The following is a 115,818-nucleotide window of genomic DNA, read 5'->3' as shown; positions in this document are numbered from 1 at the left end:
TAGAGTTGATAGGTTGAGAGTGGACGTGGGATCAGGCATCTGCAGACATCAGGAACAAATCCTTCATTAGGATGCAACAGACACAGCTGTTGTCTCTTCTAGTGGATATTTACAGCTCTGCAACCTAATTAATTTGAATTCTAAGCTCTCTTATCAGTCCAGCAGTAAGCTTTAAAGCTTGCTTACTGGAAGTCATTCTACCATAGACTAATTCAACTTCTAGTCCCACCAGTGACAGTAAGATTTGGTCAATAGGTAAGCAGTGCACAGCTGCCATCAGACCTAAAGCAAACAAGGTTTTGTTTAAACTAAACAAGCACTCCCACCTTAACATGTAAGAAACCATCAATAACCCCACCCAGGACTGGTATTGACATAAGCCACATCACCATAAAAGAAAATAGCAGAGAACTAATGCAATGGTGCAACTGAGTTGTACATTCATCATACCATACATTTATCACACATTGCATTGTGATTCTGTTTTGGGTTTTTTGCCTTTTTTTAAACTTCAGATACATGTGAAATATGCTCATAAGCTGTACTAACCTAAAACTACCCAAAGCAGCGTCAAATTTGGGGTTTACACAACTTACTAGCATGTTTTTAAGTGATTCATCCAAAGCATGGACGAAGCAACTCAAAACCAACCTCCCCTGCTCCAGAAAAAAGGCAATTATTATTGCATACATTTACTTGGCATAGAAAAGCATCCTTGGGATTTGCTGCTACTAACAAAATGCTATTAACTGAGCCTATGTGAGCGTCTGGGAAAGTAAGCAGAGCGCCAACCCAGTGGGAAGGTCTGCAGCAAGGAAGGTTACCCCTCAGTGGAGAAGGATCCGTTAGGAAACATTCGAACAAACTGGACCTTTGAGCAAACAAGTTCATGAGACCTGATGGGATGTACCCAGGAGCGCTGAGGGAGCTGGCCAATGTTACTGTGAAGCAGATGTCAATTATCTTTGAAAGGTCACGGCAATCAGGAGAGGTTCCTGATGACAGGAAGTGTGTAGAAACCACTTCTCCCTTCGAGGAGGAAGATCAGGGTAACTACAAGGCTGGTCAGTCTCATTTGAGCTTTTTCTCCCTCCTTCCTGTCACCCTGCTATTCCTAAACAGAAAACACAGACTTGCACAGTCATACCTCATTTTTTTTTTATAATTGCAATAGCGGTACAAGAAAATGTTAAAGCTGTGGCTCCTGCAGAACCTTTCTCCAGACCAGCTCCCTCAGACTACCACCGCTAACAGGCCAGCAGCCTGTCTCCTTGGGGCAGCATCCCCAGGACCACGAGCACTAAAAATTCAGGAATTTTTATCTGCAGTTTCTAACCAGTCACAAAGGCAGCTGTCTGGCATCTCCTAATGAATTTCCAATACAATCCACAATGGCACAAGAAGTCTCCGGAAAGAAACTTTCCTGAAGAACCTTGCTAGAAGGAGAACTTCAGACAGCCTAACCCCTCACCCCCAAAAGAGCAGACACACAATTTATTTGCACAAGGATGCTTCATAACACAGAAGGAGTAATAACGAGACTACCAGCTCTTTAAGTAGTTTTATAAAAGTATTTGACTTACTGAGATACTGTTACAGTTACCTGAGTATTTGAAATTACAATGCAAGGAAATTTCAACAATGAATTTCAGTACAGTATTTTACAATCCAGTGCTGCTGATCCCAGTTTATATACGAGTTCACTAGAACACATGTACAGAAACAGTGACTCTTGAAGAAAATTAAAAGACACCAGAAAAAGGGGGCTGGAGATACCAATATAACAGAAGGTGTTGAGATTACAAATCCAGTGCAGCATCTAATAAAAATGCAAGCAAAAAAATTAAACAGGCTTTTTTTGTTTTACTTTTCTCAGAATAATAAAAAAAAGCTTTTTTTAAAACACAAGCAACTGGATTAAAAAAAAACCCCACTTCCATACTAGATCAGATGAAGACATGACGCATTTACTGTGCATTTCATTAGTATATTAACATTTCCTGAGCTACCCAGAACAATAAGGCTTTGTTAATTCTTAGCTCAGCAGCTCAGCATTTAATTTTCTCATGTCATTCTCATAAGGCAAAATTCTAAATAAAAAGTTATTTTAATACTTGAAAATTAGGATCAACTGACAGTTGCATATGAATATACATTTGTGACATGCTATGAATTTATGCAGCTCAGGTTGCTAAATCAGTTGAAGTAGTGGGAGACAAACTCATTAATCTCTGCTAAAAATCTTACTTGTAAGTCCAATTGGTATGAACCTATTATCTGGGATACCAGATGCTGTGGGCTCATCCACATGTTGTTTTCACCAGATCCCCACAAAAAACAGAAAAGTGCACCAGTGGCTTATATTAATTCCTTTTTATTTCTACACAACATGCTGTAAAAAAATTAACAGATTTGTTAGCATTCACAATGCTGACAAAGTAAAATGCCTAAGTAATCTTAACCTTTGACTTCAGAAATACTGCCAATTTAACACAGTAAAAATTTTTTATATTTTGGCCAAATCTATTTCATAGATTATTTTTTTCCCCCCAATTAATTCTTTATTTGTAATATTTTAAAATCGTATCTGGTGCTTGGGATATCCAGCCCCCTTTCCCCCATCCTGATACAGCAGAAAAGACATAAAAACATGCCATTTAAATTAAAGAACAAAAAATTGAATAAGTGGAATCCCGGACTGCAAAAATATATACAAGCATTTACCTTTTTCCTGAACTAAACATTTCAACCATAAAAATATTAAACAGCCATACCCTATAGAACTAGGGCTAAGGCTATTTCAATTATAACTATTCTTTATTTTAAAAATATAGGGCTGAAAGCCTTTTGGGTGGTATTTATACATTAACAATATTTCTAGGTTCCCTACATGAATCATAAAGCATTACGCAGAACACAGACTATTTTTCATAGCTTAATCTTGCATTATCTTGCTTAATTTAATCTCTCTTGTAAATATGTTAGATAACTACATTTCATCGTAAGAATATAAACAGAAAATATTTATAAGGCTTTTTTTCTCCTCATGAGTTGTATACTATAATATATCCATAAAATGTGTTGAAGTTGGCAGATTTTCCTCCTAGTAAACCCATGAAGTCAGGTTAGTTCTCGCCATCAATGAAACTGTAGAAGAGGGTAATTTCTGTATCATCAGAAACTCTTTTCCATGCCCTTCTTAGAATATGCATCACAAAACAAGCTATTCACTCTACAGTCTAAATATTCTGCCTTCCAATAAGCATGTATCACTTCATATGACCCGAAAAACTGTTGAACTCAGTTAAAAACTGTACTCTTTTGGTTGTTCTTAGGCCTGAATCGGTTTTCCCCTCTTATAGTTTAGACAGAAGGGACAGCAGGAAAGAAATATTCTTTTAAGACTGGAAGTTCAGTTTTACAGTTTCCCACTGTCCTCTTTCAGCTCCGATACCTAGAAGCCTCTTAAGAACAGCTCCCGTCCCAACGCTCTGAGCTACAGTTACGCTTTGCTATGTGCTACATGCTACTTCAAGTGTCACCTCTCTTACTATGGCTAACAGCTCATCTCATGGAAGTTTGCTTTCCTCCCTTCAGGCAGGGAAAGAGCTGACCATACCCAAAAAGTGCATTCAGTCTAAAGGAGCAGTAAAATGCAAAATGTTATTGTAAACCAGAAGAGAATTGAATATTAACAGATTCTAAAAGGAAGTAAAAGGTGTTATTAATCCAGTAGGAACTCACTACAAAAGTTACTAGCTAGAAGCAGCTTAGGGTGAATTAGCTTAGAAACCTCCCCCAAAAAAACTTTCATTTCAAACTTTATAGAACTATTTACTGATGCTCCATCTCTTCAAAAACCTGTAATCCATATCTGAACTTTCTAATCCTCTTAGCCTTAGCCAGTATTGCCTATCAGTTCATCAGCAAAAATGATAAGTATTATCATTTTCTGAATCCAGTCGTTATGCACCTCTTCCTGAAAACCCAATAAAGTCTTCAGAGCAAACTGACTGCAACATGTAAGAATAACACTGAGAATAATGTCCATTAACACTTTTGACAAGAAACATCATTCTGCAAACAGGAATTTGAATGGAATCAGTGCAATTCCAGGTGGTCTTGTCTTTTGCAAAACAAGTGAAGTACCACAGTGTTAATATTGATTTAAAAGTTATATGTGTTACACAGAAAAAGATCAGAATTCTTCTGAGGGCACACAGAAATGTTCCAACAACTTTGGGCAGGTGTCTGTTTTGCTGAAATTGGCAGGATTGGGGAAAAAAACAAAGCAAAGCTATGCCCTGGATTTGTGCCACAGTTTGACATCCCCTTAACAGCAGCTTGAGTCCAGCTGGCATGTGAGCAGACTCCAGGCGGGGAAAAAACAGTCTGGCCACACTCGAGTTAGAAAAAAGAGCTTAAGCAATGAATTTGCTCATGGTACGCAGAGGATGGTTAGGAGCTGGCTCTAATAACACTGCTGTGAAGAGGCTTATGATGATGCTGCAGCACTGCAGCTACCAATGAACTTCCCAGTGCATCAGTAGCAAAAAATGCTACTAAAAAGGAAAGACAAAACTATTGTTAAAAATCTGTCAGTCATTAAGGACACATTCTAATTAATGAATGGTAAAACAAAGCAGAGCCCAAAGCTGTAGTAAACCTCTACTTAGGTCGCAATTCATTTGTAGCCATATCTGATCGCTCATTTGATTTCTGAAAGTGCTCAGTAGAAATCCAGAGTTAATGTGGATAACACCTCAGGATAACATCCATTTACTTACACATTAGTATTGTTAAATAAATCCAAGTCAAGTCTACTTTACAACGAAGTGTGCAACAAGCAGAAGAAGTGAAGAACATATATTGAGTTCACATTCTTCAAGGTGCAAATTTTAGCTATTCTTGTCCAAATCCTTCTGTTTCTTCAATTGCAAACAACAGCTTTTCCTTCAACTGCTCATAATTCTTATAGGGTGGAAGGTCTAAACGATTGAAACTGAAAATAAAGAAAAAACTTAAGTACTGAAAAATAATTAAACCATCACAAAAAAATCCATTCTGAATATGGGTAACTAAGCTTTTTACTGTGTAGATGGATACCTGGATTTATATCCTGTGACAAGCTGACTACCAACATAAATTTAAATATTTCTGAGAGCAAAATTTAGAGTTCAAGTGCCTGAACAGTCATAGTTTTCTAGAAATGTAGTGCACTTGGTAGGAAGCTTCGCTAACCTTTTGTAGTTGGTTAATGAGAGTCATCATTCACATTTGAAATTTTTAATTTTTGTGTTTTTACTGACCACTAATACACCTGAGGAACTGAGTAGAAAACACCTTTTCTCTAGGGAAGAGGGAGTGTGAATGTGGTTCCTTCACTATCAAAATGGAGTGTAGTGATAACAAAAGATCAGTCCCAACCTCTTCAGACAGTACTGTTTATTACTTTAAATTTTCAGTACTACACAAATCCATGGAATTTACAGTGGAATCTACTCCATACCACAAGAGTTTTTCAGAAATTCAGCTATTATTCAATAACGAAGTTTACTGCTATAACTTGGTGTTTGCTTTCACACAGTCTCAACCCTTTAAGCATATTACCCATTTACTAAAATCTCCAAGTAGATTGTTGTCAACCAAAACCAGAACAGTAGTAATACTCTGATTTGTTACATACTCACCAGGTATGACTTCTAGGCAACCAGTTTTCCTTTCCAACTTTTTCAATACAGAATTTTTGGGGTCCGTTGCTCCCTGTAACAAATGCAAATAAAGAAGGCATAGGTCTAGCTACCTTTATCTCAGTAGGTAATACATTACAATTGAAGTGTGAAAGGCCTAAACACAAGACAAGATTACCATTACTCGCACAGGAAAAAGACATCTGACCTTCACTATGTCTAGATCAAAGTATGCACGTGGTGAAACGCATAAATTTGATTTTGAAACTTAATACAACAGGTGTAAACATTCCCTCCATCTCTTTTTCCATCACAGCTCAAGTATATGCAGGACTTACAAAATAGCATTCAATATAAAACTAATTTAAAATGTCCATAAATATGTAACTTGGTTCTTTTAAAAAAATTATCTAATGCATTAGAGGGATTATTAATGCATACCCATGAGGTCAGCAAATCCTCCCACTGGTAATCTGCATGTTCCAGTAACAAACTGCAAGAGCCTCATTCTCTTCTCATTATCTATTTCTTTCACAAACTGAAAAATAGTAATTGAAATAAACATTTAGGTATAGATTTGATATTCAGATTTTCACATCCTCATCATCCATAGATTAACAAATTACATGACTGTTATGAATAGCTGGATTAGCAGTAACTGTTTGTATTTACACACTACAGATCTGTTCAATTATTCTGACTATTGTTTACTAAGTTGCAGCTGTGCTCTCTAATTTCTGTTGGTCTGAGAATAAAACAAAGGCTACAAACCTGCCAGAACCATACTATTTGCCTGCTGGTCCTGGTATAGTGCCGGTAGATGGTATGTCTCTGCCAGTCATTCAAATCAATTTCTTGCATTCCACATAGAAGCACCTTTAGGGAAGAAATAGGGCAACAAACATGTGAGCACAAGTTATGCCTTGCCTTCTATGACTTCCCACAGAGCAAAATAGAACATCAACTGAACCCATACTCAGAAGCATCTGCAATGGCAATATATTGTTTTTAATTTTAAACTTCATCCAAAACTTCTACAACAAAGAATGATGACTGCTCGTGAAGTTTATTTGGAGAGGCCACAAAATAGAAAGCACCTCTGTCATGAAAAATAGAGTAATTGCTTGCCTTTAGGCATTCAAGCCAGGAACAGTTTATCATTGCCCAGCCATACAATTTTTTGCTAGGAACAGGATGTTTTGTTTATATCTTTTTAAACTGAACACATGCTTCAGAAAGTGTAATTTTGAGAGATCAAAACCATCTAGAACCCGGTCCAGACTATATGCAATTATCCGTTGCATATCTGGTTTTACCTCCCCTTCTGTCAAGTTCCTCATTCTTTGAACTTAGGCAAATCAAATTGCTGAGGATTACAAAGGCAACGTGATAAGAAATTTCTACTGAGAGAATTATAGCCTTTAGAAACGGTGAAGTAGACTGCAAAGAGGCAGGGTGAAAGGAAACACACTAATCAAGTATTACTCCATCAAGTCTCCTTCATATGCCCTATAAAACAGAGTTGTCAGCCTTAGTGAATCACAGAATCATCTCAGTTGGAAAGGACCTTGAAGATCATCCAGTCCAACCGTTAACCCAGCACTGACAGATCCCAACTCCACCAGATCCCTCAGCGCTATGTCGACCCGACTCTTCAACCCCTCCAGGGATGGGGACTCCACCACCTCCCTGGGCAGCCCATTCCAACGCCTACCTACCCGTTCTGTAAAGAAATGCTTCCTAATATCCAGTCTAAACCCTCCCTGGTGCAACTTGAGGCCATTCCCTCTTGTCCTATTACTTCTTACTTGGTTGAAGAGACTCATCCCCCCTCTCTGCACCCTCCTTTCAGGTAGCTGTAGAGGGCCATGAGGTCTCCCCTCAGCCTCCTCTTCTCCAGACTAAACCCCCCCAGTTCCCTCAGCCGCTCCCCATCAGACCTGTGCTCCAGACCCTGCACCAGCTTTATTGCCCTTCTCTGGACACGCTCGAGTCATTCAATGGCCTTTTTGGAGTGAGGGGCCCAAAACTGAACATAGTAATCGAGGTGCGGCCTTACCAGTGCCGAGTACAGGGGCAGGATCACTTCCCTGTCCCTGCTGGCCACGCTATTGCTGATACAGGCCAGGATGCCATTGGCCTTCTTGGCCACCTGGGCACACTGCTGGCTCCTGTTCAGCCGGCTGTCAATCAACACCCCCAGGTCCCTCTCTGACTGGCAGCTCTCCAGCCACTCCTCCCCAAGCCTGTAGCACTGCTGAGGGTTGTTGTGGCCCAAGTGCAGCACCCGGCATTTGCCCTTAGTGAAGCTCATGCAGTTGGCCTCAGCCCATCGCTCCAGCCTGGCCAGGTCTCTCTGCAGAGCCTCCCTACCCTCGAGCAAATCAACACTCCCACCCAACTTGGTGTCATCTGCAAACTTACTGAGAGTTCTGCTCTTCAGACACACTGATTGGAGTTTAAGTATTTTATGTGTAACAACCTGGATCTAGTAATAGCCAAACAGTCCTTTACCTCCAGTTCCTTAGCATCAAAATACTGCAAATACTGCTGTGGCAGAATTTCATTGAAGCCTTCAAAGAAAGCCTGTGTCTGCTCCTCAACACCTCGGGAAAGTCTCCATTCTGCTACTAGCCTGTAAAAGAAGATACAGAGAGATAATTTAAACGGCCTGTGCTAACCCAAGTCCTCATCTTTGTTAGCCTATTTTGAGATGAACTGTAAGCTAAGTTAAAAAAAATTATGGAAAGTCTGGAAAGTTCTGGGGATAGAGCATTGTATAATTTTATTAGTAACCTTTACTCTGTGCAAACAATTTTGTTTTTTTAAGTTAAAACCCTACGTTTCCAACCAGTCTGCTACGGAAAGTATTTCAGACGCAAAGAGGAGGCAGCATCTATTCACTGATTATATTAATGAGAGCACAGCAGTCCCTAGGTATTTGAAGAAAGAAAAAAAAATGCAGAGCTATATTTGTCTAATTCTCCCCAGAAATCTCAGTCATTATCCATGAAAAGGTAAAAACTAGGTCAAGTTGTACTGGTGAAGATAAGTAGGACTGCTAGCTTACCAAGAAACGACTATGTCCATTTGGAAAGTTCCATATTTGTTTCTGTTAATCATGAAACTTTGCTCTGTGGCAGAAACTCCACTCTCCATTAATAAAAGGGTGAAAAGCAGGCAGGAGACCCGAAGAACCTGAACCCAGGGAGAAGCAGATATTATGCTGAATTCAAGCCTAACCTGTCAGGAGAACTGGAGTCTAAAGGAGAGATGGCTATTTTCTGATTTCAATCCTAGAAACTTTGGGGACTTAAAGCAGGACTCAGAGTAAGACAGAAGAGTACGTGTGAAACTGGAATCTGAGCTCTCCCTGGGTTCCTCGAAACTAGAAGAGAATGGTTTTCTGCAGATCCTCCCTATTTTCAACCCCAATATTAATACTTCACAAAACTGCAGAATGCAAGTACGTTTCTTCCGCAAATACTACTTTTTCTGTGAATCACTGAAATGTTTTCAGATATGTGATGAAAACAAAATCCACTCCCTTCTTCCTCACCCCTTCCCGTGAAAGAAGCCTTCACAGAACACATCGTAAGAGAGGAAAATTCTACTGTGATTCAGTTTATTTTGTGCCTGCAATGTGTGACTTTGTTTTTTTTTTTGCAAGCACATCCTCCAAGCTTATATGTTGAAGTTCACACCTTAAAGCAGAGCTTACATACCGCTGCACATTGAGAAAGAAAGGGATATTTCAAGCAAAGCAGGTGACTGTCACATTTTTATTCTTTAATCGCTCTTAGGCTCTTCCCTCTTAACCTACTGCTTTAAAACATTCTGGTACTGCAAATATAATCCTTCATTTATGACAGTACAACTTATGACATCATTCATAACCACTGTCCTGTTACAAATACCAAGACCTAATTATACTGTAAGACCAGTTCAGATAAAACTAGTAGCGATCCCGAGTATCTTTAAAAAGTAAGAATCATCACCAAAGTATCCAAAAATGTTCTTAAGTTTAAAAAAACCCCAAACATAAATGGCTGGGTAGAGCATCAGCAGGCTACGAAGCAATGTAATTCCAATAAACACATGCAATGATTTCACAAAATAGCTGACATGCACATTTGTTGTCATGATGTTCTGCTACACGTAAGTATCTCTAGGAAAAAAGTGTATCTTTTACTAACTGTAATCCTTGGGAAAAATGGATTTAAAAAACTTATTTCCATTAATATTCTTCTTTCAGATATGATATCCAAACAATTGCCACTTGTTGCCAACATCAGCAATTACTCAGAATTTCAGCAACGCTTCAGATTACACAGTTTGATAATCTTTTCTTGTTAGAATTCAAAAAAGAAAATGATGGAGATATTAGTATTTTAAAATCTTCGTTTATTCTCACCTAATATATTCTTCTTTGTTTTCTTCTGTGACCAGGATGTTGCTACCATTTGGTTTCAAATCATGGCTTTTGATTTCACCTAGAATTTCTTTATCAACTGAGAAAAACATTTCCAAGCCACATTCTTCAATATCATTCTCTCTGTAAGGAAAAAATACACTTTTAAATAACTCTGTCAAGACCTTGTACTCAGTAGAGGAGAACCTTAAGAAAAAAAGGTTCGGAGCTAAATAATCAAGATAAAGAAATAGTCCTTACACAATAATCAAAAATTTTGCAAGAAGTACTGACTCATTTTACCAATGTGCATACATGAATTGTACTCCTGATCAAAAGTTTTTGATCAGTAATACCTTTAAATTTACCAATCACAAGGCTGACAAACTACCTGCTGACTACAATTTATGGAATGTCTATGGAATACAGGAACTTTTCAAATAATGACATTTTTGCATATTTCATTGCATGATTGTTTCTTCTAACAGTTAATGTAACTGTCACTTTGTCAGAGAATCACAGATAACAAGCAACTAAGACTTTGCATGCTTAATGAATTATCTTCAACTCCAGTATATTTATGGGAATATCTTGTAAGCATATACTGAAATGTCCCAAGCTTCTAAGTTAACAAAGTACAAATACTCCTGCTGAAGAGCAATTATCTTAGAAATTTCAAAATAGGAAGAATCTGTAGCCAACAAACATTGTTCAAATAAACTCTGTTGTGTTTACAGGCATTAACAGACAGGAGAACAACAAGTACAACACTAATTTATATGTTGATATGTGCTTCTGGAAAGTGAAGAATCACCTGCATATGCATAAAGTTTTGGTGACCATTTTCCCCCAAAATAAAGTGCAAAATCAAGATATTTGTTCTGAACCATCACACAGTAATGTCACTCTTGAAAACATCACTGTGGTTTATCCAGCACGGTGATGCAACAGGGCTTCTGAACTTGATCTTTCCAAAATTATTACACACTATTACATGAAAACTCAGATGAGGAGGGAAGGCTTCAGATGGGTGGACAATGAAATAAAATCACCCCTTCCTTTTAAAATGAAAGATACCTGCTCTAGTTCAGTTTGAGCAGAGGTTTGACTAGATGACCTCCAGAGGTCCCCTTCCAAACTCAATGATTCTGTGAAATTTTCAGAATTGTGGGAATGAGAAAAATGGCCACCTGATGGGAGAAGTGCCAAGAAATTAAAAACTACTGAAAGCTTCCTGGAAAGTTATAAAATGTGCTTTTTTTCGTGAGGAACAAAATTACATCTGCCCTGACAGACATGAATTCTTCTCCCCCTACAAATTTGCAGTCATTTCCTTAAGAGTATAACTTCATCAGCTTCACAGATAAGCAGGCTCAACTATACTGAACTTGAAGTGTGTGGGTCTCGGTACTTAGAGGTCGATATGCATCCCTTCAGGTCTGAAGATTTTTCTCCAGAGTTTTCATATCCTTAAGTGTTTTTCAAAGGGGAAAAGCCTTTCATGGACTCCAACCTAGAAGATTTCTTTATCACTACAGAAATTGCTACTGATATTTGGGTTATATTTGCTCCAGAGACAGTCTTCAGAAAAGTTCTTGTTATAGCCTGAAGGTTCCCTATTGCTTTCTTCTGTGGTTAAAAAAAAAAGAAAAAAAGGAAAAACAAAAGGGAAAAAAAAAAGAAAAAACCCAAACACTGAGTGCAGATTAATAAAAGCATATGCAGCCAGCACATCTTAGTCATTTGAAACCCTCATATACAGAGTGAGATGTAGGAGTTGCTCTCGACAGTAAGTTCTGAGTTTTCTAGTTCCTTGCTACAGATGCAGGCTTCTCCTGTCTTTGACAACATCTTTCATTAGGGACTCCTGGTACCCAAGAATTCAGTCTTGGAAGTTTCACGCCAACAATCCACTGGGTGGTATCTGGCAACACTTTATATTTCTAATTAAAATGAGGGGAAAAAGTAGTCTGTGATGTCTGTGACAAGTTCCCATTTATTGCCATAGACAAGCAGCCTAATATGGACATCCAAAAGCCTCTGTACTCTCTTTTACACCATTATAAACTACACATGCACCAAAAGAACCATACGTAGAACAAATGTAACACCCTTGAGCAGCACTGAAAGACCTTGCAATTACTGGGTGTTATAAAGAACACCCATTGCTTTCAAAAGTGAAAAGTGGCCAGCTTATGTGCACTACACACACAAATGCAGGGATAGAGCTACATCTACAGATAATGTCTTAAAGTAACACCCTTTTACTCTAGACTTTCCACAAAATATTAACGGATTAATATTGTTCATAAGGTAAATGTTGTTATATGTGCAACTTGCTACAATTTAGTCAGAAGATCATCCACCAGTAATAGCTTTCCCCACAATTTAATGCAGATTTCTTCACTATAACTTGCATTTTTCAGTATCATATTTGCTTGGTCTCTAAAACTCAGTAAGTCGCAAGATGACAAAAAAGTGCCCTTTTAAAAAAATATACATACATTTTCTGTCTATAAAATAAATGACAGGATTCCTTAATTACAGAAATCAGGACTTACAGCCTTGAGACACTTTCTTCCTTTTCAGGTCTCAGTTTCATGGCATCTTTACTCAAATAACAACTATTCTAAGTTTTCCTAATGGAATTTTAACTCACCACACCTTTTAGCAGCACATATACTGAGTACAGAACATACTACTCTTTGAAAAACAAATCAGAATTCCTATCTGAATTTGTAATCATCTCATAAAGCTGCCTTGCCCCCACCTCATTATTCAGGGTAATGCTTCCAAGATTCACCACTATAGGAGATGACAATATTGTCTTTTACCTTTATTTCTGCATTTTAAAAACCATCTATTCCCACACCTTTTATGAATTTCTTAAAGCATTTTTAAAACTAATCTGGTTTTGTGTGATTCTCAAGTAAAATATTTTATCTCCCTAGTCATGTAAAAAAAGACTATTTTTTCTGCTAAATTGTTTTTACTACAGCAGAAGCAAAAAAATTTGCCTTTATCTTTCCCTTCTAATTTTTGTGTGGTCTTTTTAACTCGCCTGTGTTACTGAAACAAATGGTGCACATCAACCATGGACTACAGCATCCTGGAGTCCTGCTATTGTAAGTACAGAAAAATAAGTACAGAATTACAACGCTTTAGATCTAAGAGGTTTTTAAAATTATTTCTTAAAATATTTTTAACATATAATTCAAAAATAATTATGGTCTACAAACTCCAGATCCTTTTGATTTGCTCCTTTCTGGAAAGGAATCTGCAAAGGAGTGGAGAAGGAGGACTCAAAAAGAGTATGACTGTAGAACAGACAGATGACTGACAATGCATATATGGAAGGCTATATGTAAAAGTGGTCTTGAATCATTCAACTTGGAGCAAAAAACCAAGGACACTTAGAAAAAAGCATGAACATTAACTTCCTTAAAGCATTAAATCGTTGATATGAACCTTTAAGTCAAATTTCAGGTATGACCAATAGAAGAATTTTGCAGCAGTAAATAATAAACTACATTTGTTAACTCCACATTATTGTAGCACTAAACTTTTTATGTTTTCTAACTAAACCAGGTACTAGAGAGAGAAACATTAAGTGGATTTTTGCTGATGTCTTTTAATCAGTTATCTGAAAAGTTTCACTGGAATTTACTCAAGCCATTTGATATATAAGTGTTCAAGACTGCCACATCTGTGTAATTAATTATACAGATGTGGCTAGATTCATTAAAACCAGCAAAAATCAAATGCAAGATGCTGTGCAGAATACTCAACGAACTAGAAAGGCTTTTGCATTATCAAATTATTATTTGTGTGTCTAAAATTAAAGTAAGAATTCCAATACTCCTCTGCAATGGATGTATTATACTTTCCAGTGGGGTTTTTAGTAATACATTCACACCTACTTCCTAGCATAAGTGAAAATTAAAAACATTATATTGCTATTTCAAGAACAAAATCAAGTCAAACTCACTTTACCCAGATGAGAGAGTTGTAAAACTCTGGGTCAACAGATTCTAAATCCTTGAGTCCTACTGGCTTGTTTAGGATACGTTTATAAAACGGCAGAGAGAAACCAGTGTCAATGAACTTCCCATGGAACAAAGCCTGAAGAACACAAAAACAGACAAAATAATGCAAAGGACGATTGAATACTTAATATGACAACATTCTGTACTCTCTACCAATGAAATCTGACAGCCAAAGAATTAAAGCAACCGAGAATATCATGACTGCTAATAAACTGAATTAACTTACACCAACAGTAGTTATCTCCAAACATCTGATAACAGTTTCAGCTCAAAAATGAACTGTTTAATTATCCATCTGATGGTACAATATTTATTTATAGGAAAATTACATGAAAGAACCTCTGTCTACTTTTGAACTTACCATGGCAATGAATCTTCCAATAAATCTGAAGTATTTCAGATGGTCTGGATTAATATAAGAGGCTGGGTTTATCTGTAAGCAGTAGTTATCCTTCCCTGCATATTCAAACAGGCAATACATTGGGTTCAAAACTTCATGTGACAATAGAAAGAACCATTCCCTGAAATCACACAAACAATAAAAACACATTTCAAAATAAATTAAATTAGAAATTACTTCAGTTAACTCGCGTTGACTTAGGAACTTGTTGACACACAGGTAGTCAATCCGACTTCTTTACCAGAAAGTATGATAGACCAAACTGAAACCAAATTGAAACTAACATAAATTACAAATTAATATACAAAGTTACAAAGATATAAATCTGTCAGTGGTTTGGATAAAAAAACACCCTTAACTAAATGAGCAGGTTAAAAGTCTACCACTGATTTAAACTTCAGGGTTTTAGGGAATGCTAATATATGTAATTCTTGGTTACATTCCAGTAAAGACTTTTGACTTGAAATTAGATTTCTATTCATCTTTTTCAACAAAACTACTTTGATATTAACAGTTGTGCCAAAGTCTTACTTTAGTTCAGTAAAATGTGCATCTCCAATCACTGAGACAATTAAAGTAATTCCTAATACGAATTGAAAATCATTTTATACAGTTTTAAGACATACATCTATCTTCAGGAACTGTCTTCCTCATACTCCAGGGAAAGATAAGGAATAAACTTCACTAATATTTTGAAAGCACTGCAGTTTACGTATTTACTTTGGGGAAGTCTTCACACCAACAACTTGCAGAAAAAGATATTCGCCATTTCAGTTTAGTTTACCTTGCAACACCTCCATAATCTAAGCCTTCTTCACCAGGGAAAATAACCCATAAACGTCTCCGTAGATCCTGAGGGCTGAAGCTCATTATCTTAGTAAAAGAAAAACAATCAATTCTTTTTAAGAAAACAGCTATGAGCACTGGCTAGACTTATTACTATATGCTATCAAGCAATAAGGCATTTAATAATTCAGACCATAAAATGAACTATGAGTACGTGAAGTACCTGCTTATGGAATGTTCATGGAATCTGAAGCGTTAGTACAAACCTATTTCCATAGATTAAAAAGTAAAAGATGTAAAAGAAAAGAAAATAATAATTCTGAAATTAAAGACTCGGGATACTTAGGCCAGCAGCCTGTCTCTAAGTATAAAACAGAAATCCACCCAATAAATAACAGGCCCAAAGTGAGTAAATTTGGTATTTGTTAAATAGCATACTGAATATCTCAGTTACAAGTAATGAAGAGTCATGATCAAGGACTCAAAGAAATAAATTAGAAATGAAACAGTAACACACGTATGTATTTTTTCATTTTACAGCTTCATCTCCTAAAGAGGATAATCAAAATCTAGCTGGTTTGTTTGTTTTTTAAAAGTTAGGAAGAATCATAGATGCTAAGGAACTTTACTAATGCTGGTTTTAATACAATGACCAAATTTGTAATTATGCTGGTCAATTATCAGAGGTTTACATAAAGAAATTTCACATAACACTTGTGTGTGTCCAAGAACTTTGTTTGCAGGGAGAGGCACAGAATTTGGGTCAAGATTTGCATTTTAAAAATCTCTCCTAGATGTCTGTAGTAATCACCACAAAAAATTTTATAACCCCAGAGATATCTGCAAAAGATGAATGACTAACAAGTATAAAAAATTAACTTGGGTCTTTACAATTACGACACCTATACTATTGATAAGGCACCCTATTTTCCTAAGGAAACCTAGGTTTGCTGATGTTTACATAATTCCATAATCTCTCTCTTGATTCTTTCCAGTACAGTGCAATTTCATTACCTCTATGGTTACTGTAAAAGGACCAAGTACAATTTTAGAAACAATGTTGGAGCTAACTTTCAGTAACGAGATTTATTTTTGTCCCCTTCTAACCCCTTTTATTTCAAGACATCACTGTTCCAAAAGAAAAGACTAGCCAACTCCACTATTTGTTGCTTCTAAGCCAATTTACAGTAATTTGAACAAGAAAGCATTAATCCTGATTTAAGAATATATTTGACTCAAAACATACTATTCTATTTGTTCAAATTTCCTGGCATGACACATCTGTGATAATTCCGACAAGAAATGAAACCTGAAGACATATAGGAAGATTTAAAAAATTCAGCTAGGGACAGAGGAAGCTAGAACTTCCTATCTTCTTATTTAAGGTCTGCCTTTTCTTAAGCTACTTTTAAGTCAGAAAAATACAGAAGTGGCCAAGAGGAGTATTGGCCAAGACGGACCGTTCTGTGCACTTCCAAGCTTTTTTTCTACGTATCTTACTAGACTGACAAAGAGCTGCTTTTGGCTTCAATTTTAACAAGCAATGGGAGTGATTTACTGCCACAATGAACATTCAAAAAGTAAAATTCAAAATCACTTGGAAGTATTGTATAGGAACAAATTTTAACCAGGGTTTAAGTCTACAAACATTAACAAGAATTTTGATTTTCTTTTAACCATTTCATTACTCATTTAAAGATCCGTAACACCCTGACTAAGATCAACTTAATGATGTTAACCAAGATGAACTTAATATATTTTGGTACGTAACCCATGGTTATGTAACACTGTTCGGAAAAATGCGACAACAAACATAAGCACAACATGAAAACTTCCTGAGAATGGGGGGCTGCTCTGCCACAGCGCTCACCTCAAAATTAACTCAATTTAAAGAATTCTGAGGACAAATAAAAAAAATTTAAAACCACCTTTCTCTGTTAGATGAATCAGTCTTTAGAGCCAGAACTTCATATTTTAAGATGATCTTTTAATATATAAGCATGGATGGATCCTAACTATTAAACTAGTATTTTTGTTAGTCTCAATTAAAATGACAATAGCAAGATGTCAAAGGATCAGGAATGACATGTGGCAATAAATTTAAATCAACTCAACTTCTCATGCCCACTACTAACACATTTTAATACAATACCTGCTGAAATGAGTCCTCAAATAATGTTTTTCTGCTCACTGTAATCTTTATGTGTTGTGGCATTGCCAGTTGCTGAAATGAAATTTTTTAGAAGTGAAGTGTACAATCACTTAAAGATTCTAATACTGAGTTTGGACTGTTATTTGTTGTATACATTATTTTAAGAGGTACAGTTGAATTTCGCCAATCCATATAAAAACCCCAGTAATCAAGATAATTGCATTGTAATCACTCCATGAACAAATTGCTTCCAATACTGATATCTACAATGAGGTATACATGCCTCCAGATCCGGCTTAGAACAGGTTCAAATACTGTGCTCTTACAAGACATCAGAAAACATTAAGATCAATAACATATTCTGAGTCAGCAAGGCTTTCTACCCCAGGATTTAATAAAAAATTTGAAAATCTAGGTTATTTCTGCACAAAATTCAAAGTGAAAAATTAGGCTAGTTTCTCCGCTCTTTTTCAAAGGATAATTCATTTACTCTTGAAAACTTCTGAAACATTTAAACCTAAGACTTTTTTCTACACACCAAGGTACTTAATCTTTTGATATACACAGAGTTTAGAGGACCAAGACTGACACACTGGAATTTGATATTACGTTAGAGCATGGTAACATGCACCACAGTATATTCTTCAATGTTTAGACATGCATGTTCTGTGTCAAATGCCCTGCATTTTCTTCCAAAAGTAGGTATCTGTTCAGAAAGTAGATCTTGTATTAACTATAAAAACACTGTGCCTCCATATATTCCCTTATTAACAGCAGAAAGAAAACACTATTCTGAAACCTACCACTTTTAAAAAAAAAGGTAGCTAAATTAATGTTTTCCTTTATTCTAAAGTTTTAAAGCCATAGTTTACCTAGCTTTGAAGCTTACATTAGGTTATTCAAGTCCTGTATTTACTCCCTCCTAATTTAACTCATCTTTAACCTTAAAGTAGTTTGATTACCTGTACATGCAAAGCATTGAGAGTTCATTTAAAGCATGTAAGCAAAAACCAAAAATGCAAGCAAATATTCTCAAGAAATGAAATCATACCTGACACCAGAATCTGAAATAATGGACCTTTGCCTTGAAATCACGCACATAAGCTATCTGGGGTCCATTGTCTCTGGAACCAAAGGAGAAAAAAAGAAAATTAATTTCAAAAGTAGTTTTGTAATTTAAGTAAAAGCCTGGAAATGTATTAGTTACATAGCTGTATGGCTTAGTTGGAATCTAGTTGGAAGATTCTTATTCAGATTTTTTGATTCTGGGGTTTAATTTTCTTGTTTTTAAACTAAAAAAAAAAAAATCTTCCTTTGCAAATTGTGGAGGGCATACACAGTACTTTTTAAACAGTACCTGATTATTAACTGCCAAAAAGATTCTAACAGTAAGGATGGGATGACATTCCACTAATTTAAGTTGGGAGTTAATTCTGGTTTTAACTCCATTCTGGTTCCTAAAAATCAAAGAAAGTAAGGGTTGAGTGTACTTTTAAAAAGACTGACCAGTAACTGGAAGGAAGGGATCCGGTCACCAACAGTACTGATGAGACTCCTCCATTACCCTCAAATCTTATAAACTACTTGGCAAGAAGGATTCTAAAGTGTTCAAAACACTGCCTTCTTCAGGGACAGTTATCAGTGGATGAAAAAACCCCAGAAAATTAAGAAGCATTACTACATGTGAAACTTTCTGCATAAAACAGGTACAAAGAGGGAAAAATAACTTTCAAAAATGATGTGTGCTAAACTGTGCTTTTGAAAATTTAGTATCATGTTACAGAGCACTTACAGAGCAGACTTGCCGGTGCGAGGATCTATGTATGTAGTGGTTCTCCTATTGTGATCCACAAAATATGGAATACCATCCACAGTAAATCGCATTTCCCAGCCCTCTGGTAAAGGTTTCTCATTTAATTGACTACGGATACAAGGAAATACACGTAACTGATCAACTTAACACATTAAGTCAATGGAACAATACCTGAGACAGTGAAAATTTTGGCAGATCTAGAAAAACTATGGATTGAGAAACTTTCCATTCAGCATTTATTCTGCATTTTTTTCCTCATAAATTTTCATGTCAGCTCTCAATTAGACCAAAATGACTGTTTAAATAAACATCAGCTTATCTGGTTGCACTACCTGGAATAACGACAAATAAAAACTTAAGGGAAAAATGTATGTAAGGTCTATCAATACTTCCTCCACTTAACAGAATTTTATATTCTATTAGGTTTTTACTTGAAAACTGACATAGTTTTAATAAATAGCTTTTGGTACCTCATGTATAAATCACAGCAGACAAAAAAGTTTCAGAATGACAAAAATAAATGAAAATACTGATCTTGTATAATTTTTTGACAACTTCCAACTCAATTTGGGTATACACAAAAATCTCAAGATATTTGGAAGACCTGAGTAGTATCAGTGCTCTCATAGTGATTTCCCTCCACAGAACTACACTGTAGGACCATGTTCCTAACGGTTAAGCCAGCACGTTTGGTTGTTGGTTGTATTAAGAGTAATAGTGTTCTCCACAGTCAGCTGCTGCAGACATGACTGCAGTAGAAAAGTTGTCACCTCTGGCTAGAGCTATCACCCCTCCACATGTACTGGGCTATTGCCCTCCTCCTCCTTCTCTATGAAGGACAGATGGAAGTTGCTTCACCAAATGGAAATTTTCAGCTGAAACAGGAAGGCCTGGGATTGAACAGCCTTCACCCTCCATCTCCTGCCTACAGACCCTACCCTCAAAAAGTCAGAGTGACCAGACCCTAAAATTAACAATACTCCATTACTTCTAATAGTGCCTCAAGTTTTCTTTTTCTAAAAGGTGTGAGGAGGAGTGCTGCAGTTTTTCAAGTCTGTCTTCTTTCTGTCTCTTAGCTATTAACTGTCTAGGATCCTCTGCACTATCCCATCACCGTATGGAAGAAATCCCTCCCTCCCCCAATAATACAAATGTTTAGACATGTCTGTCTAATTAAAAAGAGAATAGGAGCTGTTCTAGGGAATGAACTTACTGTTGTTGACCAAGACTTTCCTGGTAATTGTATTTTTACTAAGTAATATTTTGAAAGTTTCCATTTTAGCTAGTACCTTTTAATATTTTAACAGGCTGTCTGAAGTTTTGTGTAGGACAGTCCATGTTTCAGCTGTGGGCAGCATTTCCTAGCTCACTACTTTGTTACCTTTTCATTCTAGACTTACATGAAGATGCAACTGATTTCTTACCCTTGACTCCTGGGATCTTCCCACTGAGTGATTCGTGTGTTGTGATTGACAAAATACACTCTGCCATTGCTGTCAGTTCTCTTTTCTGAAAAGATGCAAAAGGAAAAAAAACTCAGTACCTGCTTAATGTATTGCTGAGACTACATCAAATAAAATAAATAAAATCAGTCAACACCCTCTGCCGCAGCCTCTACTATCTTCAGGTTTCTCTGTATCAACTTTGACTCAACATCTTTCCACTGTCATTGACATTATTCCTTAATAGGCTGTTGACAAACAGGAACCTGTCTTAATACTACTGACTGCTAATAGTCAGATGAAACTGCACCATCACCTCCCTCAGGGAAAAACTGTACTTAATGCTGTTCATAGGCAAGTTCTTTGTATCTCAGTTCTTACCCTGAAATGTTCAGGTATCTCTCTACCTGTACTGCTTATACCAACAATCCTGATCACAAAAGAGATTCTGGGCATCATAACAACAATATAAACATTTGCGTGAAGGAAGTAGCTCACCACAGGAGATTGACCTTCACTAGATCTACTGGCCTACCGTTTACACTTCTTAAAAAGGTTTTTCAGTATTTTGCAAGTTAAAAATTTATATAGATTAAAATACTAATGAAGTTCAAATTTCCATATTACGATCTTTTACCATGCTATTTATTTTTCAATTGTAGGAAAAAATTAATTGGAAGAAAGAAAAAACGTAAGCTGTTTTCTCCACAGGAAATTCCAGTTGCTTTGATTATTATGACATACCTTACAAGCAATATAGACAGTAAACACAAAATAGGTAACAGATGCATACACAAGGATCAAGAAAGTACAGGGGCTTCATATTCAAGTTGTGAGCAGGGAACAAAAAATGATCAATGCAGTTTCCAAGAAAATACATTTACATTTTCTCTCAGATAGTTTAGTGTATAACCATGACTGAACAAAGCTTATGATAAATTCCCCAGCTTGGTCTTCTGTCCCATTCTGCAGCCTTTCATACAATTTTTATTTAGCTTTGCAAGAGAAATACAGAATATAGAATACAAATTATAAAAAACAGGCCAAAATCTCACTACCACAGGTAAAAAGCTTCAGTTTACAAGAGAAGTCTGGAAGTAGACACTTGTCTATTGATAGCAGAATTCAACATGAGGTGGAAACTCAGTTTTGTTGTTTCCTGGGCAATGCCAGCCTAAAGAACTTTCTTTGAATTTTTATATATGTAACGCAAGAAAGCACAAGTGTGAGGAATGATTTTATGGCATGAAATTGCATCAATACCAGAACTAAAAATGCAAATAGTTATGTTTGAAACAGACAAGCCAAAAACCCAGGTCTAACTTTGCCAAGTAATTACTTGCTTTAAAATTACACAATTCTGAGAACTTTGCCTATGTGTCATTAAACTTGATTTCTTATATCCACTTGATAGTCACACTAGAAATTAGTTTTACACTTACATTTTTGTACACACCCCTCCCAATTATATTAATTGTAAGTTGTTAACCCTGTAAAGTACAAAACCAAATTTATACCAGGGAGAGGGGCAAGTCAAGCAGTGGTTAGTTGTCATTATAAAAAATACTTTTCAGACCAACAAAACTCTCCAAGAATCAGCTTGGAGAGGGAATTTGGCAGTCTGATTTAGAGGGGATTTGGAGTCTGATTTGTCAGGAATGAGATGGTGGGTAGGGAATCCTGCCTAATGAAAGTAGTTAAAAAAGGATCACAGTGTGAAAGAAGCTATTATGATAGTTACAGGGAGTAAAACAGAATACTTTACAGTTTCTAATCTACTTTGAAACTGCACATCCTTGTTGGGACTCTGCTTTAACAGCACATTTGATTAGATTTAATTTTAAAAGATTTTTAATCCACATTTTCATTTTAAAAAGCTAGCCTAGAACAGCTGACAAAATTTGGCAGAAGTATAATTTAATGTTTAATTACATTGCACTAAAAACCACTTTCAAGTCAGTCTTACCCCATCCATGTGGCAGAGGCCCAAGAGGATCAAACTCTTTGTTCTGTGTGGATGAAAAGTCCTGGTTCTGCAAGTCACACAAACAAATGGTACATTAATGACTAGTCATTTGCTTTCCAGATGTTCTACCATAGCCATCATGAATTACTGAAGTAAATGCATTTTTGTTGATGTTACATATAAGCAAAGATGCCAACAATTTATTTTTCTCCACAGAGAATGCCTATTTTACAGACCTTGGCATACTTAATTAACTACAATGCCAAGAAAATAATTATTCTTTGTTTAGTCCCCCTGCCTACGCAGAAGGGAAATTAGTACAGCAGCACCCAAAACAATCAGAAAGCAAACCACTTAATTCCTGCATTCAGTTCAGTTCTCCCTACCACCATTTATGAGGTCCATTTTTATTCTCTACACATACAGCAAATTTAGAACCTACACTATTCCTGATAAAACTAGTAGCATGCATTGGAGTTATCTAAAGTCTACTATTCATCAAAGGTAAACAATGGATTTAAAACTCTGGAAGGATATTTTTAGTTTCCCTGCATTATTTCATTTTACCAAAATCAGACATATATGTACTGTGAGCTTGCTTGCCTTCCAGGTCTTTGGCCAAGTGACACAATACAAATAAACCAGTTATTTGTTTTGAACCAATGACTTTTATCAATATTGTCCATAAATTTTATGAAGGAACACCACCAGCTGACAACCATTACACTGCATGTGCTGCCTGCAGTCACTGCAAGGACATGAACACACACAAAGATAATAGATTATCATAAAATAAACCATAACAAAGTCTGGTATCTTATGGAGAAAAGTCACCCACAAACATGCCCAAAACCCAAATACATATATGCTTTCAATACGCAGAAAAGACTAATGGGTTGAAAATTTGAAAAATATACCTCTCTTACTTAACCTTCATAGTCATCATTGTATTACTTACCCCATATATAAATCTCTGATTAAACTGCTGCATAGCTCCTTGAAGCTGACTGCGCTGAAGCTGCCACTGCTCATAATTTCGGACAGACTCTAATGTTGGTCTTTGCCACGTTGTTGTTCTAGTGAAGTGGTCGACATAATAAATTCTCCCCATGTTGTCAACTCGTCGCTCCCAGCTTTTAAAAAAATTATAAGCAACCGTTCTCAATAGCAGACAATTTTAAGGGCTCAGAAGCACTTTTACGCAAACAGGCAGTAAGTTGGAAGTATGTACAAAGTATGGGCTCACAGCAGACTTTTTTTTCTCCTTTTACACTCCACTAAAACTACGCAAGAGCTAAAATTGTCTGAGGAGAAGCACTTTTACTTTGCTGTATACTACACCAAGTCAGACCCATTCCATTTACTGTACTTCCAGGATTTTTTGAAATAGTTTAAGAGATACACAAAGCACTGTCAATACTATACTGTCATTACCGCATTTATCCCACTGAATCCATAAATCTGCTGGTTTCTCTTAAAAATATAGCAAAAACCCTGACAGTGTGGGCTGCATAATGCAAGATTTCCTCACACTCTGATCTAGCAGAAAAGGAAGGTGTGAACATTGGGTTTTGGTTTAGTTTGGATTTGGATTTTTACTATTTTCAGTTAATACAAAATCAGTACTATTTACAAAACTTGAATGAAAACACTACCATTCTGAATAAGTTTAAGTAATACACTGCTCAATCCTCTCAGGGTTCAAAATAGATTATGACAGGTGGGTTCCCTTTACGAGACTCTCTGCCAGGTTTTGTTCTTTAATATCAATTTCTCTTTACTATCCCACATTTCTACTTTGTAATTCTGTATAGTGTGTGAACCACTTGAGTATGAAGTCCAAGAGAATAATTCTTATGTTTTCCTTATATTTTTTTAAAAACTAAGAAAGATAGCACAAATGCTGTAAGAAAGATAGCACTGCTTTCATGTAGAGACTAACATCACTGGCTGTTCTGATGCTATCAGGTGGAAAAGCCTAATTACCAAAGCTGTTTTATAAGAGCATAATAAATTAGCAGATGGGAACCCTGAGACAAGATCAGAGGACTGCAAACAGTAACCTCAGGATAAAGAGGTAACCAAGGGCATTCTTGCTTAAGCTGATAGTTACCTCAATCCCTAAATACTTTTCTGTGGGTTTGGTTCTTTTTGCAGTTGGGGGTGTCTACTGTCTTTAACTTTAATCTGTTACTCAGTAAAGATGCACTTCCTTCATCTTTGACAGCAAATTCAGATTCCATTATTTTTGGCATTCAACTGTTTTCCATACTATGTACTATGCATTTTTGTGGAGCTCCTTGGAGACAACCTGGAGCAACTGTTTGCACTGGGTTCACATTCCTGTTTGCACTGGGTTCACATTCCTGTTTACAAACATGCTTTCTAGCTTTAGTAAATGGCCAGTCAACTTCTGAAAAGTCCAGACATATCTTAGACAATCACATGACTTATCCTGGCTCACCTTGGAGGAAGAGGTTCTGGCCGATCCCACGTTGTTCTTTTTTCAACATGATCTACATAGTATACTCGACCATGTTGGTCTACTCTTTGCTCCCAACTGAAAATAAAACACTATTTTTATTTTCCTCCAGATCAAACTACTCCAACCATTCATCCACTATATAAAGATGAGAAACGCTTGTTTTCATAAAATGCTTATTTCTAAACAAAAGGCTTGAAACAGACTTGGTTCACAAGATGCACCAAAATGCTGTACAATATACAGTGGTACCATGTTCATATTGGCAGTAATTCTACGTCAACTAGAATACAAAAAATGGTCGACATGACCACCTTCAGTTTCTGGGAAACTGAAGCTAAAATACATGCCTACGCATACAATTTTAGCAAGCAAGGAAGCAAGGTTTTGTATTCAGTATCAAGTATATCAATAACCTGTTGAACAGAATCATCTGTAGAGCATAATCCATTTTGAGTAACAATTTAATTTGAACCCTCAAAATACGCAAATTTTGTGAAGATCACATATACACAGAATTCATCTTAAGGGCACTAGCAACACATTTTCTGTATATACTGCATCTGGGATACTGACTCACCCCTGTATATGCATCAAGTGTAACCTTGCTGGTGTTCCCCAGGGCTCAGTATTGGGGCCAGTTCTGTTTGATATCTTTATCAATAATCTGGACAAGCGGACCAGGTGCACCCTCAGTAAATTTGCAGATGACACCAAGTTGGGTGGGAGTGTTGATCTGCCTGAGGGTAGAAAGGGTCTACAGAGGGATCTGGACAGGTTGGATCAATGGAATGAGACCAACTGTATGAGGTTCAACAAGACCACGTGCCAAGTCCTGCACTTGGGTCACAACAACCTCACACAATGCTACAGGTTTGGGGCAGAGTGGCTGGAAAGCTGCCGAGCAGAAAAGGACCTAGGGGGGGTTGGTCAACAGCCAGCTGAATGTGAGCCAGCAGTGTGCCCAGGTGGCCAAGAAGGCCAATGGCATCCTGGCTTGTGTCAGAACTAGTGAGGCCAGCAGGGACAGAGAAGTGATTGTCCCCCTGTACTTGGCACTGGTGAGGCTGCACCTCAAATACTGTGTTCAGTTTTGGGCCCCTCACTACAAGAAAGACATTGAGGTGCTGGAGTGGATCCAGAGAAAAGCAACGAAGCTGGCAAAGGATCAAGAGCACAAGTCTTATGAGGAACAGCTGAGGGAACTGGGGTTGTTTAGTCTGGAGAAAAGGAGGCTGAGAGGAGACCTTATTGCTCTGGTTGTAGCAAGGTGGGTGTTGGTCTCTTCTCCTAAGTAGCAAGTGAGAGGACAAGAGGAAATGGCCTCAAGTTGCACGAGGGAATGTTTAAATTGGATATCAGAAAAAATTTCTTCATGGAAAGTGTTGTCAAGCATTGGAACAGGCTGCCCAGGGAAGCAGTTGAGTCACCATCCCTGGAGATATTTAAAAGACGTGTAGATGTGGTGCTTAGGAACATGGATTAGTGGTGGACTTGGCAGTGTTGGGTTAATGGTTGGACTCAATGATCTTAAAGGTTTTTTCCAACCTAAACAATTCTATGATCACAGGAAAAAAAACATGCTAATTTCCCATTTCTGTTGAAATCAAAATGGTAAAGCAACAACCAATGTTTTCAAGACTGCTTTTATGTTTCATAGATGTTCTGTGAGTAAGCAAAGTAATTCAGACCTCTCCTACCTTTTGGTTCAACTGCCTGCAAATTAAGGCAGATATTTCACCGATTACACCATTCACATTGGGAAGCTTTTGCCTTCCCTCACTCAAAGAGTCCAGATCCCCCCCCCCCTTTTTTTTTTTAAGTTTACAATCTAAATGAGAGCTTTGAGGCAACAGACCAACCATCTGGCAAATTCCACACGTGCCTGATACACAACAGTGTGCCCCCACTACTTCTAGGAGCTGCAGTATAAAGTCCAAAACTTCCAGACATATCGCAGATAATGTATTGCAGTAGCGGGTTTTCTTCTACTTACCTATACCAATATTTTACTACCTAACTTCATTCTAATTTGAAGACAGCAAGCTGTCACACTATTTAAAACTTCTATGTTTCACTGACACGGGAATGTATAACAAGTATCAAAAATAAAGTTTCTTAGAAAAGAATAAACCATGCTTGAAGGCCTACCAGACAAAATAGTTATGAAAATCTCCAAATTAGTAGGGGGGGGATTTTTGTTATGCAGCTTTGTTACACCTACTATAAGTGAAATAAAGTAAAACCAGAAATGTCAGCACAGAAAAAAAAAGTCATTAAACTCATACCCAGGTGGAAGAGGACCTTGACTGACTGTAGTAAGTGCCTGAGGTGGAGGATTTACTGGCTGGACTTGTCTTGATACTGGAGGTGTGGTGAGTGCAGCAGTTGCAGGAGCTGTGGTTGCAGCTGTTGCCCCCTCAGGGCTCTGTTCTGAAGATGTATGTGCAGCTGTACCTGCCAGTGATCCTGCACTGGCCCCATCATTTTCTGTAGATGTGGATGAAGGACCATTTACACTTGCTATGATGTCAGAGATACCAAAGACAGAACAAAAAACCCTTTAATTGATATTTATCATCAATCTGTTTTAGAAGTTGTAAATCACAAAAGTAAACATGCAAGAACTGGTATTTCCAAGTGCACACATCCAGTCACATTTTACAGCTTACACAAAAACTAAAAAGCAATTTTGTCTCTCTTTTTAAAAATGCTTTAACCCAAGAACTGCCATTAATGGCACAATTTTGGTATTTCTGACAGAATAAATCATGTTTACCAAAACAAGTTGTCTGCATTCTGTAAACACTGAACAATTATAAACAAAAAACTACTTTCTTGCATTGATGAGTTAATTATTTCCCATTTATTGTTTGAAGTAATAATTGAAGAGAACAAGCATAAAACTTTCAAGAAGAGATCTGACATTGCATGGAAAGAAATTATTGGAATGGGAGGCGAATACATATATTCTTTAAATGTTTTCATTTTTTTCTGAATGCTATTTGCTGGGTGGGATTAAAAGTTATATACAACTCCAGCCTTATTACTGAACTACACTGGATTAATCTTTTTAAGTAATTACTGTATAGCTGTTTCCCATCCAGACTCAGCATTTATCAATTGTAATAATGAGACTATTGAAACAGCTTGCAGTGTATGCAGGTAGAAGTAGTTACCCTAAAAACATCAACTAACTATTAAGGACTACTTGTCTTAAAGCATTCATTACTCTCTTGCACTGAAATGGATAGGCTTTTTTTTAATTTTATCTGATTATTTAAAAACTACAAAACTTTAAGTCCTGCTATTTCAGAGAATTTAACTAGAACTGTAGAAACAAATAACTAGTATTTCAAACCCCAGTATTATCAACTTGAGACAGTTCTGTGAGTCCTTCAGTAGACTTCATCTCAAGCCTCAAACTGAGTGGGTGTCTTAGTGCAACAGCAGCATTCACTTGTGTTCTTTTGGTCCCAGCTCCACTCTATGTGGCAGCACCATTACAATCATTACTTAACAGACATGGAAGCAAGAAATTTCTAATAATATGAACAACGATTAAACAACATGTACTGAATGCAAGCTAGAAAATAATCCTGCAGAAGTTATCTGCCAAAGAATTTACCATGAAAGAAGGTAGTTAAAAATCAGCATCAGAAACAACTGTGTTCATTCAAAGATTATGTGGCTTTGAAATGAATGCCAGGCCCTAGATTACATACCAGCTACTGAAGCAGGTCTCCGGGGGGTGGGTGGAGGTGGTCTAGAAGGCCTGGGAGGTCTAGAAGGTTTGCAGTTTCCATTTGTGAGTAATGGAGAATCACTGCCATTAACAGTCTTGTTTTCATTGGGAGGAGCATCTTCACAGCTTTCAAGGTCATTGGAGTTAGTCCTTTTGCAGGAAAAGACAGAAAGCAGAAGTGTTCTGATAGTGTATGGATGACATTAAACTTTGCGGAAGACACTAGAATGTAACGGTTATGACTAGGTGAGATTCTTACATTCATAATAATTATAAAAACCTACACATCTGTGTAAACATATTAAGAGTTTATCTCCTGAGGTACATGAAACCTCAACTGATGAAAAGGCTGTGAAATAGTTATGTATAACATCTGTCACTGAAACCTCCTCTTTCATTTCCCGACTCGATACACCTGCCTTTAGGCCCAGGCTCGGGATTTTGCTATTCAGCTATTTCTGCCCATGAATTCCACTTGTCTCTAATGAGATGGAAAGCTGACTAAGACCTGAGAACAAGTCTGTGTGCATTTGTTCCACTGGGCTAGCATATGCTCAGAACACAAATGCTTCAAATTTTTAGAAAACTTAATTACACATACACCAATTTTTCCCCTAAACTCAATTCTGGAAAGGCCTGGAAACTTTAGGACTAAGAGTTAAAGTTTTGACAAACAGCTATGAATATAAGCTTCTCAACTTTACAAGAATTAAGGAACTAAATAGCAGTACTCACCCATTCCGTACTGTTCAGTTATACCTAGCAGTGTATTATCCTGATATATTTGTAGCTCCTTAAGCAGAGTTACAGGTATCTATAGCTTTATTTCTAATATAAGTATTTCTAAATAAAGACTGTCAACTAAGATTCTAGTGGATTGGCAGGTGAAGTACACAGGCCATCAGTAATAAAACCACAGGTTACTGTTTCAGTCCAGTACCTCTGAAGTTACACTCATTTAGATGTACACAAAATAAAAACCGATAGGCAAGCTTAAGTAAATCACAAGTCATGAAGGGTCAAGGAGAATTGTGTACGTTTGACCTCAATATCACCGCCAAACACACTTTTGCTCTATACCAGGTGTGGTGCATGTAATTCATACCATACCACACCACCCCTAGGTAAATGACTATGAAAGTGTGTACAAATCATCAGTGATCCAAAGCTGGTAAGAGCTATAGCCTGGGTTTTCCTCAGTTCCAGAAAGCATACTGCTGCTGTTTGAACATTAGTCATAAGTGTAACCTTTTATCTTTAGTGATTCGACCAGTTGGCTTAAGGTACAACAATGCATATCAAAACATTATTATACATGTAACAATATGCTAGACATATTCCAGATGATTTACATGATCCTCAAAACGAACCTTTAATAAACACCAAAAACCCCACCAGTTGGTACTAAAAATCAGATATTATTACTATTATTACTGTACTATTACACTCTCAGGCATTCTGAATACCCAGGCATGGAAACATTCTTCTGAGCATGAAAAGGAAACAGAACAAAAATAAACTTTCATGGGAAGACTTTAGACAATATAGCTAAGGGAGTTATGATCCATTAAAAAAATAGTGAAATTTAACTTAGGTACTCCAGATGTCATCCAAGAATGCTGTGCATTGTACAGATCCTTAAAATACTTGTAGTACTGGGAACTGAAGTGGCATGGTGCTCACTGCAGGTTAATCCACCATCAAGTATGGTCACACTTTTATCCTACCAAGCAGCAGGGTACATAATCCAATACTGACCTTAAAACACTGCAACTGCTAGACAGCTTTTGGTATCTTCTTAACAAAGCTAAATATAATTCTGATACCTCCACGCTATAAAGTGAAAGAAACACTTTAAAAATAACTAGTGCCATTTACTCACCAGTGGGATTTTTTTAAAGTTTTTTTTATTTTACTTTGGTTAATCATTGGGAGAAAGATGAGGACATGAAGGGGGAAAAAAACCCAAAAGATCAGATATGGAGGCAAACTGAAGCTAGGCGATGGAGCTCATATGGAAAACAATTTAATATGTGAATGTGCAACAGTATAGTAGTTTTGTTTAGGACATGCTCAGATCTCAGCGGATACTGTTGTAGGGCATACTCAGAAACTTTTCAATTGTCTTCTTTATAAAACATACAATTCCTCTTCCAAAATGGCAAACACTAAAATGCAGTATAAAAAATGAGGAAAAAAGTCTTACCGTGTATCATTCCTTACTTTGGAGCTATCATTCTGCGTAGGACCTTAAATATCAGAAAGAAAAAGACAATAGAAGTATAAGCAACATTCTGAACCACTTCCAACAAAAGAAGTAGTCTTTAATACTCAAATTTCTTTCAAATCTGGAGGTGATGCACTATGTGCTGCTTATCTACTGTCTTATTTCAAACTGTATACATTTTGCATGTCTGTCTGTATGTGTGTGTATACATGTTTTTTAAGCCACTGCCACAGAGTAATATTTTCACCTTAAGAAAGATATAACAGGATATCATTTGACTGTATGAATATTCTCAAACACACACAGTTAAATAACACAGTCTCGTGTCTTTGTAGCAGTATTAGTGTTCTCCATTCTTCAAGTGGACCTGGCTTTTCATGTTCACTCCCTTTTCAATGATGACAGGCAGAGCAGGAAGGGCAACAACTTCTCTAAAATCTTCTCTCTAGTTGGCTAGCAAGCAACCACAGGGGCTTTGTTTTCTGGGGCTCTCTAGCCTGGACCCTTCCCTTTCTCTGTAAATTTTTTAGCATAAAGGCATTCAAGCAGGTACAAAATATGGCTGCACTCCAAACAGAATTATAGCAGCTCAGCCTAGATTTGCAAATGTTTTGCGACTGCTTATTCAGCCAGCTTGGAAATATTTGCCTTTTGTGCCAGCATTTGCAATACTTGACTACGCAGCATAGAAATGCTCATTCATGTAGACAGCACAAATACTTTATTTCCATAGAATTAAACAAATGTCATTAAGAAAGAAATCAGTTATCAATTCTGATGGCAACTATGTACAGATCTAAACCAAAGACAAGATGTAGTCATGTAAAAGGCTTATGATAATGTGCTGTTAGTGGGCTGTGCATGGAACTGATTTTAATCCCAGAAATAGAAATCTTAACTTAAAAAGCTACTTGATAAACATTGTATTTGCCTGTAAGTACCTTTAGCCTGTACAATAAGAACGTGTTGGACTACTTTAAGTCTTTCCTTAAGTGCTACAGTCCCCTGATTACCTGGGAACTCTCTGCTGAACATCTGACTTGGTCTGTCAATGTCTGTCTTTACTGTCAAGCCCAAAACTCTATTTAGTTCTTGTTCCATGCAGGTAGCATGCCTTTTTCTACTTGCTAACACCTTTTCCTCTGTAGGTGAATTTGAGGAAATAGAAGAAAGCATAGATGAAAACCAAGTATCGAATAAGAGGGAAATTTGTTACTTTCATTACATATTTCTATCAACATAACTGCTCTACAAGCCCCACACGATCCCAGTATCTGGCTTTCATTTACAAAAAAATCCCACACCATCAGATCATGTAATTGATCCTTTTAACAAGATGCAAAGAAATATGGACTAAAAGCTTTAAGAAATAATGGTTACAAAGCTAGCGTGTTAATTCAGTTTTCCTATACTTAGATGAAATATCAAAGCAACTTCTTCTAGTCCTTTAAAAAAAAAATAAATCCAGAAGCCTAAAAATTGCCAATTAACTGTCTAGCTAGTTGCTACAGCAGACAGTCTCTCCAATGCTGTCTTCTGGAGGAATAACCTCTTATTCTCTACTCTGCAACGTACAATACCCTCAAAAATGCTCTGTTGCCTGTCCTGCACCAATGAAATTAAAACCCCTTACTTTTTATTTTAGTGTAATTACACATCTTACGTGTATTCAAGATTTTCAGTTAAAAATCATACTAGTTATCTGAAACTGAAGACACCAACTAAACAGAGTAGTGGATCCCTCTCTGCAGCACTCCACAGGGAACAAAATCTATGAAAACATTTAAATGAGATATTTCAAGAAAAACAAATATAAACCAATGTCTCCTAGTGAGCAGAATACTTATGACGATGAGATGAAACTTATTTTATATTATTTTCTCTTTATGATGTTATTAAACATTTAGGGAAGCTAGAGGCTTTCATTAAAGTTTGGGATTGCTAGATATAAACTAGCAAAGCCCAGAAAATAAAGATGTTAATGTTATTTTCATTACAGTAAGGCTGGAAAATCTTCACTGTGGACTATGACTCTACCTCAAATAAAAATGCATGAGTCCTGGTCTCTACAAACAGTCAGTTATAGAAACCACTGTTATTAAGATTATTAAAAGATTATTGTGTTAAAGCTTCCAGAAAAAGCAACTGTGTATACCAGATATATGTAGAGGGCACATTTGAACTGAAAGGTACTTACTTCTTGTACTTGAAGCATCACCGTTGGTTAGGAGCTCAGGATCTACCTGCATTCCATCTAGACAGACAGACAAATCTCCTACCACTTCTGCTGGTTCTCTGTCACCAACTAGATGCAATGTCACCACTACCTGCTCAACTGAAAAAGTATGGAAATGAATCAGAGTTTATCTTACTACATGACAAAAACCTGCATTTTATTCAAGGAGCCAAATATAGACTGTAGTGATCAAGGGAAAAAACCAAACCAAAATAAACCCCAGAACCCTCTGTCTCTCCATAATTTTTTCTTTTGTGTGGTAAAATTAATCTTTTCTGGATGTCAGTAAAAAGTTATTATTTCTAGAAAAAGGGGAAAACTGGAGCATAAGCTTGTTGCTGCCTAAAGAAAGGATTATCATTACAGCAGACTGGGTCTCACATTTCTGCCCACATTTGTGCAGCAATTAATATACCTGTCCTTGAAACCCTAGAGTTAGGGAATGCAATTCACCTTATTCTTCATACAGAGCAGATATCAATTCCATCTTCTGATTAAAATACTTCACATTTATCTAATGACATCAGGATTCACATTTAGAATGTGAAGATTTTGCATCACATCCCCAGACCAGAAGTATTTTCAGGGTAAATAACTGTTTTTCAATGGAACAGAACTGTAAATAAGCATTCTTGATGAAATGGTCTGAAACAAAATCCAATGAATTACAGCAGGGTATCTGCTATATGTAGCTACCCAAGGTAATTTTCACCCAGATTCAGCAGGACAGTAACATTCTGTCAGCAGAACAAGCTTATTACACCACTATCAACATGCTGCATTTACAATGCCCACATCTGAAAGTCTAGAATAAAACACTTCTTTAAAGCACAGAACGTAAGTATGACAGCACAAAGCTATATGGTGTAGCAACATAAACTCTCTAACAGGTGTGTAGAATTTCTCGTTCAAGCTTCACAAGATGCACACACTGCCTAAAGGCCAACTAGTTCTAAGATGCATTAAATAATATATCCCTATAACACTATTTAGAACAAAAATAACTTTACGCATTTCCTGGTCTAGCACCAGAAACATCAGAGTCGTCATTTTTAAGCTATATAAAAGGAAACACTCTTTCCTTTAACCAGGCTTTCCCTCTTGCATATACTAGCAAAGGGAAAAATACCATGTTTTCATTGACACCATACCAGACTGTATATAATGAAAAAAGATTACACTGAAAAAGTAGGAGGAAGCTCATAAATGCAATCTGTAGCAAAAAAAGGAATTCTTAAGGGCCATCTACAGAGCTGCACACTGCACTCATTAACAGACAAATTCCTGACAAATTCTGCAACATCCCAAGGTATTGTTAATCCTATACTTACGTTTCATACTGTTTGATTTCAAAGTCTCATGAATATCCAGAGCTGCGCTTCCTAGAAGGACATCAGATTTTAATGTTTGGTGGCTCCAGACTCGAAAGTTTAATTTACTTACAGGAGTGACAATTCTGAAAAGAAAAAGTTGAGCAACATGTAAAGGCATTTTTTGGCAGGGAAAGTGGGTGAACTGAGCACTCCAACTCTCACTTAAAATTACTTCAAAACAAAGTAATAATCGTGGTAACATCAAACCATTTCTAATTATCACATTCTAGTATGCAGTCATCTTTATATGTCATGTAAATCAAGACTGTTGCAAGACTGTTCACTGACTGAGTACATTTTTTACTATTACTATTTTAAGGGAAATATCTATAGAAAAACTACCAGCTCAATTAGCATCTGAGTGTAACCAGGATTAGGAAAAAAAAAGACTGATTCTTGCAGGTTCACATTTCACGAGCGTTCAGCATTTATGTACCTTGATGTGAGAATTTTTCACAGAGCATGAAGACAGCAAATTTGCCTTCTGAAGAGGTTATCAGAAAATTTTAGGACAACCCATCAAAAGAGAAGTACTCAAATAATAAAAATTATCTCAAGTATTTTTAGAGGATGACTGTTCCCCTAATAAACTGACACATACTTATACTATGACAAAGCAGCAGGAATATATACAAAATTATATTTAACATTTTACCAGTATACTTCTGGCTTCACAATGCATTTACTGAGAACAGAAGAACACACTACATCTTCCACGGCTTAACAATTCAAAAACTTCCCTCACCATGTCCAGGAGTAGGAGGTATTTACTTCTACAGTGTGCTAATTTGATTATATCCTTGGAGAATTAGTTCCAGGTTTACTACCAGAAAAGTCCCTTATGGACCCAACTATCACAACAGTTTCTCTTAATTCCAAATCAAGTAATTCAAAGAATTATTCAACCATTTACTTATATCCTCTTTTGACTTCCCTGAGGCTTTTCTTAATTTTTTACTTGTTTCAGTGACACAAAAATCTGAACTTGATTCAAAGCATGGTGCTACAACCTGGAAAGATGCCTTCCAGAGAGCAGGCACAGTACCAAATGGTACCAACCGTAAGCCCCTAGGTAGTCCAAACAAGAGCCAAAGTTCTCTCTGAAAAAGCTTGTGGCCTGGTAAGGTCATGAAACCACAATACCGTAGCCTCTGCCAAACACACAGACAGCTTGAATTTGTCAACCTGCGGCAGAGAAGGTACATCTCTGCTCCTAGAAAAGCCGTCAGCAGAGTCACTCCCTAGACCTGAAAGCTCTTCATCAAGGACTACCTATGCAGTAAGACCTTCCACTCCCAGATCTATGCCAGCGGTTATGTGCTGGGAGAGCCCCTTACTGGAGAAGAAACACATGCAAACAGAAATATTTTCTGCCAGAGTAGTTAGTCTTCCTCTCTCTAGCCCCAATATAAGCTGAATCAAACCATGCTCATTTCAAAATTGCTAAATCTCACCGAACATTTTGCAGCAAGATGATGACAGCTGAGATAACGTATGCGATCAGGAAAATCTTGGAGAATAAAGGAACTCTCCCAGTGATAAGAAAAAACTAAAAGCCTAGATTTTTCTTTTTCCTTCTTAAAAGTATTCTGACAACAGCAGAAAAATGAGAGTCACAAAATAGCTGATACTACAATTAAGAACGGACTCACAAAACTTTTTTTTCCGGAAAGTTGCTCTTAGAGGTAAAATATTCACCTGCCTCCCCACGCTCCCTTGAGTTTTGAGAAGCCTTACACAGAGAAACAAATTTACGTCACTATCAGTTGCTGACATTGTATGAACATGTTTCTGTTTTTTCTGAAAACTCCTAACAGCAACTCCAAAGTAATTTTTAACACTGATATTCTTTCTCTATAAGGAACATTCTAACATTTATATATTTTAAAATTATTTTAATTGTGAGAAACAGATATTACAAATGACTATTTTCAGTGGATAATTTCACTTGTATATGGTTGATAAGTCCAGACTTCTACAGTCAGACGATCCCTTCAGAATATGCAGCTCCAGCTAACAGACTGCTTGTTAGAAAAGGAACCCATGGTCCATATCCATTCGCTGAAGCCATTACACTTTTCCTTTTTATTCTGAATCTGAATGTAAGGAGCTGTGTCAAAATATTTCCTGAAAAACAATTAACTTACTCCGCTAAGTTCCACACAGCATTAGTGTAATCTTCAATTAAGTTGATATGCATTGGGTGTTTCTGTTTGGTGCTTACTGAACAAGAGCAAAAATTGCCCATGTATTATTGTGTAGACTTGCACAGCGCAAGCCACAAACATTTCAATTAAAAAAAAAAAAGAAATAAGGCAGACTTTAAAAGCTGAAAGAAGAATCTGCTCTTGCACATTGATATGCATGTAAAGCACACAGTTTTCTTTTTCTTAAAATAATTCTTTGAAGTGGAAAGTAATGTAAATAGTAATAACTAAAACTTCATAATAATCTGAATTACAAGAACAGAACAGGCACAAAAAAGGTTTTCATCACGCAGGAATGTTCAAGGTGCCTCAAGAATAATAATCTAGAATTTAAGTATAAGCAAATGTGCAAGCACAAGACTGACCTTTATCCCTGTGTTCCATCTGGCATATTCTTAAGTGAAAACTAAATTTCATAGAAGATGCAGATAATTTTTTTTCTGTGCTTTATGCTTCCTATCATCTCACAACACAAATACTGGGCAAAGCAAAAATCAACAGCTCTGTTCATCTTGAATCTAATGTTAGTTTTGTACTCTGAAGGCACAAGTTAATCAGGAATTTTGTACTTGTGATTGAATTTAGATGCGTGCAAGACAGCGCTCACTACCTGTGCTATGGCATGGTACACAACAAAGCTGTACACAAAGAACAGCTATGCTTTTCAGCCACAGTATTTCAGAAACACTGTAACCTTAAATGTGACAACAAAAACATCTATGGGACTCTCAGTTTTAATATCAAATTACCTTACTTTCCTTACTAACTCATAGAATTAAAGCTCCTTTGATATGCCACATACATTAATAAAGAATATTTTCCTTCATGAGCACTGGGTCCTTTCCCTAGGACATAATGCAATAGTTTGTAAATATATATTCCAGACTGTAGTGCATTTGCTCCAAAAATTACACAAATACCTTCAAATCATGTAACACTGAATGCTTTGCTTAAAATAAAAACATAACCCTTAAGTCCACTGTCAATTGCATTAATTTAGCTCAAATAAATTGGAAACAAAACCATCAAACCTACACTGTAAGATGCTGCTTCCACTTTGGACTATTTGTATTGTTGCATTTTTCTGTCTTCTTTGACTGTCCATCTACTGAGACTTCCACATATGGGCTAGGTCCAAACCATTTATTTTTTTCTTTTAGTTTGGCTGAAATAACTGTTAAGAAAGAGAAAAATAATTATTTACTCAGTAAGATTTCAACTGCAAATAATATTTTTCAGTTGTGTGCTTCAATATTCAAGTATTATGTCACTGATGCCTGACAATAATGCTCAAGGAAAAACATACATTAGATGGACAAAAATGCTCTTGCATTCCAGATCATTTTATACAATGTTATAGCTCACACAAATGCCTAAAACATGCAACAGTACTTCCATAATTTCAGACACTATAATTAATAATGATCAGTATAAGATCCACAAAAGCATTTAGGTGTTGAAAGTAGCAAATATCCTCTATAACCTCCTCCAGTCTATAACCAGCCAAGAAAATTCCTGGAGTTTATTACACTTGCTTGTTAAAACACCCAAAACATGATCTGTCCCATTAAAGAATCATGTAAAACTGTCACCACTTGTGGTGAGAAGAACATCATTAAGAAAAAGAACTTTGTGTTATGTTTTCTGTACCGAAGAAAGCTTACAGAAAAGCTAAAGGCAAACTGAGTTCCAAGAACTACCTACTGTGCTAGAAACAACAAAACCCGAACAGGACTTGCAGCTCCAGAGCTTTAATTGGGTGTGTGTGTGTGAGGTGGTTTAGTTTTTCGGTTGGTTGGTTTTGGGGTTTTGTGGTGGTTGTTTGTTTTGTTTTGTGGTTGGTTTTTTTCCCCCCCAAACATTCAACATCATTGACTGCAACACTCCTGTCTTGCCGAACACTGGCCTCCGTTTAGCCAAAGCAGCATGCATGTGCATTAGTGGATGCTAAACTCACCAAACAGTACTTAACACAAAGATATTAACAATTCTAAATGGCCAGAGAACTCCACTCTAACAAATAACAACTTGGTCTCCTGTGTTTTCGTCACCCACCTCAGCTGCACTACATCCTTAAAAAAAAGATGAGTAATTCAAGCCCATATGGCTAATCTACCTAGATTCCCTTTATAGTCTATGCTCCTTTAGAGATTTAGAGAAGTAGCTTAGTATAAACTGCTCTGAACTGCTCCCAAGGGAAACTCTTTCTCTCTATATTACAGACATCCTACAGAAATTAATTTCAGTCAGCTAACATTAATTTTCATAAATAGCTCCCCTTCCCCTCATGTCTCCAGTACTTCTGTACTACAGCATCTCATGCCTCAACATCACTAGCTATCTCAAAGGCATCAAGACCTACTTAGAGGCAGCACAAATCAGCAGTCATGTACCTACTTTCAAGGTTCTTACTTACCCAGACAACGTGAAAGTTCATTTAAAACTAATGAAGACAGCAGAATGGGGAGGTGAGGGTAGGGCAGGTGGGGGGTGCTGTTCATGCAAATGTCTACAAAAAGGTAATGCCTGCTCGCAGACTGTGGCTGAACTTCTACAGAAATTAACAACCATTCAAACATCTTAATAGTCTCAATTCTAAACACTGAATCATTTCTTCAACTTCACTTTCTTTATGCTAGTCAGAGGCCTTTAACGGAGCGAGCCTTTGACAGCAATCACCACTCCAGCCCTCAGCTCTGCTCTGCAGAGCCATGTGCGGATGTACCTCCGCCCAAACCTCTTCAATTTTTCTCTCCAATATCAACCTGTAGGGACCAACATTTCTCTTCATCTCATGGCCTACTGAGAAAAAACAAGCTTGTAACCCCAGTGTGACAGCTAGAACCAGTATAACTTACCGAGTTCCAACCTCCTTTCTAGTCTAAAGCTTTCATATCTATTTTTGACAATTCTTTTCATCCCCTCAACATCAACATTGTGAAACTTCTGCATATACCCACAGATCTTCCACTCTGATGGGGCAAACTTTACCCTTGATGCTTCTAAACATATTCCTGCATACAATCACAGATCTCCCACTCCCAGGCTTCAAGCTTTTATGCTTCAGTAAAATTTGTCAGAGAGCAAAAGTGAGGAAAACTTGGTAATTAAGTTTCAACAGCTGCGCTGTGGGTGGGGCACTACAAAAAGTGAAGCATGTCATGTAAAACCATTCCTATGCAATCTACAGGTGCTCAATTACAGTAATATGCTCACCAACACTTTTATTAAAGCTCCTTTACAATGGTGGCCATAAAAACATGTAACAATGGAGAAGCAGTAAGTCAAATTTAATGAAGAGCAGTTCAGATTCACTTAGCTTGAGATGTAAAAAGACTGTCAGGAGAAGGTGTTAGATTTGGTATTATGTCAAATGTTAGTAACTGAAAGCAGTATCACAATACATTATTGCATTTCAGAGAGGACTGTTCTGTACAATTTACTTAACAGCATTCAAAAAGAACTATTCCTTCCATTTTTTACACAAATTATCATTTCAAAATACATTTTAGATAAGATCTTGAATAAAATAGCTATATTTCTGCCAAGTAATAATGGCATAACACCATCAGTCTTACTGTGTGACTTCTCTTGGGTTATGTAAAATTCAAACTTCCTGAAATGCAACATACTAGTAACTTCCAGTTAATTGTGGGAAAAACACTTTCACATTTCTATCCAGAAAAGATATATCCTTTCAGAAGTCTTACCGGTGATTTGCAGCTGTGATTTCATGGAAAACCCACTGGATGGTCCTGATCTGGACCCACTGCCAGCCATAATACGGGCTGGATCTTGAATCTGGATAAAGAGACAATATAAACATCAGAATCCTCAGAAACTCAAAAACTGAATCATCTTTTCTTTTGACATGTAGATTCATCATACTGCAAACTAAACCACCACACTTGTTTTCTTTCTAGTTCCTTTCCATTTCCCCAAAGTACAGAAAATTTTTTACAAAAGGAATTAGTCTCTACTATACAATCTGTAAATAATCATGTCCTAGGCAAAACAGGTCTTTTGATTTTGTCCCTTTAATTTGCCAATTAACCAAGACTGAACAATGTTCTAATCGCAAAGTTTGCTGTACCTCTTATGTCTGAAAATATCTGCCTGTTCTGATGTTGTAAGTCCTGGGTAAGAAGTTTATCTTCCTATGTCAAGTATTACTTGGAAAAAAAAGGAAAAAGAAAACCACAATTCACAAGCATACAAAAAAGGCTGAAAATGAATTATTAAAAAGTGAATTTCAAATTCAGAGAAACCTGCTTCTGTATATCTTTCATTTTCACTTGGTCAGATCAAACCTACAGACAGAGGCTGTAAATCTGCAAAGTGTTGATACATCACTTCTGAAAAAGGGTAAGACAACCTTCATTTACGGTCCAACCTTCCTTCTTACACACCTCAGCCCTCAAACCTGTCCTAGACTGATCCTCCCAGCACCAAAGCAAGCAGGTACTCCTATTATTCTTTGAACTTTAATCAGTTCAGTGACTGGTTTTGGGGGCCGGGAGGGGGAAAGTGGACAATATGCACCACATAGTTTTGATATTAACAGACAGAAATGAAATAGTGTGCTATTATATTAAAAATAGACATCACTTTGGAAATACTCAGATATCCTTGCCTCCTCTTAATTTTTAAAACACATTTTCAGCTCAACATCCCTTACCAACTACACTAGATATATATCAATAAGTCCTCTACAGCAGATTACCCACTGGAAAATGAATGGGTTATCGCAGACTCCGAATTCCCTGCTGGATACAACTTCCAGACTACTTACTGCGATACCTCTTCATGCCATGTTCCCTCCTTTGTGCCATTTCCTCACTGCCTTCTGTGGTCACAACCTACTGCAAAACCATTCATCCACCTGTACATCTCTCTCTGGGCTCCCACGTGTTGTGAGGCTCAGCTACTGGAGCCAAGGGGTTGGCTTATCAGCACCTGCAAATCTCCCAGCCCACTGCTGCACATCTTTGGTCAGCCACTGAATCTGAACTCCAAAGCAGATCAATGATCATGTGCCAGCTCTCAGGTCATTTTCTGTACACATTATTTCCAACAAGGAAAGTAACATGTTAGCTTAAGCTGCTGATAATCTGTATCTTGAGTACAGAAAGCTGTATGTATGAATTTACCAACTGATAACAGCACAAGCAGTCTAAACAAGTGCATGTCTTATGCTCTGCATGCCATGCAAAACAGAACTTGTAAAAGGAGACCTCATCTGAGTAACGCAACTTTCTTTTTAGAGGCTGCAATCTGAAGCAAAAATCTGTATACTGTGACAATTACTGTGAAACTGATAATTCCACAGGTATTTTGAATGTGGTAAAATGGGAGGTTCTTGCACCCTACAGCTTGCTGATGCGAGTGTTAACTACTGGAGAATATGACACTACCAAAAAAAGTACTAATGACTTGCTTGAATAGTATACAGTTTATTACTGGAGTCCAGTACTGTTAATTACTAGATTCCAGACACAAATCACACAAATCTAAATCCTGCTAGAGTGAAAAAGCTTTTAATATAAGTATTTAAAAAGCAGTCTAAATTTAAAAGATTTAGAGGACAATTCTTAATTCTGAGCCTGTGATTAGTTTTATCAAACTCACTAGGTATCCTTTACACTTTAAGGAAGCTGCTGAATAGCTTCTAGGCCAATACAGACATACCAGACAGCCTAAACAGTTTGCATTTACAGAAGAGATTCTATTTTCCGCTCAGAGAGATGACACTGCACATAACACAAATGCAATTACTGAAGGTGATAATTTTCAACTGAAGTCATACAGTAAGCACATATGGCATACAACACTCATTCAGAAGCACATGTTAAAGCTAACTGTAATTTCTAAGCCTGAAAAATACACTCATTAAAAGGATTTTATTAATATTTGATCATTTTCACTGAAAATATGCAGCAAAAATTCTAGCAGCTTAATCACATCTGAAATGACTGTCCTGCAAACATTTGAGTTAGCACATGTGTGTGCAAGTGTGTACGTGGTGAGACATAGTTTTCACTAACTAGCTTAATTAACATGTCAAGAATCTATTGCCTCCTAGTATTTCTAAAAAAAAAGAAACTACATTACACATTGATTAGTTCTCTCAGCTGCCATCAAGTTTCTAATTATTTTTGAACAATAAAACTGAAGAGTCTTATTTTATTGCATGGTTGCTAAAAATCAAGAGGCTCTTCACTTAAAGCAAGCTCCATTAGTCAGTCAGGAAAAAGGAGAGTTCCAAAGGAAGAAGCAGAAAACAACAATTTACCTGTGCCCTGCACTTCAATAGACCTATTCCTCTTTTGATGTTTTCAAATACCTTGACTCCAGTGCCCCTTCCACTCTCCTTAACTGCCAGCTGAAAGACTCAACAAGCAGAGTTCCAAGGCAGACATCCAGCAAGGAATAATCACTGAACTCACACTTACATTCTTCTCTCATCTGGGCACTAATTTAAGACTCTTCCCTACCACGCATGTATATAATCCCATCCAAATCTTTCATAATTCATAGAAATTTAATCAACTTTGACACCTCCATCTCCATCAATTTTTAACTGGAATGGATCAGCAATTAAGAAAGTCCGTAGTGCAACCCACAAAAAAAAGCGAGCAGAACAGGATTGGCAGGTGGCATGGTATGTACCGCCTTCCGAGGAAACAAGGCTCAAATACATTGATCAGTCAAATAAGAATCTGTGATGGTTAGTGAACTACACTTTGAAGAAGCACAAAGAGACTGCAAAAGACAATAACCCCACAAGTCACATCTAGCTGATTTCTATATTTCAACTTAATTTTTAGCATTTACCTTCTCTGTTTATATAACAAATACATACACAAATTAAATCTGTTTGGTAAGAAACTACTGTATTAACAGCTATTTTTAATGGCAACACTGCATATGATTTCAACTCAAAACCAGCCTAGGGCTACTTACAAGCTTAATCACAAAATAAAACAACGTACACTCCTCAATCATTAGTAAAATATTTCCATTTGGTTTTATTGCAATAGAAACAATATTTAGGATTCTGTGAAAAGCAAATGTCTTTAAGACCAGCAGTTCAGTCAGCAGCTGGGTATGAACAGGCCATCATGTGTGAACACAAACAAGTATTTTAACTGTACTAGACCTTTGAACCTCTTGCCAGTGGAAAGGAGTATAATGATTGCTTTCCAAATTACATTATAAATAATCTTTTTATAAACAAAAATATAATTTGAGAAATCCTATAAACTGGGTACGTCTGCTTCAATGTAATGCAACAAGTACTTCCACAAGTTCAAACTGTCATTCCAACATTTCTGCAGTAGAAAATTACACACAACTTCATAAGTATTTAGGGATTTGGTTTGGTTTTGGGGTTTTTTTGTTCTGGTTTTGTTTTGTTTTAAATTACAGTAAGCTCATATTGCCATTTTTTCCCCTCAGATGCCAATACCCACTTCCAAGAAACCTGACAGAATTTGAAATTTAGGAACATTAGCTGAAAGGTTTCAAAGCCGTGACAGAGAGAGCAGGGCAGTGTAACAGACACTCTGATCATGATCACATAAATATCATTTTCTTAGAAATTAATAAGATAAAGTATTTGACATATAAAAAGATATAGTAATACAGAATATCTTCTTGTCATTAAAAATAAACTATTCAAATGCTTGCCTGAATTTCTTCTGTGGCTGCACATCTACTCCCAAGGAGGTTGGTTTGTTTTTATAACATGCTACCGTAATGTGTAGATTATTAGATAAATTATGCTCAACTTCATAACTGCATCTGCCATTGTTTGTAGTCAGCCAGGTTTGAACAAACATTGCTTAAAATAAATCTGCCTCACAGTAGGAAACTCGGGCCACACATCCTTTCAGGATTCAGTTCTTTGAATTCCACCTCTAACCAGAGCGCTTTCTCAGAAGCCTCTCCTATGGCACGACCTGATGCTGTTAGGCCAAAGTGCATCACCTTCAGTGGCATTTTGATCCAAGACAGCAAACTTCATTACCAGATTTTTTTTTTTTTCCTCCTGAGAGTGGTGTGGAAGAAATAAGAAATTCTGGAGGAGCACAGCCCAGATGTTACAAACACTCAGAAAAAGAAAGGCAGAAAGGGAGGATCCTCATTTATTTTTCTTTTAAGAAAACATGAGAAAGAGTGGGGAGAGAAAGAGCTCTGAGTGCTTCTTGGTTAAAGCAAAGTAAGGGAAGAGGTGGGAAGGATCTTCTTGCCCACAGAATCAGGGAGTATAAATAGAAGAAAAATGCTATCAAAGGCTTGAGAGATCTTCAGAATGTCACACCAATTTAACTTAGGTGACTTTACCCACCGATGGGCTTCACCTGTTAAAGAGCTGAACTCCTGAAGAAGGTATCATATTTATTTGAAAGAATAGAAGACACAACTAGGTCAGAATTAAATCCTGTGACTGTATATTATACATGCATAGCTTTGAAAATATGTTGGCACATGCTCTTTATAATTTAAAAAATACTGAAATAATTGCAAATTGTTGGCTGCTGTAAGCCTTATGTTTAGCAATTAATTTTAAGAACAGGCTAAACTGCTCTTTACAGGTGTACCAATTCAAAGTGTATTTGCTGTTTCAAAAATCCAGAAAAAAAAAATTGCATCATGAAAAAATTTCTTTAACTTACTTAGTAATGTAACAATAGTTTTGAAAACCTCACTGTGTAACACAGGAAAAGTGTAAAGTATACAAAGTTTTCCTTAAAAAACTGCATGCAAGATGTAACATGTCACCTTTACAATAACTTATTTTCTTTATCAACAGGTATGTGAGTTGCAGACAATTAAGAAGAAATTAGACTAGATATTTCAGAGAAAGTTCAAAGTCACCTATTTACATCAATACAGCACTTTTTTGTGTGTGAGAAATTAAATACAAATGCTTCCTCTCCTTTGCCCAGCAGACTGAAGTCTCTTTTTAATTGCAGGCATGCATATTGTGGAAAAGTTCTTTTCTCTTAAATGTTAGATATAATTATCCAGTAAGCGTAGGCAGAGACAGGTAGTTTGGCAACTTACTTGTTTAGCAAATCTGCAATTACTTCAACTGTTCAAGTTTCATCTTTTAAGTAAAAAGTGCTTTGACAAAGCTGGTTGTATTGTTTTACATTTTTATAATTTTTTTTTCCCCCTAAAATAAGTTTTAAGGACATGGTCAGTTTTGCCCAAACAAGAAGACATACAGAAAGAAACTGCTGAGTAATCAACCAGGATGAAAAGAATAGACTCAGATTATAAGAGTGTTGAGTATACATTGAAAATGGAAGCAATTATGAGGTTTGCATCAAGGGATATTTATATAAGGAATGGAAATAGAGGGTTTTAACAGCAGAATGCAGCTTAGCACCCTTGGCTGTTACTGCATGTGAGCAGCACTACACCTATTTACTGAAAATGCAGTCCCATCAAAGTAGTCTCTGCCATAACACATCTGTTGAAATTTGAAATTCAGATGCCTAAATTTTTTTTTGAACAAATGTGAAATACAGTGCATGCTGGGTCCAAACACAGACTTCAGGCCGAATTACCAAGCTGCTGTTGTCATATCTTCACTGCTATCAGTAACTGTACCCACCAGGTCAGAGCCAGCACTGATATGCCAGTTCCCACTACAGGCACACCTCCCTTCTGCTGCCTACATACTCACTTTAACTATTTACAAAGCTAACAACATACAGGCAGCTGTTCTGATAAGAATGAGTGAGATGCAGACTCAAAGACAACACTCGAGCTAATTCAATGTACTAGCTAAAAATATATTTGTGGGAAATAAAATGTAATCAGTTTGGGAAGTAACCCAAGTGACGTGACCTTCAGAGGCTGCAATGGGAGAAAAGCAAGATACATAAGCCACAAAACACAGAAGTGCCCGAATTCTGTCCTTTCCCTACTACGGGCTTTCTAATGAGAAATCTTTGACATTGAAGTAGAAACTTCATCCCTTATGCTATCTTAAAATGTATATTTTACATTTTTCCCTAATTCATGTATACAGTATATACGATCCATTGTACTTTTGGCTCAACAAGGAATTACTTTCTTGTTATGCCTGCTTACAGACTATCATTTCTACACCCTTTCAAAGTACAGTGGTGTATCAGAGTCAGAAGTCACATCTCCTTTAAATGAACAAGTATAATTATACTTTATGAGTGAGATTATCTGAATCTATTCTAGAGAACTATAATCCTGAATCTTTCTATTGGATGTTTTTCTGCTACAAGCAAACACAACTTGCAGAGAATTGTAATGAAGATGTTAAGATTGGTATGAACAACAAACTAATGGAAACGTGAACGTATAAATAAAAAACCCCAGCAAAACAAAGGTTAAAAGAATGGCTTTTATGGGTAACAAAGAACACTTCTTGCAGCAGTAAAACTAAGGAGTGTTTGTGTCCAGACCAGGATGCCTTCACTCTGGTAAGACTACGGCACAGATGACTGGCCAGCAAAAGAGCCTGTGCTTTAAAGAGAGGAGAGGGTTATGTCACATCACATATGTCATTCCTTTTCCTGTTAACTCAACAGGAAAACATACTGTAGCTATAAAGATACGGACATTCCAGATAAGGAAAAAAACAACTAGCATCAGCCTTCACTTAAGATTAATGGAGGTTTAAATAAGCCAGATTCTAAAGCAAAGGACTAGTGTAGAACAACTCGACTCCCAAAGGATATAAAATATGCATCTATAAAGTAGTTCTTTATCATGCTTTGGGTTCCTTTTGGTGACAAACAGTTGACAGATACCATTAGTTTCACCTCCATGTTGCACATGAGACATTGGCTATACCACCTCAACACACAGAAACATCCTGGTGCTTGTGAGTACACAAGTGTGAGAGAGTAAATGAAATGTCTGAGAGAATGAGTAGGTAAAATTAATTTGAGACTTTAAAAGTAAATACCACATCCCTTCCTGTAAAGTCTGAGTTTTGTTACACTAATTTCCTGCAACCTCATACACAATAAGAATGATAATCATTCTGACAACATATTGATATCCTACAATAGGATCAAAAGATGGCTCTATTCTAGGTCATGAACAGATTCAAAATTACAGTAGCAAAGACTAAGGAACTACAGACTAACAGCCTTAAACACCTTTTCTAAAAACACCCAGACAATTATTTGTGCAACACTAATCCTCAGCACTGATTCCTTGTTTTTCCTGAGTATCTACCACTTCAAAAGAGAACTGAACATGGGAAACTCTTCTGAATCCAAAGTTTTGAAGATGGAAAAGCTGCAGAACATTTAACCTGACTATCAAAACAAAGAGATTGCCCAAGAAAAGACAGAATAATTCTGGAAACGTTGTGGCCAGACACCCAGTGGTATTCACACTGTAACTTTTACCTCAATACCAGGGATCACTCATGTTCCTTATGCAAACTGCGCAGATTAGAAAAACTGGTCCATCAACTTCAACCTGCAGAGAAAAATGCTTCCAACAACACTGCTTGCAATTCAAATTAAACTATGTCTTCAGGCCTCCCAAACTGAAGACTTACATCAAAATTATAGAGAATTCATTCATTAGCATTTCTATGCACTAAGAAGCCTCCCTGTATAACCTGCACCTCAGCAGAAATGTTTCATATGACTTTTCTCTACATACATACAGTATTTGATACTGAATAAAAGAATTGGAAAAAAGACATGTAAAGAAACAGTACTGCAATATAGAAAATTCAAAGAAAAAAAAATCATGTAATTTTACAGTTTTTTCCCCCTTTCAGTAGTACATCAGTAATTACCCAACCACAAGCTGTTCTTAGACTAAAACTGTGGCAGGCAGGACAAAAGGACAGACTTAGCCACCAACTCAGATAACTTGCCAATGAACTTCCTTCCTAACTAAAAGGACAGCTTTTACTAACTTTTAAGAAATGCTCAAAGAGGGGAAAAAAAAAAAAAGACAAAAGTGTACATGAACATCATATGCCTTTCGCTTGATTCCAAAAAGCCTGGCAAGAAAAGCCACTGCAGAGAGCTGCACAAGATAATTAAAACCATTTGTGAAAACAAAGAGATAGTCTATTTTTATTTCAGCCATTTCCTTCTCATGGTACAATCCATTTCAAAGAGGACAACAATTCATATATGCAAACCACTAAGCTAAAACTGGTTCACTGATGTAATCTTAGAAATACAGCAATACTTAAAATGGCTGGTTCTTAAATACCACCGTTGGAAAACAAGATATATTAAACTTGGTGTGCATGTTAACCCACAGTAGAAAGAATTAAACTGGTATTAGAAAGACAGAGGAGAAGACAGTGAAGCTGGCATCACTGTAACTACCACAAACTTAAACAGATTTTTGAACTGCTGGATTTACTGATATTAACTAGACATTAACTGGATTAACTCCTGCATCTTATAAACCACTGCTTTTAGAAAGTCATTTTGGCCTTTTAAACTCTTTTTTAAAAAAATATATATTTTTTATAATACAGCTATATTATAGTAATATAGCTTCAACACAATACTGCTTTGGCTCAGAACTGTGTTTCACCTTAATACTTCTGTGATGCAGTTTCAGGAAAATTTTTCAGTGGTAGTGCACAACCAGAACAATGTTACAATCTGTGGACTGGAAGGTAAGCAGTTACCTTGCTACTTGCAAAGCAAGACAAATTGCTTTTCATTCAAGAAACCAGATATACAAGCCAATTCCTCTTATGGCTGAAAGTACCCAGGTGTTATCATGGGTTGACAATACACTCGCAAAGTAAAAGTTCTTTTATCCATTTCATGATGGGCAAAACTATTTTCCTAGGCCCCCTCTTCTGGAAGCTTCCCCTATAGGTCAAGGTTTTGGTAGCAGAAGGGCTGCAGGGGTGGCCACTGTGAGAAGAGACCAGGGGTTGCCCCCATGTTGGACAGAGCCAGCTCCAAAACAGACCCCACTGCTGGCCAAAGCTGAGCCCATCAGCAGTGCAGGCGGCGTCTCTGTGATAACATGTTTAGGAAAATGTAAAAAACACTGTGCAGCAGCTGTGTGAGAGAAACAACTCCGCAAACATGAAGGTCGGTGAAGGAGGGGGAGGAGGTGCTTCAGGCACCAGAGCAGAGATTCCCTTGCAGCCCGTGGAGAAGCCCATGGTGAGGCAGCTCTGCCCTGCACCCAGGGACGTTAAGGGCAGAGCAGATGCCCCCCTGCAGCCCGGGGAGGACCCCACACCGGAGCAGGCTCCTTGCAGGAGCTGCAGCCCATGTGGGAGCAGGTTTTCTGGCAGGACCTGTGGCCCATGGGGGACCCACACTGAAGGAGTGTGTTCCTGAAGGACTGCACCCCACGGAAAGGGAGCCGCAATGGAGCAATTCTTGAAGAACTGCAGCCCATGGAAGGACCCACACTGGAGAAGTTTGTGAAGGACTGTATCCTATGGGAGGGACCTGATGCTGGAGCAAAGGAAAAGCGTGAGGACAAAGGACTGGCAGATATAAAGTGTTATGAACTACCTGCAACTTCCATCCCCTACTCCTCTGTGCTGCTCAGGGCAGGGAGGAGGTAGAAGAGCTGGGAATGAAAGAATGAAGTTGAGCCTGGAAAAAAGGGGGGAGTGGGGGGGAAGGTGTTTATAGTTTTGGTTTTAGTTTTGTTTTTCTTACTATCCTACTCTATTTTTAATTGGCAATAAATTCATCCTCCCCGAGTCAAGTCTGTTTTCCACATGATGGTAACTGGTGACTGATCTCCACATCCTTATCTTGACTAATGAGCTTTTTCAATCTTATCTTCTCCTGTCTCCTGCTGAAGAGGGAGAGTGAGAAAGCGGCTTGGTGGGCACCTGGCAGCCAGCCATGGTTATCCCAACACACTGGCCTACTGTGACCATCACATTTCAGCTACAACACATTTCTTTTAGGATGGTTTAAAGGAAGTTCAGCTTCCAAAGTACAAATTAAACTCACAATCTGAAACCTACCAGCTGACAGTGGTATGATCACAGAGTTTATGCCCTGAAGAGGTGAAAGTTCCAGAACTGGGGGTGATTGACTGTACAGCGAACCAACTTCTAAGAATGAGCAATATTTTTCTTTCATAGGGAAATATCCTTTTCACCTCCAAATACCAAAGTTCCTCTGATCTTACACGGTTCCTGTTATTAGAACTGTTAAACTTATTACAGATCTTTAACAGAAAAGCATGCAATTCTAGCGATTAGAACTCTTACATCTTGTAGAAATTAATTACAGCTTTCCCTCTTAATTCTTCCACTTCCTTCCACTGTGAACCATGTCCTATATGGAGCTTTGAGGAAATACAGGTTAAAAAAAAATAATCTGTACTGTAAGTTCATGGACATCCTTCCTCAGAGAGGAAAAGACAGTGACAAAGGCTGAAGCAATGTAATCGACACATAACAACCAAGCTCTTACAGGAAAAAACCCTTTTGTATTTCACTTTTAAAAAACAATATTGTTATATTTCCAGGTTTCTAAAAAGAAAGTACCTAGAACATATAAACAACTTTTTCCAGTGGTAACCTTGGAAGAGAATTTTCTCAAGGGAGAAGCAGATAGTGTGGCCAGATAGTTAACAAGCAGTCACTGTTAAACTGTGCACCAACAGTAAGCTGATCAGGTATCCGAAAGCATTTAGTGCTTTCTTTGAATTGCAGCTGTTTCATAAACACAGTATTCTACAGCATGCAGCCTTGGTTACCATTTACCTAAGTAACACTGTACCCTAACTGCAGAAATACATGCATTTGTTTTGTAATTTCAAGATTGTTTCTCAACACTACTCAAATTTTATCACAAAGGACAACTTGGAGCACAAAGAAGCCCCAAAGAGAACTTGAAGACAGTTACAAAACAGAGTTACCAAACTAAGCAATATTTTTTGTTGCCTGCCCTATAAAATCTCATTTAGCAGCTATGTTTATGCTTCAGCTGGCTCTGAGTCTGAGAGGTTCCTACAAAGCAAAAATCCCAGTCTTGAGCATCTCAGTCAAATATTAACGTTGGTGTTAGCAACAGGTTATTTTAGACCTTACCATGAAAGTGTGAAAAGGAAATCTTCTGAAGAACTTTACCCAAAGTCTCTTCCTGCCTGTTACTACGGGAAGAGGAAGGCAAGAATTTATCTGGAGGCCTCTGCTTCTCGCTACTTTAGCTATGTGACACAGTAGTGAGAAGAGATGGTCACACAAATCCACAAGCCATAAGCTACTTATTCATGTTATTCAATTATTTTTTAATTAGGCCAATGAAATAATCTTAGTGTGATCACCCAGAGTAAAAATATTAAGTCAAAATTGTAAGTTTTTTTCCCTTTAAGCAATTTCCCTACTTGTAATCTATTAACCAATAATTGCCTGGAAGAGATATTTCAAATCATCTCCCTTTTACTCATCTTTTTGCAGTTTTAACAGTTTTCCTGAAATGCAAGAAGTTACTAGAAATAGGCAGGGAAAACACAAATAATGTTTCCATATTTAAAACAAAGATATTAAAGAATTAGAAGTTATTTCACATAAAACACATTAACAAAACTTGAAATATAAAAAATACACCATAAATACCAAAATTTTGCCTGTTATGAAGTGCCCAAAAATTAAGGAAAGGGAGAAAAAATACACAGAACAGTCACTGAATTTAAAGTCACGGTACAAAGCCTTGCAAAAAATTTCACACAGGATGGGAAAAATTTGCTCAGTTTTACTCTCAGACTTCCCTGAACACAGTCTAAACAACTGTCAAGCAGCATTTATATCTTATCCCATCTCTCAGAACCTTCCTACGTATATTTTTGTTCTCCCCTATGCTGTGCATTTAACAAAAAAATATCTAAAAGTGATCTGAAAATAACATAAATGAAAATGTGTTACTGAAAGAGCATATGAGGAAACAAGGGTATCTTAAAATGAGAACACACTTCTATGAATTACTTTCTAATTTCTTCCCAATTTTTTTTTTTTTTATAGAACCACACAATAATTTAGGCTAGAAAGGACCCCTGGAGGTCATCCTGTCCAGCACCCTCCCAAAACAGGGCCAACTTCAACGTTAGACAAGCAGCTCAGTGTCTCATAAAAACGTTCAGTACACTAAAGTAGTAGCAAGAAACCAGTTGTACTAAAGGTATCTCATCAAATTTCCAGATACACTAACAACAGAGTGAGCGTCTCTGTGGTTTTACACAAATGCATCTCCTATTTTCCTAATGTGCACAAATGCCTTACATTCCTACGTTTCAGGCCTTTCACATATCCCATACTGCTACAAAGAGTCATCAAGAGAAACAAAACATATTTAACATGAAAGTTAAAATATGCAGTTACCTAAAGCTGCATTCCTTAGAACTTTTACGCCGCTTCATGTTTGCAATAAGATGGAGAAATAGTGAATAAATGAAACAGGTGAACTCCAAAGACAACTGCCTCTTCTACCCTAAGCAGTCACCTTCGAACCAAGTTCAGTTACAAGCCAGCTTTCGTAAGAGATTTCTCACAGTCAAGATCATTTACTTCTTTCAAGACTTCATGCAAACTTGTAAATCAAACTGCTTTACTAAAACCAGAGGGCAAATCTAATAGTTCCAAAAAAATTTTTATATTACAAGATTTATTTTGTTACATTATTTAATTCTCAGAAGTGTAATAATTTTTCCAGTAGATGTTTATACATTCATTTCATATGGCTCTCAGTTGAAAGACTGAACTTCTGAACTAACTCCTTCTGAAGCATTCTCCATTTCACTGTTTTTCAAAAATAATTCTGGGTTTAGTGAATGTAATAGCTATTCCTTTAACACCTTAGGACGTGTGTTTCCCTGTACCTTTCATTAACAAAAAATCCATATAAATGCTTCCCTTTTTCTCAAGCTAGGTTTCTTTTTTGTTCTTAAAGACTTTTACTGCTTCTTCATTTTCTACACTAGTTCATATTGTACACATTCAAGAAAAATTAAAATAATTCCTTTCTAAAAGTTGTATTTAAAATAGGGCTATTTCCTTTTAGCTTGTATTAGCTTATTGCGTTGCCTTCTGGCTTCTAAGCCTCACTGAGGGAAATACCTGCCAAAACACATTCCTGTTTTCTTACAGACCCATTTTTCACCTCCTGTACTCTAATCTTTCTCAAAACTCCTTGCACATACCTTTCAGAGAGACTGTAGTCATCCTGTCTCTTTTTTGTTATGGCGTCTTTTAGAACGGCAAGAACCTTTTTCCAGTGATGACAGTCTTTGAACTCTCCCTGTACCTTCCTCAATCTGATTTGCTGTAGCTATGTCCACATCAGCAAGCAGTGCAATATAACAGAAGTGGAGCAAGGAACTAAGACAGGTCTGTAGACCCAATACCGACATGTATGTTTCTGGAGTTTTATTTTGGAAAAGCACTACTCTGATCCCAGAGCCCCACACCTATTGGACTGCAGCTTCCAGTTTAGTTTCATCCAAAAGCAATTCAGCTTCCTTGATCCAAGCTCATTTTATAAGTCAAAGTGCAGTCTGTGAGAACAATCAGGGAATTCATTTCCAAATTGCACTCCTTGTTCAAACTAAAACAATAAAAACACTTAACGCAGATGCATTCCCTGTTTCCGCATCACCTGTTCCTCTCTGGTATGCATTCTGGCCATATGAAAACCTCCAGAGGTCTAAATTCTGTCCACTGACTTAAGCTCATGCTTCTGCGTTATTTTTCTTTAATTCAGTGAATGTGGATATAAGTATTTTCATGCATGAGTATGCTTAGTCACTTTGTTTCAAGATTTCTACCTTTCACTCTGTTTTGACAGTTTCAGATTAGACTCTTTTACAGAACATTTTCCTTTATAAAAATATAAAAAGAAAACCCCAAAGTTTCCCACTCTCCATCACTGGGATAGACCTGTTTTTTCTCTGCTGCACAAAATCTCAGCTAGAAAACTGTTTCTGCAAAACTACTGGAAAGACATGACCACAGCAGTTAAAACTAAGTAAATAATAAGGATCTTTTTAGTCAACTAGATTAAGATTGCATTTAAAGCATGTATCTATTGTAACTTGAACGATTAATGCTGTAGGTAAAAAAGAAAGCTCCGTCACAAAACACAAAGTATTTGTGTCTTCAAATAGGATAACGGATTGTTTCTCTGAGGCCTAAGCAATGTGCTGGACCACAGCACTGCTTCTTTCATGTGGGAGGAAGCCCAGTAACCAAGTACCACTACCTGTGTAAACACAGATGTTTGTTTTTACAAGGAGGATACCTTTCAAAAAGTATTAAATATCTACAGAGATGCTGAAAAACTGCAAGTTTCTTTTCCCATTCATTCTATATGCTAGAGAAAAATCGTTTGTCAAAACTAAAGTTTCTGATAAATCTCCGAAGTCATGTTTGAGGTCAGTGAAGCCCACGCTGTGCCACGTAAAAGTGAAAAGGTCCCTCAACTCCTTTGAGTGACTCTGTACATTCCCAGGTACTGAAAAAAGCAAATGTCACTCCTTTCTTCAAAAGGACGAAACTACAGGCTAGTCAGTCTCATCTCAATCCCCGGGAAGGTCAGGGACCAAATTATCAGAGGAGCTACTTCCAAACATATTATGGACAAGAAGGTGATTTGCATTAGTCAGCATGGATTTATGAAGGGAAATCATGTTTGACCAACCTGAGAGCTTTCTATGACAAGATAACTTGATAGTGGAGAAGACAGCAGTGGATGCTGATTATCTTTGACGCCATCTCCTCTAACATTCTCATAGACAAGATGATGAAGTATGGACCAGACAGAGGACTGGGGTGGACTGAAAACCTGGCTGAACTGCGAGGCTCCAAGTGTTGTGATCTGCAGTACACAGTCCAGTTAGAGGCCAGTCGTTAGTGCTGTACCCCAGGGGCACACGCTTGGCCAATACTGTTTAACTTCTTCATTTATGACCTGGACAATGGGACCAAGCTCACTCTCAGCAAATATGCTGATGAAACAAAAGTTCCACAAAGGGAAGTGCAAAGTTCTGCACCTGTGGAGGAATACACTCACACAGCAGTAAAGGCTGGGGGGGGAGCTGGACAGAAAGCAACTTTGCAGAAAAAACTGGTCCTGTAGAACACAAACTAGCAATGCTTTCTTGCAGCAAAAAAAAGGAAAAAAGGGTCACCAACATCCTGGGCTGCATTAGGAAAAGCATCACTAGCAGGATGAGGAAGGTGGTTCTTCCCCTCTGCTCAACACCAGTGAGATGGTGTGCTAGTGTGTCTAGTTCTGGGCTCCCCAAATCAAGAGTGACACAGACATACTGGAGGGACACCAGCAAAGAGATGATTAAGTGATTGGAACATGACATACAGGGAGAGGCTGAGAGCTAGAATTGTTAAGCCTGGGAAAGAGAATGCTCAGGAGGATCTTATCAGTGTGTACAAATACCTGAAGCTTGTATAAAGGGCTAAAAAAGATAAAGCCAGGCTCTCCCCAGCAGTTCTCAGTGATGGAACAATAGGCAGTGGGCACAAATAAAATACAGGAAATTCTCCTTAAAAACAGGGAATTTAGTTATTTATTTTACTGTGAGGTGGTTGAACAGTGGGGAAGCTTGAGATCTTCATCCTGAGAGATATTCCAAACCCAACTGAACACGTTACTGACTGTTCTAACTGGCCTTACCTTAAGCAGATAAGTTTGGACCAACGTCCAGAAGTCCCTTCTAACTTCAATTATTCTGTGATTCTTTGATCTCCCTAAAACAAATTCAATAATTCCTATTGTACCTGTCCTGTTCCTCCTGCTTGTTCTCTTTAAGTCTGTGTCTTCTAGCAGATTCCTCCTCTAAAGAGACACCTATCAACTTGGTTATATAGAATTTCCCCCCCCCCCCAAACTGAGGTTCCCTTTCAGTGTCCAGTTATTGATTACAGCTTAAGTTTTACTACTTTGAATAGAAAGGCACAGACTGCATAAGTCAGCATGCACATTCTTCAGGTTCAGTATTCTTCATCCTGAGCAACGTCTACTTTAATTTCGACAGCTTTTCCCAAGTCCTATATTAAAATTCAATGCACAAGCCTACACTAGGTATTTTTTCTCACTTTTAAAAACTACTTTCATTTACCTTATTGCTGCTCTCTATTATAGAGAACAAAAAAATACAGCTTGAGTCAATCTTCTACAAAATATCCAAGACTGTACATACCAAAGTGTTAGCTAGCTTCAATTAATGACAACTAGGTAAGGTGAAACTGAAAAACATGCAAAGTTCAAGGTCAAGTTCAACTGTCCCAACAGAAAGAATGCTGTTATACACTTCATATGAACACTGCTTTCCTGGCTTATTTTTATTTTCTTTTGCCCTGATAAGAAGCCTCATAAAACATTCACATGTCACTGCCTTGAAACCTGTGTTAACCCTTCATTATTTATGTAACATCAGAGATAGGGAGTCATTGAATATCATGGTCGATATTCTATTTATTCAAAAAGACATTTTACTTTGCTATTAGCAAGTGTCCAACTGTTCATACCTTCAAGAATTTCCTTCATTTTAACTCACATGGGGGTAACTTCCCACAGCAAATCTGGACAGTTACCTGTATGTTGCTCCGTATTTCTCCTATGCATCTATAAAGCATCTGTCCCCATCTCTACAGTACTCTCTGTCAAACTAAATATTCTGTTTTACATTAAAAATATCCCATGTGTGACAAATTTGGGCTGGAGCGTCACTTAAAGGATGTTGATTCTCTAACAATTTCTAAAAGTTTCTCCTAGGAATCTATATAAAATAATCCGTATCTCAGTGGGAGAGAATGGCAATGAAGTTTCACTTATGACACTAAAACCAAACAAAAATGATGCTGCCAGAAATCCCAATGATAACTACAGATAACTTGATCGTGGAGGCACAGCACAGCTGCGTACCAAGCTAGTAAATTCACATCCACGTGCTGTTCTACCACTTGAGCCTTATGGTTTTAACATATCCACTAACTTTCACTCATTTCGCAGTTCCCAATACATACATTTAGCTCTCCTATCTCATTATTACAGAAACATCCACATAGCATCACAGTTCAGATTACAGTTTTATGTTATTTTCCAGTTAAAAAGGCGGAAATCATTAATCTTCATGAGCAAATTCCAGGAACTGCAGAACTTAATTTCATGCTCATGGGAAGAGAGAGAAAAGGCTGATATTAGTAGGTATGTTGGAGAACAACTTGAGCTTTAACTAATGTGACTGATTCTGTGATTTGGCATCAGAAGAAACTAATGTTTTTGTAATACAGCTATTTTTAAATGTATTTCAAAGGCATAACCTTTGAAGTGTCAATAAGAAACAATCTCTGTATTATAAACTCTCACAGTAAAACAAAACACAAGGCCACCACCTTCTGTTTCACCATCCACCTTGCAGCTTTTAAACAAGTCACTTTAGAAGCAGTTACATATTCAGTTATTAACAGAGGACAGTATCTACAGAGGATTTTGTAATCTCCAGCCATTAGTTTTTCTTCTTGTTTACAGCTCAATGCTTGCTCCAACCTATTTCCCCATTCCATTCTCAGCACTACATTTCATTATCAATGGTTCATACCTCTATTCAAACAAACATACATAAAGTTTTTAACTTCTGGGGGAATGGAAAAAAACACAGAAAGCTTGACCATTAAATTACACTATTGCCTGTATTCATTACAAAAAATGACAACTTCACCAACTATTATAGTTATTTTAAAGAATGTTTTTATTTAACAGGAGCCTTTTGAAAGGCTGTCTGCTAGCAGTCTATAAACCCAGAACTAAAACCAGATCCTGTCACCTGGAAGATTCAAATCTAGCAGATACGTTTTTCAAAAGCATAATAAAGCTGGCATCTACATTAACCTAAACATGATTCTTCGGTATGTTCTGTACAGAACTGTACAACACACAACCCACCTTGTTCCAAGAGTGTTCAGTAGCACTGATGAAGGTTCACGCACGCACAAAGGTACCTCCCTCTAGAGATACAGCTCTGTTTCTTCGCTCCCAAGAATGCAGATAAATAGGGCCACAGAGGTATCAGTAGAAAGATACTGGCAAATGATATTGCCTGACAAAAACTATCTTGCTAAAGAGATCATCGCTGTAGGTACCTGAGCAATACACCAAATCAAAACAGACTGCACAGATCTGCAATTCAACCTGGCAAAGTGCATCAAAGAAATGATGAATCATTCTCTGCTACCAGTGACAACCACAAATCAGAAATTTGCTGATTTGAAATCTGTTGAATGTTCTTTGTCACTTGCTGCTTCTACTTGCTTTAGCAAATTAGATGGTATAAGACGCAGTTACTCTTGATTAACTTCGACTCAGCTGTACTGTCGCCAATGCACTGAAATTCTTGCAGTTAGCTAGTTACCAAGGTATGAATATACATACATTGCTCCGTAAGAAAAATAAGCTGCTTCTCTGAATACTCTTAAGTGTTACAAACAATCAAAGAAACTAAAACTGGAAATCTAGTATTTGCAACAAAATAAAGTAATATTCCTGTGTGCTAAATTCAATGTCAGCTGGAAAAAAAAGGTTGCATCTTTCCAACCTAAATTATGCAGTACTAAAGCACACAGATCTGAAAGATGTAATGGAAAAGAGAACTTCTAGAAAAAAAAAAAATTTAGATTACTTAAGTAAATACTGAGGTATCTGAAAGTCTTCTACAGGTCACTGCTTTTTAAAACTGCAAACTGCTGCAAGTAAAATCTTGAGTTCCACAGGAATCATCTTCATGTTTTCTAATTGCAACAGAAGACCATCACCTGCTTCCTAGGAATCTTTTGCAAGTGACAGACGGCAACAGGTAAGCATAGCCAGGAGTGGACAACACAACCATCCCAACCCTGCAAAATGTAACTGCTTGCTGCATTCCAGTTCACACATCTCTGAAAAATAAAACAGAAACTATAGAAAAAAAGATGGCTTAGAACTGCATCATTATTTCCATATTCTCAGCACTTCCATTTAACTTGTTTTTTGTGGGGCTGCCCTAAAACCCTTTTGCCCTTTATCAGAAGATAAAAGTAGACTTCTCTTCTGAAATCTTGGGTTACCCAAGACTTATGACTGTAGTAATAAATAAAATCCTTGAATGAAAGTTTCAGACTTTACATCCTAGATCTTCTGTATGAAGAACTAACAACTGCACATTTCAAAAAAGAACAGGATTATCTGTTAACAACAAACATTAATTGCATTCTTGAAATTCAAGGGAATCACCCTACTGCAGGGATACAACTTAAAGCCCACAGAACTGTACACTAAGAGTGACAGCAATACCGATGCTGCAGCTATCAGGGGAGCGCAGATGGTGAGCTCCACACCGGCAGCTTGATATGGCTGAAGGAGTGCTCCCACCTTCACCTTTACACTCCTCCCAGCTACACAGTCCTTCCCTTTGTGCCAATTCTAGTGCTAAATTGACACTGACTTGTTTAAATTCAGTAAATCCTCAGGGAAAATAACAGCTTAGGGCCTCTGATAACTGCAAAACTTTTTTTTTTCTTAAATCAAATAGGCATATTTTGCACACCGTGACCAAGTATTCTATACAAGGAGTGTAATTCAGCATGAACACACTTATTACAACCCTTCACGGGTTACCTGTCCGTGCATTATGTGGCAAACCAAAAAGGTACTCATACACTGGAGTAAAAGTATAGGCCCATAGGGTTATAATGCTATGTAATGACCTTCGTAGTCAGCAAAGAATTCTTCCAGATACAAACCCTGAGTGTAAATCATATGAAGAGTTCTGACAATTGTTCTTCTAAATTTTGTTCAGACACTTTAGTTTGGAATGCGTAAGAACCTTACTGTGTTTGATTATAAGTCATGAAGGTAGAAATACAAAATACAAAGTACAGAGTTTACTATTTTAAAAATAGGAAGTGAAATTCCAAAAAGCAAAGAAATCCCAGCTGTGGCACAGGCTTTCTCTCATAATAGATCCTAACCCTATCATTACTGTCTACAAAGTCCCTTCCCTGTCAACTCCCACATCTTCCACCCCTAACTGCAAATTTCATTTTGCTGGTATCTTCTACACTCAAAACAAAGTTCACTGGGAGGTTCACTGCTTCGAAGTAAACACACATTAGCCTGAAAGCATTTTCACCTCTAATATCACCACCAGGACAGTATTATTTTGTCCAGACATTCACATCCCAGATGAAAGCAAGACTTTTCTCAAATGTTATCTTTTGCTTTAATAAATCATCACTAATGTCATAAAAGTCTTTAGTTCGGAGGATCTGATGAGGGGTGGAAAGGAAGGGAAAGGAAAAAAGTAATAATACACCACACCTCACAGGACTATGTTTAAAACCTTTAAACCATTGAGAATATCTAAATAAAGCACCAGCAATGTCAACAGGCTTCCACACAGAGCAAATCCACTTGCCCAAATTAGATTTCTGAACAGGGGTTAAATACACTGATTCAATGGGTGCACAAAAAGAACAATGAGAACACCCTTGCCCTGTGATAGCTTATTCATTGACCTGAACTAGATTTGGTTCAGGCAAATGTTTAACAAACGTAGCACTGCTCTGGAAATTGGTCATTCTAATACACAGCACACCTCACGTTTACAAAAGACAAAAAAGATATTCTCATGTTTTACTGGTAAACTCAATTTAACAAGCACAAAAAGGAGTATGCCAAATATCTGCAGAAGTACTGCCCATTGATCCTAAGTCTTTCTCTGTATCTTTAGGTGATGAACACTTTTAAGTGGAATTAGAAATGTTACACATGGCCAGTATTTACTGAATAACACAATGTAAAAAATCCCTGAAAACACAGGTGACAGCTATTTAGTTTGGATTGCTACACAAACTTTTTTTGATGGAGAGTGAGGTGGTCAGAGCATTTTCCTAAACCTTCAGCATTTCCCTCCTCTTTTCTCTTATCATTATACACATTATTGCCTTTCAAACAGATGGAATAAGAAGCTGCTTTGAAGACTGCATCATTGATGACAACACATGCACTGGATGAATCGCATATGTTTAAGAACAGAAGCAGCCTTGCTATCCTTTACAAGAAAGAAGTTAGTGTCACATTATTACTTTTTATTTTCTAAGCTCCTGTATTTTCTTTTTTCTCACTTCCTTCATAGAGTGAAGTGCCCCTCATATGCAGGATCATCCCAGAAGGTCTTAGCTTGAATAGAGAGGAAAGGGTGTTCAATTTCAGGTAAAATCTAGTGAAAATATGCAGCTCATCACCTTCACAGAAGTTAGCAAAACTGGTTAAAGATTAGACCAAACACATTGTCACCTTATGAACATTTTTATGTATTAATCACCACATTTTTTATCTAATGTCTGAAATGCTACATTTACAGCAGTAGAAAATACACACATACATACACACAAGGCACACTCGTAGAGGCAAGCTCTATGAAGAGAAATTAATCAAAGTGATCCAAAGGTCAATTAATTCAGGCTTTGACAAGCCAAAGTAAAGTTGAATAATCCTTATAAAGAATGAACTCACTCCATGTAGCTGCTCTGCAAATAAATCAAGAGCAGAGCAGCTCATGGCAGTGGCAGAGCAAAAATTAAGGTGTCAGAAAAGTACAAATGCACTATTTGGAGCAACAGGTCTTAATCCATTCAAATGTTTATGAAACCAGCAGTGAAAAAATAAAAATTTGGATATCTGACAACTCTAACTGTCAGGGAAGAATAATGATTATTAATATATAATTAAAAGACAGCTAGCACTGGGGGTAGGAAGAGGTACTAGGGATGGATACTGACCAAAAGCATCTTAAAAATTAACATAATCCACTCTTTTATGTCTCAGTACATACTCTTCAACTTGCTCAGCATCTAGTCTTCCTCAGTCTTTTTTCACTGTACCGGAGGAGGCAAAGCTAAAAGGGCAGTAACCACTTACGAATGACTCGCACGGGTAAAAGTTCTATCACAGTCATGTAAAACTGAAGGAATCAAGAAGCCCATTTTATTTTTAAGTAAATGAACATGCTCCCAGTCACAAATTTTACATTCTTGATGGATATTTCACTGCAAATGGCTATCCATTTGATGAATTAATGAACAAATCTGAATCCGATTATAGACCTGTCTTTACTGTGTCTTTTTCTACTCAAGATTGCTTTAAACCTTAACTGATGTTTCTTTTCCTTAGTATTAAACTTTAAGTATACTGGGTATCTAGCTAATACTAAGAGAAAAAGTATGTCTAAAGGCCACCCTTGACAAAAAGCTAGACCTTTAAAGAACAGAAAACAGAGAGCGTGAACATTTTGTAGAGGTTGATATTAACACCCTCTTCTTGAAAGCTGCAGCATCCATATCACGACCTACCCACGTCAAAAACCTGAGATCTGCACATTTCAGGTAAAAGGTAAGTCACCTAACTTCTTCATGAGAAGCAGGGTTCCACACAATAAAACTTTTAACAATCCAGCTGAAGAGAATAGGCCTTTTCTTCCTCAACAACAATACCATTTGAGTCTAAGCTCTGAACTTCCAAATCAATGATCTAAATGCAAACATGTAAGTAGTTCTGTTCATGACTGAAACAATAGGCCTCTCCTACCAGCACAGTTTAGAATAGCTCAGGCAGGTGGGTGGAAGGCAGGCATTATCAGTTTCTAAATGGGAGGACTGTAATAAAACTTTTTTGAAAAAAAAAAAAGAACAGCGTATTAACATGCTGCCAAGTTTTAAATAATGATTTGAATAACCAGCGTAACGAGATCTAGTACTGTGTTTCCTCAGAGGGGGGAGAAAAAAAATCTGCCCTTGTTTTACCAGAAAGTTTGTTCTATGCCCCAGTGTAGTAAAAGTAGAAATTCCAGGCATGACTTAAGAGCTGGTCGTATGAAATAGGGACTTCATTTCTTTAAGATGCTCTTTCCCAGTTTGTTACAATACTTTCATTTCTATTAAGTGTAATTTGCAATTCTTATGAAGAATAAGACCAATCCTTCAACAGTAGTATCTCTGCACTACAATAAGTAAAATCTGAATGCCAGTCACTTACAGAAAATGCTCAAGTCAATGCTTTATTCTTCAGATGAGAGGGATAAAGAAAAACCTCCCTTCCCTCCCCAGAATTAGCTCAGGTAATAGTCAAACCAAGCCCAAGAAGGATTGCCTAAAACCTTTAAAAATACTCAATTTATGAGACAGTAAAAAGTAAATATATAGAAAAACAGAATACTCCCAAGCTAGACTGTAATCATGGCTTGTCTACTTCCTCTTCTGAGGTGAGCACACACTTCAAAGTGTTTCTATAGTTGGGCAAAGTACGTTACACTAAGCAACTGAGGCAAATACTCTCCTCTAGGTTATGCACATGTATTCGCTTTCCCTAGGTGTAAGGACACAAGGGAGTTCCTTCAATTACATGTAAGTACAGCAGACTGACAAAAATTGGAACATTACATGAACATAACTGGATAGTCAAACAGAAAGGCTTAAAAATAAACAGCATCAGCAATAGCAGTCCCAGAAGGTTCACCATTACCACTTGCAACAGGTTTTTCTTCTTCAATCCTATATACTCTTTTCCTTGCTTTTAAGCAATCAAATTGATTTTGCTGCAACATGAAAAACACTTCACTATGGTTGCATGTTTACCACTTTGTTTAAACAGCTTAAATTTACAAAAGATATTTTTTTAGATGCTATCACTGACTGATACTGATAATGTTGTTGAGAAGCAACTTCTTAAAATAGAAGAAAATTTTTGTAAATCTCTCATGAAACGTTTTTTCAAGCAGTCCTAAGGCAAGCTTTCTTAGAAACAATGATTAATTTAAACTCCACAAGAGAAATATCATGCTACTTTACTACCTGTCTTCCTATTAGCTTATTTATTCTGCAGTTAACTTCCCCAAACCATTTTGAAATTTAGAAACAAAGAAACAAGACAACTTTGTATTTCAGGCCTGTTTCACCATAGAAGAAACAGAAGTTTAAGAAGGGAGAGAAAATTGAAGGGAAAAAAATGGGGTGATGCTGCTTAACTAATAAATTCATATAAATAATCTTCTCTCAATCTCTCTCAAGCCCCAAAATAACTGTTTAATCTTTAAGAAGCTTTCAAAGTTAGCACTCAGAAGTCTCAGTTATTTTCCACTGCAGCATCATCTTTCACGTGTACTGTATCAGTTCTTTGTTTTAAAGACAAAAAAATTCACTTTGGATCGGAATGCTACATATTATTCCAGTGATCACTTGGAGATGAATGCATTCAAGTGTAGTGATTAAAACTGTCAGCCAAGCCACAACTAAGAACGCACACTAGACCAAGTTCAGATTTAAACAGCTGTAGCAAAGAGCAGTATAACTGTAATTAAACTAGAACTACTTCGTACTTTTGCTGTAAGAAGAGAGAAAATGATTTAAATATGTTTTTTCAAACAAGATTTTTTTTAAGCATTATAATCCTCAGAACTGAAGACAGCTTGTAGTTCATGTTTCATTCTCAAACATCTACACATTTTTTGAGGTAAATACAAGCCAGCAATAGTTGGATCTACTGTCATTCTCTCAACACAGACTGTCTTCTTACAAATACCAGTCTGGATTTCTCTCCTTTTCTCTCTGAAAAGGATGAGCAGCAGGGTAGCAGACATCAAACAAAACTATGAGAAACTCACTGAAATAAGCAGTAATATATTGGAAAAAGATGGTCTAAAATACCCCGGTTTCTGACTTCTTCAGTTCTAAGCTATGAAGGTAAGTTCTGCTGGGGATATTTTCTGAAGCTTCAAGGGTAAAGGATACCACACAAATGACAACAGATATCCCAAATGCTACATCCACCTTTCTCTGCATCACGCACAGATCTGAAGTTCTTTTGTCAATTTAACATCACCAATTACAGCTATTAAAACAAGCTGAATTCTTGGATATCACAGCCAATTTGATATAGGAACCCTCAAACACCCTCTTCTGCTTTTATCTGGATACTATTGCCAGACAAGGTCAAATACCCTGTTTGGAAGCAGGAGGGTTAACAGCTAGAACCTGTCCGTGTTTCCAAAATAAAGCGGTGGCACCAGCGTTGCCATTCTGCTGTGTTTACAAGAGGGAACATAGTTCAGTACAAACCTCCAGCTATAGTCATGCTTTATCGCTGGGAAACATTACTTCAAGGCATGGCTGTACCCTGACAACACAAAAGCAGCGAACGAACCCTCGTAAAGCGGCTGCAGCAGCAGCTACATCTGGCAGAAGACCCCGGGACAGAGGGGACATGCTCCTTAGAAAGGACTAAATACAAAGGCTGGAAAGAGGGTTGTGCTACGGAACGACTGCCGGAAAGCAAAGCCTCTGACGGGAGCGAATCCCCAAGGCCCTAAGAGGGCGAAGGTTTAGAGGCTGATCTCAGCGACAAGGAGCCTAGAAAGGATGGCAGGGTCCGATCGGGGAGGGGAAGCAAACGCTGCTGGGGACAACTAGAACAAGCGAGGGGAAAGGGGCACCCCAGCCCGGGGTCCGGACAGGTGCCCACACCAGCAGGAGCAGAGTAAGGGCTCGGCAGCGCAGGCCGGCAGCGCCGGAGAAGGGGCGGCGGGGCCAGGCAGCCCTCGCAGGGGAGCGCCGGGGTCCCGCGACCGCCGCCCCGCGCCCCGGGGAGTAACGATGCTGCCGTCCCAAACCGGCCCCCGGCCCACGAGCCGCCCCCGCCGGGGCCCGGGGAAGCTGCGCGGCGGGGAGAGCCTCCCTCAGCGAGGCCCTCCCGGGGCCGAGAAGCTTCTCAAGAGCCCCAGGCCTACCCCCGCCGGGGTCCCCCGCGCCCCTCTGCCCCCGCCGCCACGCCACGGCCGCCCGGAGCCGAGGAGAGCAGCGGGGCCGCCCTGCCGCGCCCCGCCGCCCCGCAGGGTCCCGTCCCCACCGCTACCGCCGCCTCCGCCTTCTCCTTCCCGCCCCGCCCGCAGCACGGACCCCCGCTCCCCTCACCGGGCACGGCGGCGTAGCAGCTCCTCCGTCCCTCGGCCAAGATGGCAGCCGGTCCGAGCCCAACCTGAGGCAGCGACTTTCCAAAGTCGGGCGCGATCTGCGCATGTGCCGAGTCGCTCCGCGGCCACGGGCGCGCAGTGACTACAAGTCCCGGCGTGCTCCGCGCCAGGCGCTGCGCATGCGCACGGCGCCGGAGGGGCCGCCCGGCAGTGAGGGCCGGGCCGGGCGCGGCGGGCCCAGCGCGGGGAGCCGGCCTGGCTGGCGGGGCCGCTCCCCCGGTTCGCCCGTGGCTGCGGTTTGTGTGCCCGGGCCTTGGCGCTACGCGCTCGTGAACGCCTCGCCATAGCGCTGGGTTCCCAGGCCGCAGCGGGGGTTTGCCCGCGCGCCGGGGAGGCTGCCCGGGGCAGCAGGGAGCTGTTGGGGCCTGGTCATTCCCTCACCTCCCGCAGCAACCTTTCTGGGCCAGGTCCCGGAAAAGCGTTATGTATATATACACACAGAGTATATGTGTAAATATATGTGTGTGTGTGCATGTATACACACACTACAGTAAAAATCGTTGATCATCAAAGCAACCCTGCCAGCTAGGCTAATGATACAAGAATGCCCTAAGGAGCCTGTGGCTCTCCGTAGCGCTGGGTTATCACAGTAACCCTAATAACTGGAAGTTTCTGATGGCACAAAGGGACATACTGGGTAACCTGAGTCTCTAACAGTTAAGCAACTGGGACATCACTGGTGGCTGTGTGGGCTTTGTGACACACAACTAAGGTTTTGCGGTTTTGATGTATCCACTGCAGATCCTTAAGCTATTGATATTACTTAACCCTTACATAAAACCTTGCTTGTTACAAGTGTATTTTTTGTTAACCAGAATGCACTATTGCATAAGTGAAATTACAATACACCTCCTCTTTGATGGTGAGCAAAGAGAGAGCTCAGTTTCCATGCTTCAAAATCAGAGAAAAGACTCTTTCATTTTCAAAGAGCAGGTGAATATCCTCACTAATTTTTCAGGAAAATTACACACTTTACAAGTGCAATTACAACTGGTAGGGATGTGAAAATCCATCTTGTCTTCCCTACTTCACACATATACTCCAGTAAGAAAGATCCCACAGCTACAACTAAGTGAGCGTTTCTGTTGATGAGGCCTAAGCAAGAAAACAACTCAGAATGTTTTCCCCTAACAGCATAACTTACGTGTTTCAATGGCAGTCAGCCATCTGTGTTACTGATATGATATGTTATTGATTTAATATAGATTAGCATTAATTTGTTTAATTTTAATAGGAATATAGAATTATAGGAGATATCTAGTAGAAATCCTATGCTGCATTTGCACTCTATACAGGAACCGAGGCTACTATGAAATCCCCTGTACAGCCTGGTACCAAGGCCGAAAGAATTGGTCAGAATCACCTAGTAGGAACATTTAGAACTATAGATAACAGGCTTAAGATTCAAGATAATTTTACTTATAAGGTATTTTATAACCTGAAATAATGCAGAGAGATGTCAGAATCCAGATTAATGGGAAAATGGGGAAATCGACTGAAGCAACATGTAAGTTTAAGCCAAGAAACCGTGTCCTCAAGCAATAGGTAATTCCGACAGGGGGAGATCGCGACCACCGACTCATTAACCACCGACTCACATTACACCCCAGACCCATTTCCAGGTGCTTCTGGACTCTACTGCGCAGAATCGGAAATAGGAGGAGAGTATGATAATGATTTCCAGGAATTGTTATGTTTATGCATGAATACTTAATGAATACGTATGAATAAGTTCTATATAAGATGTATGATTTTGGTGCATGGTGTGCGTCGTTGGTGAAAACATTCACCCGCGCACCCGGCCATCAGTAAAGAAGTGTCTGCTTATCTGCATCAATTGGTGTTGATAAGTTTTATTCCGAGTTTTTTGGTAACATCTGCAGTCATGCTTGACCAAGGCATATATGAACATAACTTCAAGCACAGCAATCACTTAAATTCCAGCACAAAACAATATATGCTGTGCAGTCAGAGCCTGTGTGTACTGAAAGGTGAGCAGTGTGTGGCTTTGTCAGAAAGGTGTGCGTCCCTGGGAAGCAAGTTTGAAGCCAAGGTTACAGCCCAATGTAAGAACTAAACAAATTGAACAGCTGAAATATGTTCTGAAGGTTGTTGGGTTTTTTTTTTTCTCTAAAGCTTTTCTATGCACCTTTACGTCTTTATGTTCCTTTACGGATTTTCAACCATATATGCATACATTTACAGTTCCGTATTTAAACGGTCTGTTCAAATTAATAACAATAAAAATGAGTTCTGAAGCCTTAACAGAAATTTCTCTCTCATACATCACCTACAGAAACAGTCGCCTCTCATCCATTGTTGCAGTACAGATTCCTGTCCCGGCAGGACAGTAAAGCTCAGGCTGACTTCAGCTGCATAACTGGATTTCCTTTACACTGCATTTGTTCTGTCTCCCAGCTGGTACATAACATTGGGCTTGGTTTTGCACATTGCCTGTGGTTTGATTCCCAAAACTGTAGGAACATTGCAGCTAGGTGTACTATGACCTTTTACCCCAGCTGTCTGAATTACTTTTAACTTTAGTAGAAGTTTAGTGTTTGCAGGAAGAAGCTGAATGCTATCCCGTGACTCCTATCGAATTCAACAGCTGTGCATATATCCCTAGGGCAGTGTGGCCATTTGCAGTCTGTTTTTGTCTTACTGTTTTTTAGGTTTCCAAGGTAAAGGTTGCTAAAGCAGATGTGAATTAATAACATTCAGTGTCTCTTTTCAAGGACACCACATAAGTTGTCCGCTGTGTTACCATTTTTTTTCCTCCTTTTGTAACCGGCATTTCAGAAAAGTGGTTGTTGTTCAACCCCAACAACCCCAATATTTTTATTTTTCAGCTTCTGGTGCCTCAAGTCAAGTTCCACTGGTGCTACCTGCTCTGTAAAATTCATGAGAAAAAATGCATTGCAGGTGCACAGACTACTGATTAGTTTATGCTTGCCAGGACAAGATGAACGTAGATAAATCCTCAAATTCGCACTCCTTCAGAGATCACTTTCACCATTAAAAATCATGACATATCAGTGAACTGAAACACCAAATAATGAATTAATGCCAGAACAATGTGGCAAGCACAGATGAATATAATGGAGTGGCAGAAGAGCTATGTAGCCAAGATTTTACCTGTCTTTTGTTTGCTTATTTGGGGAAAGGAGGAGACTACTTGATTATTTTCTATTTTACTATACTTGCTATAACTACAAGATACTCAGGCAGGATGGAATTTTCTTGCTATTCCCTGTCATAACTTTCTTTTGACTAGTAAGAACCCCAACAGATTACAAAAGTAGATTACAAAAGTTTGCTACAGCTGCCCAGGATGACCTTGTACAAAGGCTTTTTAGGAAAACTGTAAAAGGAAAACTACACTTCATAGCTTTTCAGATTTCCTAGGTTTGCTATGGTCTAGCAGTGCTGCTGGGAGTTAATTTCTGAGAGATAATATTGAATAATAATCATAATATTTTTTCCATTCTTTCTCAGTCCAATCCAGATTTCAAGGTCACTGGGACAGAGATGGTTTCTTGTGACAAAATATGTATAGCATTTATTCTCACTTGGGCTATTGTAAGCAACAACATTCAAATCACTAATACAGTCTTAACTGTGTTGTTACAGCCAGAACTAGCACACTAAATTAGTGCTGGTGGTGCTGGGAATTGAATGGGAAACCATTGAGGATAAGTGTGTGTGGCCTAGTTGTGCAAATCACTGCCATGTTTGAATCTTTCAGGTGGTAATAAAAAAATCCTGCAGGATCATTAAAATATTGCAATTCTATTAGATTTTTGAGTCTGTAAATGGAGAGTGCTCTCTGATACCTCAAAGCCTTTGGGTCCTCAGCTAGAGGGCTGGGACAAGACTGTGTACTAGAAGCACTGAACACCCTTACTATTTTGCTATCCCTAGAGTATGGGATCCCCTCTCCTGAAACAGACCCTGCCTTCATTCACTTCCTTTTTCCACTCTCAACCAACAGATCCCTATTGACCTTGCATATGACAAACCTATTCTTTCCAAGATTACATAGTTGTCTAAAGGTTGCACAGCAAGTCGCTGTCAGAGTTGGAAACAGAACTGTGTTTCTTAGCTCCTTGACAAGTGTTTAATGATTTTTTTTTTTTTTTTAATTTTAGTGAGGCACACAAAAATCCAGACAGAATCACATAGATACAAAATAATTCAGGTAGGAAGGAACCTCTGGAGGCCTCTAGGTTCACTCCCTCCTTGGACCAGAACCAACTTAGATAAGGTTGCACAGGGCCTTGTTCAGTTGAGAGACAAATATTTTCAAGGATGGAGCCTCTTCATGCCCTGGTCGAGTGTTTGATGACCCACATAGTGATATTTTTTCCTTATATCTAATTGGAATTTCACTTGTAGGAAGTATTTCTTCTTGTCGCTCATCCTGTCCCTGTGTGCCTCTGCAAAGAGTATGGCTCCATCTTCTTTACAGCTTCCCATCAGGCAGTTGTAGACAGCAGTAAGATCCCCCTTTGCCTTCTCTTCTCCAAACTGATCAGAACCAGCTCTCCCAACATCTCATAGTACGTCCTGTGCTCCATCCCTGATAATCTTGGTGGCCTTCCCTGGCCTCTGGTACATCAGTGCCTGTCTTATTCCAGGGAGCTCAAACTGGACCCGGCACTAGCAGATGGGTTCCTACCACTGCAGAGTAAAGGGCAAGGTTCCCTTATCTCACCTTGCTGGCTGCACTCTTGATGACACAGCCCTGGATGCAGTTGCCCTTCTTTGTCACAGAGGCACTCGGTGGACTCCTACTCAACTTGCTTACCAGGATCCCGGCACCTCCTCCACCAAATTGCTTTCTAGGCAGTCGACCCCATGTGCTGCTGAATTGGTATTACTCCCTCCCAGACACAGAACTATCTTTGAGCACCCACATTTGTCTTTGTTGAGTTTCCTGAGGTTTTTGTCCACCTTCATTTAGGATCTCAGTCCAGTAATGCTACATGACAACATAAAGCTGGTCCTGGTACTGAAGAGACCGCAGTGACCATCCCTCCATAGAAGCAATTTTGACAGTGTGAATGCTTACCCACTAGACACAGCCCCAAGCAAATATCACACAATGACTGTTGAATAGTCATCAGATGTCATCAGCATCCATTAGCTGCTAAACTATTTTAAATCTTTAATAGTGGCTTACACTTCTGTCTGACTTAAGGCTTTGTAAAGTTGGTGATTTATAAATGCAGGAATATTTTGTTTTCACATCATTTTTCATCACTGGATTTCAAAGCACTTTATAAAAAAATTATACTGTATAAAATATAAAATATATTTTTATAGTATATAAAAATATAAAAATACTTTATAAAAATTATAAAGTAAGTCTTATAAATAAGTCTCCTGGAGCTTTATGTTAACTAATTAATTATTGCAGCAAGTGCTTTATATTTTAAAATCAGACTTGCTATCCTGAAACTGTCAACACTAAAAAGAATTTTTCTTGTGCTGCCTTATTATCAGAGTCTGAATTTATGATTTCACTCATGAAGGTAGTGCAGTGTCAGAGTGTATCTATTTCTAATTGACTTTAAAATCGGAATTGATTAATTTGACTTGGGATTTAGAAAAGTATCAGTAGGAAAAGATAAATTGCTTCCTGTTATCTGGAGAAGGAATGAGCGAAACCCTCAGGTTGGTGAGAAATGATTATTATTTCCGAGTAATCTAATTAAAGGGTAAAACAAAGACATGTGGCTATTTAATTAAGTATTTTATTACTCAATTGCTCTACAGTGCATAATCAGAGAACTGGGAGGGAGTGATTAGGTGTCTTGAGAACGGAAATGACACAACCAAGATATGTAGATGTTTTAAATGAAGGACAAGATACCGGGAAAATTGTTCCTCTCTTCCCCATGCTGAATTATTTTTCCATGGGACTGAAGAACATGATATCATAAATCTGCTGGGGAGTTTTCAGAAAAGTCGTGACATGCTGGTGCTGGGATAGGTGAAACACACCACGCATTTTTTAACTGACGGCTCTGTCCAGCTCTTACCTACATAGAGACCTTGCAAACAGCCTCCAGGTCAGCTGGGCCCGTGGTGAGACAGCATGGCAGATATGCAGAGTACCCACCGGCACCGCTTGGATCCCAGCTATGGCTTTGCTCTCTGGGTGCTGCATCTAGGACTCTCAAAGGACAGTAACACGCATTTTCTCAGTGTCAGTGTGAGCTTCTGCCAGGCTCTTTGAGAAGAGTTTTTGAAATGGAGATGCTAGTAGAGAGGGAGTCTTTATCTTGCTTAGACCCACGTTTATTCCTGTCCCACCCTGATAACCTCCCTCATTTATACAGTTGTAAATTATCTACATCAGGAAGGCTGACTCATCCCCTGAGCGGTTTACCTCCTTGCAAATTGCTCTGGTATAAATCAGCTTGCATTTCTGAGCAGAACAGATGCTGATAAAAAGCTATGTAATGTCAAAACTAATACAAAGGGAGAAGGTATGATTTAAATACCTGGGGCTTGATCCAAAGCCAAATAAAGCTAATGAACTGGTTTCCATTGTGAATTCTTTAAAAGTCTTTTATCAGCTTCAGGGGTCTGTCCCTTCTTTACCTTATGTAGTAACCTCGTACCAGGATACCCCCATGCCCTCCACTAAAAAGAACAAAACCATCCAAGCTATTGATCCCGTTGAGTAAGAGGTCAAGCTGTGTGTTTCACTAAGTCCATCTGTCCCTTAGAGCTGCAGCATTACACTTCTGAACAAGAACTCTGAACTAAACCTCTAGTCTTGGACTGCAAGGAAGCTAACAGGTCCAGGCTTTGAATATCCCTTACTGAGCAGTAATCTTGCTCATTTACTCTATTTATTTTATCCACCCTTTCTTATGCTCAGTGTGCACTAAGTAACTGGGCAGCTGAATTGCAAACTTAAGGTGAGTAACAACAAGGGGCAGGAAGGTTGCTGTACCAGTCCCATTGCATGCCATTAACATACCAGGTGCAGTGCTCATAATTTCCCAGACTGGATTAAGGGAGAATTTACTTGGTTAAACTTGCTCTACAAGGCTCAGAGCTTGCTCCTCAGTTCATGTTATGCTCATGTTTGCTACAACTGCGAGAGGGAGGAGAAGATTTTGTACTGATTTACCACCAACCCAGAGCCTCAGGCTCTCAGGGACTGAACCAGCCTCTTGTGTAACAGGCTGGCCCCAGGGTTCCTCTAAGAAACCAAATCTGGTGTTTTTTCTAAGAAACAAAATCTGGTGTTTTTTCTCTTGTCGGGGGTATAAGGAAAATAAGAGACAAGAAGTAAAATTAGTTCAAACTTCCCTTTATGCCAGTTCCTCTTCTAGCTCTTGCTTCAGTTCATGCTTGCACTGGCTGTACAGACAGCATTGTTCACAAGTAAATAATTTCTAGTGTTCTTGCAACAAAAACATAGCCTCCTTTTAACCCTTGGACTAACTGTACTCTTCCCAAAAGGCACCAGCTTGATCATACCAAACTCTTATTTAAATGTTGTTAGTCCTCATTCACAGGGAAGTCAAAACGAAGGCGCTCTCTGCCCTCTGTTGGGCAGCTAATGATGGGAAGTGGATGGTACCATAAGCACTAAATCAGGACCTGGTGAAGGGCAGAAGCCTTTACTGAGGAGAGGGGAGGAGAAAGTTATCTGTGGTGAATCTGGAATGTGTTGAATTTAATATCACTGGGGCATATGGTATTATCATCATAATGCTAATGGTTGCTACAGTATATAAATGTTGCTGTGGACTGAGATAGTATTAACTGAGCTAGCTCCCCAGCGCTGTTGCTCTGTTCTGCTGCACAAGATGATAGTGAGCAGGAAATCACGTTGTGAAGGACTTTGTGCAAACAGGAGGCAATACATGTCTCAGAGTTTATGTTTGAGGCAGGTAGGGAGAGTTTACTTGTGGCATGACATTTGTGAGTACTGTAAGTGTATGTCTATGCTACCCGTTAACAGCACTAAAAAAAAGCCAATTTAAAGCACGAACAAGTCCACACGGGACCCCTGCTAAGCTAAATTTGCAGTGTGCCTGTAAGAAGGCTGCTGCAACCTTCAGCTGCTGGCTGGGGCCCTCACAAGCAGTAAGGCTAGAGTGAAGCGCATGCTCAGAAGACGCCAGTGATGCCATCACTGTTACAACGTACATTAGGCACCTTGTGACATTTACCATGATACAATTTAACTGGATCATCAAACACTGTACCTGCCCCACTGCACAGAATGGCTGGTGCTTGCTGGAACAGTAGTTAGACACCACCTCTTTCAGCTGCATCTTTCACTATGGGGATTCTTCTTCACTCCTCATCAAACCTCTATGCAGGGTAAAACAACATTAGTTTCCTAATTCAGAGTGCTCCTGAATGCTGCCACCACAATGTCATAGTGCTTCACAGGCAAAAGTGAATTTATTTTTGCAATGTGTATGTAAATTTGTGGGAAAGTGAAATCATTGTCTGCAGTTTATTGGTAAGGGTGAACTGATGTACAGAATGTAACATCAAATGCGCTCATTGTTTGCGGGTACCACTTTGAGACACGCAGGGTTTGTTTTGGCAGAGTATTTGGCATTGTGCTGCATTTTTCTGAAGTCACTGTTGTAGTCTGGACTTCAGTCCATGCAGAACATTGGTCAAAGAATAGAAAAGAGCAGAGGATGCTCATCATGGGCACCTAGAAAATGAGTATGAAATTAATGATCACTTGCGCAAAGCCTGTCCAAAGGGACTGAGCCAGCACCACAAGGGGATGATGTGCTATGGTAAGGATAGAGCCCAGTTCTCCATGCTCCTACAGTGCTGCATTAATTGTCACTGCATTCTTGCTGCTCTTTGACACCCATCTTCTACCTGCTGTGACAAATGAAGTCCTGTGAACAACTGCCTCATTTTCTGTACATTTCTAATTCACACTCAGCACAGATCCTCCCAGTGCACTGTCAAGTGAGAAACCTGTTGAACAAAGCACAGGCATTTTTTTTAATAAATAAAAAAAAAAAATCGGATTGCACAAAATGCTTCTTATAATGTATATAATATATAAATTGCTCCAGTCAGGCAACTAACTGGCTCTGTGTGGAGTACCTGTGTGAAGTATCACCTGTATTCTACAGAAGTTTAGACTGATGTTTTCTCCTAGTCTTGAAATCTACAGTATTTCCTAGCCACGCCAGTAAACCCAATCTTTTTTTAAATATAGTTCCAAAGAAATGTCATATTCTCATTTTTTTAAAAAGTGTTTTTTCCCTGAGTTTCACAGCTTTTCGGTGACTGTGAAATATTTAAATTTACAACCCAGAACTTCCCTACTTGAACTACTACAGTAAATGAAACAGTCACAGGATGTCTATATGACATGAATAACATCCTGTGACTGTTTCACATAGTCTGTTACGCAGTTGTTTTTTGAACTCTTTGTTCTTTTTCCTGTTTCTTCTTCTTCACTATATCCTATTCCCTCCATTTAGTGCCTATCTTGTGCCATCTGGTGTCCCAAATCCACCAGTGACAGCAACAATGAAAGGACCAGGGTGTGTATGAATAGTCAAGGCACTGACGAATTAAGATGTAGCATAATACAGTGCTATGAGGTATTAATCTCCTAAATCAGAGGGTCAAGGCAAACCGTGCTGCTAGCATGACTTGTCTTTAAGCACTCCTTATAAACAACTGAGAATATTTTGACAAGCATTGGAGCACCTTCACACTAGGTGGAGCTGATCTGTCCTCGTTTAATAAATACTGTCAGCTCCCGCCACCCACTCCTTGCCTTAGCTGTAGCCAGGTGCTGCTCCCTTTCAGCCTTCACAGGGAAGTATGCCTTGAGCTGAAATTAGTGGGAGTTATATGAAATGATGTCTTTGTTTTGGCCTTGCTCATTAATTTAGGAAGGATATTTTATGTGTAGGGATTGCTGTGAGTTAGTGCATGAAGACATTGATGAAAACTGACAAACTGATGATCAGGTTTGCTGGGGAGGCTGACACCTCACGCAAGGCCCCTTTGAAGCATTTTGATGCCCTTAGGTCACGCTGTGTAACATAGAGGAGTTGGGAAGTTCCCTGTTTGCCTGTCGGCGGAGGCAGGTGTGCAGGAGCATGCGGAAACTGCCTGTGCTCCGACCTTGGTGTCTCGAATGAGTGGGTGGGGAACTGCCAAGAGCCCAACTGCTGTCCTGCTGCTGCGAGCCAGTGCATTCGATCTGGGACAAAAAGGTTGCTGGCGATAGAAACTAATGAAAGCATGACTAAGTTAGATGAACCATCCCCGTGGGACAGACATGCTACTCCTTTGGGCACCTTTTGATTTACAGAACCGCTTGGTATGGCATCAGGTGTGCTGGTGCTCCTGCAGCACTCCGAATATCAAGCACAAACATTACCACATGCACAGGTACCGGCTGTAGGGCTACAGGTTTCCTACCGGGACTTCTGTCTTTCTGTGTGGACTGTTCACTGTAGGTCACTGAAGATCAGCTGCTGCTCAGGGAACAAATAATGAACCTCATTTCTGGGGAGCACTGTGAGTTGGGGTCTCAGAGTGGACTCTGCACTGAGAATTATTTCAAACTTTGCAAAATAATTCAGTGAGAATTTCTGGGTTAAGTGTGAGGAAATCCTCACTCTTAAATTTATTTCACAGATAAAATAAGAGGTGTGTAACACCCTGGTTGCAAAGTTTATGACTGAGGCTAGTGGGAAACGTATTGCAGATGTCAGACCAGGAGCGAATACACGAGTGACCCCCAGACAAGGCTGACTCAGGGCTCTGCCTCGCGCTGTGCAGCGGGCATTGGCTGTGGCGGGGGGCAGGGGCCGGCAGGCCTGGCCGCACCTTTCCTGCCCTGCACCTGGCAAGCCGGCAGCGGGCTGGGCAGAGGAACAGGCCATGGCCAAGTCCAAGGTCCAGGCAGATAGGGCGGCTCACGTGCCGCGCCTCAGCTCTGTCTGCGTGGCACCTCCGCGGCGCCCGGCCCTGCCGCCGCGCAGCGTCCCCGGCCGAGTGGCACAGTGCCCTCGGCCCCGCCGCCCCACGCCACGGCAACGACCGCGGAGCCTCCCGGGAGAGCGGGAGCGCCATGCGGCCTGCTCCGTGCCCACAGCGGCGCCACGGCCAGAGCCGCGACTGGGGACCAGGGCCCGTCCTGGCGCTGCTCTGGGCCTGTGTGGCTCCAAGGCCCGTCCTGGCACCGGTGGTGGTGGGCGGCAGGGCCGCTCCCGGTACCGGAGGGCGCCAGCGCCTGCCCCGCCGTGGCTCTGCGGCTCACGCAGGTCCCAGGGGCAGAGGAGGCCTCTGGAGCCCACCGTGGTACGGGGGTGGGGGGGGTGTCACCCTCCGGGGCCCTCCCTGGCCGCGGGGCAGGCGGATCCGCGGCGGGCCCGGGGAGGCCGCGCGCGCCACCGGCCGGGTCCCCTCACGCGGGCACCGGCCCGGCCCCCGCGCGCACGTGCCGCCGCGGCCCGCCCCGCCCCACGCAGGCGGCGGCGCCGCCTCTACTTAAGGCGCGCTCGGGGCTGCCGCCGCCTCCTCCTCCTCCTCCGCCGGCTGCCGCGGCCCGCCAGCATGTCGGACAGGCTGCCGTACAAAGTGGGTGAGTGCGAGCCCCGGGCCCGGCCCGCCCCGCGGGGCTCTGGCGGCTTTCTCCTTCCCCCCCGCGGCCCGACGAGCGCAGTGCGGGGCCCGCTGTGGCGGGGCTGGGCCGCGGCCGCGCCGGGGAGCCCCGCGGAGCGTAGCGGGGGCTCCGCGGCCCCGGTGCGGCGGCTGCGGGGAGAAGATGGCAGCTGCGCGTTCGCTGTGCGGCCGCGGGGAGGGCGGGTAGGCGGGAAGCTGAGCCTGACCCCAGCCCCGCGCCGGGGGGCAGGGCCGGGTTTGCACCGCGGAGAGAGGAGGGGGCCTCTGGGCGGGCTGCACCGGCGCTCTGGAGCTGCTGTTTCTCTCCGCAGCGCGGCACCAGTGGGGTTTCCACCCGCGATTTTGCTGCTCTCCTGCCCCGGAGCCCACGGCGCGGGCGCGCCCGGCAGCCCCGTGCCTAGACCATCTCCGGCTCTGACCGCTCGCCGGGAGCCCTTCGCTGGGAACAGGCGTTCACTTTGAATGTGAAAGTATCTCGAATCTGGGACTCGTGTTACACCTTTTTGTAGACCTGAAACTCCACAGAAAACCTAATTTTTGTAAAGAGTTGTGTGTTCTTCGAAGGCTTAATTCAAAGAGAAGAATTATTAGTCTATAAGGCTCAGTTTCATAAATAATTTGCCTTGGGGGCTGTGAGCCTAAAATATTACAGGATAAATTTTTAAGCAGCCCTGGTAAAACTACTGAGCCCTTAAGAGGGGTAAGATTCACCACCCCTGCCTTGATATAGTTGTTTCCATGGTCCTTCCTTTACCTGGGCTTTTTTCAGTGCCCTGTTGGTGTACAGGCTGTGCACCAGTCAGCCAAAGCGTGGGCAATAGCTTCAGTGGCCCCCAGGCTTCATTCTGGAGCAAAATGTAATTAGCTTGTCTGTAATACAGGCGGCAGTCTGACTCAGAGGTCCAAGTGCTTTAAACAGCCTGTGTTCGCTAGGTAGGTGGAAAAAAAGGTATCGACCATGTTCCTCGGTGAAATGGTAAGGTTCTGAAATCTCCTCTGAAAGAGCTAACCGAGTGAGAGGAACGCTTGGTGCTGGGCACTGCTGCAGAGTGGTGTACCTAGGCATTAGCTGTTTGACCCTTGCCTTTGTAAGGCTGGAGTCCAACATCTATGATGAGTGCAGTATTTTCTACTGTGAGCTAGCCTGTCAGAAGTCTTTTTTGTTCAGTTTTTGCTGAACTTTTCTACTATAGATCCTTTTTACAAAGGCAGAAGTAGACTTGTAACTAAGGTAATTATGGTGCCTTGAAAATAATCTTTGTGGTTCTAAGGGGTTAGAAACCCTGCAGCTTAGCTCTTAAGAGCTGGAGCTGGGCTGGGCTCAACTCCAGGCACACATAGCATGCGTGTTCTCCTGTGGGGAAGCTATTGCCATACAGGCAGCCTCCCCTTCCCAGGTCTTAATACTGTGGAATTAAATCTGTGTAGGAAGTCTCAGACCCTTGGGCAGTATCCGTAAGGAGGAGTGCTTAAGGCTTACAAAATTAATGGCCCTCAGGATGTCTGCACACTTGATCAGTTGATTATGCTCATGCAGGAGCACACTTTTTTCAGAGAGGGTGTTAGGTTTGGTCTAAACTTTGAAAGCCTGTGTACCATAGTAAAAAAGCAGGGAGTAACTGGAATAGGCTCTGTTCTTCCCCCAACTTTGTTTCCCAGCTGTTGTTGGGTGTTCAGTTCAGCTGTTGCACTGTCCACAAGTGCACAAATCCACAAGTGTGTCAACAGATACCAAGGTCTCAGCTATTTAAACTCTTGACACCTGTCCTCCTTCTCTTGCAGCTGACATCAGCCTTGCGGACTGGGGTCGCAAGGCCATTGAGATTGCGGAGAATGAGATGCCAGGGCTGATGAAGATGCGGGAGATGTATGCTGCGACAAAGCCACTGAAAGGTGCACGTATTGCTGGTTGCCTTCATATGACTGTGCAGACGGCAGTTCTAATAGAGACCCTTATAGAGCTGGGAGCTGAGGTAAAGTCTCTGAGTTTCTCCTTTGGTGTGCCCTTAGGTAATGCTCTGCCTGGGGCACTGCTGTTGCTTATATAACTACCTTAGGGGATCCTGGCAGATACCGGTACTTTTTGGAAGAGATTGTGCTGCAGTCTCCAGGTAGATGGATTATGTCTTCTCTCCTTAAGCAAAAAGCTTGTCACCTGTACTACATGTGCCTCTGGGATGTGGTACGTGTCTTCCATTTGGACAAGTTGCATCTTCGTGAGTGCCTGTTTTGGGCTGGGTTGCTGGCTTCAGCACTCCATCAGCTGTGTGTACAGCTCCCTGAGCAGCAGTGCCGAAAGCTGCTCCCAGGCAGTTTTGTGCTCGGGCATGCAGTGCTGTTGCTGGTGATGCTGAAGCTCCAGTGACTGCCTCCAGCACAGATTAGCCTGTATTAGGAACCACACCGTGCCCTGGTAAAGTCAGCAAAAACTAATGAAGCTTTCTGCAAGCTCATGCTGGCCCTTAGGCTGTGCAGGAAAACGACAGGGAGGCAGTGTGGTTCAGTGATCGAGGACTGGGGGCTCCACTGACTTCGAATTTGTTGTGTCACTATGGACCAGTTACCCTGGTCCGTAGTAAAGACTGAGATAAGCCATTTACTGCATGGTGTCCTCTGCCTGGCTTGCTGAATGAAGTCCAAACATCACAGCTGAGTGTTCACTGTATGAGGCATGAGGAGAGCCAGGTATCTGAGCACAATCCGCAGGGCTTGTGCTGAGCAGGGAGCTGACAGGAACTTGATGATGGATTATGTTAAGTACATATGTGATCTAAAGTTTAGCTGCCTGAACTCAGGCTGCCCAGAGGTGTCCTATATGGGATCCCTCCCTGGGAATGGTTAAAAGAGAAGTGTCATGCTGATCGAAAGGTGCTGGGAGAAGGGGAAGCTCTATCCGTAGCAGCTAAGGCATTTCCTCCAGAAGTGGAGGGATTTAGGTCTAGACAGCATGCCAGGTCAGCCTGGGCAAGGTACATGCTGTTGTACAGGTGCTCTTCAGCCTGTTCAGAGCTGTTTCATGGTTGCAAATCATGCACAGTGCTGTAGGAGAGCTTTGGTGTGGAGGTACGGTCCTGGCTTCATTCCAGCTACTCTGTGTATGAAACTCTTGTACATCCACAGGATTTAAAAGAAAGCAGTAGCCACTGAAATTTGGGATGCTCCTTGCTGCTCCTGTTGGTTGCTGTATCCCAGTATGGCTGGCCTAGGCAGCAGCTGTGTGCTTACTTAAACACTGCCAGGCTGCTTTAGTCTGAGCACAACCCCAGGTCAGTGTTGTATGGGATTCATCCAAGTCTGTCAGGGAGGTACCTGCAGAGATTTGGTTTCTCTAAGCATAAGGTTGTGCCTTTAAGATGTGTGCTGTTGTGTTAGTTTCTTGTCCTGATGTCTGCATGTTAGTTTAGACTTTGACTTGAGTTTGGATTCAGCCCTAGTTCATCTGTTCTGCCAGAACTTTGGTGCCTGGGAGGGAGGAGTGAAACTGATGAAACCATATGCTGCATAATGAGGATGTAGGTCACTTCAACATAGTAGTCTTGGTATCCCTTTTTGGCTGGGTTAACAAAGAATAAATACTTTGTGCCTCAGAGTATAAGTTCTAAAATGGTAATAAAAATGCATCCTCTTCATAACCACTGATGTATATATTGGGCTCTGAGCCCATCAGGTATGCCTGTTATTTCAGGGTCTGTGCCATTATCAGAAACTGGTATTATAGATCTGAGGCTGTAGTGTTGAAGTGGCCTATGTCTTGTATTGAGTTGCTTGAAGTGTAAATAATATGTAGGTATTCTGTATACTTTGAATTTCATGTCATCTGTATGGATATGGAGGGAGCTTAGGAAAACCCAGGTGAGGAGGTGCAGTGCTTAAGGTCATGAATTCAGTTTTCCTGTGTTCCTTCCAGGTGTGTTTTCACTAACAAACTTTGCCTGTGTAGGCTCAGATGAGGTGCTTCCTACTGCAGCCCCTTGAAGTGTCAATTCTTGATAGAGTGGGATGAGTGTCTGAAAACAGGCTGAAGGATTGCCTTATTGCCCTCTCTCCTCAAGGTCTGTTACAAATAAGCATGCAAATACCTGCCAGGCAGCCCTGTAGGGAGTGGAGCGAGAACTCGTGTGTCTCTGGGATGTGGTGGTTTCTGTGCCCGCTGGGGAACTGCAGTAGGTATGCAGATAATTTTCAATGCAACTCAGCAAGATGCTGTTGCTTTTCTAGGTGCCTGAGCCTAGTTATGAAATGTGTGTGGAAAACACTTAGCTCAGCTGGAAAAGCTGCTGTGACTGGAGCACAGAGTGGGAGTTGGGTGAGCATAATCTTGGAGAATGTCTGTTGACTGAGTGTAGTGTTTCAGCTGCATTTCTGACACTTCTGAGTGCCAGCAGGTGTGTTGCTGCATGTCCATATCCCTCAGTGGACACTTGCTATGTGGCTGTTCTGAGAATCTGAACTTTATTGACCAAAACTTTCTAAACCCACCCTACTGTGCACTTCCTGAAGATCTATAGCTGAATGTACGCTCTGGCTGTCTGGCAGAAACTCTTGTGAGTAAGGAGATGGCTGAATATGTGGCACAGCTAAAGCTCTATTACATTCTCTCCCAAAATGACATTATTTTCCTCGGCCTAGTCAGATACTTAGTTTTCACCTTAACTTTGCAGAACTACTGAGAAAGGCAGGAATCTGCACTAATAAGCTCTTGTTCCCTTTATAACTCTTGTGTGGAAGTGTGCCTGATAACTCAGAACTTTGTTCAGCAAACAAAACTTGGGTTGTTTTCCAGGTACAATGGTCAAGCTGCAACATTTTCTCCACTCAGGACCATGCTGCAGCTGCTATTGCAAAAGCTGGTATCCCTGGTAAGTTTTCCGTGTTCTAATTTGGCTCTGCATTGGGGTTGTACTGCCTGTTCTAGCTAAATCAAACTGTGTACAAATCAAGCTCTCCTGAACAAGCCTCAGGATACAAATAGCCAATTGAAGGCAGTGACTGTGCCTGTGCCTGTTTGCATCAGACTGTGTAACACTTCTGGCAGTGGCTGGTGTTAGGCTATGGAAGAGCCTGGTGGTATGTTACCAGCTCTAAGCCTGGTTATTAAGATGATTGAGTGGGCTGGTAATTAAATGGATTGGTGTGTAGGTGTGTGTAGATGGAGGTGTTTGGTGCTTTCCAGCAAGCTTGGTGCTCAATTACAGTCAGGGAAGGGATGTTAACTGCAGTGTGCCCTGTTACAGTGACAGCCTCAATACTCAAGATATTTTTAGGCTAGAGCTAGGCCAGCTGTGTTGCTGCCTAATATCCCTGAAGCAGTTTGAGGATGCTGCTGTTTTGTTGCTGTCACCTTTCAATGAAGACCTATCCCTTATGGGATCAGTATGAATACATTTAGCTGTCTGCTGTGTTACTCAGCTTAAGGACATGCAGTCCTCACGGCTCTGTGCTGGGAACTGCATGGCCCGAGCCTCGATGTTGGCAGAGGCAAAATCTTATTTCTGGCAGCCTGGTTTTTTGCTTTGGGATGTGTCTTTCATTTCTGTTACAATTAGCTATTGTCACAAGTCCTTCCCCAGCTGTGGTCCATTCTAAGGTAACAGAAGAAAGTGGCCCCTTCATCAGCTCCTTTGGCATTACTAGCTGCAGGCATCACCTCCTCTGCCTGTCTCTGGCCTGTGATGTCAAAGGACCAGGTGGAACTCTCTAGATCTGATGTTAGGATATTGCCTTCCTCACTGCTCTCAACACCCAAAACTCAACTGAAGAGCAGTTTACAGGTGGAGTGTTTGTCTAATTTTTGACCTCTGCCTTTGGTACCCTTGTATTGTGGAACTTGCCCTATTTGTTAATATTGCACTTCATATACTGAATTTGAGACCTTGGAGGAATGCTGATCCTTTGGATACTAACAGGAGATACTGATGCACATTTCTTCAGAAGGGGCAATTGCATGATTGGCTCTTCATGGCTCAAGGTTAGTTTTCTGTGTAAACAGTGAGAACATGTCAATTTAGTCAAATGTTGGGGTATGTAAATCATGTGCCTAATATATGTTTGAATGGCTGAGTGCCACTGAGGCTCAAGTATTGCATGAAGCCAGTACAAATACCTGGAAAGGCAAAAACACTGATAGATGTAGCATGCTCATGGTTGCAGTGTGTTGCTGGTGGTAGATGTACTGATACAGAAATATGCCCTAGTAAGAGCAGACAAGGCACGACAGCTTGGATTTCAGCGCTGTGCTAGAGACTGGAATTTAAAGTTGCTGAAGAGTTTATAGTGTGGTGTTTAGCTCATGCTGAAGTCTAGTCCCTCTTTTCTGCTGTGCTAGAAAATGCTGTAGTTGTGTTTTCATTTGTATCAATATATCCAGTGGCTATTTCTAATTCCTGGTAGCGTTGGGTGTATTAGCAGAGCAAGTGGGGTGTTGTGCATATGAGTCTGCTTTAGTTTGCTTTGCCTTCTCCCTTTTAACATGGAAGAAGAATAAGAGCAGCAGTAAAGTCTCAGTATTTTGACCAAGTTCATAGCCTGGAACAGAAGGCAAAATGATTTCACTTCTGCTCATTCTGAGATCTTAATTTCAATGTAAATGTCTCTTCTGGCCTGCAGGCACAGATAATCATCTGTCTGTTGGCTCTGCTACTGAGCTGCTGATGAAATCTTCCTTTGGCTGCTTTACTACACGCTGAGTAAGAAACTGGCTAATTGTGTCTGTTTGTTCCTATGTAGTGTTTGCCTGGAAAGGGGAGACCGACGAGGAATATTTGTGGTGCATTGAGCAGACCCTGTACTTCAAGGATGGGCAGCCCCTCAACATGATTTTGGATGATGGTGGAGATCTTACCAACCTAGTTCATACCAAATACCCACAGCTCTTGAAAGGTGACTTGTGTTTTGTGTTGTTAGGCACAGTTCTGCTTGGGAGGCTGTTTAGGCAGTCTGTTTCTGTGGGAATTCCCTGCTTGTGTAAAAGGGGTGGGGGAAGAGGGACAGGCATGTGCAAACAGGTTGTGAATGAGTCTATGAAAATTGCTTACAGTCCAAGACCAGAATCTCTTACCTGCAGGAGCTGTTTCCATCTCTGCTCTGTAGTATATAAGCTGCAGTGTCTATTACCCGAGAATGACCAGTGGTACTGCTGCTGTGCTAAAAGCTTCCTGAAAATGGGCTGTGTTTTAGAATTGCTTAATGTCTGCTTGCAGTTAATATTTTTAACATTAATGCTTTTTCTTCCCCATCATTTTAGTGTGCCTCTGGATGAAGTCATGACAACCTGTAGCCTTTCTTGGAAAGGGAACAGTTTTCTACCTTATATAAACTACAAGGCATTAACTCATCCGGTTTGTCAGTGAAGATGGTGATGGATTCAGGGTTGGAACTCTTGGTTTGTTGACTTATTGCCTTCAGTGTAACTTAGTAAAACAAAACAGATCAGTGTGGTCTTACTAGCACGTGGTTATGTAAAAAATATTTGTCTGAAGGGAATTTGGCATGACCTATAGTAGCAAGCTGATATGTGCCTGGCAAGTATGACAGTTTCTCCTTAGCTCTGCCAGTGTCCATCGTCTGTGCAGCTGCAATCCACAGCTTCTGAATGTTGTTAAAGGGCATATTTGATCTGGGATGCGCAGGAAATTGGATGGTGATATGGGGTAGAAACCAAACTGATAGTGGGATGTGCTCATGTTCTTGGTCTGTAGAGGTGAGGTTGCTGTAGAAGCCTGCTGGATCAGCTCTCCTCTGACTCTTGCACTGCTTTAAGAGGGAGCTCTGGGGAAAACATCTGAAGGTGGCAGGCCATGGGTAGGGCTGTGTGAGGGTAGGAGTCTGGGGCTGCTCCCCATCTGTGTGCTCATGCAGGTAGGGGCACCAGGAAGAGAGGAGACTTCTGCTGTGTGACAGGCCTCGCTTTCTCCTTCGTCCTCAACCTGATGTCACTAGTAATCCAACGGTCAGCATCTTTGTGGTACTTAAACTGTAATGAGAGGTTTTCATTGGTGTCTACTCAGCCATGCTGGGATCCCCTCTCTTCTGCCAAAGGTCTCTTGCTTCCTAGATTGCCTCTGTTCATTACCTCTTGCTTTCCTGCCATTTGATGCCAAGAAGTACCACAGCTGATCATGCCTGCTTGTCATCTTGGCATTGTCAGAGGCCAGAAAATGCATTTTCCATGTTCGCACTCTGTTTTGCAGGGTTTTTTCCCAGCCATGCACAAAGCAACACCTCAGTTGCTGTCCCTGTTCCTGGGGGTCCTTGTGCTGAGTTTCTTTCACATATCCAGCCCTCCTGCTGCCAGCATCTTTCTCCCCTCCAGCCCTTTGCTCCCTCTTACTTGTCTTGTGCTCCTGGAATGGAAGGGACTGGTATAGTATGGTGCAGTAGGACAATGGCTATTGAACCATCTCCTCTCTTAGCATCCATCTCTAGTCTGTCCTTGATAAAAACCATCCCTACTGCCTGGGGTTGCTTCCTAAATTCATAGGAATGACTCTTCCACTGGGTTTTTGGAGAGTCTAGGCAGATTGCCATACCTGTAAATATTTCCCTTGCCAAATTGTGTGCACTATCTGCACTGACTGTTGAAAGGCCTCCTTGCAGCAGTTCAGTCAACTAATTAAGACTGATCTCTGTGGAGGGTGACAGAGCTTGATCTGTTTTACCTTTCAGTCCATTGCTCCTTGGAAACAGCAAACCTTCCAGAATGGGACCCATTGAGTAGGGTCTTGATCTCATTTAACTGAGCTCTGCACTTAGCCCTGTGCTGCAAAGACTGCTTAAATGAAGTGTGTGGCATCCATTTTTTTGTATCTTGAAGATAATAGAGGCTAATAATGTCCTAAGGGCTTGTGGTGATATTTGACCTCTTTGGGGGAGAGATAGGACAAGAGTGACATTAGCAGAGCATGCACAGTGTGTGGAAAGACTGGATCATGAGTGCAGGAGACATTTTGTCATGCAGCATCTGAAAGTGCCATTTGCCTTTTAAAGGCTGGACAAGTTTTCTGGGCTAATTTCAGAGGGAACTATCTGTCTTCTGTGCTTTAGCTGCTTCTAATTTATGTAGAGGTTCGTTCAGCCCTAGTGTGCTACTAACAGTTGAAAGTAGGGCTCATTCAAGTGTGCTTCACTAGGAGATGTGTTAAATACCTGTGTGGAAATGCTCAGCAAGCTTCCCCTCTCCCTGCTGTTAAAGGGCAGAATGGCCTTTGTACTATTGGCTTATTCCACTAAACTACATGCCCTTAAAACCAAGATAAATGAAGGTAGGCAGGGAAAAGCTAGAACTGAACAAAGGAGAAAGTCATCTGAACTTGTGCAAGGGAGGTCTCTGAAATCTGTGTGGAAGACTACTGTTGAGAAAGGATGGAGAAGACTGGATCATTTGAGATCCATTGACGCAGACTTGCTCATCGATCCAGTAAGAAATACAGGGGAGTGAAGCAGGTCTGAGTGTTCGGGAAGGCTTTTTCAGTTTAACCTTTTCCTTGCTGTAGGCCCTTCGCTGTTCTCCAGTCACTTAAGTCACTCAGGCATTGAAATTGAGTGGTGTAGACAGTACTACTTTTAGCAGAGTTGCAGAGTAGTTTAGACCAGCTATAAATGTCACCTGGAGGCAGCAGGAAGGTGGTCTTCAGGGAAGGGAAGCTGCGGGTGTCCGTGGTGTGAGGTTTGCTTAGGGCGATTTTAAAGACAATCTGCTGATCTTAGAAATGTCAGCCTGGAGAGTTTTTGAAGGGTGATGAGTGTGTCTCCTGTTGCCAGATAGAGCAGAAGAAAGGGCAGCTTTGAACTGGAGGTTTCTGCCGTGACCTCCCACAGATTTCCTTCACAAGGGGGATGATTATACTTGATCTAGGCAGTTGTACTGGTAAATCGATACTTTTGGGAGATATTTCTATATTTCACTGTGCACCAGGCAATGTTCTTTAAACTGTTCCATCCCCTCCAAGCAAGCCCCAAATATGCCAAACTTGTTCTTTCTGCAGGTAACCATGTGGGGAGTGTAGTTCCCAAAGGCTCTGTCAGGTCTGCGATGAGACAGACCTCTGTAGGGGTCAATTGGCCTAATCAAGCTCTACTTCCTTCTAGTGTTGTTGGTCTTATTTCCTTCATGTGACACAGTGCCAGTGCTTCTACCTGGTGGTCTGGGAAGCCAAAGGGAGCTCTAATGGCTCTGTCTTAAACTCCACTGAGACATATGTCTGTATAAATTCTGGTTTGAAAACCACTTTGAGTCACGCTCAGTGGCTTAAACCGAAGTTTTCCATGTTTTTGGCCTTGTCTAGCTCATCCAGGCTCAGATCAGTTCGCAGCTTTTTTCTTAAGCAGTAGGGATGGGTTGGAACCAGAATGGGCACCCGTGTGCTAGGTGCTGCTCACCTGGCTGGCGGGGTTTGGGTGGGGGGGTTGTGTGACTGTGACTGGGGGTCTGGGGGGGGGTGTCGTGCGCTAGAGGGCGGTGTTGTGCTGCAGAGTGTGGGTTGGGGGTGGTGGGGGGATGGTGACTGCAGGTCCCCCCATTTGGGAGTGGGAAGGCCTCGGGTAGGAGCATGTGTCTGCCAGATGTGGCATCGAGTCGGGCTTCCCAAGGGCTTGGGCCGTGAACTTTGAAGATGACTTTAACAAGCTTTATTCTTTCTTGCTTAATTGAGCTCTGGTACAAGTTTGGGATTCCCATTTCCTCCCTTTCGCTCCCTCCACTTGCTGGGGGGTGACTCAAGCCCCTGGGTTCCTGGCAGCTGTTGCCAAGGCTCTTGTTCCATCTGGGCAGGTGGCACCCAAAGGGTTCGGGCAAAGCACCTGCCTGCCTTCTCCCAGGAGCCATGCTCCTGTAGCCCGCTGGGGAGCCGTGCTCACGGTGCAGGTACCTGCTGGGGAGCTGGGTCTGGGAGGCACAGCACCCCTGTGTGCCTGGAGGGTGCACGTACTTGTGGCTCTGAAATGTGTGCTCTGGCCTTCCTGCCCTCTGGTGTTCCTGCAGGGTCCTGGTCTGGCCTCAAGGAGCCTCCCTGGAGCCTTCAGGTCCCTGGGATGGCTCTCCTCTTCATTTGTCATCTGTGGGCAAAGCTGGCTGCTCATCTGAGGTGCTGATCTCATTCGCTTTGTTCCTGTTCCTGCCTTGGGCTGTGCTGATGCTGTTGCTCCCAACAGCGATGACTTCTGCGTGCCATTTGGAGAGATGATTCTCCAGTTATTCATCCTGTCCTATAAACTTCTGACAGGTTTTGCTTGCTGGGGGGGTAGTGACACTTGGATGCTTCTCTTTGACACCTAGAATTAACAGACTACATGAATAGTTTTGGGGATTTTGCTGGGGGTTATTGTTGTTCCCACTTGCCCATCCCTAAAGAAATACTGGCTACTGAGGAGGTGCTTGGCCTGTGGTTGAGGAGCTCCTCTGTTGCTGCTGGCTGGTGAGCTTGGGCAAGTCCTTTGGCCCCTCTGCTTTTGCTATTTGTGAAATAGGAAGGCTAGTGCTCACCTTTTTGAAATACTGGGAGGGCTATGGATAGTGTTGATAAAAAAAATGTAGTAATTAGGAGTGATATGTTATATAGTGAGGGAGGAATTAAGAAAAATGACACCTAAAGGAGCAATATTTCTGTATGTTCACATGTACTTGCATAGGATAATCTGGACTGTCACCTGCTTCATGAGTAAAAGGGCCCAAACAGAACAATTGATGAATGTTTTTTAGAGTTGTTCTATCAAAATGACTGTAAAATTATTTTGCTTCAAGTATCCTTTCAGTTTTATCCTATGACATCAGTGTGAGAGGTCACTTGCCTGGACGGGCAGTATCTTCTCTGCGTAAATCTCTGGTGTATGTAGAACTTGGTATTCAGTGTTTTAATATTTTTCTCTTGTGAATCTGAATTAGTGCCAAATGCCACATGGATCTCTTTGTAGAGATGTTGCTTGTGTTGGTGGGTTCAGCCTGGTTTAGCAGAATTCCTATGTTTTCCCCCAGTGGTTCATACGTCAACAAAATAATTTTCTTGCAGGGTGCCTCCAGTCCTTAAAGAGCAAACATAATTACCATATCCCCTACAGTGGAAATTCATCAAGACTCTGGATAGTTTAGTTTCAGATTTATTCTGATTTTCATAAATTGAGTACCTTCTTGTGCAGATAGGCTTTCTAAGTAATCAGGCTGTTGCCCACTGTAGACAGTGGGTATACAATGAGGTATTATTGAGACGTTAGAGAGGAGAGAGATCCAGAAGTCATGTGCGATGATGCCACTTCTGAAGAATTGGCTTCTGCCAAAAGGTTCATGAAGAGTCAGGATCCTTAAAGCAGGGGGAGGCTTTACATCTTTGGCTTTTTGATGTAGTGTGGAGTCAGGTAACCCCATGACAGTTCCTGTGTTATCATGATCTTAGTCTGCTATATGATGTTGGTGTTTCTAGACAGTCCTGTCTCTGGTCTCTGCCTCCTGGACTGTTTCAAACAAGGATATATTTGAAATAATGTTTTTTGATTGTGCTAGTAATACCCATGAAACTGAAGTTTCATGTAGCTAGGATCCAGATTTAGGGGGGGTGTCAGCTGTTTAATCAGAGCTGAAGTTGATTACAACAAGAGGATTGGGAATGGTGAACTGTATTTGATCTACTTTCAAGCCATCTTGCAAGAATGGACTAGGCTGTAAAAACATCACTGAGGTGAACATCTTGTCCTTTTTGCAGAAGAGGTTTTTGATCATTTTGTGAGAAAATAGTTTCCTGAATCCCTGGTCTAGAGCCAGTCACTTCCATTTTTCCAGAGAATATTTTATTCTGCACTTCTAATTGCTTTGTGGGGGAAGAAACTGGTTTGAAGTTTCGAACTACTGTTTGAGGATCCAGATGTGAGGATTCTCATCTCTTCCCTGCTTCCTGCAAAGGGTTTAACTTGGGCTTCTGGTGGATGCTCCCAGCACCTGGATGTGTTGTTTTGCAGCAGTGTTAATTCCCAACTAAAGTGAGTCTTTTTACTCTCCCCACAGGAATTAGAGGTATTTCAGAAGAGACAACCACTGGAGTTCACAACCTGTACAAGATGAAGGCCAGTGGGACCCTGAAAGTGCCAGCTATCAATGTTAATGACTCTGTCACCAAGGTAATGCAGCTAGAGCCCTTCTGCTGTGTTCTGCTGTCTGACCTGTTTGGATGTTGTCATTCTCATGCAACTGTTCCTTCTCTTGCTGAGCTGTTCTTGACCTGGTACTGAGTAGATTCTCACCATACCCTTGAAGTGAGCCCATGATGTCTCCAATGGGACATGCCGTTGTAAATACCCTGTTTTCAGAACATCGAGGGCTTTTTATGTATGTAAGGACATACGTTCTTCTGCATTTTAATAATGTGGAAACACCTTTTGAAGTCATGGCTCCTGGGGTACAGTCAGTTTCTGTGGCAAGGGGCATGGTCCTCTGGGTAGCCTAAAGCCACAGGTAGGTGGCAGGTACCAGCTGGAAAGAGTGTGACCTACGTGAGGTTGTGACTGCTAAGGGTTGGTTGATTTGACAAGGTATCTCTGTGAGCAACAGTTGCAAAGGATAGGGCAGGAAGTATTTATTCCTTGCTTAGCTATATTACTGCTTTCTGAGACAAATCCTGGTGAATTGAGGGATGAGGAGGAATGGTGTTTGAAGGCTGCTGGTGCTTTTTGGATGCAGATGAATTACAGTGGGAATTTCAAGTGTACTTAATGTTTATGCATCTAGATGTTTTTTAAATCTAGTTGCTAAATCTATCTCGAGTTACCATACTAACATTATTCTGTTGGGCATGGCAGTTCTCACTGTTTGGCCTGCTTCCTCTGCAGTTTGCTATCTGAAGAGTATCTCCTTTCTGCTCAGAGATGCATCTGGCATCTTTATTTCATAGCTAGTGGGATGGAATCCAGTTGATCTTGGAGGAAGCTTGTTTCTTTACATCCTTTTCACCTAAATTTGTGCCTCCTGCATCATGACTATTAATACTGTTCAGCAGATTTGGAAATTCAGATGTTTCTAAAAAAGCCTCTTGAATGGATTTGGATTGAGCTCACTTTATTCTAGTGCCAAACAAGTGCTTATTTTCAAGTACTGTTTGGTGTTTAAACTGAAGGAGTGCAGATTTAGATACAAGGAAGAAATTCTTTCCTGTGAGGGTGGTGAGGCCCTGGCACAGGTTGCCCAGAGAAGCTGTGGCTGCCCCCTCCCTGGCAGTGTTCAAGGCCAGGTTGGACGGGGCTTTGGGCAATCTGGGCTAGTGGAAGGTGTCCCTGCCCGTGGCAGGGGGTTGGAACTGGATGATCTTTAAGGTCCCTTCCAGCCCAAACCATTCTATGATTATGATTTATGTAGTAAAAGATTTGTACTAATCAGTTACAGATGTCCAGGAAGACATGCAATTGAGCTGACAAATTCTACTCTCCCAGTTTAATACTTTCAGCTGGTGCCAGGTCCTATACCAGTATTTGGACAGAGAAGGCAGGCAGCATCCAGTTCTGTTCTTCCCTCCTGCTGCTTAAATGTATTTTTGGGTGGGACAGATGTCTGCATCTGGCACTCTACTACCTTGCCTGCATGGGAGTGCACAGGCACCTGAAAGGCTTTGATTGTAATTGGGGGATTAGGTGATGAGGAATCAAATCTGACCATGCTGGTTTCCTTCATAAGAAGGCTTATGCTGCAAGGAAAATCTGCTGGAGGACTAGAAAAGAGGATTACCAACTGGCACTAGCTTTGGAATTTGAAGGATTGGTAACGCAAACTTTCTGAAATATTAATGGCAAATGTGCCTGTGGCAGGAGTTACAGGCACTGAATCAGGAACTTCTGGACCTGAAGTATAACTTTTTACACATTAGGCCTTGGTCAGCTTCTGAGGCTGTGACTGATATGTCGCTGTACCTTGTAACTTGCTCAGATAATGCATTGCAGTCATTTTTAGCAACGTTTTTATATGTGGATTTTGCATTTTTTATTATAAAAATTTTACAGTTGTAAGCTGTAGACTGAAAACCAAACTGTAACGTCACCTTACACATGCTAGATGGCACCAGCCGTAGCTGCAAGGTAGGTTCCATTTGAAAGATCAGTGCCCCTACTCACATCTAGGTGTGCAGTCTAGAAAACATGGGGCAGGCTTTGAGACCAGAATTTTGCTGCTCTTCTGAATTTTGCTGTCAACGGTGAGTTCTTTATACCCCTGCCTTGGGAAGCATAGCACAACTTTGGTAGCAAGGTTTTTTTTTCAAATTCTTGGCTTCTGTAACTCTTCAGATAATGAAATCTGTTTCTATGGCCCATCCCTCTGGTCAGAACAAAGGGCCCAAGGAGAAGGAGGAGCATTACAAAAATCAGTGTACAGCAATGTGTTTCTGAGTTTAGGGAACAGTTCAAGTAGAGTACCATTTGACATTTGACTTACAGGGGAATTTGATTTGGAGGTCTGGCTGTTAAGCTCATGTGTTAATGTGACAGTAGGAGGATGTTGTGCGATGGGGCATTAGGACATGAAATCCAGGGGTTCTCGGTTGCAGTGACCAGTACTGTGAATGGCTGCTTGCTGGATTTAGCTAGACCTGAGCAGTGGTGAGGTCTGGCAGTGTTAGTGTACCTTTTCCTGGGGGCAAATGTAATTTTGGTCTTCCTGGGCTGCAGGAACCAATTTCTCATGGTTGATGTGGGCAACTTGCTGCTTCTGCAGGGTCCATGTGTCTTGCAAAGATGAGAATATGAGCTAACCAATTGGCCACATATTCTGCTGGTGTTTTTTGCCTACCTGTAGCACTTGGTTCAGTACATTGACTGATAAACAGCAGCAGAGAACTGGTGAACATCTGGTTAAGGAACTCAGCCCTACTTAGGTACTCAAGGATTGTTTGTGCTTTTACTTGATAAATTCAGGTTACCTCTAACAAGCTTTTAACATGTCCAGGCCTTAGTAGATGCAACATATTTATGAAATGCTTCTCACCAGGGGTGTGCTGAAGCCTGTATTTAGTATAACTATATAGATTGAAACTGGATAAATAAAAACATCAAACCAGGTTATCTTCTTCCCATCCCTCATTGTGGTTGAAGTATTTAGATGACTGTCAGCCTCCAGGTTTGTAGGACTTGCATACAAGTCCATTTTGTTTGTCTAAGGAATTTTACTTGAGTGACTTTCATCTGTTCTAAAACTGCTCCTTTTTTTCCTCAGAGCAAGTTTGATAACCTTTATGGTTGCAGAGAGTCCCTCATCGATGGCATCAAACGTGCTACAGATGTCATGATTGCTGGGAAGGTAGCAGTCGTGGCAGGTTACGGCGATGTGGGCAAAGGCTGCGCTCAGGCCCTGCGGAGCTTTGGAGCCAGAGTCATCATCACTGAAATCGATCCCATTAACGCACTGCAGGCAGCCATGGAAGGTGAGAACTGAAGGAGATGCAGAAATTAATGCATCTGACGGGGGGTCTCTGCGTGTCAGTGCAGAGGGATAAATGATAGTTGGCCAAGAAAGTTTCCGTGGGTTTCAGCCCTGTCCCTGCTGAGTTAGAGGTGACTCTGGTTTAATTGTAGGAAGTCTTTCCTTGCAGTTAGGGAAGGAGTTTATTAGTATAGTCCTTGAAGAGGTGTTTGGAGTCAAGGATATAAATAGCATAGTGGGATAAAGCCCCCACTTCATAACGCTGCAAGCCTGGTTTTGAATGGGTTCATTATCTTCAAGTTGTGCAACTCTAATCTCCAGTGTGGGTTAAGACTTCACTAGAATATCTCCACAGTAAAACACTAGGCCTTACCTTCAGTAAATGTTGAAGAGCACTGCTGTGCTCTCTGCCTTTCCAGCTGTGCTCACAGCATGTTCTGGGAGCTGTGCTCCTCTTCTGTGGGTGTCTCGTGTAACTATGCTGCTTAGTACCAGTTTATCCCGTTTCTATTCATCCCTGGCTAGAATCTGCAGGTGCTGTGGGTGCACTTTCTTTGCAGACTTGGCCCCCTGAATCCAGTCTGAATGCTGTGCCAGATATTACACCTATGGACATAAGACATTGAATGTACAGATCTATAGATTGGAAACAGGTGAGGGATAGATATTTCCATTCTACATTGGTATTTAGTAAGACAAGTATACCCACTACCTTGCATCCTCCATAGCATCCTCCTGTTGGCACAGACTTCTCTTGTTCTTTCTCTGTACTGTTCTACTGTTGTATCTCATTTTTAAGTAAATGCTGGTGGTTACATAGAGGAATAACTTTTTCTTTTTTCAGGTTATGAAGTTACAACCATGGAGGAGGCCTGCAAAGAAGGCAATATCTTTGTTACCACCACGGGCTGTACTGACATTGTTCAGGGCAGGTATGGTCTAGCCACTTTAGTGCAAGCATACCTGTACGGTTAGATTTTTTTCAATACAATCCTAAGTTGTCAGCAGTATGGTGAGGGTTAGCATGCAGTCTCATTTCTGGACATCAAAATTTAGCATCAATTTAGTGAGAAATCAGGGCTTTGGCCTTTCAGTTCTGTTGGGTGTTGCCACATTGCAATTGTTTCTGTCTTACAGCATGTAATGATGAAGAAACAAAAAGCGTAGAGGGGTAGATAGACTTCTGGAGAGCACCGGGGTTAAAATCAGTGTTAGGACAGATAAATGTGAACAGAAGAGGAGTTTGATAAAGGTTGAAAAGGTTGAAAGTGATTCCATCTGTGAGTGCACATAGCAGACTTGAAACTAGCCTGTTTTCAATAAGCTACCCTGCAGTTTTTTGTTACCACTTCTTAGATCTCAATTTATAGCCCCTCCACTCTACACAAACTCATTCTTATCTTTGCCATTATGTTTGTACATGTTGTAGTGGAAGATCAGATTAAGTGGGAGGAGATAATGATATTAGTCTCTAGAGGTGGGAACTGCTGGAAGGTCATGAAGCAAATGATTTCTTCTGTGTAGGAAAGAGAATAACTGCAGATATTTTAGTTTTGAGCAATTAAAACAGTTTTACTTTCCATACTAGGAAAATACTTTTCTCTCCAATAACCTCTTATATTTTTGGGAAGTGTCCTTCTGTAGAAGCTTGAGAGTTTTTTTCCAGTAAACTTGACGTGTCTGGAAAATTACTAGACCCACACATCTTGTGAGAGTCAAATGCAGTTAGTGAGCCAGCAGAGCTATGGACCAGAGCATTTTCTGATGCTGAATAATTTTTTTGTACATTAACTTTTGATATAACTTTTTTTGCAGGCACTTTGAGCAGATGAAGGATGATGCCATAGTGTGTAATATTGGCCATTTTGATGTGGAAGTTGATGCGAAGTGGCTGAATGAAAATGCAGTAGAGGCGGTGAATGTTAAACCTCAGGTGAGACAGCCCTTGCACAAGCTCTCCTGTTAGAAAGAAGCAATATCTACTCAGTGGCTGTTTCCAGAAAGGGGGGTATTTCTTTTCAGGTACTTTGGTTTCTAGCTTTCTTGGAAGCCAGTGTTGCTCTGGGCTAATCAGAATGGAGATTCTGCTGTGCTCTTCCCTGATTAACCTGGAACAAGCAATTGGTTCCAGCCAGTGCCCAAGTGTACAGCATGGTCTCTGGCAAGAGGCACCTGGTATGGATGCATCTTTCCCCATGTGTTCCTACTTCCTTGACAAACAGGAGCCTACCCCTTACTGGTGGTTGTGTAGACAATTAATTGCATCAAGTCCATTCACTACAGGAAGTCAGCTTTGTTTGGGGTGTGGTGAGGAGATACAGAAATGTGCTTTCTTTAATATCCCCCAGCTGAAAAATCATAGAATGGTTTGGGCTGGAAGGGACCTTAAAGACCATCTAGTTCCCACCCCCCTGCCATGGGCAGGGACACCTTCCACTAGCCCAGGTTGCCCAAAGCCCTGTCCAACCTGGCCTTGAACACTGCCAAGGAGGGGGCAGCCACAGCTTCTCTGGGCAACCTGTGCCAGTGTCTCACCACCCTCACAGGGAAGAATTTCTTCCTTGTATCTAATCTAAATCTGCCCTCTTTCAGTTTAAAACCATTACCCCTTGTTCTATCACTACCCTTCCTGATCAAGAGTCCCTCCCCATCTTTCCTGTAGCCCCTTTAAGTACTGGAAGGCTGCTATAATGTCTCCCCAGAACCTTCTCTTCTTCAGGCTGAACACCCACAACTCTCTCAGCCTGTCCTCACAGGGGAGGTGCTCCAGCCCCCTGATCATCTTCGTGGCCTCCTCTGAAGCAGGTCTGTGTCCTTCTGATGTTGGGGACCCCAGGTTGCCCCAACCCATGTGCAGGACCTTGCCCTTGGCCTTGTTGAACTCCATGAGGTTTGCATGTCCCACCTCTCCAGGCTGTCCAGGTCCCTCTGGATGGCCCATCCCTTCCCTCCAGTATGTCAACCGCACCACACAGGTCGGTGTTGTCTGTGAACTTGCTGAGGGTGCCTCGATCCCACTGTCCATGTCACCAATAAAGATGTTAAACAGCGCTGGTCCCAACACTGACCCCTGAGATGCCACTCATCCCTGCTCTCCACCTGGACATGGAGCTGTTGACCACAACTCTGAGTGTGGCCATCCAGCCAATTCCTCATCCACTGAGTGGTCCATCTGTCAAATCCCTGTCTCTCCAATTTAGAGACAAGGATGTCATAACTCAGTTTCAAAAAGCAAGTTAGATGATGAATGCAGAACAGACCATTAGAGACTGTACGAAGAACAGAGCCCATAGATTGCCTGATCTGAATTTCCTGTCAGGAAGCTGCTTGCTTGTCTACTGCTCTGCACCAGACAATCGGTCCTGGTGCAGGGTGCCAGGATTAGAGTGAATCTCAAGAGGATGTCTTCTGGGTTTCTGTCAAGGTTTGAAAAAAATTCACACCTCTTTGTTTTCAAAGCATTTTTTTTACTAAAGATTGAAGCCTCAGGAAAGCCTATCTGGAGCTCTGCCAAGCTCAGACTTCTCTTCCAGACTTAGTGGCTTCATTTTAGAAACTTGTGTAGACCAGAAGTCTATGCGTAGGCAGACAAGGCAAGATGTTTTATCCTTGCTCAGCTTGCATTCCCACAATGTATTTGTTTCAAGCTATGGCTGTAGCTACATAGGAAAATAGGGATCTAAAAATTTCAGCTGTTCAGCTGTGTGTCCTAAAGCAGAGAAACAAAAACTAATCTAAATCAAAACTGTTTTGTAACACCAGCACTGAGGGAGAAAATCACATAAAGCTATACAGGCTTTGTCTGACTTGGCATGAGACTTCTTGTTACCTTTTAAAGAGGGAGTGTGCTTGCTGATAGCAGGATTCTGGGACAGGTTCTCTACTTTTTAAAAGCACCACACCCAAGCATGTGTCTTAATAGATTTTAATCTGCCCTTCCAATTTTCATAACTCCCCTGTGGCTTATTGGCCACCCACATCAAACTCTTACTAAAGCAGTTGTGAGTCCCTCCATGATCCTGGTTGCTGTTGGGATGTTCTACATAGGCTCAACTAAGTATGAAGTTGTACCCTCAAGTTCTTGCTACATTCAAGTCTGTTCTTGCCCATGACATTAGTGTGGAGCTGACTTTGCTCAACAGCTCTTGTCTTAGAGGAGCCTGCAGCTACCTGCTTGCTTTCCGGTAGCTCAGGTTTTAAAAGTAGAACTGACTGCTCAAAAAGTAAACACTGAAGGCTAAATAGGGTATTAATATAGTGATGTACAAACTACCTGCACATGGGCATTCAGCATGGCTTTTAAAGTCCATATGAAAATTTGTCACTGTTGGCAGAGGTAGTAGTCCCTCTTTCTTTATATAGTCTGTATTGAAGGAGCCAGTCTGTCACAGATGCAGTGAGATGCAGCCTAGTCCAAGGTATGAAAACTAACGAGTTTCTGGTTAAAAACAGAATATTAACTTTTCAAAAGGATGGGGGTCAAAGTCATCCGTATGATTTAATGCTGAAGACCTATCTCCTATCCTGAACCTCTCTGGTCTGTTATATAAACTGCTGCTGTTGCAAGCAGGATGTTCAGAGTGATGCAGAGGAGATCCATGCTCACAGAGCAAAAGCTGTGAAAACAGCTGACCAGCATGCTGTGGGTGCCACAAGTGTGTTTGCTTAAAAGTCGTTAGCTAAAGTTAAAGGTGTCTGACAGCCCTGAGTGGACCACCTCTGTCTCAGCTTGATGCACAGATAGCTGAAGCTGAGAAGATTTACTAGGGGAAGTAGCACTTTACTCTTGGGCTGTTCCTGTACTTTTCCTTAGCAATCTGCTGGCTACCACTGGAGATGGGGTGTACCTAGAGGTAAATCTGATTTTACACAGGCCATTTCACGTGTTTGAACCTTTACTGAAGTGAGGATGACCTATAGATGTGTACATTGCTAAGCTCCATAAAAGCTGGTCCCTGACTCAGGTTAGTAGTTGGGTTTTGTTGACTTCTAGCAGTGAATCTGAAGCACTGTTAACTAGTTTGAATCTCCAGTTGGATTCTGTTATTGGTGTACTTAATGCTATATGTAGCTACACTGTGCTAGTGGTATGTTCCATTTTGTGCTTGTTAAGATTTCTTGTCCCTGCATCACAAGGTAAGGAAGTACCTGCTCAGCAGGTTACATGAACAAGTTCTTCTGTGTAAAAGCTTCGTTATTCTTCATTTTCGGTCTCTGTGCCTGATTGCCATGGTGGCTGGGCAGTTGAGCAGGAGTGGACTAATACACATCTAAAAAGCTTACTCATTTCAAAAGGGGAAAGTCAGGATGGGGAGGCAAAATCTGACTTTAGAGCCCCAAGTTCCATGTTTGAAACAAATTAAAAGGCATTGAGTAGAAACTTACTGTAATTGCTTAACCTCTTCCAGGACATGCATTAACTTTAGGTTTAGAAACAAGCTCCCAGGAGTATCCTGCTGCTTCTGTCCCTCACCACCTGCATGGGAATTCATCTGCATGTGTTGAGACCTTTCTCAGGGCAGCAGTGATGAGTCATTACAGTAATATATGGAATTGCTCTTACACTGAAATCTGGGAAGGAAATTATGTCTGTCAATTAGGCCATTGCTGGTTTCTCAGTTCTGTTGCTCATATTCATCAAAGGGACACTTCTGTGGTCATCTTGTCCCCAGACTGGGGGCCTCATGGGGAGGTCAGTTCTGTTAAGAATGTGAGATCTTGCCCTTATCCTTAGAATAACGTTTTTTCACATCAGTGTTCTGGGTGTGTTATCCTATGTTTTATAACACCAAGTACTAACTCTGTTCAAATTTTCATGAAGACCTAGCAGCTTTCTTCTATATCCTGTATCAGGGGAGGGAATATAGTACAACAGCAAAAATCTCTAACCTCCTGTGAAGACATCTGTCTCTTGATTTAGAGGATTAATACCAGAGCTGAAGGTTAGTAGACTTCAGCTAGAGGTATAGAGTAATTGTGAAGTGTCCAACTTGGTAGTTTTCAGTACCATATGGTCAACATCTACAAGTGGGGAACTCGTGGAAGAAATGTTTTCCTTTCCCAAGTATTAAACATCTTACTGTGCTGTTCTGACTTACCTGTTGCTTTCAGGGTATGGTTAAGGAGGAAATAAGCTTATTATTGTAAAGCTGGTATGTTATTTTGAATATGTCTTGCTCAACTGTATTCTAGTGTTAGAGACTGATGTGTAGCACAAGCTTGACTCTAGAGGGGAAGGAAAGGTTGGGGTAGGCTCAATGAACTTTAGCTCTGAAAATAAATAATTCATGTATCATGGTGTGGAGGGAAGTTCAAAGCAGCCAGAAAGTCCAGAGCAAGCTAAATGCCAATGGGGAAAGGGAGGAGGCATTTGTGTGAGTGTGAAGATGAACTTAATACTTGGATAACTTGAATGCTACTTCTGCAGCAGTTTCTTGAGTTTATGAATCAGCCTGTTTATCTGCCCATAGATAAGATGTGCTTCCACAGTACTGACTTAAGCCTCTGCTGGTACCACTACTATTTTGTATTTATTTCTGTGCAGACATTAACTTGCATTTTCTGCTTTACTCTGTGCATTGAATGAGTCACGTCAGCAGGTTGCTGAAGGTATGTGATTCCATGCACAAGCCAGCAGCTGTGCAGGTGCAAGTTGTGTGGATATTATATGGATATCATACTTGACCCATAAACCACCCAATTCAGACTTCAGAACTGAAATGCTACTTAACTCCTACTTTCTAGTAGTTTAATCTATAAATATAATGTTTAATATAAGCAATGTTGTAGCTGTTCTCAAGGTTTTTAGTGTTCTGCTTTCTGGCTGTGTCCTTCTTCGTTTCATGATTCCTTCCCATATGATAGCCTATATGGTATTTTTTGGGTGGACTGAGCACTGTCACTGGTGGTCCACAATGGAGAATCATAATCTGTAAGAAATATTGCAGATTGTCAGTGGAGAGCATTTTTACTAACCCTACCTTGATGTTCTGCTCTTGGGCAAGAGAAGTGAAGAATGTTATTTAGGGATTCTGTTTGAGGTGGTTACTGTCTGCATATGTTGTGCTGAAAACAGTGATCTGTATATGAACCCAGGAAGTAGAAAATAGTGCTGTGATTGAAGCATAGCTGGTGAAGACAGGTAGAGGCATAGACCTGCTGTGAAGGCAAAATACCTGTTCTAATCAAGTGGTTTCTATTGATTTACTCATTACCCCTCTGCTAAGGACCTGCACAAAAATGTTTTTTCAGAATGTGGTATTGTTGCAATTCAAGCTTCATCCCACATGGCTTTTAACTTACAGACCAAAGTTTAAGAATAGAACTGAAAGTGATGTGTGTTTTGCTTCATATTAAATAACTTTTGAGACCAAAAGTGGAAATAACAGCTGTGGGGAGGGACTCTTTTATGTCTTTCACAGTTGCTGTGTTATGACAGCGTAAGATAAATGGACTTGTCTAAAGCATTAACCTTTGTCAAAGTTGGTCATTGATTATCTTTTAAGTCTTTCCAAAGGTTTGCTCTGCTGCCATGTGCTTGGCATGGTACAGTGCTGTGTTTTGGATTTAGTACAAGAATAATGTTGATAACACACTGTTTTAGTTGTTGCTAAGTAGTGCTTATCCTAAGTGAAGAACTTTTGCTTCCCATGCTCTGCCAGCGAGGAGGTGCACAAAAGCTGGGAGGGACCATGGCTGGGAGAGCTGACCCGAACTAGCCAAAGGGCTATTCCATACTGTAGAATGTCATGGCCACTGTATAAACCGGGGGGAGCTGGCTGGGAGGGGGGGAATCGCTGCTCGGGTGGTGAGCAATTGCCTTGTGCATCACTTGTCTTTTCTTGGGTTTTATTTCTCTCTTTTGTTATATTAATCTTATTAATGTTTTTTAATTGCTATGTTTATAATCTTTTATTTACTAAACTATTCTTATCTCAACCCATGAATTTTACTTTTTTCTTTCAATGCTCCTCCCCATCCTGCTGGAAGCGGGGGCAGAGTGAGCAGCTGTGTGGTGCTAAATTGCTGGCTGGGGTTAAACCATGACACATGAACAATAAATACCAGTGAATACTGTCTATTTTTGTAATTTATAAGTCATATTGGTGTTTCATTCTGGGCTTTAACTTTGTAACCTTCTACAGGGGTGAAGGCAGGGGAGAGAAGAACTGGTGACTCATGGAAATGAGAAGCAGAGTTGACTTTAATATTAGAGGAGCCCAGACAGTTGAGGCACATATTAAGTGACATTATCTCCACAGTTTTGTGGGACTCGCTCATATAGCTGAAGACCCATCTCCTTAGCCCACCTGAGACTTGATTCTGTGTAGTGTCCTGTGGTCACCAGCATAGCTTGGAAATCAGTCTGAGTGAAGGACGGGGTCTTTGCCCCCCTGAGAGTGAAGGAGGGTACACCAGAAGCTAGGACAGCTGTTCATTGTACTGCAGAGCACTGGCCTTATGGAAGTGGGAAGAGTTACAGGGGGGCAGTTTCAGCAGGCTGAGGACTCTGGCTCTTACCCTGTGTTAGATGCAAAGACTCTGGCCTGTTGCATGTAGAGGTGTTCCCTCTTCTCTCCTGTCTCTCCACACCGGTTGTTATAATTAGGCCTGTATGAACTTCATTTCACAGCTAGCAGCATGCTGCCCACCACAGCCATTTGAGACAGCATGCATGTGGAAAAGCCAGAAGAACTGAATAACTGGTTAAATATGAAGCAGATGCTAAGATTCATGTTGTGTGAAGTCCAGAATCGCTGCAAGCTTTGCAAGCACTGGCTGGAATTGAGGGAGGGGTGTCTCAATTGTAATCAGAGTCTGTGTTGCAAGCCCACTGCTGAATTGTTGATGTAGAAAGAAAACCCACAAAGCTTTGCATGATTTAAAATGCTCTCTTACTCTGACATCCTGCTGATCTTGCTTTTTCCCACCCAGGTGGATCGCTATACGCTGAGGAATGGCCGTCATATTATACTGCTGGCGGAGGGCCGACTGGTCAACTTGGGCTGTGCCATGGGTCACCCCAGCTTTGTTATGAGCAACTCCTTCACCAACCAGGTGCTGGCACAGATCGAGCTGTGGACCAATAGTGACAAGTACTCTGTCGGAGTCCATTTCCTGCCAAAGAAGGTGAGTTAGAATGGCAGAAAGATGCCAGTTTGTAAGGAAGCCAGCTTCAGCTGTGATTGTGTAGATTTGTTTTGTGCTTAAGCTCATTTTCCTACTGAATGTTGTTGCAAGGAGCTCCTATTCCTCTGTGAATGCTTAGCTTTGGTCATGCTGAGTCTGAAGTGGGCTGTTTTTTGTGGCTAACCTGTTGTGCAGAACTGGGACTTGTCTGTCCTGTGATAGGAATGTCCAGTTGGCTTGAACTGGGGCTCTTCTTTAAGGTGCTGGGAAGCCCTGTGCTGCCTCAGGGTAGTCAGGGAGCTTCTCCCAACGAACTTGTTGCTTCTGCTGAATGTCAGCACTCACAGTGAGCTTTTACACGCCTATTCTGCAGCAAAGTCTAGTGGGGCAGAGTTGAAGCTGGAGTGAAACTAGAAATTGCTTTTGTTGTGATTGATAGTCTGGGTCCCATTTGCACATGAGCAAAGGTTATCACAATCTGATCCTAATAGCTTCGCAGAACACTAATGACATTCCCTTGTGTTTCCCTTTAAACTTACCTCTGTATTCTTTGTTCTTGGAAAAATCTGGGTCATGTCACAACTTGCAAATTCCTTTTAGAAAACTAACCTGGTTTTAATTTTCCAAAACAAGCCTGAGAATTTGAGATGGTAAACGAAAAAGATGCTGGAGTTAAATCTGCCTTTGGAAAGTAATCAGATGTGAGACTAAATCTGAAAATACTTTTGATTTGGGAAGTAGAATGTGTATGTTCGGGCTTATTTATGAAGTGTTTGCTTGAAGGATTTAAGCTTCCAAAACCATCCCTTAATGATCAAGCAAAGCATACCAGAAATATGGTGTGGGAGTTGATCAGCAAGCTGACACACAATCATCTTCAAAGGAAAAGTTTTGTTGTCAGTTCTCTTAAAAATGATAGTCCGGTGTTGCTAATAAAGTGTGGCTTCATCCTCTTCCTGAATAACAATTTTCAGTAAGCGTACTTGAACTGGAAATAAGAAGTAGTGCTCAGATCAGTTACTTACGAATGGAGTTGCATGTTAGTGGAGCATGTGGCAGGGATCTCTTTGGGTTCACGTAGTGTGACAAAATGCTCTTTTTACCCTCTGCGTTCCATAGAGAATTTAAAAAAATAAAGCAGTCACCTTGTCAGAACCAACAAAAGATGGGTAGAAGAGCTTCCTCTGATAACTTTCTGGCTAGTATCTTTCCTTGTTCTGTGGAATAGCTTTGAGGTCCAAATGTAAAATTTGAGAATTACCAAGTATCTTACCTTGCACTTTCTTTGACTGCAAGAATATTGCTTTGATGATCAACTATTACAAACATGCACACACTTATGCAATATGTGTTCCCAGAAATCTAGCCAAACTGTTGTGTCTCTTGTTACCAAATCTGTCCATCCTTATGATCAGCTATCTGATTTTAAGGTGAGAATGTCAGTTTACCTTCATCTAAATTTGTGTACCTTTTTATCTAAATCTGTAAGTCCCCAAGCTCAAGCAGCTGTGACACAATTTATCTCTGCAGTTGGAGAATCTGATCTGGGAAATGCCAGGGACTCAGCTCCTTTTCAGGTGTGTGTAATCTGTCTTAAACTTGCTGGAAATGCACCTATCAGATCTTCACATGTCAGTCTAGACAACCAGATATGCATTCAATTTTTAACTCCCCTTTTTTTTCCTGGTAGGATATAGTAAGCTTAAATACTTGTTTCCCTTCTAAACACAGTCCTTCCAGTTAGCTTTTTCTTTCATGGTTTTCCTGATTCTTATCTAGTTTTCAGTAGCTTTCATGGTTTACTTCCACATTCTTTAGCTAACTCATCTTCTATTTTTAATTTTGTCTTGTACATCTTTGGCTGTGTTGGTTTCCAAGAGATGTTGGCAGTTCCATATTACTTATGAGCAGGTTGAGCTGCAGCTCTCTGTACAGATGTAGCTTTTTACCTGGGTCATTACAATGGGATGACTTCAGAGTAGTTGCTTGTTACCACGCTCCCTTTGAGTGGGAAATCTAGGACTAGGTATTGAATCATTTAGGACATGCTGGTTCACACAAGCTGAAGATCTGGCCCTTGATTGTTTTGTTGATTTATTGCCCTTCAAATATACTGCAGCCTTTCACATCTATTTATTATGGGAGAAATATCACTGTCTTTCCCATGTTGCTGGAATTTAGACTTACTGTTTATCTGTTTCCTTAGCAACGGTTACTTGTGTTTTGCAGGAATTACAAATGGTGGACAAACTTGTCCTTCCGTTGTAACTCAGTAGTACCTGATCCCTTCTTAGTGCTCTCCGTTCTGTCTTTCAATATCCTTTATGGCTGTATGTTCACCTCTGACATAGCAGCTACTTCATAATTTTAGTGTTTTTCTGACTCTCCTGTACCTATCTCCTGTAGCTCTTAATTGTCTTGTAACTTTACACATTTTTCAGTCCCTTGAGTTTGCATGTCTGCCTGGTGCCTTTGGGATAAAGAAAGTGTATCAGAATTTCTGAGCCAATGTCCTAGAGCCCACTTTGGCTTTATTCTCTTGAAGACAGTGGTAATAGATACTAGTCTTCTTGCCCAATTAGTGATTTTGGAATTAATTTCTTAATACATGTAACCCTAAGATGGGATATCTAGAAAGGAGATGCATTTTTTCCAGTATTAGAACTTACATAAAATTGTGAGATGATAGTCTAGTATGCCCAAGTATATTTGTAGTGGAGACATGACTGGGGCTTTACCATTCTACAAAACTGGGTATTCTCTGAATAGTTTGATCTGTGTTCTTGGTGGATGGATGTGAATGTGTAAATGAGATTGAAATGGGCTTGTTTATATAAAGTTGTCTGTCTCACTTAAGCCTAACTTGACTCCCTCCAAGGCTTTTTCATCTGAATGCAGTTCTGTGCTCAAAGCAGATGCCTCTGTGCTCAAGCAGGTGAGGTATGGTGGCAGGAAAAGAGCTGTCTTACTGTTCAGTCTGTGTCAGTATGTTAAGTTCTCCTTGGGGCTGCTATTGGTTTTCACGTATTCATTTCTCACTATTAACCATGGCTTCCTAAACTAACAAGACTCTGCTCTGCTAATATTCTTGTCTCAATGTTTTGTTTTCCAGCTGGATGAAGCTGTGGCTGCTGCTCATCTGGATAAACTGTGTGTGAAGCTGACGAAGCTAAGTGACAAGCAGGCCAAATACCTAGGCTTATCAAGAGATGGGCCATTCAAGCCAGACCACTACAGATACTGAGCAGGTGGCACTACCCAAAGACCAAAGTGCAGGGATACAACCTTCCAAAGCTCTTGTGTGTGCTGGGCTTCTGAGAACAAGCCCTTTGCCATACTCTTCTCAGTGCTGCAGAACCCCTCCCCTTACCAAGGGACCTTCAGGGCCTTATTTGTTAGTGAAAGAGGATCACTCTGAGTCTTGGTATTAGAATTGGTTACTTAGCTAATGTCATGGTGAAAAGGATCCTATGCACCTTTTATCGGCTCCTAATGTCCCAATAAGGGGAGTAGGACAGAAGATTGCTAAATGAAAATGTGTAGTCCTGTCAAACATGTGGCTGACAGCCTCTTTGAACAGACTTAACCAATAAGATGGGAAACGGTTTCTACAGGGAAATGCTTTATGCCATGCCCTGCTCAAATTACATGAATCTTACTAGGAGACTGGCAGTGTCAGGATTCTCTCCCCAAAGGTGCCCTAGCTGAAGTGCATGTTGTGAAACTGGAGGAAGTAGGGAGGAGTATAGATTGCTTAGTCTCCTTCCTATAAAGTCAACTTCCTGCTCAGAGATTAGAGCTGGAGTTTTTTTCTGGGTTAACTTACTCCATCAGTTTTGGTCAGAACAAAGACCCTTCTGTGCTGCTTCCATACCAATCTGAGGTGGTGTGAGGCAAGAGTGACTTTTTTAGCAGCCTTCCAGTGTGTCATGAACAGCTGAGAAGCCACTGAGCAGATGATTAGGTTTAGGGACCTTGTTCGATCCTCTGAAAACACCAGTAGCACACTTCTACCCCCAACTTGATTCTTCTTAGTTGTCATGTCTGCTGTATCTTGTTTGTCACTGACTCAAAGTGCTTTTATTAAAGATCTGACTGTGGCCTGACTTGTTTTGTGTAGTGAGATGCTTTGGGTTTTGCCATGGATTTGTTTACTTTTGTGTGATCCTTAAGCTACTGAAAATATTTCAGGTATCCACATGGGGTTTCCTCAAGGCAAAAGCCAGTGCTGTGGCTAGTCTGCATCATATACTTGAGCTGGGACGAGCTGCTGCTCAGGTTTAGGTATTTGAAGGGCTGAATCTTATAGGAAAAACACCCTTCCCCTCTGCCCACAGAGATTTATCTCCTTATATGTTCATATATGTCATGGAAGTCCTCTCTTGTCACTGTCCTCTTCATCATTATACAGCAGGTCACCTCTGTTTCTGGATGTGAATTTGACTTGAACCATGGTTTGAGTTGATAAAATATAAAATTTATATTTGGAACGTATTCTGCTAGATCTTCTGTTTTATTGGTTGAAGAGGACTAGATCAAACTCAGACCCTAAAAAAAACATTGGTAGAGTATCTGTTCCTCCCACCCACTCCCTGCAGTGCAATTGTGGTTTAGTGCTGCCTGCAGAAGAAATGCTATGTCTGGTACCTCTCAATGGTATGGTTTGTGAATTGGCAGCATTAATACAAGAGGATGTTTTGATATTTTTGTTCAGCCGTTGTTCTGCACTACGTAGCCATTGCTTAGGTACAGCTTAGCAGCCTCTCTTCATAAACCGACTCATCTTACCTCTTGCTATGGTATGAGCGATACGTTGGCCAAACTCAAGTGTTACTTCAGTATGAACTCCTCTTTAAAGGCAATTTTGAATAAGCTTTACAGTAAAATATGCAGATTTCACTTCCATTTCTGAAGCTTTCCAGAATGGATGGAAGACTTTGAAAGGTGTAGCAGCTGATTTCTTTTAAAAAAATGTGTATTGTTATCTCATGTCCTGACTCCCTGCTGATTTCTCAACAGATGTCTGATCTGTATTGAAGGAAAAGTGTGCCTGGGTGGCCAAGAAGGCCAATAACATCCTGGCTTGTGTCAGAACTAGTGTGGCCAGCAGGGCTAGGGAAGTGATTGTCCCTTTGTACTCAGCACTGGTGAGGCCACACCTAGAGTACTGTGTTCAGTTTGGGCCCCTCACTACAAGAAAGACATTGAGATGCTGGAGTGTGTCCAAAGAAGAGCAACAAAGCTGATGAAGGGTCTGGAGAGCAAGTCTTAGGAGCAGCTGAGGGAACTGGGGTTGTTTAGTCTGGAGAAAAGGAGACTGAGGGGAGACCTTATCGCTCTCTACAACTACCCAAAAGGAGATTGTAGTGAGGTGTGGGTGTCAGTCTCTTCTCCCAAGTGAAAGGATGAGAGGAAATGGCCTCAAGTTACACCAGGAGGGGTTTAGATTGGATATTAGGAGAAATTTCTTCACAGAAGGGGTTGTCAAGCCTTGGAACAGGCTGCCATCTTTGGAGGTATTTAAAAGACGTGTAGATGTGCTTAGGGACATGGCTTAGTGGTGGACTTGGCAGTGCTGAGTTAATGGTTGGACTCAATGATCTTAAAGGTCTTTTCCAACCTAAATGATTCTATGAAATCACTGAGCCTTATTGCTTCTTACTGGCAAGAGCACATCTGCTGTCACTGAGAGTTTCTCTAAGTCATTTACAACTGACTTTTTAGCTTTTTTCTCATTTTTTTGTTTTAATCTGCATGCAATTGTGGGAATTAAGAATTGGTGATTAGCAAAATGTAAACTGACCTTGAGGTTAGAAGAATGATTGTGGGAAACTGAGGCAGCATTATGTAACACCGTGTTGTGTGAAAAACGGCAGTAAAAAACACCCCCTGCAGAGTGTGGTGAGCGTGTGAGCAATAAACAGGCAAAACCTGAAGGTCAGTAGGATGTAAAAGTAAAAATGAACTGATGTAAACAGGTGGTAATAAATTGGGAGCTTGCACATAGTGCAACAGCATTTGCCCTTGACAATGCCCCCCCTTCAACAAACTGGTGTGAGTTGGTCATTCTTCTGTGCGTCGCCCTGATCCCGGCTGGACTGAGACCGCCGTGCAATTAATTCAGTATTCGGTCTAGTCTGAGGTTGAGCATCTTGATTCCCTGAATATGGGTTGTCAGTCCCACTGTGATTACCTTACAATTGCTTTAGCAGGAGCTAATGAATGCAGAACAATAGCCCTGAAGAGAGCCCAGCATTTGTAGGTATTGAGGCTTGTGAGTGCCCCCTCCCTGGCTCCGAAACCCCATGCATCAGCTCATAAGGCGTCCCACATCTGACGTGGTGAGTCATATGACAGTGACAGACTACAGCTTTTCTCGCTTATGTGACTCTGCACAGCAGATGTCACAGAGATGGGGTGAGATGTGAGCTGCAGGCTCTCTGGATCTGATACAGAGGATCCCAGAGGAGGGCAGATGGGTCATTGTGCCGTGTTGCAAATATAGACCTTTGTACAGGCAGGGATGAGCATGTGAAGTGGGAACAAATGGAAGTTTTGTACTCAAATTTATGGAACTCAGCAGGCCTGGTGTATGGACAAGCAGGGTGATGCACTTAGCTGTACGTGTTCTCCGTGAAAGATTCTATAAGGAGGCTGTCCTGGAGCAGCGAGGAGTGCTGCTCGACTGCGGTGTTTGTCGGCCTCATGTCCTCAACAAGGCTGAGCAAATGCAGTAAGTTAGAGCAGCTTATCAGCTGCTGCTTCCAATCTTGTTTACAGGCTCATTTTGACAGGCAAAAATAAGTGAGCTTTCCAATTAATGATGGATTGTACTCCTAGTCTTTAGACAGGGCTCTGATTTGGCCAAGAAGAGTAATCACGTATTTCCTCAATGTCTTACAGATTCATTTTCTGTTAATGCTTTCCTTATTGTTACCAGTGAAAATACTATTCTAATTTAAATATGGCAACTCTTGCCCCTGTTTTCCTTCCACTGTTGAGTCTGAAGTGGTACGAGTACAGGCTGTACATCTTTCTCCATTTATCTCAACCAGATACACAAATAACTTGCAATACAGTCTTGCTAGGTCCTGCTCTGTCTTTTTTTGCATGGCTAGATGTTATGTTAAATGGAGTTTGGAGGTGTAGAGAGAGCCTTAGGAAATACGGATCATTGTGAGCAGAGAACAAAGGATGGGTAAATGAATGTTCCACTGATGACTGTGATTCATGACTGAGCTTGTTTTCATAGCAGTGTTCTTGAAGATGACACAGTTTCTCAGAAGCCAATTGTGATTTCTAGCCTTTGGGGCTTTTTTGTTAAGATAAATCAAATGTAGTAAATATACGCTGTAAAGCCTCAGTTTTTACAGTAGCATTGTTTGCCACTGGACAACTTTGCACAACTGTAAGAAGCATCAATTGGAATTAAGTGTTTTTTCCCTTTTTTAAAATCACGAACGCTTCATGAGTGCTTGTGGTTTGTATGCTAATTTAGAAAAAGCAAAAACAAATAAAACACTGAAAGAAGAAAAAAAGTCCTGTGGAAAAATACTTCCAGAAGCTAATACAATAAAATCAAAAAGGGTTTAAGGTTCCGCAGCATCCTTTTGAACGGGGTGGGGGCTGAGATATCTTCTGCTTATCTAATTCCCTGAAATTGTGTAGCAGAGAAATTAAAATCTTTAGGATATTTAGAAAGTCTATAGCAAAGTTTTTTTAATTCCTGTTCCACCTGTAGAGTCCAGAGACACTTTTCAGCAAACCTGTTGCTTTTCTGTAGCACTCTGGTTTTGGTTTCATCAACTGGGAAAACATTTCTGTAAGGGAATATTACGTGGGTCACATTTATAGGCATGTGTTCCTTTTCCCTGATGGAACAGCAGCATTTTAAGTAAACTGCACATCATCTTAGTTGCAATATTGCAGATGTTGGAAGCACTTTAAATGCTTAGTAATCAGGCTGACACACGGATTTTATTTTGAGCTAGTGCTTATTGTAGGTATCTGCTTTGCATTATTGATTGCCACTCAGAACAAACATTTGGTGATCCTGTTTTTCCTCTCCTCCAAAACTTGCTTCCTATGTGTATTTCATTAACAACGAGATACAAAGTCTGTTTGACCCTTTTCAGCAATGAAGGCCTTTACCTGTGATACTGCCTGACCTGCCACCAAGATGCCATTTTGTAGGTAAAGAACAACATCTCTGACCAAACCCTTGCACTTAGAAGAAAGCAGTAGTGATGGAGGGATGTTGAGCAGAGAATAAAGGGAAGTAAATGTTTTGGTATGCTCATTTAGTGCTCCAAATACTTGCTTCCCAGATGGAAAAATTATGAATTGTATCACAGCTTTATAGCAGGGAGGTCTTTTAAATACTAAATAAAATCTTTACTTCAAGTGATCTGGCTCTGCCAGATACTTCTGAGGCCTTTGCAGAGTGAGGGACCTCTGGCTGCTGAATTACTTTAAATGCATCTGCTCTCATGTCCCTTCTGGAAGATCTAAAGAACCATTAACCTTTAATGAATTTATATGTTTTAAAATGCCACTTCTTTCTTATGGAACACAAGGAAGAGTGAGACCATATTCTTGTGGTGATTTCTGGCTGTTACTGTTACAAGTTGTATAATACTGTTTATCTATTTGAGACAGCTGTGCAGAGCCAAGGGAAGCCCATATGAGATCACAAATTACATTTTAGCTGAGGGAAAGTGCCAAAAATAGCAAGGGTACCACAAGAACACTGTTATTAGCTCAATCCACCTGATGGTAGAGAGTGAGCAGTGAAGTTGTTTATGAAAGTATATTAATGTCAGTAGATTTCCACTGATTCAAAGGGGCCTGAACTGGATCACTAGGGAGGGCATATTTTTGTCTTTTCCTGCCTTGAGATGCATTAAATGAATGCCATATGTGAATTGTGTTATGACACTATTAGAGCTGTTTTAGGGCTCCCATATTTCAGGCCAGGATTTCATCTCAAAGGATTTCCTGGATAGAAATACGTGTGCATATGCCATGCAGCAATTGTAATATCGTTTCATTTCATTGAAAAATCGTGCAGAAAAGACTAAAGCCTCTTTTTCTTCTGGGAGAGGTGGGAGAGGGACTTAGCCATATGTTGGCCATCTGCATATCATCTGAGAAGTTTGAAAATAAAATCTTTGTATTACCTCAAAGTAATCTTCAGGAACCACAGATTTAAGAAGGGCACTTTGAGAGAGTGATTGTTCTTTCAGGCAGCCTAATGTGTGTCTGGCCTTGTGCTGCTGCTCCAGGAGGGGATAGTCTCCTGTAGGTCCTGTGTCACATTTTCCAGCCTTGCATGGGTGTTCCTGATGTGTCCAAGATGCCACTGAGCCCTTAAGCTGATGCTGCTGAATTGGTCCTTTTGTGAAAGTCAGTTACCAGGGGGGTGAAAAAAGAAGCGGGGGGGGGGGGAGGGCAGCAAATTTTCATATCCCTCTTCTTAGCTCCTTCAAATACAGCTGTGCAAGAAGCAGAAATACCTATGCTGACCAGAAAAACCTAAAGTAGCCTGGCATGCCACAGTGACATTTGGGTGTCTTGGCCCCCAGGTCAGGGTAACTTGCTGGGGAAGGGGGAAGAAAATTCCATCAAATCCTCTCTAGGTATAAAAGCTTCTCCCTGTTGTTCAACATACTGGAAATAGCTCATCAACAACAGAGCTCCAGGCTCCTGCTGACTTCAGGATCCTCAGTATATTGTTGGACCTGAAGAAATCAGGATCATTGTTAAAGCACATTGGCTAAGTTACCAGCAGAACATCTCAGGATCTCTAATCTGGAGCTTTCTGGAGCAGGTGTTGCCTTTTTTGTTGTGCTCAAGAATGGCATTAAGCATGTTATGAGTACTGGGATATGATAACAGCTCCTGTAGCTGCTGTGTAACTAACTTGGGTGAGAACCCACAAGGTTTTGCTTCCATTTTACAGGCTTAAGGAGCTACTAAGAGTGAGGAAATGAATTGTAAGTCTATTCTATCTGTTCATGTGCTTTGTGCTGTGCCTGCATTGGTGGGAGCTGATGATGCCATTGAAAAATACCTAGTGGAGTCTGGATACTGGCAAAATGAAAGTAGAAACAATTCAGATTGGAGACTGTATGAACAGAGGTGAAAGAACCACTCATGGAGGCCCAATTCAGCACTGCCCATGTGTGGGCCCACCTGTAATGCCCCCAGTTGCATCGTTATGACTTGCTAACTGTAGCCTTGAGCAGACTGGGGGACTTATTGCCTTTGGGGTGCTCTTCAAAAGTGACATGGGACTTTGTCTCATCCCCACAGTTAGAAAAGCATGCGATGTTGGAGGTGGTTTGCATCTGACACAGGAAACAGTTATTTCTCTTCAACTATTAAGCATACTACAAATTTCTAAGATTATGTTTGGAAATGAGTAGCTGTTTGCTGTGCACTTTCAGTTTTGGGAATTCTGTGACCAGCCTGTTCCAGGTATTACAGTGGTAACTGGGATTTTGCAATGCAGAAACCATAGCAGGCCATCCCATGTGTTTGTATGTTGGAGATCACTGTGTGGAGAAGGCTGTCCAGAAGGGCAACAGTTCAGAGCTCAGAATTAGACAGAAAAAAAAAGTGAAGTGCTCATGCATTTGTTAGGGGAGTCTGTTTTTAATTATTTTCTTTCAGCCCTGATTCTGCAACTCAGTCATATGTGTCTGAGTTAAATAGGGTGCTGGGTGTGAACAAATGCTGAATTGGGCTATTTGGTGTGCTTATCACTTCTGGCCATAGAATGGTCTAATTCAACTTGAAATGCTTTGAAAAATGTTATGATTTAATGCTTTTTTTGCGCTGGCCTTGGATGTCACTTAATGTCTACACCCATACAGTAAGTGACCTCAAAACTGGAATATCTCATGAATAGTGTTTGTCACAATACTCTAAGAGGCATGTTTGCCGTAGGACTAACATGATGTGATTGTTGCACTGTAAATTAGAGCTCCCATAGAGTCAGCTTCGGGCATGGCATGTTATACAGTTCTCCATCTGGTTCTCCTGTAATTCATTTCATCATGAGGTTAGCACTATCTGCATCTCAAAGGGACTTTATTGAATCTTTCATCACCCTCAGCCAAAGCAGCATCACAGATACTGTTGACTCATCTATAGAACTTGGAAAAAGTTGTTCTACCTTCCATCAAATCTTTCCTTCTGTGAGAATATCTTAAAGACTGACATGGAGAGTTGTTTGTTCTCCTTCTGGAGTCTCCCAGACAGTTTCAGTAATTAGCTTGGAGAACTGAGGTGTTTAGAGCTAGTTTGGTATAGTCGTTAAGATGCTACCATTTGTTTTATCCATCAGGATAAACTTGGACTTTATGGTCTTTGAGCGTGACAATAAGATCAAGTCAGGACTTTGGGTTGGAAAATACAGTGTCTGTTTTAAATTCACACAAGATAGGCAATATTTGGAGAAGCTAATAGTGATTTATTTGTGCTTAATCCTACTAAGCTGTAATTAGGGTAGAATTTCCATTAGTCTCTAGGAGCAAAATGACTCTGTCATGGAGCATTACTGGATCTGTCTTTAAGCTTCAATTCCAGTAAGTTTTCAGTGGATACATTTTTGGAATGTGACAAC

At 40.5% G+C, this 115,818-nt stretch overlaps 2 protein-coding genes across 5 annotated transcripts; one reads left to right on the top strand and one right to left on the bottom strand.

Annotated features, from left to right (window-relative positions):
• Positions 1 to 1,551: 1,551 nt before the first annotated feature.
• ITCH (itchy E3 ubiquitin protein ligase) lies at positions 1,552 to 67,042 on the bottom strand. Of its 4 annotated transcripts, none has more exons than XM_074843591.1 (24): positions 66,960 to 67,042; positions 40,687 to 40,777; positions 38,012 to 38,150; positions 34,728 to 34,852; positions 33,358 to 33,495; positions 31,140 to 31,182; positions 28,914 to 29,083; positions 27,477 to 27,711; positions 25,171 to 25,266; positions 23,665 to 23,839; positions 22,707 to 22,773; positions 20,723 to 20,807; positions 19,278 to 19,406; positions 18,537 to 18,609; positions 17,486 to 17,557; positions 15,332 to 15,420; positions 14,509 to 14,668; positions 14,090 to 14,223; positions 10,105 to 10,245; positions 8,205 to 8,325; positions 6,462 to 6,566; positions 6,132 to 6,228; positions 5,691 to 5,763; positions 1,552 to 5,002 (listed from the first exon to the last, which is right to left on the bottom strand). In XM_074843591.1, exons 2-24 carry the CDS (start codon positions 40,754 to 40,756, stop codon positions 4,903 to 4,905), a joined length of 2,637 nt encoding a protein of 878 aa, XP_074699692.1. In that variant the 5' UTR covers positions 40,757 to 40,777; positions 66,960 to 67,042; the 3' UTR covers positions 1,552 to 4,902. The 4 variants fall into 4 exon arrangements, with proteins under 4 accessions (XP_074699692.1, XP_074699693.1, XP_074699694.1 ...); XM_074843592.1 differs by having other exon boundaries at positions 27,477 to 27,678; XM_074843593.1 differs by lacking the exon at positions 17,486 to 17,557.
• Positions 67,043 to 78,499: 11,457 nt separating this feature from the next.
• On the top strand, positions 78,500 to 108,295 carry AHCY (adenosylhomocysteinase). Its single transcript, XM_074843256.1, has 10 exons — positions 78,500 to 78,635; positions 80,459 to 80,649; positions 83,460 to 83,535; positions 85,403 to 85,555; positions 91,665 to 91,777; positions 94,854 to 95,061; positions 95,905 to 95,992; positions 96,876 to 96,993; positions 103,995 to 104,189; positions 107,302 to 108,295. Exons 1-10 carry the CDS (start codon positions 78,608 to 78,610, stop codon positions 107,431 to 107,433), a joined length of 1,302 nt encoding a protein of 433 aa, XP_074699357.1. The 5' UTR covers positions 78,500 to 78,607; the 3' UTR covers positions 107,434 to 108,295.
• The last annotated feature ends 7,523 nt before the right edge of the window (positions 108,296 to 115,818 follow it).

This window comes from Strix aluco, chromosome 17 (assembly GCF_031877795.1).
Source record: "Strix aluco isolate bStrAlu1 chromosome 17, bStrAlu1.hap1, whole genome shotgun sequence".
Classification (NCBI taxonomy): Eukaryota; Metazoa; Chordata; class Aves; order Strigiformes; family Strigidae; genus Strix; species Strix aluco.
Note: the sequence above shows the minus strand (reverse complement) of the source record. Positions and strands in the feature narration are given on the sequence as shown.

What these genes read in the sequence shown, in the direction of transcription:
- ITCH (XM_074843591.1), bottom strand. Translation starts at nt 40,756, where the DNA reads ATGGCTGGCAGTGGGTCCAGATCAGGACCATCCAGTGGGTTTTCCATG. An exon ending in GATTATGGAGGTGTTGCAAG is followed by an intron (nt 14,669 to 15,331) that starts GTAAACTAAACT and finishes GTGTGATTTCAG; the next exon opens with GGAATGGTTCTTTCTATTGT. An exon ending in TTGATGCTAAGGAACTGGAG is followed by an intron (nt 6,567 to 8,204) that starts GTAAAGGACTGT and finishes TCTTCCCTAAAG; the next exon opens with GTGCTTCTATGTGGAATGCA.
- AHCY (XM_074843256.1), top strand. Translation starts at nt 78,608, where the DNA reads ATGTCGGACAGGCTGCCGTACAAAGTGG. An exon ending in TTATAGAGCTGGGAGCTGAG is followed by an intron (nt 80,650 to 83,459) that starts GTAAAGTCTCTG and finishes GTTGTTTTCCAG; the next exon opens with GTACAATGGTCAAGCTGCAA. An exon ending in ATACCCACAGCTCTTGAAAG is followed by an intron (nt 85,556 to 91,664) that starts GTGACTTGTGTT and finishes CTCTCCCCACAG; the next exon opens with GAATTAGAGGTATTTCAGAA.